At 40.2% G+C, this 144,179-nt stretch overlaps 2 protein-coding genes and 1 pseudogene across 3 annotated transcripts; 1 reads left to right on the forward strand and 2 right to left on the reverse strand.

Moving 5' to 3' along the window:
• Positions 1 to 36,465: 36,465 nt before the first annotated feature.
• LOC147622870 (uncharacterized) lies at positions 36,466 to 38,133 on the reverse strand. 2 transcript variants are annotated; one of them, XM_086822716.1, is made up of 4 exons: positions 37,941 to 38,133; positions 37,352 to 37,441; positions 37,090 to 37,246; positions 36,466 to 36,677 (listed from the first exon to the last, which is right to left on the reverse strand). In XM_086822716.1, exons 1-3 carry the CDS (start codon positions 38,038 to 38,040, stop codon positions 37,104 to 37,106), a joined length of 333 nt encoding a protein of 110 aa, XP_086678842.1. In that variant the 5' UTR covers positions 38,041 to 38,133; the 3' UTR covers positions 36,466 to 36,677; positions 37,090 to 37,103. The 2 variants fall into 2 exon arrangements, with proteins under 2 accessions (XP_086678842.1, XP_086678841.1); XM_086822715.1 differs by having other exon boundaries at positions 37,078 to 37,246.
• An 8,934-nt stretch (positions 38,134 to 47,067) lies between these two features.
• Positions 47,068 to 47,560, reverse strand: LOC147622871 (uncharacterized). Its single transcript, XM_086822630.1, has 2 exons — positions 47,330 to 47,560; positions 47,068 to 47,245 (listed from the first exon to the last, which is right to left on the reverse strand). Exons 1-2 carry the CDS (start codon positions 47,521 to 47,523, stop codon positions 47,068 to 47,070), a joined length of 372 nt encoding a protein of 123 aa, XP_086678756.1. The 5' UTR covers positions 47,524 to 47,560.
• Positions 47,561 to 71,283: 23,723 nt separating this feature from the next.
• LOC147622872 (uncharacterized) lies at positions 71,284 to 87,213 on the forward strand (annotated as a pseudogene).
• Positions 87,214 to 144,179: the final 56,966 nt, after the last annotated feature.

The raw sequence follows: 144,179 nt of genomic DNA on the forward strand, positions 1-144,179 counted from the left end.
TAGACCATGATCTTGGTGATGGTAGGACAATGTCACTTCCTATTCAATCTGGGTGGCCACCATATGCTCTTGACTTGGGGTGATACGCTTTATTCTTTTGATCCAAGTGGCACAAGACCAATGGCTATGATCACACGACTCCTCGATTTTACATTTGACCCTTAAGGACTTATTGTTAGCCTCATCATCGGCATTGCACTACATTTCTTTCCATTTGATCTAGGAGGGATCATATGCCCTTGATGTTGACATTGACATTCAATTTTAGATGTGATTTTTTATGCTTTTTTATATAGCATTCTATATGTGTCTTTTGTACACGACCACCCTTTGTTTTCGAGAACGAAATTATTATAGGAGGGGGTGGTTTGTAATGAAGCAAAAACTTTATAGATTAGGTCTAAGACCATGGTCATGGGCTCAAGTAAATAAGGGGCTCATGGGCCATCATTTGTATCCTTTATAACCTTTTATGACCATTATGATCTTTTGACACCATAGGCCTATGGAAGGTTTATTCCATCCTCTTGGTGTGAGGTTAAACCACTTGGGCATCATGGTTAGCAAGCTTTATTGAAAGCTTCCATGGTGATTTGTCCCATATCTCAGCTTAAGTCTCACTCGATTACAATCGAGTTATAGTTCCATTCTTTGGTTATCGTCCAAATATACAATTTGGCATATAAATGCAACTATCATCCCATTATTTCTCTACTCCCTCGGCTTACCTTGGATCACTCGTGCCCATGTAGTGCTTCCCCATTCTAGTCCCATGAAAATTGTTAGTTTTGTTTTCTACTTCCTCTCTTCCCGTTCTTGTTTCCCTACTTCCCATAACTATGGATGCAACACAATCAGAGGGAAATAGAGGTTAAGGAAAATAGCAAGGTCAATTAAATATAAATAAATAGTTAATGAAACAGATTTAACTTCGGCATAAATAAACATAAGATCACTGGTCGTGAAGGTGCATTGTGTTGCAACGGTTTAACTTGTTAAAATAGAGGTTGGATACACCACAAAGTTTCCTAAGTACATGGTCTTATAGACTTTTAGCCTTATCTCTTGACACTTAAAAAGTCTCACACTCAACAGAAACATGACAGATGGCTCAATTCTCTTAACATGGTAAGTGGGCATTCCCGTGCTAGACACTTATGAAATACGCAACAATGGCCTAGTTGGAGAAAAAGTGGTGTTCCTTGACACCCTTTTAGAGGCCATGACAATGTATTAGCAAGGGTAAATTCCATGTGGATTTGGGATCAAATTTTCATAGAAAGAACTTAATAAGGCGCTGAAATTGTTTTGGGAGAACACTCTAATTAAGTGGGTATATTCCCGGATAAGTATTTTAATTGAGTGGGTATTTTCCAAGATTGGACGTGGAGGTTGGTAATATACATACATGTCTCTAAGATTTTTTCATGTGGTGGCTTTTGGGGTGGAAATGCAATGCAAATTCTTTCTTTCTAATTTGGGATGGTGCATGGTTTTGCCCCGAGGTGGTTGTAAGAAAGTGGGTATGTCATCTGTCACCTTCACAGGCATAGTAAGAGGTCTGGCATGGTCTCGATTTTGTTATTTTTCATGTGGACGTTTTCCATGCGATGGCCATGGGAAGCTTCCAACTGATGCCATGGTGGTCGTCTAATTGGCCGGTGTATCACCTTCACACACACAGTATGACGTCCGGAATGGTTTTTGTTTGCTTTTTGCATGTGGACGCTTTCTATGTGATGGCTATGGGAAGCTTCTAGCCGATGCGACGATGGTGCCTTGTCTTGTATGTGGCCACTTTTCTAGGGATGGCCATCTGGTTCTGTATGAATCACCATGCTGTTCTTCTTTTGTATATAGCATGGTGATCACACCGCTTGCGATAGCTTTCTGTCTATTATTTCTTTTTTGGGTTCCTGCTCACTAGGATTATATATAAGGATATTGCAATTGTAATTCTTTGTGTGCTTGTAACGATGCCGCCCAAAAAGGTTTCCTCTTCCAGGATAGTCATGCTACCCAAAGGTCCCTCGTGCATCCACAATGTGCTTGCTGTCATCAAGAGGAAAGCGATATTCTTAGGTTTTCTTTTGCATGTTTTTAACGAGCATAGAAATATGTGTTAGATTGGTTGTCTGTGTTGAAGGTTTTCTGCATGACTAATTACATAGTCTTGTGTGTTAAACAAACATGGAACTCTGCCAAGGAAGCAATTACATTTTTTTTTTTTAGTCATGCTACCCAAAGGTCCCTCGTGCATCCATAATGTGCTTGCTGTCACTCAAGATAAAAGCGATATTCTTAGGTTTTTTCTTGCATGTTTTTAACGAGCATAGAAATATGTGTTGGATTGGTTGTCTGTGTTGAAGGTTTCCTGCATGACTAATTATATAGTCTTGTGTGTTAAACAAACATGGAACTCTGCCAACGAAGCAATTACATATTTTTTTTTAATCATAGGGCCTTCCGATAGTCCCAATACGAAAGTCAAGAAGGATGTATCGGGTCCTTCTATTAGCAACTACCCAAAATTCCACAGTGTAAAGAAAACCAAGCTTTTAGAAGCTTCTGTGATGGTGGGCATTAGAAATGGTGACAGGATGTATCGCACTGGGTCTTGAAGAGTTTGTTCATATGGAGTGTCTTAAAGGCATGTTCGCATTAGAGAAGAAGTGTCTTAAAGGCATGTTCGCATTAGAGAAGGGAGGAACACTAAACCACCTTTACTTCCAAATGGTGGTTTCTCTCATGGCACCCTCCCTTGATATGTATTGGCAAGTTCATAAAATGGTACATGCATTGGGAGTTTTTAAAACCTGAAGGAAGTTTGCTGATGTGGAGATGCTTGTGTCAATTCCACATGCAAATTCTTTACGAACTTGTAGTAAAAACTTGCTAGACCTAGAAAATATTTAACTTCATGCGCGTTTTTGAAAAGATGCAAGGGAGAAGAGAGTTTGAGCTCTTGCAAGCACACACACACTCAAAAAAACCCTAAAAGAGGACACACAAGGTGAGAGGCTCAAAATCTTCTTCTTCTTCACACAACACTCAACACACCATATACAAAGATAAGAGTACACACATATGAAAAAGTACTCAACCAAATACATACTAGGGTTCTCTATAGTAGTGTGAACCCAACTAAATGAGCTTGCGCTATAACTATGCCAGTCTCTAGAATGGCTGTCATCACAGAGCCTGTCATCTCACTGGCCGTATATCACCCATGATCTCACCAACCACACCAGTGGTGTAAGTGTGGGGCATATCCCCCAGGCAGGTCAACAGTGTCCACTGCCTCACTAGATGAGCTCACTATCTCAACACTCCCCCTCGAGCTCAACTCCATCTCATGTACACCAAGCAAAGCCCTCTGAATCTGTGGAGCTTCTCTGTACCCAATGCTCTGGTTAAGATGTCAGCGATGACCTGATCTTGTGTACTGACATAAACAAGGTCAATGTCTCTTGCCAAGACCTTCTCTCTGACAAAATGGTAGTGGACCTCTATATGCTTGGTGCGAGCATGAAAAACCGGGTTCCTGGCCAACTGTGGACCTCTATATGCTTGGTGCGAGCATGAGAAACCGGGTTCCTGGCCAACTATATATATTACCAATGTTGTCACAAAAAATGACAACTTGTCTATCCGCTGATAGACCCAAATCTGCAAGTAGCTTTCTCAACCAAGCTACCTCACATGCTGCCATAGCAGCACCTCTGTACTCGTCCTCTATACTCGATAGAGTAACCGTAGGTTGCTTCTTACTGCTCCAAGTCACAGCAGCACTCCCCAAAGAAAACATGAAGCCACTAGTAGATCTTCTATCTGAGATACTACCAGCCCAATCAACATCTATGTACCCATGTACACATATCTTTGTCCCAGTTTCATAAAATAGTCCATAATGCAAAGTAGACCTCACATACCTCAGTATGCATCTCAATGCATCCAGATGCGGCTTCCGAGGAACCTACATAAACTGACTCACCAACCCAACAGCATAGCTCAAATCTAGCCTGGTGATCGTCATGTAGATCAAGCTTCCTACTATGCGCCTATACATAGTAGGATCCTCCAAAATCTCTCCAAAATCTGCACTCAACTTACCATTCTGATCCAATGGCACTGAGATAGGCTTACAGCCTGTTATACCATACTTGGACAACATGTCCAAGCCATACTGTCTCTACAATAATCTAATACCATGTGGTGACCTAATCACCTCAATGCCCAAGAAATATCTAAGCTCCCCAAGATCCTTCATCTCAAACTTCTATCTAAACAGGATCTTTACATCAAAGATCTCTGCATCATGGTCCCTCGTAATGATCAGGTTATCTACATAGATGACAACAAGCACAACCCCTCTATCACTGTGTCTCACATACAGCGAGAAATCTACATTGGCTACATGAAAGCCAATAGTGACAAGATATTCAGAAATCTTGTCAGACCATGCTCTTGGTGGTTGTTTTAGGCCATACAAGGCTTTCTCAAACATACTCGGGGTGACTCACATCCTCATAACCAGGTGGCTGCAACATATACACCTCTTTCTGCAAATCCCCATGTAAGAATGCATTCTTTACATCCATCTAATCTAAGGACCATTGCTTTGATGCAGCCACTGCTATCACAACTCTCACTATTGCCATCTTGGCAACTGGGCTGAAAGTTTCCTCATAATCAATGCCATATGTCTGCGTATATCCTTTGGCTACCAATCTAGCCTTGTACCTGCTTATGCTTCCATCACTGTTATGTTTTACTTTGTACACCCACTTGCATCTAATGGCTTTCTTGCCTTCAAGCAATTGCACTAAATCCCAAGTCTCATTTCCATATAGTGCATCCATCTCCTCATCCATAGAGCTTTCTCCCAACACACATTTCCAATAGCCTCATCAATGCATGTGGGCTCTACAACCTGTACAACTTTTGCCATGTATGCGTAGTGATGTGCCACATAACTATCATAGGAGGTAAACCTCTGCACGGGATTCTTCACTCTCCCAGATCTTCGTAGCTTTGCATTCATGGCTTTCATAGCCTTCTTTACTTCAGGTCTTCTCATAGCTGGCATCCCAAGATCCTCATCAAGGCTCATCTCTAGACTCTCCATCAACATGAGAATGCCCTGCACAAATGTGAGACATACTAAGGGGCTCAACCACTTTCTCTTTGCCTTTATGTGATGTACTAATCACATTTGCAGGACTAGTATTATGACGCAGCCTGTGCCACTCCATGGTCTATCAACTGAACCACTAGATGAGGACTCTCCTGGTCCACTCAAAGACTATGATTGCTGACTTGTATTCTATGCAACCACATTTCCACTCACATCAACCCCAACAGCTTCTTTTTTAGCAGCATACTAGTTGATCATCTCATAAAAAACAACATCCTTGCTTACCCTCAACTCACGTGTAGCAGGGTTATAACACCTGTATCCCTTTTGCTCAAGGAAATATCCAATAAACACACATTTTTCAGCTTTTGGATCCAGGTTAGTTCTCAGCTCATCTGGCATACGTACATATGCGATGCATCCAAAGACTTTCAGATGAGACAAATCAGGTTTTCTGCCAGTAAACCCTCTTCTCTGGAGTTACATCATGTATGGCTGCAGTTGGAGTTCTGTTCATGATGTAAACTGCTATAGAAATAGCCTCAGTCCAATAGCTATGTGACATATTCTTCTCTCCCATCAATGTTTGCACAATCTCAGCAATGTGCTTGTTTTTTCGCTCACAACTCCATTTTGCTGCAGAGTGTATCTGCATGTAAACTGTCTTCGAATACCATTCTTCTTCAAAAATTCTGAGAACTCATTGGAGAAGTACTCTCCCCCTCCATCTGACCTTAGGCACTTTACATAATTCCCTATTTGCTTTTCAACCATAACTGTGAAATTCTGAAAATGAGTGAACCCCTCACCCTTCTCCTTCATGAAGTATACCCACACTTTCCTTGTGTGGTCACTCATCAATAAATGTCACATAATACATGCAACCTCCCATAGACATGGTCTTCGTAGGACCCCATACATCTGAATACACAACATCTAGTGCATTTTTGCTCACATTTCTGTCACGTGAAAATACATGCTTTGTTTACTTTCCAAATTGGCATGCTTCACATATTTTCTGTATACCTTCAACTTTAAACTTTGGCAGCCCTATCATAATTCCTTTAGTCTCTGCATAGACTTCATTCTCTGCACATTCACATGTCCAATTCTTTTATGCCAAATGTCTGTGTCTGCAATAATTCCTGAACCATTTACAAACATCGCAGCACTCACTTCAAGCATGTTTACATTCAATGTAAACATTCTACCCACTCTGTTGCCTTTTGTAACCAACCTGCACTTGTCTTTAAAGCCTTCAACATAACAACCATCAGGGTTAAACTAAACCTGCAAACCTTGCTCAATCATCTGGCCAACTGAAACCAGATTCTTTGTTATGTTCGGAACATGAAGTACATCTACAAGATACTTCACTTTGCCATTGCAGAGGAGTTCAAGGCATCTGGTTGAGCATGAATGCTTCAACCTTGGGGGGTTTGGCAAAAGATGATGGGAATTTTTTGGAGACCAAGGAAGATGCTCAGGGAATATGCTCACCCCAACCCCAGGAGGACAAATAAATGTTTGAATATGGTTAGGCACTTTAGAATATAGGTCTTTTGCATGAACATCTATGCATGTTGTAACTCAATGTAATAAACTGTTGCATGACAAATAGCTGATAGGATTAGGTGAGTAGGTAGGAGTATGCATGGATTTAGAGAGATCCACAAGTAGATAGGGTAGGAGAAGCAACGAGATGAGCAGGGAGATGAGGAGAGAGCTATTGGAGAGAGCTGGGTGTTGAAAGAAGAGAGCTTATGTGTTGTGGTTACGGCTTACTATGGGGCTGACCAATTGTCTGTGAAGAGGGCGACGGGGGTTCGTGTGAGGAGACTTGGGTTCTGTCTAGAGAGTAGGGGGTTGTAGTTGAGGGAGAGGGTTCTGTGTGGGAGAAAGTGTCCCAGAACCTCCCAATAGACACCATTGTTGGAACTTGGAAGAATTAAGGATTTCTCAAAACATTTCCTGGTTGTATTGGATTGTTGAAACTTGTAAGCGCCTCTTTGGAATTAATCATTTTGTTGGAGTTGAGAACATTTCTGGTTTCTTTGTGGTCGCTTATTTGAGAGCCTTCTTGCTCTGGTGGTTATTCTTTCCAATTGCTCTATTTCCTGATTTTATTTAGAGTCTATAGCACGTTGCACATTTATTTTAAAATCGCAGAAGGCGAAGTTATCTGTCTTAAAGGGTTCGGCCCTATTAGGGGTTTATCAATATTGTTTGGGGGAAGTCTAATCTTGTGAAGCTGTGGAGAAGAGATTGTCTAGGGTAAGTTCAATTTTATTAGTAGTCTATAGTCTGTGTCAGCAATGAATCAATCTTGATCAGCTGGGGACCAATATTGGTCAGATGAGTGTGAAGAATGGCTAAATTTGATATGTTTGGGCCTTGGAAAGTTGTTCAAGTTCTTGTGCTGACCATTGGGTGACTTTCAACTTTTTTATGTCAGTAAGTCAGATTAGCTTGGTGTGCTGATTGATGTTTTCAGTCAGCTCAGTGTCAACAAGTGTCCTTTGAAGGGAAAATTTGTTATATCTTTGTTTGGATAGAGTGTAGGGATGGTTTAGAAGAGTAGGCAGACATAACAGGTTTTGGTCACCTGTTAGCCGTGCTGACTCCGAATCATCATAATCAGTCTGAAGTGAGCAGTAGATCAGCTACTGTCAACAAGAAGGTTTAGAAGTGATATATATCTAGATGAATCCAGGAACATGCCCAAATTCACCTTTTGGGAACGTGCATGTTATATACTCATTGGTAGTCAACCCACAAGACTATATACCTATCAACTCCATTATGCATAGTATGGACTAGATACTATGACATCCCCACTAACATCATCAGCGCCCAATAGTGAGTGTAGAACTATGTATCAAGATATGCTCTCACACACGCGCAAACACACACACACACACACGCACGCACGCACACAAGATCATATATTCACACAAAGCCCTTCGTACTGAGTTTCTATCAAACCTCCAAAGATGCAAGGAAGACTCAACCATAATGAAGCCTAGCACTAAGGGAAGTAGCAAATAGAAAGAATTAGTGTACAGCAAATAACTAGTTGATAGGGAAAAAGTGATATATTCTTGATATTTGAAGAGCTTGTGTTAATTCCACTTTGGACTAACAAAGATACTCCTCCATTTGAGGACATTAATAAGTGTTATGTAAAGGTACTATAAAAGTTGCACATTATGAGATAATGGCCACCCAAGGCCTTAGTAAGTTCTGGGTGCCCAAGTGTGAATAAGGGCCAATTATATAGAAGGAAATTTCTCATAATGAAAAAACACAATCCCCCTTTGTGGTATGAGAGGTCTTGCTTTACCTTGTGAAGAGAGAGAGAGAGAGAGAGAGAGAGTGAGAGAGTGAGAGTGTGAGAGTGAGAGAGTGAGAGTGTAATCTAGTGCATGTTCCTCTTCTATGCATGTGTGTGGGAGAGTGAGGTAGATTGCCTTGCATTGTGGTGCAAGCGACTTCGTGTGGTGACAGCAAGGAGGTGGAGATTGGAGGAGTGAAGCAAGCTTGGGGAGCCTCAAGGGACGTGAGCTTGAAGCATTGGTAAGTACCCAACGATAGTTGTTGTCTATTCATTAGGAACTCAATGGAGTCTTCTTGGGCCCTTTTATTTGGCAGTTTAAGGGAGTCAAACCTTTTCTCTTAAGAAGAAACGTTTTCTAATTTGAAGCTTCAAAACGGCTACTTTATTCGAATTTGAATTTTGGGGGGAAAATGGAATTTAAAATCTAGCGGATAAAACCATATCATGCAACATATCTATGGAAAGCTCTTGATGCGTAGATCACGGATCTGTAATCTCCGCTCAAATCGGAGCTTGTATGTAGAAGTTATGGAGGTCCAAAAATTGTAAAATTGCCCCCTCCCCTTTTTGGGGGAAAAGGTGCACCCTTTGACCACTCTTACACCTCTCTTACAAACCATTGGTTTTTGCTTACATGGCGGGCTCCTATTTGTCAAAAAGTTAAACGTTTCCATAACCTCATGGCAAATTAAAGGGCCCAAAAAGACTCCATTGAGTTCCTAATGTATTTCTCCAGTTTGTGGATGTGTGGAGTTCCCTCTTGGGAGGTGTGGTATCCCATAACATTTTTGGAGCCACTTCTCTGCAAGATACCATTGTTTCTTCCATCCTCTTAGAGCTCCAGCTCCCATTATGCAAGATCCACTATTGTCTTTGTATTTTTGTTTCTCGCTGATTTCCCTCGGATCGAAATGGCAAAATAGCGGTCTGGGGTAACAAACCAGTCAAGAATAGCGGTCTGGGGTAAGAGACCAGTCAAGAATAGCGATCTGGGGTAACAGATCAGTCAAGAATAGCGGTCTGGGGTAACAGATCAGTCAAGAATAGCGGTCTGGGGTAACAGACCAGTCAAGAATTGCCATGGCATAACAGACCAGTCAAGAATAGCGGTCTGGGGTAACAAACCAGTCAAGAATAGTGGTCTGGGGTAACAGACCAATCAAGAATAGCGGTCTGGGGTAACAGACCAGTCAAGAATTGCCATGGGTGATGTGTAGTCACCCATGGCGTGTAGTCACCCGAGAGAGCTTCTGGATTTAAACACCAACTCCCGGGTGACGTGTAGTCACCTGGGAGAGCTTCTGGATTTAAACACCAATTCCAGAGTGGTCCTGGGGACACTCAAAACACTGCTCGGCTTTAGAACTTCACATATTCTCACTCTGCTCTCACTCCGCAATGTAACTCTCTCACTCTCTCTCATATGCACATCATGTAAAACATAGACACGATATTCCTATCCAACACATTGCAGAGAATACATATAGATAAAGTGAATGGAAACATTGCTCTTTGTTTAATGTGTTACTTCCATAACCAGTACAAGTTTACTATAGAGCAACTACTCGACACAAGATTATGATCTCCTAAGAACTATGACTATGTTAGGCTTCACATCACTGGTTGTCAACTACACTTTTCTCCCAAATATATATATATATATATTGAAAAGTTTTTTTTTATATCATTTTCAAACCAGTACTCATTGTTGGAGCAATTATGCATTTTGGAGCTGATTATGAGCTGATTAAACAGGCTGTATACAATGATTAGTGAAACAAAGGGTCATTAATTGGCTAATTACTCTCTCAACTTTTACAATTGGTCTAATTCCTTTTACATGGAGTTAGTAGACATCATTGCTAAGCTAATGAATGCCTAGTCTCTCAATTTGGACAAGAATTGAAGAAATTAGAGCACTTTTCCTACTAGTTTTTACTGGTTTTTCTCAAAACAGAGAAGGGGATTTGATATTTTTAGTATGTACGCACCTTGGTTGGTGTTAATATGCAACATTGAGCTTGTTTAGGTGTCAATGCAACTTATCCACACTTGATTGAACCACTACATTACAATTTGAAGCCTTGGAAAGCGCACCAAAATAGGGTACTTTGGACTATGTATGCCAGTTCAATTTGAATGCAGTCAGAGTGATTTTCTACATCAACAGTGAAGTTTGTTTAGTACTTTGGAGTATCTAGAACTCTTATTAGAGTGTGGTTGATCTGAGGAAGGCTCCTTTATAGAATTGGAAGTGTACGGAAGGTGCATTTGCATTGAACAAATATGTAAGACAACCCAGTACAAATTGTGGGTGAGAAGTTGGATAGAAAGAACTTCCAGGCATGGAAGTACAGGATTAAAAGATTTTTGTGAAAGGAAAAGGATTTTGGAACCTTGTTACAGGTGCAGAGCCAGAGCCTGAACTACCCTGACAACTTACACAACAACAAGTTGTAGCTCATAATAAGCAGTGGTCAGAGAGAGCATACAAAGTTTTGCATTACCTGTCTATATGTATCTCAGATGCTATACTCATACATATACATGATGCTGAGAATCCCAAGGATGCATGGGATACGTTGGTAAAGATGTTTGATACCAGATACTAGTGAAGCGGAAGGAAGGAGTATCAAATAGCTTTACCAACGTATAATGATGTGAAGCGGAAGGAAGGAGTATTCATGATTATTGTCTCAAAAATTGATACGTATAATTATTGTCTCAATTTTGACACAATAATGTGAAGTGGAAGGAAGGAGTATTCATGATTATGTACAAGAGATAAAGAAGTATGCAGATACATTGGCAATTAACAATGCTCCCATGCCTGATGATGATTTGGTAGACATTACCTTGCATGGTCTTGGCAAGGAGTAAAGTCTTTTGATACATCTATCTCTGTTCGGAGTACAGGTTTACCAGATTTTGATGAGTTAGTTTCACTCTTACTTGTTGAGGAAATCAAACTCAGTGACTCTTTTCATGATGCATCTACTAGCCATGATGATAATGGCAGGAATCAGGCATCATGAGGTCATGGTAATGGTCGTGGATGGCAGGATAGGTCACCACAATAGAATTTTCAGCCTTCATATGGTGCTAGAGGTGGTCGTGGATATACACCTCAGAGAGGCAGAGGTAAGAAGAGGACATTGGCAAGGCCAACAAGCATCTATGAAAAATGTGTAATGCCATTACTGTGGAAAGCTTGGTTATATGGCACATGATTGTTACCACAAACAAAATGATTTGAGAGGGAGTAGAGCACAACATGATGGAGATTATGCACAACATGGTGGAAACTATGCAAATGGTGAAAATTTTACATCAAGCAGTAATAATGGTAGCGCAAATCACTCGTTTGCCATGAAACATGTCGTGGGATCTATGATGACAAATGGTGACAGTGATGACACTTGGTATATGAACTCTGGAGCATCAAACCATATGACTTATCATGGCGAATGGTTTGAACATATGAAGCCAATGGATGTGAAAGGCTATGTGGAAATAGGTGATGATTCCCAACATGCTATCACTCATGTTGGAAGTGTACCATTGGTGATGCACAATGGTGAAACAAAGTCTATGGCAAATGTCTTGTATGTGCCTTCTATTACAAAAAGTTTGGCCTCAGTTGGTCAAATGGTTGAACAAGGTTTACAGGTTCATTTCAACGAGCATGGTTGCTTCGTTGAGGATTTCAAAAATGGATGTAGAGTCATTGCCAAAGGCAAGAAAGAAGGCAGGTTATTTAAGTTGGATGTTGGGATTCCTGAGTTGAAATCAGCCATGTTGTCTAAAAGCCAAAATGTGGTACAGGACATTGACATGTGGCATAAAAGGATTGGACATGTGAACATACAAAGGTTAAAGAACATGCAGGCAAGAGGCATTGTTAGTGGGCTACCTAGATTCAAGTATGATGGGAATATGCATGTGTGTGATGCTCGCCAGTTTGGAAAGCAAGCAAGGTTGCCATTTCCTAAAGAAGGCAACATGAGTAGCAGGCCACTTGAGATAGTTCATAGTGATGTATGGGATCCTGCACAAAACCCATCTATTAAAGGCAGCTTGTATTATGTGACATTCATTGATGATTTTAGTAGAATGACATGGATTTACTTTCTCTCAGAGAGAGAAAAGTGAACTGTTAGGAAAGTTTATGGACTTCAAAGTTTTTGCAGAGAAGCAATATGGCTCTTGGATAAAATGTTTAAGGATAGATGGAGGTGGTGAATACACCCCACATGCTTTTGAGAATTTCTTGAGAAAGCATGGGATAAGAAGGTAGCTAGCTTGCAGTTACACACCTCAGCAAAATGGTGTTGCTACTACTGAGAGGAAAAATAGAGTCATTTGTGATGTGGCTAGGACAATTCTCAATGAAAAGAGAATTCTAGACTATTATTGGGCAGAAGCATGTGCCACAGCGGTGTATGTACTTAATAAGACACCCACAGTAGCCATACATGGAAGTACACCACATATGCATCTTACAAGTTTTAGGCTAGACATTGGACACCTCAAAGTGTTTGGTAGCATAGCTTATGTGCATGTGCTAGATGAGAGAAGGAAGAAGTTGGATCCTAAGGCAGAAAAGTGCATTTTTGTTGGGTATGCACAGGATCGCAAGGCATATAAACGTTACAATCCACATACTAGGAAAGTGGTTATCTCACGAGATGTGGTGTTTGATGAATTTGCTAGTTGGTACAAGACAAAGGATGAGGGTGTCATTGATTCCGTTGATGCTGATGTGCATGTGAACTTGCCACAAGTAAGTTCTATTTCTATGTGTGGGCCAACAGAGTCTAAGAGTAGTACTATCAGAATGCTTGAGACATGAGAGTGTGAGCATTGGGAGTAGTGCTATGGATAAAGGAAAAAAGAAGGTTGAAGGAATTGGCATTACAGGTTATGAGTCGTCAAGTTCAAAAAGTTTGGATGAGGAACTTGGCATATCCATTTTACGCACACCACGTGCAAGGCAGGATAGATATGTGCCTCCACATGCTAGATTGACAGGTGTTCAGAGTGATCCGCATGCATTGCAGAGATCCCAAAGGGGCAGGTATCCAATTGGGCGAAAGCAAGGGATGGTGGTACAAAATTGGTTGTCCTTGACACCACCTAGGCTTGGTAGAACGAGAGTAAAGAAAAAGAGGGCAAAAAGGAAATAAAGGAGAAATATTAAGCTGTGAAAATTCCCTGAGGTGTTATACTTTAGTCTTTTTTTTGAAACGTCCCATAACAGATAGACGTGGGTGGAGACGTGGGTGCAGACGCAAGGAAGCAGATTTCTCTCTCTCCCTCTCTCTCTCTCTCAGACCTCCCCTCTCTGTCTCTCTCTCCCTCTCTCTCTCAGACCTCTCTCCTGCACATCCTCTATCCCCTGCGGAACACCATAGCCCTCTCTCTCTCTGTATAAACATGGCAGCTCAGGCCGCAACATATTTACAAAGACGATGCTGGAGGTTGAGTGTGATTCCTTCACTAACCTTGAGTCAGGGATACCTGCATTTACAGAGGATACTATCAATGAAACCCAAGCTGCTCACGAACCTGTCGGCAACCAAGAATTTCTCCGGGGCTATTGGGCGCAAAAGAAGCGTGAGCAACGATGCAAGGAGCGCAACCCTGCTAGGGAAGGTAGCCTTTCAAGAACCAGGTCAAGGAACAATATATGCAAAGCCATGGCTAGATGTTGGCATCGACAGACCCAAGGACTAACAACAGTAGAACAACAAGAAATTCTAGAGCAGCTCATGCATCATCAGCCATTTTCCAAGTTGAGGAGTTTGGATGTGCAATCGAGTCTTCTTTCCAACGTTCGCAACACATTGACTCAAATTAAAGTACCTCACTCTGCAAGTGAGCTGTTTGTAAAGAGAGCCTCTTTGATGATGATACTGAACAATGGTGATCAGAGAACAATGTCAGTGAACCAGTCCAAAATTGCTGCTGTCTTGGGTGTTCATCGACGGAATATAGCGGCAGCAAGCAGTCGACTGGAAACGAAAGATGAGAATGAAGTGTTGCCACTTAGTGCTTGTCACAGACAATTTCCTTTGTATACAAGTATCACAAGTGAAACTAGAGATTTGGTGACCGCTTTTTGGAAATCTGAGACGAGAGTTTCACCAAACAAAAAGGATATTTGTAAGCAGAGGATCGAGACAAAATGTGTCATCAAACATCCAATTCATCTTCTAGATGACTCTCAGGTAATATGTTTTTGCTACAATGCAATCCATGGTGGCCTTGATTTCTGTTTTGGAATAGTTCAAAATTTGTAGTCTTTGGGCAGCACTGAAAGCTTGGCTGTTCAGTACCAAACTGGTAGTTTCTTACCAGCAATCACTCTAGGCCATAAGTACCAATTTGGTACTGTAATCATTGTAGGTACCAATTTCCATATCCAAGTACTTACCATTGTTTGAATTCCTAGCTCCATAATAGTATCATTGTAGGTACCAATTCCACCTCCATAGGATTAAATTTGGCACGTCTCTGAATTTCGCATTGTACCCAACAGGATTCATGGTACAACTTTTGGTTGCAATGTCCAAGAGTAAGGAAGCACAGTCTCAATTTGGCACTTTTGAGAAGCACTCACACTTGGTAGTGTAATACCAAATTAGGTTTTGGAGACAGATTTGGTGCTTTCAATGTATCTTGCAAAGTACCAAATGGATGCATAGTACCAATTTTGGAGCGTTTTATATCCAGAAAAGTATCCAATTTTGTACTAAGCATAGTACCAATTGGATGCATAGTACCAATTTTGGAGCGTTTTATATCCAGAAAAGTATCCAATTTCATACTAAGCATCCAATTATGGTACTGTAAAGTATACAGAGAGAAATAGCCAATTTGATACTATGGATCAAGTTCGGTACTATGCAGGGTGCTTTAAATGTGCCTGGTTAGTACCTAAGGTGTTCCACAGCTCCAATTTGGTTTTTTTGGGCACCACTTACACTTGGTAGTATAATACCAAAATGGGTTTTGGAAACAGATTTGGTGCTTTTAGAGGATACTGAAAAGTACCAAACTAGATGCATAGTACCAATTATGGCGCTCTTTGTATCCAAAAAAGTATCCAATTTTGTACTAAGCTTCCAATTATGGTACTGTGAAGTATACAGAGAAATAGCCAATTTGGTACTATGGATCAATTTTGGTACTATGCAGGGTAAGTGTGCCTGCATAGTACCTAAGGGGTTCCACAAATCCAATTTGGTGTTTTTGGGCACCACTCACACTTGGTAGTATTATACCAAATTGTGTTTTGGAAACAGATTGGGTGCTTTTAGTGAATACAGAAAAGTACCAAACTGGATGCATAGTACCAATTTTAAAGCTTTTCTGTATCCAAAAAAGTACCCAATTTGCCACTATGGATCCATTTTGGTAATATGCAGTATGTAAAACAGTACCAAATTTGGTACTATGGTTCCAGCTTGGTACATAGAACCAAATTTGGTGCTTTTTTGTATTCACAAAAGCACCCAATTTGTTACTATGATCCAATTTGGTACCATGCTTAATGTAGAAAAGTATACTATGGTCCGCCTGGTAATAAATAGAGCCTAATATGGTGCTTTTCTGCATCAAATTTGGCACTATAGTCTGTTATCTGGCACTATAGTTCCAAATTTGGTACTTTAGAATGAGTTGGTGGTTTACAGTACCAAATTTTGTACTGTAAATAGCTTTGGTGCTTTACTCTTGTTTGATAGTATTCTGAGCTCTAACGTGGTTCATTTTTCGTTTAAAGGTGGAGCTCTACAAAAGATTCAAGAGCATGTATCCTGCGGTGAAGTTGTCACTTAGGTCCTTTGAGACACTCAAGCCTTTTTTTGTCCGAAGATTGAAAGAGCGCTATACTTGCTGCTGTATTTACCATATCCAGATGGTATACTTCAAGGATGCTTTCAATCAAATGCGCCAGAACAAGTTTGGGCATCACGGCAAAGAACATCCATGTACATGCTCCATTTGTGGTACACGTAGTGAGGCAGGCCAATGTTCTGCAAACCAGGCTGTTTTTCAACACATAAGTAACTTGCTGGATTTTATATTGTGCCCTCGCCCTAAGGAGGGTGAATATCATGCAAAGAGATGCTTGCTTGGAGAGTGCCCCAAATGCGGTGTACGAAAGTTGTCATTCTGCCCAGCCAAGATTGCAACAGATAGCAAGGAGCTGACTGTTAAGATATTCCAGGATGTGGGCACTGGACAGGTTAATGGTGATGGAAAAGAGAAGAAGCGAAAGGACTTGGTCGTGGAAAGGATGAAAAGTGCAACTTTCATTCATCTCTTTTCAGGTCATCTGAAAAGCTTCGTAAGCACAACTTTATGTTTAGGTGGCAGGCCCAACAATTCAAAGACTGTTTGCTTAAGTTTCCCAGAGATGTTGTGGTATCTATTGTTGATTTTGCAGAGAATTACAGCTTTAAAGTGCAAAATGAGATCCAGTCCATGCATTGGTGGTCAACACAGGTAACAATACTGGTACACATCTCTTATATCAGAAATTCAGTAGGAGCTATTGAGAAGACTGTGCATTTTTACATATCAGATGATAAGCTCCACGACACGCTCTTTGTTCAGCATTGTTTTATGCTGCATGACAACTGGATGAAACAGCAAGGACATTGTTTGCGTTATCATTGGGTATGGTCAGATGGTGCCGCTTCACAGTTCAAGGCACGAAGACCACACTATTTCGTAGCCAGGTATTATCAATTGACAGGATTGCTTATGATGCATAACTTCTTTGCTTCAGGGCATGGAAAAGGAGAGCATGATGGTGCAGGTGCTATTATCAAGAGAACCCTGACGCACGAAGAGCTAAAACCCGATGGCTGGCCCATGAAGTGTGCGGCTGATGTGGTCAATTTTTTGAACGCGAGGTTTCAACCGACAACGGAAGGTGGAAGTGCCAGCACAAGGAGGGTGTTCTGGTTGGTTTCACCGAATGATGTGCTGCGTTTTCCGTTGTGGGACTGTAAACCAATTGCAGGCTCTCGCTCATTCCATTGTGTTGATGGCTACTCAACGCACAATCCATGTGATGTGCGTTTTTGTACACTTTCATGCTTCTATGATCCATGTGTGAGTGGGCAGTGGAGGAGATGCAATAATAAACAGCACATTGAAGAATGGAAATATGTCTCCATCGAGCCATTGACAGAGTCAGTACAACCTACAAATAGTGATGAGGACGACGATGATGAGGAGAACTACAATGATTTGTTTTCCTCCCATGTGAGTGAGGATTTAGGGTTGCCTATGTATGAAGGAGACCCTGAGGTGTTGAGCCAATTATTGTCCATTGGGGATAACTTTGCAGTGAACGCAGCCGAGGAGAAGGAGGACTTCTACCTTCTTAAGTGCACAAAAACCGTTTATGTAGCACCAAGAGTACAGAAGGACCTTTGGCATAACAAGATCATAAGAGGTGGATTGCTAGTTGAGGGCTTGTACTATGCCCAGGTTGAGGGCAAAGTTGATATCTATACCCTATTAGATCAGACACCACCGGTGATGATCTACTCGCATCTTGTTAGAGCCATACGGTTCCCCATGGAGGCTATCCCTGGCCTCCATCACCACTTTAAACTATCCTCAGAGATATATGAAAATATCTACAACAGTATGCTATATGAAGACGGAAGTGACTAGGACGGGAGCCATACAGTGTTTACCCCAACTACAATTCTAACCAGTGGCAACAGTTGTAATTCTCTTGAATAGAATCTTGCTTGTGATCAGTACTGTCTAATTCTCTTGATTAGAATCTTACTTGTGATCAGTACTGTCTAATGCTATTGCTGTGTTATCAATTTGGTACTGTGCTTTATTGTTTTTAACTCTGCTGTGTTTTTGCAGTACCAAATTTTGCTACTGTTCCTTTTTGTTTTCACCAAGTAGTAACAGAAAAGTACAAAAGAAGTAGCCAAAAAAAGTACATGTACAAAAAGATAATTATCATTAAATGCCAAAGGCAATGTACAAGCATACAGAATCTTTTACACATCAGGGGGGTCAAAGCGGTACGAATACCCCTCCATAGATACAAAGTAGTTGACAACGAACGAGGAAATGTCATCCTCAACATCAAACAAGGGATTCCGGTGGCTGTAAGCAGTGGGGAACTTATCAGCTAGCTACCCCGGAGATCCACGGAAAAATGACATCCATAAGATACTTCGGCTTGTTGGGGTCATAATACTTAGGCTCATATGACCGGATGTAGCAGCACGAGTCGTAATCATTCTTCAAGGACTTGTATCTCGTGTCGTCCACAAGGAGGGTGTTTGTTTCATTGAATTGCGGATACTTGCGCCACATTGTTCTTAGGAGCTTCAGAAAAATAGGCTTATTATTACCGAACTCCTTCGCAAAAGGACTGGCACATCTCTGAGTTTGGTAGCCCACCTCTCACAATGAGACTGGTCAAAAATATCTGTAAACCAGGTAAACCAAGCAATTAGAATAGCAGCACAAATAAGAGTACCAAAGCTAACAAACAGTACATAACAGTGAAAAGGTGCCAAACTTGGTACAACACAGTACCAAAGTACCAAATAACCAAAGTACCAAACATTATAAAATTGTGTACACAAATGTTACCAAGCACAGAACCAAGTACCATAGTATCAAAGCACCAAACAGTACCACATTGTGTACAAAATAAAAAACACAATTTCAAACTACCATAGCATCAGAGTACCAAAGTACCAAAGATAACCAAAGAGTACCAAATTATGTACAAAACAGTGCCAAATTGTGTACACATGAACAAACATAGTCCAAAGCAGCATAGCACCAGAGTACCAAAGTTCCAAAAAGTACCAAATTGTGTTAGCAGTGCCAAAAGTACCAAACTACCAAATAGTACCAAATTGTGTACAGAACAGTAGCAAAGCTAGCCAAACAGTATCAAAATCAATAACACCAGTTGTGAAAGTTTAGGGATAAATACCTAAAAAGAGGCCTTTCATCTTCATGGGAAGCAAGCATTCATTATGGCCATCAGGTTCTTCCTTTGGCTACATGACCAGAGCATCACGTCGCATCGCTTCCTCAAGTTGATGATGAAGTCCTCCGCATCAGGTCTGACGACACAATATTTGTATTGAGACACTTGCACACCTCGGGGCCTAACTCCATCTGGGAACGGGAGCTGCCACAAATCCTTGGGTGCTTCAACATAATCCTTCAGTAGCACTCCATTGACATCCAAAACAACAAGGCGCCTATTGCTTGCCATTACATGTATCGGCATTGATGTATCCGGTGGTTGTTCATGTAGCCTCCCCTGTTGTAGTACCACTAAACTATATGAGTAGAAGAACACAGCCTTTTTGCAAAAGCAAAGTTAGACATTGGGCACCAATAAAAGGTTACAAAACAGTGATAGTAGGACATGACAGTTTACAAACACATTGACACCTTTCAAGAGTAGAGCGGCATGACACAAAACGCATCGACAAAAGCAAAATGGGCTGGTATTTCAAATTAGTCCAGAAGCAAGTACAAAATGCTGTAACATCAGCTAATTTTTGCAGCCTTGCGGCTTGAGACCACCACCAACGGGGCGTTTTCTACATTTCATAGCGAAGAGCTCGAAGAGGGTGGCTGAATCATTGCTATCACCTGTTTCTAAGGGCGTTGCATCAGGTGTCTCCTCCGTAGCTCTGTCCTTCCCCACACCTTTTGTATCCTCCGTGCCTTTAGGCAACTCTACACCTTCACCCTCCTCTGCACCTTTAACCTGCTCTGCACTTTCAGTAGCTTCCCCCGCCTCTTTGGCCTCCTTCGTGCTTTTAGCCTCCTCTACACCTTCAGCCCCCTCTGCACCTTTAGCCTCCTCAGCACTTTTAGTAGCTTCCCCCGCCGCTCTGGCCTCCTCATTGCTTTTAGCCTCCTCAGTGTCTTTGGGCTCCTCTGCACCTGCAGCCTCCTGTGCACTTTGAGTAGCTTCCGCTGCCCTATTTCCATTCTTCCTCCTCTTTCTACCTGCCTTGTCCTTTGCAGATGTTGATGCCGTAGCCAAAACCTCTGCCTCTAAGAGAACTTCAACTGTCACCTCCTCAACAGCCGTTGTTCTTCTCGCCTTGGTCAGTCTCTTGCTCAGCAACCTCCTCAATCAGATCACTTCCCCCCTGTTCTTTCTCCTCCGGTCCCTTTTCGTCTTTGTCTCTCTCCTACACTTCCGCTTTTAGTCGATCTTCCCCCATGCTTGAGTCTACAGCAGGCTCAGCCCCTTTCCCTTCCCTTGTGTTGGCATCAAGGTCTTGCAGTATTTTCTGCACTGACTTGTAAGGATCTTCTTTAAACATTTAAGTGGCATCTGACTTACTGTGACCAGGGAGATCCTTCCTATCCTTTGGGGTGGTGTCATGGGTGTCCGCACACCGAAAGATTCTCTACCTACATATGCACAAAGATGAAAGACAAGATTAGATCGTCAGTTCAAACAATATAAACATACAGTGTCCAACACAAACACCCCACTTACTCTTCAATAATGACCTCCCTGACACCCAAGCCTTTGCCTCCGAAGGGATTGCGGTGTTGCAACGTGCCTTCACGCACATATCTCTTGTTCTCAACACAGCTGCAAAACACAATGGATGGTACTGATGCCTGCAGGGAAGCATGAAGGTACCAACCACGTAAGAAGCCTCCAAAGCCTCCCCACAGGCAACACAAGTACCAAACACATGAATTGTGTTGGGGCAAGGTCCACAACATGAGGCCTTGGAGTCAATGTATATTTCATCCCCCTCTTCACATCAGCACACAACTTATGTACAAATTCTTGATGGTCTTGGGTCTCCAAGCATTCATTGTGGAGCTTCACATACTCCATCTGCAAAACAAACATACTCTATCTACTTATCCACCAAAACAAACAATTAGCAAGGAAGTACACAAGCAGTACAAAAACTGAACCAGAATAGGTACCAAAACAGGTAAATTGTACCATAACAGTTCTCAACAGCACTAAATGGGTACAATGAAGTTTCAACAACTCCCAAGCCAAACCCAAGCAGAATAAAAACAGTACTAAAAAGGGTCGGATTGTACCAAAATAGTTTTAAACAACACTAAATTGGTACATGAAGTACCAAAAACTACCAGAACAGTACTAAAAAAGGTTGGATTGTACCAAAATAGTTTTAAACAACACAAAATTGGTACATGAAGTACCAAAAACTACCAAAACAATACCAAAAATGTAGCAAAGCAGTACCAAAATAATATCAAATAGTAGCAGAATAGTACCAAATACTACTAAAATAGTACCAAATAGGTTACAGACAGTGCTAAAAAGGTAGCAAATCAGTACCAAAATAGAAGCAAACAGTAGCAAAATAGCACCAAATAGGAAACAAAACAGTACCAAAACAAAACCAAAAAGTAGCAAAATAGTACCAAAATAGGTAACAAAACAATACCAAGACAAACCAATGACAAACCAAAACAGTACCAAAAGGTTAACAAATCACTCTCAAAAAAGTACCAAAAGGTAACTAAACAGTACCAAAACATGTAAATTATGCCAAAACAGTTGTAAACAGCAATAATTTGGTACAATTAAGTACCAAAAACACACAAGACTCCCAAAAATACCCAAAAGACCCAAAAACTTGTCACAGTGAAATTCCAAACTAGTACCAAAATAGTGCAAAAAGTACCAAACGAATCAAAGAAAACGAAAAATACCAAAGATAATACCTAGATAGCACCCAAGACATATTTAGCACTACCATATAAGACCAAATAAAAGCTCAAATTCAGTCCCAAAACACTTCAAAAGTGTACCACATGAAGCAAAGAAGCACAAAAAGTACCAAAGTTAGTGCCAACATTGAACCCAAGATGTAACTGCAATACCTTAAAGACTCTAAAACTTGTAGCTAGAAAGTACCAAAGCAGTATCATAATAGGTCAGAAGAGTTTCAAATGAACAGCAAAGCACCAAAAGTACCAGTCACATGGGTGCAACCAATTATCCAAGACAACCAAAGGTGCCCTATTAGACTAAACTCAGTAACCTGAAAGTACCAAAACAGCACAAAAATAGTTCAATAGAGTACCAAATGAAATAAAGAAGCACCATTAAGTACCAAGAAAGGCAGCAGCACAACACCAAGTATTATAAAAAATACCAAAACAAGTAAAGAAAGTACCAAAACAGTTCAAGAAGTTCCAAAACCACAAAAAATGTCAGCAGATAAACCAATCAAGAAGTGAAACATGCCAAATTGCCAAACCATGTGCAAATTAAACACTATCAACAGTCAAACACAATGCAATAGGCCAGAAATACAATACCTCCTGCTGTTCAACCTCCGCTTGGAGCTTTTGGATATTTTCGAAAACCCCGTGTCGTCGCAACAAGCGCCGACTTGCTCCCAGCTCAGCCTCCACCTCTCTGATCTCTTCATCCGGAACAGGGATTTGTTGTTGAAGCTGAACAATGCGTGCTTCCAGGGTATCGATGTCTTCCATCAAACTCTTCGCCACGTCCTTTCTACCTTCATATACCAGTAGCTGGTCCTTGTTTGCTTGAATAGAGGCCTTCAGGCTTCTGAGGTTTGACCATCCTGGATGTGACACTAGGTCTGCCAGTCTTTGCAGCAATGCCTCTAAATCAGGTAGGTAGTCAGCAATTACCCCTCTGCAAGCATTATCTCGTTCTGTGCAGATATTACTACCACTTTGAGTCATCCGGGCCTTCTTATCTGAATGCAGGACACTGCCAGGAGAGGAAGCATTTTGCCTCCTCCATGCCTCAATTTTACGCTCAAGCCCGCCACTCCTAGATGATATCATCTGCAACACTCCTTCCCCAAATCGGGCCCATGCTACTTTATGCCCTGCTGGGTCTTTTTTCGCTGCATGGCATTTCTCAAAAGCGTAGCACGTAGCAAATTTGTTGGTCAATTCACCACATGAAGGGGGCCCCTGATAAACTTTGGAGAATAGAAGTCTGCAGTCTTCCACCAGTTGTGGCTGCAAATGGTTTAAATAGATCTTGCTGTTCTTTTGGTACTTGAACTTAAATACAGTTAACCATTGGTCGGGTGGCATGTCCTCATCAGTCAAGTCCTTGAAGAGTTTTCCCTCAAGACTGAGACCGTACTACATTGCACTTTTACACATCACCTTGATGTGACCCCTCATTAACCTCCCAACCCTCTCCTAGTAATCCTTGAATGAGGTCAGACCGTACCTCCTTACAAAATATACAGTTTTTGTTTGGTGCATTGGCATGGAATTGAACATGTGCACAAAAACATGTAAAGGACAAAACCAATTTAGCCCTACTGACCTAGATGCCTTTGAAAACTTGAGTGATGTCTTGATATCACTTACCATCTTAAACTTTAAGCATAAGATGGTCCAAGCATTAGGTTTGGGCCATTCGAGATTGTTAAGAGGAGGGTTGGGGATCTCTTCTAGCTTGCCAAATAAACCTGGTTTTTTACCTACAAAATATGAGTGAGAAAAGAAAAAGATATTATTCTGTAGTACAAGATCACTTGGGCTTTGAGATACAAACATTGCCTCTCCAATGGATGCATGCATAGCATAGAAAACTCCAGTGAGGCTTTGGAGTGGTTGTTCCTCAACATAATTAGAGGGGAAAATATCTGCAAAGAGACATAAGAAAATGGAGAATCATAAGAAAATTTGAAACAAAAAATCCAATATTAGCATGTTGTTAAAGCTGTGTTTATGTTACACTGACAATTTGAAGGAAACCTTGGTCGTTGGCCTTGAATGTACAGGTCTCCAAGGGTATACACATTTTGCACTATGGCAACCCAGTCCTTCCTTCTTAGTATGCTTGAAGCTTTGTAGCCGCCCCTTCCAATGATGTAGCATGTTCCCCATTTTTGACACACTCGATGTGGTCCCTTAGAGCTTGGCTGCATGTAGACCCAAGCCCCAACCCCTGAATCTTGTTGGAGCCCAAACTCCATTCTCATCTCTTGTGTTATGTAGCACAAGCTCTTCCACCTTCTCCCTAGGCCTTCTCACATTACAGGCCATGGTGGTAAAGTTTAGGGTTTTAAGTGCAGCAATGGAAAGCTTAAAAGAGGGTTAGAGATTGAGAATAGGCTTCCTAAACCTAGAGTAGACTAAAGAGGGATAGAGTTTTTGCAGCAATGGAGATGGAGGGAGCTTGAGAGAGAGAGAGAGAGAGAGAGGGAGATTGAGAAGGAGGGAGAGCTTGAGAGGGATGGAGTTTCTGTAGCAATGGAGAGAGAGAGAGGGAGATTGAGAAGGAGGGAGAGCTTGAGAGGGAGGGAGCTTGAGAGAGAGAGAGAGAGAGAGGGAGATTGAGAAGGAGGGAGAGCTTGAGAGGGATGGAGTTTCTGCAGCAATGGAGAGCTTAGAAAAGGAAGAAAGAGGGAGAGGGAGCTTGAGACTGAGGGAGCTTGACAAGGAGGGAGAGCTTGAGAGGTATGGAGTTTCTGCAGCAATGGAGAGCTTAGAAGAGGAAGAAAGAGGTTCAAAATGAGCTTTCCAAACCTAGATTATGTTGGGGGAAAGTTTGAGTGGGAAAACACACTTTTGGGAAAAAATTAAAATTTTTTAATTTTTAGGGTTTTTAATCTGCGCGATTCTAGGTGGGGGGACCTCTAAGTTTAGGCCCAAGAGGTAGGGGGATGAGTAGTAATTAGGCCCCATTAGCAAACCAAAGCCTAGGCCCCCTAGGGTCAAAGAAGTCAAAAATGTGCACCCAACCCTCTTCCTATTGGTCCATTCCTAATCAAAAGTTAATTCAAGAGGCCCTCTTTGGGTCCAAAAAATTCCTAAGGGCAACAACTGGCTCAAGCTAACTAACTACTCATTGTGGTCCTATATGATGAGGCATGTAGTGGTTGTGCTAAAGGCCTTTGGAATGTGGTCACAGTGGTAGTGAAACTTGTCGTGTTTTACAACTACCAGTGCAACCAGGTGCTGCAGGTACATCTGAAGTAGAATCTGATACAGATGTGGCTCCTCCACATGCACCACCAGTACCTCCCACTGCTGCTCAAATGAGATGGGATGTAAGAGATGCACAGGCACATGCATTGCTTGCACTTTATGTGAAACGAAACATTATTCATCATATTAGATCATGTAAGACTTTAAAACAAGCATGGGATGCACTTGCTGCATTATACCAGGTGCGCATTGAAGCAGGTGTTGCATATCTGCATAAACAGTTGGAGTCTGAGCACATTAATGAGGGAGACTCAATGGATAGCTTCTTGACCAAGATCAAATATTTTGAGGAGCAGCTTGCTAGTGTGAATGAGATATATCCTGATAGTACATTGGTGCCCACAATACTCAATGCATGTCGGATTCTTATCAGAGTTTTGCCTCTACACTTAGACTCATGATGAAGGGAAATCCAAATGACCTTACATTTAATGAGCTGATTCCAATACTCTTTGCAAAAAGAGTAGTCTAGGCAAAACAGATCTAATATGCGAGTTGGTGACCAAGCTTTTGTTGCCAATCAGAAAGGTAAAGGTAAAGCTTCTTTGCATGGTGGCTATAAGCCAAAATTAGAATCCTCATGTAAGGATGCAGAGAAAGAAGGTGATAAGCCTAAAAAGAAGGGTAAGTGTCACTATTGCAGGAAACCAGGGCACTACATACATGAGTGCAAGAAAAGGCTAGAGAAGGAGAAAAAGAAAGAATCGGGCATGGCTGTGGTGACTGATGCATCTGCACCAAGTGCAGAGAAGAAGGAATCTGCAAGTTTTGCTCAAGATGATTGGGCATGGATTGTACATTGCAGTTATGAAACTTCTGTTCATGATGTATGCTAATGTTAGTGGTAGAATCAGATGCTTGGTACTTTTACAGTGGTGCTAGTAAGCACATTACTTCACAAAAAGGTATGTTCTCATCTCTTGAATCTATCCCAAGTGCAGGAATCATCACATGTGCACATGGTTTCTCAGGCTTGATGGTGAAATTTGTGGATGATAGATGTACAGTTCAGGATAGAAATGACATTGCCTCATGTACCTTGTTTCATGGCCTATATAAGATGGATGTATTTGAGAAGTTACAGCATGATACTTGCTTAGTCTCTACGACTAGTGCTATGAGTGATGGCATGCACGATTTGGCCATCTGAATTATGGCAGTTTGTTACGCCTTCAAAGGCATGATATGGTGTCTGAGTTGCCAACTCTTGAGACCCCTACTAGACATGTATGTGAGGGGTGTATTCTTGGTAAAATGCATCGGGCATCATTTCCAAAGGATGGATTTGTGAGAGCTGTTAAGAAATTACAGCTTATACATAGTGACGTATGTGGTCTTATGAGGACACCATCTATTGGGGGATATCTCTACTTTGTCAATTTTATTGATGATTACTCCAGATATAGCTGAGTGTATCCATTAAAGTAGAAGTCAGAGGTTTTTATGTGCTTTAAGCACTTCACATCCATGGCTAAAAATGCATGTTAATGTAAAGTTGGCATCCTTCATTCAGATCGAGAGGGGGAGTATATTTCCAAGGAATTTCATGCGTATATGGCTGAAAAAGGCATAAGGCATCAATGTATAGTGCCACACACCTCAACAAAATGGTGTGGCTGAGAGGAAGAACAGGTCTCTCATGGAGACGACATGATGTATGGTGAAAGCCCAAGATTTAGCTCATGGTTTTTGGTTAGAGGCAACTATGTGCACAAACTATGTGTTGAACAAATGCCCTACCAAGGCCTTGCAGTCTAAAACTCCTTATGAAGCTTGGCATGGCAGAAAGCCTTCTATGGCTCATTTGCATGTTTTTGGTTGTCTTGCTTATGCTCTTGTTCCTGAGCAACAACATAGTAAGCTTGATGATAAGGCAGTTAATTCAAAGCGGATTTTAGTAAGTAGAGATATTTTTGTCGAAAACTCAATTCATCCCATGCTTTCATGCAAAAAATAGCAAAGTGTATGCTCAGAGGACATGTTTGACCCGCTCCTACCTTTGTTTAATGGAGGGAAGCCATATGTAGAGCAATTGAATGCTCAACCAAGTGCTGAAATTCAGCCTTTGCAGGTACAAAATCAGCCTACAAATCAGCCTTTTGATGAGGAAATTATTGAGGATGTAGTGGGTGAGGATAGAGCAGCCATAGAAGAATCTAGGCGTATGCCAAAATGGCTTATGCAGACATTGAGGGATAGCAAGTTGGTAGCTCCTTTACCTAGGAGAACTCGTGTAGGTTCTCATCATGCAGATTATTCTCATGTGGATCATGTTCTCATTTCTACTTTATGTAATGAGGAGGAACCTGTTTCCTTTGAGGAAGCACATGATGATGATCATTGGATGCATGCTATTCAGGATGAGTATAACTCTATATTCAAGAATGACACCTGGTATTTGATTGATCTACCTCATGGCAAGAAGGCCATTGGTACTAAGTGGGTTTACAAGTTAAAATGCAAAGCAGATGGTAGCATTGATCGCTCTACAAGGCCAGACTTGCTTGCAAAGGGGTATGCCTAGAAAAAGGGCATTGATTATGATGAGACCTTTGCACCCACATCTCGTATGACTACCATTAGGTGTCTCATTGCTTTGGCAGGACATCATGGGTGGAATGTACATCAGTTGGACATTAAGACTGCATTCTTAAATGGTGATTTACATGAGGAGGTGTATGTATTGCACCCTCCTGGTTTAGGGGGAAGAGTCTAAAGTATGTAGATTGAAAAAGGCTCTTTATGGCCTTAAGCAGGCTCCTAGAGTATGGTATGAGAAGATTCATGCATACTTGGTTGCAAATGATTTTTGCAACAGTCCAATAGAGAGTACTCTCTATGTGAAGAGGAGTAAGAACACATTTTTGGTCATCGTTCTCTATACGTTGATGACATGATGCTCATGGGACCCAATATAGATCCGATTTCAGCCTTTAAGGCTGCTTTGCAATCATTGTTTGGGATGTCAGATTTGGGACCCTTGCATTATTATTTAGGGATTCAGTTTATGCAGCGCAATGATGGCATTGTTATGCTGCAGTCTAAATATATACAGAAGCTATTGAAGAGGTTTAATCTTGAAGACTGTAAACCTGTGGCTACACCTATGGAGACAGGTACTCGACTTAGTCTTCAAGATGCAGAAGCTATTGAAGAGGTTTAATCTTGAAGACTGTAAACCTGTGGCTACACCTATGGAGACAGGTACTCAACTTAGTCTTCAAGATGCAGGAGACTCTTTTAATGCTAGTTTGTATCAAAAGGCTGTTGGATCCCTTCTTTATGTATGCAACACAAGGCCAGATATACAGTATGCAGTCTCACAGTTGAGCAGATTTATGCATAGCCCAGGTACGAAGCATTGACAGGCTGTCAAGCAAGTTTTTCGCTATTTACAAGGTACTCAATATTTTGGATTGTTTTATCCAAAGGGGGGTGAGTCACAACTGCATGCTTTTAGTGATTCATATTGGGATGGATGTTATGCCACTAGTGGGTTTTTCTTTCGCCTTGGCGATTCATGTATATCATGGCTCAGCAAGAAACAACCTCTACAGTGGCCACTTCTTCCAGCTGTGAAGCAGTACAGGGGCACTCGATAATTCATATTACTCTTGTAAAGGATTATTTTACATGTGTGATCGCTGCTTGTATATGAAAGGCGCGCCATGGGATACTAAGGTTACACTAGTGTAGGCAATCTTGGATGCACTAGGACCTCATTGGCTGGCCAAGTGTGAACACTATGAGCCAAGTATAAAGGTCAAATTGAAACTCTAAATCCTCATTCTTGTATGCACTCTTGTATGCTCTAAAGTGAAGATAGTGCTCTATTCTTCTCTAAAACCTTGCCTATCTCTAGCTAGGACAGTCTTGTTTTTGCACTAGTCTAGGCAGTCTTGGATGCACTAGGACCTCATTTTTAACATTGGCCGACCAAGTGTTGAACATTATGAGACAAGTAAAAAGGTCAAATTGTAACTCTAAATCCTCATTCTTGTATGATCTCAAGTGAATATAGTGATCTATTCTTCTCTCAAACCTTGTCTATCTCTCTAGCTAGAACAGTCTTGTTTCCACTAGTGTAGGCAATCTTGGATGAACTAGGACCTCATTTTTAACATTGGCTGGAAAAGTGTGAACACTAGGAGCCAAGTATAAAGGTCAAATTGTAACTCTAAATCCTCATTCTTGTATGCACTCTTATATGCTATCAAAATAAGATAGTGCTCTATTCTTCTCTCAAACCTTGCCTACATCTTGCCCAATGCTCTGTAATGCCAACTAGATGTACTTGCTCTCCGCTGGTGCCGATTTTACTGCACTCGCCTACCTCCATCCCTGCCCATGATGCCACAAGAGCAGCATTGTCTTCTCTTGCACACGCCTTCGTTTGGCTAAGAGCCAACTTTAGTTACCAACAAATAACTCGGGCCAACCTTAGTTAACTAAAGTTGGCTAAGAGCCAACTTTAGTTACCAACAAATAACGCGGGCCTCACCTCCTCTGCACAAAGCGTAATAAATCGTCTCCTTCCGCTCTTGCCTATGCTAGTTGGGCCCCAATGAATCACCTCCTTTTCTCCCCACCCAACCCACACAAACGTCTACTCCACACCAACTACACTCCCTTGCTTCCCTCCTGCCCATCGCATGATTCACCACCATCTCCACATGCGTTATGCCAACTCTGTTATGCAAAGCTATAACTTCTGCCACACTCACGACTACACTAGCTGCGCAAGGCTACAACTTCAGCCATACTCTCGACTACACCAGCTGTTGTTGCTGGTCCACATAAGCAAAAGGTTGGTAGCATTTAGTTTGGTGAAATTTCACCTAAGCGAGTTGGCAGCATTCAATTAGTGAAACTCCAATTTAAGTTTAGCAGCATTCAATTGGTGAAACTCCACATAAGCAAAAGGCTGGTAGCATTCAACTAGTGAAATTCCACAGAAAAGAAGGGTTTATGACAAATCCCTTCCTACCTCTTCACACCGGACACATGCAAACACGATGAAAAAATGCAAAACAGATTTGTTCGTTTGAGCCAACAAGAAGGTTTGGATATGAGCTGCACTCTATTGAACTAGCCAGGTGGACTTTTCCTATTTGGTGATATGGTTTATAGAATTTAATATATGCCTTGGCTTCCAGCCACACTGTGAGTTTCACGCCCAAAAGCCAGATCCTCTTTGAGATATGACCTCCGGATGGTGTTACTCCAGCCTTATACAATCCACTTGGAACCTGACTGCCCTGCCTATGTAACCTTGCACCGACCAACTAGGCCTCGCCTAGGTGATTGGGAATCCACGCCTCCATAAATTAAAAACTCTAGAGGGGTTCACTATATGTAAACCCTCTATATCACGTGCGTTCGAGGCCTATTTTAAAAACACCTTGTTTGTGAATTTTTCATGAATAAACCACACCCTTTTTCTATTCAATCTGTAAATACTCCCTTTAAATGGTACCCTTTTGTATGTAAAAAAATGTGTTAAAAAAGGATTTTTAAAAACCCTTCTGCTAAACCCAGCGGGAGCTAGAGGGTAGCTGACTGTTGTCCACTGAGTTCACACTACCAGAAATTTAAGTGATGGATTCCCTTCAATGGATGAAGAATAATTTGTTTTGTCTCAAGCATGTGTGTTAGGGAGGTAGTGGTATATGTGCAAGTAGAGCTGCCTTGCTCACACTACATGCTTATTTACTTAGATGGCATTGGCATTGGCATGCACATAGGTTATTTCAATATAACACATCCAGGGGTCAGGGTGTTAAGTGTGGTCAATGAGTACAACAAGATGCCCAAGAGTTGAACTCTTGCTGCAAGGCTTTATATATTATAGGTATTAGATAGGTAGCACTGCACCAATTGACATAGGTGTATAGCTTGATTGAGTCTAGGCTACCCGTACATTTATGCTCAAACAAGGCTTAGAGATACACATCTGACTGAAAGTGCTCACAGATATTTCAACTCCAATAGTTACCTCCAAAAACTAGAATAGGCCTAAAAATATTTGAGCTGAAAACAAGTAGGGGTTGAAAAATGATTATGACAAGTAATTCTGATTTTGTTAACACATTGCTATCAAGTAGTGTACAAAATATTGGTCTTGCACCAATTGAAATTGCATCTTTGTGTAATTCCTTCAACAAGTTGCAAGGTATGGGCCAACATAAAGAATCTGGCTATCCAAAGGCAAGTGTCGTGGCACAAGAATTGATGCCTAAGATATGCGCAACTATTATAGCCAGAGACGAGAAGCCTAGGCCCTAATGTTCATAAAAAAATAGCAAAATTAAGAGCTCAAAAAAAGGATTAAACAAACTTCACCACATTATCACACATTTTTAATAGAGCAATTCAAGCTCACCCTACCCACACTAACATGCTAATGAGTCCTTTTATAGGCTATATGACCACATGGGATTTTGGGATACTTAAAACACTTTATTAGCAATACAATATTGAGAGTTGTAATGCACCAATGTTCCTACATCTATTTGCATGATATTTTTCACGCAATCATGAGCACTACAAAGGGGGTAGAACACCTCCAAGAGGTCATAGAGTGCATTAATTCAATAGTGCAATATCAACAATAGCTCCAAGGGCACAATATACCTATAGGAGGCTCCCTCAATCAAGTAAACCTCAAGTAATGAATGATCGAGACTCTAGCGCTCCTTGTATTGCAAGCTCTCTATTGGACACAATCGCACCCACATCTACTAAAGGCATAGAGACTTTCATGCCATCTTGTTCAAACTCAAAATCTATGCAAAAAGAGCCTTCCCCAACTTGCAAACTCATTGGAGATTCCACAAAACGTTTAGACAAATGGATTGATAGAACCCTTAAAGGAGTAGAGTGGGAATACAATATCAAAACCAATATGCTATAATGGACCTACTCAACATGCAATCTCAATGGTCTTCTAAGCTATGGGAATGAGATTAAGGGAGTAGAGTGGAAAATGTTATAGAGTACAATCTTGAGTATTGTGGAACTATTCAAGATATTCTGGAGATTGGATTTAGAGAATTTAGTCTATTCATCTTTGATTTCAAATGGTTCAATAGAGGTGCTTAAGAAACCGTGAAGAAACATCTAAATGGGTTCTTTCAAATTGATTCCACCAAGTTTTCAAATGATGAGAAAGATACTTTCGTAATACCTCTCAACATTGTCAACATGTTAGTAACCCAACCAATCCTAAATTAAATCTTGGTGTAGTATAATAAAAGTGTAACCCCTTTGCTTTGTGATATTAGGTTGTGTTTCATGTCGATCGAATTGATCCAAAGTGGTGATATATTATACAAGTTTTCCCTCATTCAAAAAATATCTTTCAAGATGTCGAGGCCAAATCTGTGGATGAGGTGCAAGTACTACCTTAAATCGGCTCATTGGAAGAAGACGAAGAAGAAAATATTTTGGAGGGACCCAATCAAGAGCATGAGGAACATCAATCCGAAGAAGATAATGAGTCACCTATCAATCATGTTAATTCTTCATTAGATCATAATGGTGATATTGACATTGATATGGAACCCCTTCTTTTCATTGAGCTTCCATTAGATATAGACATTGATGAAGCAATACATATGGATTTATTACAAGATGGGATAGATTCATGATCTTGACATTGTTTTACTTCTCACAAGTTTTTAACTATCTTTTTTTTTTCTTAAAACATGGCTCTAAGGATTCTAATGGATATGTTTTTAAAACAATACATCATGTTCTGTGTGTATGTGACATGTATTTTTAAAATTCAGCATCCAACAACTCTCTATAATTTTGTGCAACAAAAATAGCAGCGTGATTTTGTTGCTATTTTTACTTTACAACAACGAAATTATAGTATAGCAACAAAATTTCACTGCTTGAGGCCCTGCCTACTAGCAGCGAAAGTTCACTACTATAAACGCTCTAGTAGCAAAAGCTCACTACTATAAACGCTCTAGTAGTGAAATTTCGCTACTAGAAGCACTGCTGATGAAGCAGCGAATGGAATCGTGACATCCTGACAAAATAAACATTGCTAGAAAATGTTGCTATGCCCCGGATTTGTTGTAGTGAGGGAGGGAAGGAGAGAGGAAGGGAGGGTGCAAAAGGGAGAAATAATGGGAGAGAGAAAAGGAGAGATGATGCATAGGTAGAGTGAGGGAGAGGGCAAGGAAAGAGAGAGGGAAGAGGGTAGGAAAAGGGGAGAGAGAGGGAGAAAGAAAGGACAAGGTTGCCCTACAATCAAGTAAACCTCAAGTAATGAATGATCCAGACTCTAGCTCTCCTTGTATTTTGCAAGCTCTCTATTGGACACAATAGCACCCACATCTACTAAAGGCATAGAGACTTTCATGCCATCTTGTTCAAACTCAAAATCTATGCAAAAAGAGCCTTCCCCAACTTGCAAACTCATTGGAGATTCCATAAAACGTTTAGACAAATGGATTGATAGAACCCTTAAGGGAGTAGAGTGGGAATACAACATCAAAACCAATATGCTAATGGACCTACTCAACATGCAATCTCAATGGTCTTCCAAGCTATGGGAATGAGATTAAGGGAGTAGAGTGGGAAATGTTATAGAGGACAATCTTGAGTATTGTGGAACTATTCAGGATATTCTTGAGATTGGATTTAGAGAATTTAGTCTATTCATCTTTGATTTCAAAAGGTGATATATAGAGGTGCTTAAGAAACCGTGAAGAAACATCCAAATGGGTTTTTTCAAATTGATTCCACCAAGTTTTCGAATGATGAGAAAGATACTTTCGTAATACCTCTCAACACTGTCAACATATTAGTAACCCAACCAATCCCAAATTAAATCTTGTTGTAGTATAATAAAAGTGTAACCCCTTTGCTTTATGATATTAGGTTGTGTTTCATGCCGATCGAATTGATCCAAAGTGGTGATATATTATACAAGTTTTCCCTCATTCAAAACATATCTTTCAAGATAAAGATGTCGAGGCCAAATCTGTGGATGAGGTGCAAGTACTACCTTAAATCGGCTCATTGGAAGAAGACGAAGAAGAAAACATTTTGGAGGAGCCCAATCAAGAGCATGAGGAACATCAATCCGAAGAAGATAATGAGTCACCTATCAATCATGATAATTCTTCATTGGATCATAATGGTGATATTGACATTGATATGGAACCCCTTCTTTTCATTGAGCTTCCATTAGATATAGACATTGATAAAGCAATACATATGGATTTATTACAAGATGGGATAGATTCATGATCTTGACAACTCATTCATATCATCCCTTTTAATTTGCTCATGGTTCAAATAGTTTTATTCAATATAATTTATCCAACCAATTCGAGAAATTCTAGCTACTTTCAAGCATGTGAAATCCATTTTACTATGACGGTTATATTAAAATACTCATCCATAGAATTAGTCTGACTCTAAACTACTTCGTCAAGATTGTTTCCTTCTCCTGGGAATGGTCCAAGTTGAGATCTATGGAGAGATTCCTTGACATCATTATCGAGGGTTTCTCTTGAGAGTAGAACATTCTAACTTTAAACAACCATGATTCATGGTTTCTCTCTGAAAGAAAAACTATTTTATGCGTCAAAATCTAGACTAACCATGTAGACATTCATAATCTTCTTTGTAACAAAGTTCTTAAAGACAAGAAAATACTATCATTTCTCAAATTATTACATCACTTAGGAATTTCAACTCCTTGATCCAAAAAGTTGGAAACGTTGATATTGATCTACTATTACAATTGTTTTTCGGGAGGAAGATATGGACGAAGATGGTTAAGTCTGGCTAGGTATTTGTATAAGTTATAGAGATTTTTTCCATGATTTCTTTACTCTTTAACAAAATCTAGATTCACCATGATCATGGTTAGACTCAAGTTTGAAGCATACTATGAAAGATAATCCATAGCAATTTCCATAATAAGCTTCTCATTATCTTCATCCCATTGGTGCCTCCACATAAATAGGTTCTAGCAGGGTTGACCAAAAAATACTCTCTATAATTAAGATAACAACTTTTGGCCATTAATCTATCACTTGCCATATGGTATGAATAACTTCTTGTTCTTGAGTAAAAGGTAGGTTTTGGTCCACTATGCAGTTTAGTTGCACATTACTAAGATAAAAGACCACTTACAACAACAAGCAAAAACCCTATTAGATAATTTGGGAAAAATCCCATTCCCATTTGAAAAATGGGAGCATGGTGAACTTGTCCAAACGTTTGTCGAAACCCCCTCATGTGACATATCATCGGAAAGATCTTGAAGAGTAGAATCTAAATCTATGATCTCCGACAAATTTGGAGTTAGTATGTTTTAGATATGTTCAAAACTATATAGAGTAATTGATTCCCAAAATGTGAGATTTTTTCCAAATTACCTAATATAGACTTAGCATGAAAAATAAAACAAAATTTATTTATTCTAATTTCTTATTTATTCACAACAGGTAGATCTGGCTACTATAGAAGCTCAAATTCTTACTTGAAGAGTCCCAAAATTTATTTATTCTAATTTCTTATTTCTTCACAACAGGTAGATCTGGCTACTATAGAAGCTCAAATTCTTACTTGAAGAGTCCCAAAATCTTGAATTCATCGGGCCTAGCTATTAGCTAGGCCATTTAAAAATAACTCTACTAAGATATTGTACGTTTCATTCATTTTTATTTATCTGCTCATACTCTTATAGTCCCAGTAAATATCATGCCCTAATATCTATATTCTGGCATGTGGCTTTGATAGGAGGTGTCCCCCTACCTATGTGTTCTATTAGGTAGCAAAATTAAACTTGAGGGTAGATTGAGTCACTTGAGGCCTCCCCACACTATCCTATTAAACAAATGGATATCCCAGTGGTTTGGCTCCCGAGGCTCAACTGGAGGCCTCCTCATACTCTTATCCTTCATGCACGAGTATGCGCATACACCGAGAGAGAGAGAATAATATTTATTGATTAGAAATGGAAGACAACATAACATCCCCATGGGCATAATAGATGTCTATTATGAGACCATTTCTCTTGGACACTAGTTCATGCATATTTTATTAATGGAAGCAATTGCTGCTTGGAAAGAAGATGTGGGTTGCATTCACATAAAGCATTATTCATATGCGATTATGGACTCCATCATCGACTTGCATGGCCTGCACATGTAAAGAACAAGAAGGAACATGTGATGAGGAGATGAATTGGCTACACACAAAGAAAAGTTAAGCCATCTCCAACTAACAACAGAAAAGAGGAGAGTGTATGGTGAGAAAAAAGAATCCAGAGGCAGTGTTCAGAGAAAACCCACAAACAAACTGCAAAATTTATGGTTTCACTTTTAAATAGTAAATAATCAATTTTCAAAGCCTTCAAATATATATACATTTTAGTTATAATCAGACCAGAAAATGAAAATTTTGAGAAAAAACTTGTAAGATTTGAATGTTTTTAGATTTGTTAACGAAATGTTTTCTGTGAACATTGTCAACAGGGCCTTTACACACTTTGAACCAAGTGAAATAATATATGTGGCTGGTAAGGCAAGAAAATTATTACTTTGCTTCGTACCGAGACAGTTGAGATTAGACTGCCGTGCAAACGAAGATGAAGAGAAATGGGTGCCCAAGGCAAGCTAATCCCTCGCAGCACATTGAATATGGCGCGTCCGGACTGCAAATTCCTCCTTCAACTTGGCAAGGGAATCGCTTCACCATCTCTATATTGCCTGCACCGCCCAAATTATCATTATAAGTAGATACCCAACTAATTAAGCCGCCAGCTACGATTCTAATTAATACGGGGACGGGGGCTAATTAAGCGCCTGGCGTACCAGCTATGCCATCACGGCCGGTTGATAGCTGATCAGCCACCTGTTGAGTAGGATGATATTGCTCGGATTCGCCGCGCACCTCGACTCCAGCTGGCCAACAAATTATGAGTGTGTGCACATATACTTTTTACAGCCTAATTTTAATTAAGAATTTGAGCACGTCTCTCGCTACTTTCTTGTCTCTCTAGTTCGACCGAATCTAGGTCTCTTCCTCGCAAACAGAAGTTTTTTTGGAACCACAGCCGTGTGGGGCTTAGCAAGCCATTGTTTAAACGTCCAAGCAGCTGTAGTCAGGATTTTGCAGCACACAGACACCTCTTTTCTGTAGAGATGCCAGAGAGACACTTCTCCTTTCTGTGAAGATCGACGTGCTTACACAGACCCGTATGAGAGAGAGAGAGAGAGAGACGGACATAGCCCCATGCGCACGCAGAGAGAGCATTATTATCAAAATACTGAGGGATTTCTCTTCTAGAGATTTCTGGATTTCAGAACATATAAAGGGATTGTTTTTTTTTCTTCGTTAATTACTATTAATTGAATAAATAACGACGAGTATATATTATGGACAAAGCTAGATAATACGTACGTAGGTCGCGGCCGGTTGATTCGGCCAACTGCGGGTAGAACTGTGTGGTGATCACCAGCCACACAGTTACCAGAAGAGCTTTACGTCCTCGTGCACCCATGTTCTTGTTCTTATGTGTGAGGGAGAGAGAGCTTAGAAAGACTCAGTGTGCGTGTGTGAGAGAGCGCGCTTAGAAAGACGCGAAAGAGAGAGAGATAGCTAAGACTCTTTATAGAAGGCCAAATGCAACATTCCGAGTCCCTACTCCCGAGGACTAAATCCTGATAAGTCACGTGGTGGCCCTGTGGGGGCAACGAGTACTTGTGCATTTGTGTGATAAAGACTATGAAGAGAAGCAAAAACAAAAGGAGGACAGTCGACACTTTTTAGACACATGTGAATTTGTGTGATAAAGAATATGAAGAGAAGCAAAAAACAAAAGAAGGACAGTCGCGACACATGTGACTTTGGTAGTGGCCTGGTGGGGCAAGCCCTTTTCTCGTGACTCGTGATGAGTACTTGTCCTTTTAAGACACATGTGAATTATCCTTACTCTAATGTGATTAGCCAGCCTTAGTCTCTTTCCAGTTATGCTTTCGTTCCTCAACAGCATCAGTAAATAGCGAAATTTCGTTACTACTTCATTGCTCACTTCATTGCTCAGTAGCAAAATTTTGCTGTCTGCTAGGCAGCTACCCCCCACAACAACAACATTTCGATGCTACAATGTAATTTCATTGTTTTGAGTAGTAAGCGTAGCAACGAAATTTCGCTGTTATATTGAGATTTAAATTTGGAGAGAGTTGTTGAAGATTAAAATAAGATTATACATGTGACATACATACAAAAAATGATGATAGTTTTTTTAAAAAATCCATCAGAAACCCTTAGCCATGTTTGATGAAAAAAATGAAGATAGTTGAAAACTTTTAAAGGGAAATAGTTTATCTAATTGATCAAAGCCACATGTTGAAAACTTTTAAAGGGAAATAGTTTATCTAATTGATCAAAGCCACATGTTTAATTTTTTCTTTAATAAACTAAATGCTCCTCAAGAATATCTTGAATAGATAGTTCCACAATACTCAAGATTTTTGTTTATGAAATTGGTATCATGTCTACTAGCTCAACTTTCTTCCTCAAAAGTTACTATCACACCATAATCAAATGTGTTTCTTTTAGAATCCACACGATCCATGCAAAATTGCCTTCCCTCTAACCATATTGCATTATGATAGTTTGTAGTAACATTAAACAACAGCATGATATTTAGTATAGTGCATTAAACAAGGTATATAACAATCGATGCATGAGACAGAGATGAAGAATATCCTTACTTGACGGTCACATCCTCATGCATACTCATGCTCTTCTCTTGTGATCATCTTTTCATTTTTTGATGCCATCAATATTGCCATAGAAGACATTCTATATTGATCACATTTGGTAGAGGTTCTAAGCCGTGTGGGAATGGTAAGCATCTATTTGCTCTTCTGAAAGCTCTTCTCTCATCCTTTCGTCTATTGATTGCATCCTTATATCTCCCAATCAACTTTTCCATGATGAGACTATTTAGAATGCATAATGCATCCACCTTTTAGCATAATGCTTCATCTAGTCTTCGTTGCCTCCATTTTCCTTGTGGCACATTAGTGATTAGTCGACCATTCTCCTCATTGCTCCACAATTATGGCATGGAAGGATATATGCGAGACATATGTTTTCAGATCCTTTAAGGTTTTCATGAAACAAAAATACATCAAACATGAACAACATCACAAAGTGCCACTTCATCAAGCGAATGTACCACTAGATGCAATTGGCTAGTGAGAATTAATCTATTAACGTTTTTCTCGTTCATACACACCACCTCAATAACATTGAGATAAACCATCTCAATGGATATGGAATCTATCTGTCTCAACACCTTTTGGGGAATTTTGTCTCCTTGTAAATCATCTCTATAGCGGCTCTCTCCACATTGTAGACATTGTGTTGCATCTTTATTAACCCCTCTAAATAGCATGCAATCATTGAGACATGTGTGTATTTTTGTATAATCCATACCTAGCATAGAGAGAGAAATTTATGAGACCCATCTCGTGAGTCCGAGAAAAGATTTTAAGGGGGGAAAATCTTCTTAAGAAGCCGATAACATAACATAAGAAATCATATGTTAAATATCTACAAGGAGAGTATATAAAGTAAACATTAGGACATATTTTGGGCCTTTTACTAATGAAAGTAATTAGCAATGGACCAATAGGAATAGAGGATTGTGCACATTTGGTCTCCTTTGAATATAGGGAGAGAGACCAGGCTATAGGGAGGGGGACTAGGCTTTCAGTACTAATAATTACACTTGTCCCTTTAAAAAAGTAGGGGGTTTAGGGTAGGTATGGTCCCACCATTTTTGTGGCTCAAAAAATCCTTATTATTTTGAAATTTTTGAGATCCCCCCAAAACTCACATTTTTCCCCAAAAACCCATCTCAAATTTCATTGTAATCAAAAATTTCATTTTCAGGTCCGCTTTCCCTCTTGAACGTCCAAATTAAATTCGTTCTCCCTTTCTCTTCCATCTCTATCTCATTTGCCCAACCCTAATGAAACCATCAAAGCCCAAAACCCTAAACTTTCTCCTCCATCTTAATCTCCCTCCCTTCTCGGAGCTCTATCTCTTTCATCTTCAAGGCTTCCGTAAAACCCTAGTCTACACATCTCTTTCCTTTTTACTCTAAACATAACCTTTCTACTCTAGCTTCCAAGAAGATATGGCCGCACCAAGAAGACCAAAAGACGAGATTGAGGAGATATTCTTGCACAACAAAAAGGACGATGATGGTGCTTGGGTGGGAGAGGCATTTCGTAAGAGCGCTTGGATTTATCTACAGCCTGCTACAATCGGGCCTCACCGAGTTCGACAGCGGTAAAATGTTCTGGAGTACCATTGGAAAGGTTGTTTACAAGGCTTCAAGAAGGCAAGCATTGAAAAAGTAGTGGCCATGGTACAACATGTTTACAGAGCACGAGATATCCATCTTCGCCCCAACAAGCTCGATTTCCATACAATTGTAAGTATCGCAGGTAGAATGGGACATGTGAGATTTTCTGACAGAGATGCACTACAAGAGCTTGAGGGCATACCGACGCTAAAATACCGACGCAAATGTCGAACGTCGGTATGCCCGTCGTAATGTTGGAGACAAGTCGGGCGGGGTATTTTCAAATTTTCGTTTACCCCGACGCGTATACCGATGCTTATTCCGAAGCATATACCGACGCATATTCCGAAGCATATACCGACGCACATTCCGTAGCATATACCGACGCTCGTAAGTTTTTTACAGCAGCCGAGAGCGTATTTTCTGCTTTTTTCGCAGGCACCGTTGCAGAGAAGGTCTCTTTCTCTCCCTCTCCTCTTTTTTCCTCTCTCCTCTTTTCTCCTTCTTTCTTCTTTTCTCCTCTTCTCCTTCTCCTAATATGTTCTTGCTTTTACTTTTTAATTTAAGAATTAGGACGTTTGGGGTTTTGTGTTTTTTTGGCTCTCTATGCATGTTGAGAGCTCTCTATGTATGCATAGATCTCCTAATGCATGCATAGGGTTTTGTATTAGTTCTTATTCTTGTGTTTAATTTACTAATTATTTTGTTTAATATTTTGTTTTGCAGCTCTTTCACCTCACCAATCTTTCACCAATCCTCTCCTTCAGCTTCGCAAAAAAGAGGTAGATCCTCTTTCGATTTTTCTTGTTTATGTTTTTTTCTATGTATTATTGCATCCCTGTTTTATGGTTTAGGGTTAGTTTAGGGTTCCTGTAAGCTTATAAATAGGATTAATTTAATATCTATGCATAAAACCTATCATAAGCTTGCAATCTCTATGCATAGCCTTCTTGCAAGCTTTATGCATAAGCTCTATTCATAGAGCTTGCGAGCTTGTGAAATCTCTATGCATAAGCTCTATGCATAGGCTTTGTCATAAGAGCTCAATGTGCAAGCTCTATTTACAGAATCTATGCATTTAGATTTTTGCATAAGGCCTTTATAAATAGCTATTTATGAATAGAGATAGCTTCTCTCTCCATCCTTGTTCAAATTCATCTTAATTTTATATGGAGAGAAGATAAGCTAATGTATAAGTTATTTTTAAAATCTCCCTCAACGGCTGGGGAAAAGAAGCCCGTTTGACGCTTTTTTAAATATTTTTAAAGTCTCCCTCAACGGCTGGGAAAAAGAAGCCCGTTTGACGCTTTAAATGTTATTTTTTAAAATCTCCCTCACGGCTGGGGAAAAGTAGCCCTGTTTTATGGTTTACATAGTGCTTTGTGTAATGCATAATGATTTGTGTTTAATGAGCTGCATATACATGTTATCCTGCTAGATGGAGCCTCTCAATCTTGAAGAGAGAATAGCGTGTCCATGCATGCGATGTAAGTACCAAATCTTTCGAAAACGAAGGATTTGCAACCAGCATGTTCATGACGTTGGCATATTTCCAATGGAGCGCTTGCAAAATTTACGGTTTCAATCGTACAACCAAGCAAGTGTGCAGCCGCATCTTGATAACATTGCGCCTGTGAATTCTCGTCCCCAACAAAGGATGAGGATATCGCAGGAGGGAGTGACAGATGGAGCTCAATTAACAGCACCCGAGGGAATGGAAGAAGGTCAGGAAATGGAAGAAGGTCCAATGGAAGAAATGTTGGATGCCTTCATCGAGCAACAAGAAGCTCTCTTCGAGGAGCATGAACATGAAGATCATCAACCACGACATTCTCAAAACAGTCAAATTATGAACCAGAGGAAGAGGCCATGCGTAAACTTGCACGCCTTCCATTATACAATGGTGCCAACATATCTGTATTGCGTGCATCTCTTACGATGCTAAATTTGCAGTCAATTTTTGGATGGTCTAATACAAGTGTCACTGAACTATTCAAGTAAGGATTTTTTTTGGAGATTACACCTACTGTTGAAATGATAAATTATCAACTTGTATTTGAGAAAATCTTAATAGTAACGATCAGATATTGCCATACTTGCAGGCTTTTGAAAGACCAGATATTGCCCCCTGGCAACGAGATGCCTCCATCTCGTGCAGATGTGAAGAAGTTATTGAAATCCATAGGCATGGATTACAATAATATTCATGCTTGTCGCAATGATTGTTGTCTCTTCCGCCATGAATATGAGCATTTGCAAGAATGTTCCCATTGTGGCTCTAACAGATATAGAGAAGATGTTCAGGGGGAAGCTGTCCCGGTAAAGGTTCTCAGGCACTTTCCAATCATCCCAAGAATAAAAAGCATGTTCAGGTGCAAATCTATAGCAAGATTGATGACATGGCATGCCACAACTCGATCCACAGATGAAGTGATGCGTGTGCCTGCTGACTCACCCGCATGGAGACACACACTACAAGACAATGCTGCCATACACGCGTTTCATACACGCGATAAATTACGAATGCGTGTATGGTCGCGCCTGTATTTGAATAGAATCGGGCGCGTGTATTTTGCATTTAAGTTCGCGTGTATGTTTGCATTAATCAACCCGTGTATAAACGCGTCTATATACACGCAGTAATACACGCACCTATACACGATAATATTCACGGGGTAATACTCGCTATTATACACGGATAAATACACGCTACTATACACGGATTAATACACGCATGGCAGAGAAAAACTGGAAAAAAACTGAATTCCTTTACAAAATTAAAAACTATTTTCCTTAAACCATCTCATAGTACATTACAGTATACATCATTACACAATCCCACTACATGCATTTACAACAATGAAATATATTCAAAAATAAATCATGCATATGAGATGATGGAAATGTCATCAATTTAGAACATACAGTGACGGATTGGTTAGGGTTCGATCTCATCTTCAATAAGATCCATCCTTGCCAAACGATCAACATCAATATCCATTTGATCAATTGGTAAGGCTACGATTAAATTTATTCCACTATCGATATTCTGTACTCCATTGATAATGGTATCGATGTCCTGATCATCCTCATCAACATCAACATCATCCTCAATGGTAGGGTCATTCTCATGATCATGAGAAATGGCATGCTCATCCTCATTATCATGATCATCTCTTATTTCTTGATCATCGATCACAACATCTTCAATGGCATGTTCGACATCATCTTCATTGCGGCTTGTTACATCCTCCATATGCTCCATATCAGTGAATGTATTTATTATACATCACTTTGGAACGTGGTGCAATAGGGATGACGTACCACCATTTGATGTCATGCACCATTGGTAGATAGATAACCTACTCAAATACACACAGTACAGTAATTAATTAGCATATCAAAAGTCAAGGGGTACGCGAGCTTCGATATATATGTACATGAAACACATTAGTAAAAAAATGCATACCTGCTCACATTGTTGTGGCAATACGAGCCTATCTTTCTTTGTTTGCCAGAACTTTGTAGAGTCAATAGTTACATATCCACTTGCATGGCGTTTTATCGCTGCATCAGGCCCTTTTTCCACCACGTTCATTTGCCATTTGACATCCAAAACATACACAAAGAAGCGACGAAAGTCAAGCCTAAATATGTCTTGGATTATGCCACAATAATCATCCATTTTTCCATTAGCTCCCTCAAAGCTACTAATGACACCGCAATCTTGTGTATTTCTCTTTTCATCAATTCTTTGTGTTCGAAAATGCTTGCCTTCACACCATATAGCATTGAACATAGTGCACTGGACCAAAATAGAAGCAATATTTGTGTAAGCAATGTGAATAAATATTAAAAGCAAATCAATTACAACTAATGCAAAACATTAGTTCTATGTACCTTTGACATGCATCCTCGTGCATACTCCCATTCTTCCGCCGTGATATGCAGCCCCTCGTCGCTCTCTGCTCTCTCCATTTCCTCATGCAACCAATCAACATGGATATCATTCGGAAGTGTTGCTAGATGCTTAGGGTACGCCTTCCGAGAGCCATGTTGCCTCCAAAAGAGAGCTCTTTCTGCTTGCCTGTTTGTCTTTGCATCCTCATATCTTGTAACCCATCTGCTCATCACATCACTATTAAGGATACAAGTGAAATTGAGATCATCAATCAATGTTCTGTCAATTACTTTACTCTGTCCTTTTCCTTGAGGCACAATAGAGGTCATCCTCAAGTCCTCTTCATTGCTCCATAGTCGTGGCAAAGAGCTGTCCACTTGACCAAGAAATTCTGAAATATATACAAGAGACTCTTGTATCAACCAACCCTCGGCCATGCTTCCTTCAGGCCTTGCACTTTGCCTCACAAAGTCTTTTAAGGTCTTCATGAAGCGCTCTAGGAAGAACATCCAGCGTGCATGCACAGTACCACATAAAGCAATTTCGTCCACTAAATGCACAATGAGATGTAGTTGACTTGTGAGAATGGTTCGCGGAAAAGTCTCCTCTACCAAACAAACCACCTCCACTGCCATAACACGCGCATCATCCAACGTGGCTGGATCAATTGCTTTGGAACTAACATATCTGAAAAATAAATAAATAGTACGTTATACCTCATGCACGTTCATTTTGCAAGGTATAATGAAGGGTGATCTGAGCATGGGTTTTACATACCTCACAAGATCGCCCATCTTATAAATACATTTTTTCAAACTCTTACTTGCACAATGGTCGATGCTAGTAGGTAGTATGAACTGTGCACATAAGAGCACATTTATGGTTTATGGCATTACAAAATTTAATTTCAACGTACGTACAAGACTTGAAAAACACTTACTTGAAGCATCTTGTGCCAATCGTGGGACTTCAACCCATATAGTTGCTCAACGCCTCTTTTCTTAGTGGTTGTAAAGGCTCCCTTCAATGATCTCATGCATCCAGTGGGAGTACGCAAAGTGGTGATGGCCTGCTTTACCTGCTTCTCCTCTTTCTTTGATATAATCCATGGTGCAGGCGGAAGACGAACGTGCCCACCCACCTCTCGTGTGGCCAAGCTTGACGCATACGTCCTGCGACCCGCAAGTCCTCGCGTACGCTAACATTGTCTCGTTTACCAATAATATGTTCCCAAATACCAGATCCCACATTCTTGAAGATGTGCATGGGATCAAGAAGATGGTTGATCTTAAGATGGGTCCAATATGGCAGCCGAAAAAAAATTGAGTACCTACACAAGGGATTGCTCTATGTGACCTTTAATCTAATTAGAGACTACACAAAACAAGATTGAAAAAACATCACTATACCTGTTCATGCCATCTGGAGGAAGAATAGTTGTAGACTCCCAAATACGCTTCCAATCTTTTGCACCAAGTGTTTGTGGGAGGAATGTTACTCTTACTAGCAACATATTTAGGATGATCTGAGGGGAGAAATCGATGATGATTATCGAATATAGTCTCACACAAACCGTCAGCATACTCATGTACTAACAAAGGACCACAAACAGGACATGCATGTTTACCCGATGTTTTCAAACCTGTTAAAATATAAATAAAAGTTAGAATAATGAAGTCAAACCGTCTAATTAATATATATAGCCAATAGTAATAGAGTAGGGAGGTAATTAGAATTCTTACCAGAACAATCGCTGTATCTTGGAAAGTCATGCATTGTCCACATCAACACTGCTTTTAAGTCGAAGTGTCGAGAGGAGGGAGGCCTACTAATGTCCACCACCGCAACACCTCTCCATAGTTCCTCCAACTCATCAATCAGTGGTTCAAGATAAACATCCATATGCTTCACTTTATGTTTTCCTAGAATTAGAAGGGATAACATAAGATGTCCCTTCTTGATCGCCATTGATGGTGAAAGGTTATAATTCACCAACACAACTGGCCACACGCTGTATGCGGTGCTTTTAAAACCAAATGGATTCACTCCATCCATACCCAGGCCAAGTCTCAAGTTTCTGGACTCTGTTTTAAAGCTGGGCCACTCATCTTCAATATGCTTCCAAGCAGGAGTGTGCGGGAATTCTCCACATGCCATCATCCGATCGATGTGAGGAATGCCATGACATGAGCTCTGCTATGGATTTGCACCTGAACATGTGTTTGATACGAGGAATTATAGGAAAGTGTCGCAAGAATTTACGAGGTACATCAAAACTCTTCATATCTGTTCTGTACCTTGCTTCACCCACAAGTGGGACAATGTAGAGCCTCCTTATGCGTCCCACGAAACAGAATGCAATCATTGATGCATGCATGTATTTTATCATAATCCAGTCCTCCAAGAGATGTCACATAGCGCCTCGCTATGTCTCTTGAGGTGGGAAGCCTATTTTCCTTTGGAAGCATATTTGATAATAGCCTGCATCCAATATCATCAATTATAATTAGTCTTAAATCCTAAACCTTAAACCACTAATTCAAATTTGTAAGTTAGAATGCTTACTTCAACAATGCGTCAAGACTTGCATTGCTCCATCCATAAACTGTTTGTATATTAAGTAGTTCAAGTGAAGCACGTAAAACTGAGAATGTGCACCCTTCAAACACCGGTGTCGATGAAGCCTTATAAAGATGCTCTTGTTCCATATCATCGTCGTCCATACCTTTGGGATCATCCTTAAAAAGATTCCGCACCATATCATCAAGCACCTCCTCTTCCACAACTTCGTGGGGTGCAGGGCTATTGTCATCCCTTTCCCACTCATCTCTGACAATAGATCCCGAAGCTCCAGCATCATCTCGTCGACGCTTTACGTGCTCTCGTCGCGCGTAGGGTACCATGTTAGGGTGTGGTACTGCATCCTGCTTCAATTAGAGCGAGTTTATATATTACAACTCTATTAATTTAATTTGGATACCATGACTCATTTGAATACCATCAATTTACATCTACTCACCTCTATACCTGTTTGATTCCATTCTCCATACATGGAGATGTGATTCATGGTAATTCGACGTGCTCGTACAATGCACCCTTGACATCGATTACACATACATTTGATCCGTTGTCCCAACCACACATCGCGATTACGATGACGCATTGTCTCATCTTCCCCAGAACTGCTTGAAGAGGTTGATGACATCCTGTGTAAAAATCAGAAAACACAAAATCACAATATGTTTTTAATGAAAGCATAAAAATCGCGTGTATTGACGCAGCTATTTCCTAGAAATAGCGTGTATTGACGCGGCTATTTCCTAGAAATAGCGTGTATTAACGTGGCTACTTCCTAAAAATCGCGTGTATTAACGCGGGTAAGTTCTGCAAAACGCGTGTATAAACGCAGCTAAAATATACACACGCGAAAATACACGCGTTTATACACGCGAATATAAACGTGACGGTATGTTTAAACTAAAAATAGCCCGCCTTCCCCAAAATATAGATTTTGAACTAAAAAATCGACTCTGCTTGCGTTTTCGCCTGTTTTCGCCTCTTCCAACAACAACGAGGGAGCAGAGAAAGGAGCACACACACGGGAGAAGGAGGGAGCAGAGAAGGAGCAGAGAGGACTCACTTTTTCAGAGGTGAGTCACTTTGTCCTGTGCCTTGTCTCTTTTGTCAGATTTCTTTATGCTATTTGCTCTTTGGGTTTGTCCTTTTGCTTCTGTGCACACGATTGGGTTACTGCATCCTGACAGGGGCTCCTTTTATAAGGACATTCTGTCTGTCTTTGTCGGGGGTCGGTCTTTTCGGAAAAAAAATTTTGCAGGTCGCGTGTAGGAACGCGTGTAAAAGCGCGTGTGTAACCTGTCTACAGAGTCTGTTCACGCGAATATACACGCGTTTTTTCACGGTTGTATACACAGATTTCTTAACGGGTGTATACACGTGTTTCTGGACGGGTCTATACACGCGTTTCTGCACGAGACTGCGGCGTTTTAGATTTCATGATTTGCAGGCAACACAACTGACTTGAATGATGATATTCGTGTGAGTCAAGAGACAGCCCATGATGTACATGAAGATGTTTGTTCAGGTTCTTTATGGATATTCCAGGTTCTTCATCCGATCCATTTGCGTACAGCAATTGGTTGATGGAGATGATGAATCATTTTGGGCGCCAACCTGGTCCGGTTGAGCTTACAGAGTATATGTATGCCCATCCCCCTCCTTCCCTGCCTGGTGTCTATACCCCTACCGCGAGTATCCAAGGCACTCCAGTGCCGTCTATTCCTCCGAGTCCGACGAGACGGCATGCAGCTTCTCCTCTTCCACGTCCACCGAGGAGACATACCTCGTCCCAGACACACTCACGTACACCCTCACAGCCACCATCACGTGCTCCCTCAGAGCCACCATCACGTCAGGGCTCACAGCCACCGTCACGTAGACAATCCCCCAGTCGTGACTCCACCCGCAGCAGTAGGAAGAGTGGGAGTAGTGGAGGATGCGGCGGGTGCTTTGGTGGGGGAGGTGGGGGAGGTAGTAGGGCACACAGTGAGAGAGGAGATAGAGAGAGAAGAGTTAGAGGAGACAGTTCGGAAGAGGAGGAGATGAGAGAGATAGAGAGAGTGGTCTGCTATGATGTGACGGATAGGGGCGGGATAGTGATGGATGCGAGGGGGAGGGAGGTAATGGAGTACATGCGTGGGGTAGTATCAAACTCATATAGAAATTGTTTTATTAAATTTAAAGATCAAAATAGCCGATTAGTTGGGGAGGTGATAGAGGCTGTACATAGTCGGTACCCCAATCCCCCACATGCTACATTCTCGGATGTATGGGGAAGGACGCGAATAAGGGAGATCTTAAGTAATAAAAGATCTCACCTTAAAAAACTCGCGTACGATGACCGGCTAAATGTAGCTGCGGGTGGCTATCCTGCCGAGAAACCTGCCACCCCACTGCACACAAACGCGAGTGGAAGGAGGCAAAGAAACGAGCAGAGGGTGGCGTGAAGAGCAGGCAGCATGTGGAGGCACGACGGATCCAGATGGAGACCATTGGATCTTCGCATTTCGGATCTGGCGGCGTCGAGTCATGGGAGGCAGAGTTCGTAAGTATCTTGCCACTTTATTTGATTGTTTACTTAATTCATTGATTCTATGATTGTTTTAATCTTACAAATTGTGTTGATTATGATACAGCGACGACGGGTTACGGGGAGGAAGCCCACAACCCACGATACTGCGTATGCTCGCCGGCATAGCAGACGTGACACGTGGGCCATCTTCAGAGCAGAGGGACGTATTACGGACGCGCAGTTTGAGATGGCCATGAGACCATACGGTCGACAGGTACTTGAAAATTCTAAACGAATGGTTTTGGTTTATTGAATTGCATATATATATACTTATATACTATATATTACTTGAACAGGCACAAGCTGCTGATGATCCACCGGCCGCCGCCGCTCTGCAGAGGGTGGACGTGAGCACTACTCCTCGGACATTCCGACCGATGTGAGCTCATCTGAGCATGGAGGGAGCACCGAGTCATCATCTGGGTCTGAGTAGTACTCAGACTTATAGTATCACATTCCATATTGAGGATGTGATTGTATATATTTTTTTGTAAACTCAAGCCATGGGCTACTTCGAGATATGGACTCCCTTGTATACATGTATGAAATTTTGATAGTAATATTGAATTGATTGATCGATAGTATTACATTCATGTATGTCTTGAATCGTGTATTGACAATGTATGCATTCATGTCGTTCTTGTCTTAATCTCCCTCGTGCATATGTTCTTCGTGGATGGTCTAATGGGATGGTCTAATGCACAAAAAAAAAAAACCAGAGAGTACTATTGGGTGCTGGAATGCTGGAACAGTATTCAGGCACCAAATAGCACTCTCTGGATTTTTTTTTTGCTCTCTGTTCGCGTGTATAAACGCGTCACAACTGCTAAAACTCGTGTGTATCTACGCGGATACCCTGGAAAATACGCGTGTATTAGTGCGTCAAAACTGGTACTTACGCGTGTATAAGCGCATCTAAAATAAAGAAACGCGTGTATAGACGCAGGTATAAACGCGTCTGAGACATTTGAACTGAATAGGACGCGGCTATAGACCCGTGTATAAGCGCGTCTAAATTAAAAAAAAGCGTGTATAGTCACATGTATCAACGCGTCTGTTAAAAAAAACACGGCTATACACCCGTGTATACGCGCGTCTGAGAGGTGCCATACACGCGCTTTTACACGCATGTCTCTGGCCGCGATGATACACGCGCTTTTACACGCATGTCTCTGGCCGCGATGATACACGCGCTGATACACGGGCCCGCTACTTTTTTTCACAAGTCATTTTTAGCGGCTAGGAGCGCGGGTATGAGCCCAATCCCTTGTAGTGACATTGAAGAGAAATGGCCGGCTTTTAAGGAAGAACCTCGAAACCTCCGTCTTGGCCTAGCAATGGATGGTGTAAACCCTTTTGGTTTAAGGAGCTCTTCATGGAGCACATGGCATGTTTGCCTTGTGAATTATAATCTTCCGCCATGGTTAGCAATAAAGATAGGTCATTTGTTGCTCTCATTAATAGTTCCAGGAAAGTACAAGGTGAAGAACATGGATGTATATTTGGCACCACTTATTGATGAGTTACGCACCTTGTGGAACGGAATTGAAGTGAAGGACATGTCAAAGCAGCAGAGTGGCCCAAGACTTACAACTGTGCAAGGTATTCTCATGTGGACAATGCATGATTGGCCTGGCTATGGAGAATGCTCAGGTTTGTCTATATCGGGTTACAATGCATGTCCTGTATGTGGTCCTCGACTTGATTCAAGATACTCAAAAGCATTACGAAAGAATGTCTACCAAGGACATGTTAGGTATCTTCCAAAAAATCATGAATTGCGGGATGGTAATCTAGGAAGACCTCCTCCAAGTGCATTGAAGACAAGCGATTGGAAGATCAAATGGGAGGAATGTGGCAACTTGGCATGTCCTGGGATGAAGAGGCTCTCTATCTTTCACCAACTCCCCTATTGGGGTGATCTCCTTATAAACCATTTGCTTGACCCGATGCACATTTTCAAGAATGTAGCTGACATTCTGTGGAAGACCATGACAGGAAAAAAGGAGACTAAAGGCCAAAGGGATGACTTGGAAGAGATTGGTTGCATGCAAGAGTTGTGGGCTCGCACTAGACCCAATGGAAAGGTGCTACTTTCAAGATCCCCATGGGTTTTTAGCAAGATGGAGGAACAAGTCAAGAGGACAATTTCAGAGTTTCGGACTCCTACAGGTTGTATGCATTGCTTGAAAAGTGCATTTGCAAAGGATGATGATCTTAGTGGCCTCAAGAGTCATGGTTGGCACAAGTTTCTACAATTTGTGCTACCCATAGCAATAAAAGATTGCCTCACTGAAGACATTAGAGCTACTATCTATAAGATTGGCACATTGGTGCGCTGGATTTCTTCAAAAGAGATAAAGAGAGACACTTTGGAGACAGCGCGTTTAAACTCCATAGAGGCAGTCTGCATGGTAGAGAAGTTTTTCCCTACAAGTTTATTAACAATCCAGATGCATCTGCTAGTTCATGTTGTAGATGAGGTTGCAGTTGCTGGAACAGTCCATTCAAGATGGATGTTCTTTTTGGAGAGGTTTATGAAGACATTAAAGGGATTTGTTTGCCAAATGGCTCGCCCAGAGGGTAGTATGTCAGAATGGTGGCTGATACAAGAGTCCCTTGTTTACATCACTGAATATTTAAGTTCCTCAGATCCAGAGATACCTCGACTATGGTCTCAAGAGTCTAACAGGCGAGTCATTGGTGAGGAACCTCAAGGCCAAGGCATTAAGAGAAAGATGGATAACAATTTGAGGGAAAAAATCAACAAATTTTGCATCTTGAACTCTCATGTAATGGAGAAGTGGATTGAGACATATGAAGCTCTCAAGCGACAGCGAGTACAAGATCATTTAAGTTTCAGAAGGAATCGCACTACAAGAAATCTCCCATATCCAGAAGGTATGCAAGCTCTTCCGGACTTTCCCACAGGTAGATGGCTAGAAGCTACAATTTTAGAAGCCAAACGTGCTGGTTTAACTATAATAGAGGAGGAGGAGGAGCTTACAAAAGGATGCGATTGGCATGTAAGTGTTTAAGTTCTACATGTCTCTCTTTTTTTTCTCTACATGTCTCAGTGTTTGATTCTCCATCAACAATCTTTTTGTGCTATTTGTAGTATCACAAATATGGGGCGTTTTGGTCACATGGACGTCATTTTCGAGTAGAACGAATAGACCAAAGAAGAGCAACCTTTGATTGTGGTGTCACAGCACAGTTTGTTTAAGAAAGTCGTGCAAGTGCAAGTGATGATAACACAATTACTGGAATGCTTGATTACTTTGGAACCGTTCAAGATATATTAAAGGTTGGCTTCAGAAGTTTTGAGTTGTTTATCTTTGATGTGAAGTGGTTCAAGATAATCATGAATGGGCCACATGCAACTGTACGTAGAGACTCGAGTGTTAAATCCTCCACTGAGACTTCCTCTACATGCAGTGCTATTGTGGATGCATCCCCATAGTACAAAATATCTAGAAGGTCACGTGGTTGTACCATTCGTATAGGAATAATGTCATATCCATCTGAGTCACAAGATTGAATTGGCTTAGGTAAAGCACATGTCGATAATGTTGCAAGGACGTGACTCCATTCTAGTGGATCAATTAAGTGCTCAGGGAAGGGTTGTGGAATGTATGCCTCATCTGATACACTTCGACTGATACACTTCGATTACCCTTATGTCTCTCAGTGTTGAAATCCCTACATGAGGCTCCACACATCCACAGATCTTCTCGCCCATCTGACAATGTAACTCTTGAGCCCTCAGATGAAGCAGAATCAAACTCATCTAATGGAGACCTTGTTACATCACGATATGAGTGATTCTTTAGGTTGACCCTTGTGATGACAGAATCATGCCGGAGGTACAAATAATTTTATCCCCAATCTTGAATCATTTGAAATTGTTGCATGAATGGTCTACCCAATATCACTTCGTAGTTTGGATGTTTTCCAAAATCCACTACTGCAAAGGTGTGCTCATATTCAATCCCACATGTGGTGAGCAATATGTTCTCAAGCAGCCCAAGGGGATGTTCTAAGCTTCCATCTGCTAGCTGTAAGCGCATTCTGGTACTCCTAATAGCTAGTTTGCCCCACTTTTTCCAAATGGACCTTGTCACAATGCCCACTCTTGCACCACTATCAAGTACTGTAGTTGAAGCTACTTTTCGCACTTCTAATGGGAGGGTAGCATTTCCCTGATCGTCCTCACAAAATTTTCCTACTTTGTTGATAGGAACTGGCATAACATGCTTTGTCTTAGGGTGTATAGTACAATGATGGTGACCCTTTTGTAGCAATACCTACTCTGACAAAAACATGTGGCAATATCATTCCACAACTCAGGTCGAAGCTTTATCAAATCAAGCAAAGGTAAGGTACAAGCCACTGGTGCTAACAAAATAGCTTGCACGACACCCATATCCATCTCCTTTGTCAACCTTCTATGCATGGAGGGTATCCTCAAGGTTTGAGAACAGTTCTCATATTCTCCCAAATATGATGGTAAGGTTTTCATTGTATGCTTACTTCTAGGAGAAACAATTGTTTGAACTTCCTCCTGGATGTTTTGGCTTCTAAAGTTGTTTTCTGTGCCCCTGGTAAAATCCACCTCAGAGAATGGAGGTGAAATAATAGAGGACATATTCTCATTAACTTTCTCATGAACTGCTGCCCACATCTCATTTGCCATGTCCTCGTTAGCATCAATAACTTCATCATTGCATGGGAAGGCAAGGCTAGGTGGTGGCAGAATACCTTCTTTCAATGGGGTGTCAATTGGTGCAGACCTCTCGCTATGAGCTTGTGAGATGAGCTCACTTTTCATTTCCCGACTTTATGACACTTCTGGTATGGTTTCTAATGTTGGCTTAAGAGAGGTTGGGCCCCGAGGGATAGGTGGAGATGGTCCCTCAAGTATTGATTGAGCTTCACTAATGAGTTGTTGATGTACAGCTAGATTGATCTTCTCCTCACAAGGGTTTGGGTATTCTTGAAGCTTCTTGGGTAGCTCAGATAAAGCTGCAATGCGACTTCTATGAGCATCAATGATGGCATCTAGAGTCTCGTTCACATTATCCACAAAAACAGAACCCCCAGAACTATCCTCGATCGTACTAGCCTCATCTTGTTTAGCACTAGGCCCAGGTTGAGATTGATGCTTTTCATGCACTTCTTGGGATGTAAACGCTTGATCCTTCATGTTTTGTTTAGAGACTTCTTGAGAACTAGTGGATGCACTCTTAGTTTGCTTGTTGCGGTTCTTTTTCCTCCTAGTGGTTCTTTTTCTATTGGAATGTAGGGTCTTGTCCACTAGATTTGCCTTTGCATCCCTAGTTCGAGGTGTCTCATCAGTCTGCATTTCGGCATTTCGTGTCTGTGATCTAGTCATGACTCTAAGTGGCACGACATCCTCATTCTCTGATGAAGGTGGCGATGGAACTGCCCCTACAAGGTTGAGTGAGACCTTTGGTTGAGAGGTGCCTTCCTCATGTGATTTCAGCAATCCTTTGGGAAGTGTTCTACACAACCCCCTAGACAATATCTTTCAATTGGTAAAAACTGTGGTACTGTTGTATTGGATCGAGCTGCTTGCCTTGAGCTATGTGGACAATCACGAGCCCAATGGGGTTCTTCGCACTCATAACAGGGGCCCATTAGTTTGGCTTCTACTTTCCTTTGCTGCCATTGACCTGAGGGGCCTGGAGTCCTAGGTTGGTAGCCGCCTAGCAACATCAAAGAATTTTGTTCCCCTGGCCAGTGCTTGGATATGCGGGACTTTCAAAGAGATTTTCCTTGGATGAATATGATGCATATTCCTCCTCCACATAGCCTAGGTTTACCAAGTCTCTACACATATTTGAATTGTCGTAGTCAACAACCCTCACAGGAACAGTCCCAGGAGCAAGAGGTTGAGCTCCAAGAACATGTCGTGCTTGCTCTTGTGCCATCGGTGGCTTATGTTCAAAATTAGTATACTGTTGATGCATTTGTGGAGTCACTCCACCCCTTTGCTGCTCACGCTCCTGTCTCATTCTTACAATGTGAGTACATTCCTGTGTGGTGTGGGTAAAGTTCCAAGCACAGGCCTGGCACCACTTCTTTGTGGGTTGGTTTGTGACTAGAGGAGAAAAGATATTACATTCTTCGGTTTTATGGTTACCGCCACATGCTCCACAAAGATGAGGACCTGTAGGTAGTACACTCCTCATTCGCTACTGCTGTTGTTGTGGCTGCATGGGTGGGCGATAGGTTTGTCCCAATCTCCTTAGTACTAGGTTAGCTATCTGGTTTGGATTTACTAGCGCACTAGACCCTGAACTTTAGTCATCACCCCATTGATCCCTAGGTTGCACCTCAGGGCCAGAACCATCTTGGAATTTGAAGTTATCTGCGAAATCCATAGCATCATGGCAACACTCATTGAAATTTGTATGCTTCTTTGCATAGAGATGTGTATGTAGTGTTGAATTTTTGAGTCCTTTTAAGAAGAGAGAAATTAATCGACTCTGGGTGGGCTTCTCATCTTCTGGGCAACGATTAATGTACTGCTTCATCCTATTTACACAATCTCTAACACTCTCAGTCTTGCCTTGCTTGAAAGAGTAGATGTTTGCTAGCGTGTCATGTTGAATCCCCATCAAGGAAAAAGCAGCAATGAATCTCTCTTCCAGAACTCGTAAAGAAGATTTGTTTGAAGCCTCTAGTGCCTGAAACCAAGCAAGGGCATTTCCCTCAAGAGTGAGCCCAAATCCTTCAATTTGCGTATGCTTGTCAGTCACTTGCTCAGCTCGAACTGCTTGCCTAAATGCTGCTACATGGTCATATGGATCTCCCGACCCTTCGTACTTCTTTACCAGTTTTTGAAGAGTTGATGGCCTTACTTGTCTTGAATACTCATCATAGGGCCTATGGCCTCTCACTCTCAGTGGGAATTGTTCCTCTCTTTGGTAAGATGGTCCACATGCATCCCAAATTGGTGTGGGTCCCCTATTACCTACCTCACCAACCCCCTCCAAAGATCTTGTTACCCGCATTTCAGGAGGTGCATTTATGGGAGGCCGAGTTGGCTCCCCTACCCTCCGATTGTCATAGTGAGAGAAACATTGTTGTGGTGTGATCTGTGGTCGCACTTTTGGTGTAGGATAATATCTTGGTGCTATAGTTGGGCTACTTGCAGTGGTCCACTTTGATGTTGAGGGTCCCTCTCTAATGAACTCTCGTAGGGGAGGAGCAGCAGTTTTTCCAAGAAAGGCTGTCTCTCCTGGTTTAGCTGTATTTGTTGAGAACACTTCCATGAATAATGGTTGTCCTTTCCACGTGAGCTCCCAAATCTCCTTCCAATCTAAGGTTCGGTATTCATTGGCCCATTTATCAACGATTCGGTTCTTGTATTCTGCAAGCTTCTCGACTACCACCACAAGTGCTAGAGGAAGATCTAGCTCTGGCAATCTAGTTGTGGCATAATATCCTTCTAAAGAGTCCTTATAGACCTCTTGAAGTGGGTCATCCTGTAAGACCTTTGTCACTGGAATTCGCCGTACAAACTCCCATTGGTTCTGAGCCCCCTGATCCATTTTGCTCTTGCCTTTCCTATCCCTTTCCAAATTTAGATCTACAAGAAGTAAATCATCTATGGATGGCTTTGAGGACTGGGCATTGGATGGTCCAAGCATGTCTGGCTCAATGAGCCAATCATCTCTAGACTCCCTTGCTCTGGAAAGCTTTGATAAGTCTAAGAACTCGCTTTTAGAGAGCTCCCCTACTTTGTCTACATTCTCTGGATGATAGGTGACTTCGTAGCAAACACCATCTCCACCCATGTACATGTTACCCTGGTCAGTCTGAGAAAAAGTCTGCGATCTTAACAAGATACCGTTGTTGTGGATCCCTAAAGATCTCAGCTCCTTGAGCATTCGTGTAGACATATTGAAGTCTCACATTGAGTGGTAACTCCATGGTGTTGGCTTCAAATAGATTAAAAGATCTTGTGGGTGTCCTATTTGGGGCTAAGGGATGACTATTTGACGGCCCTAGATTGTCCATGGACAATGAGCTAGTTGTTCTGGAAAGGGTATCAGATTGGGATTCGGAAAAGGTTTCAGCAATATCTGCCAAATTTTCTACCGATTGGGTCCCACTTTCCTGCGTAGGTACTCTAGAAGGTGCCCTAGGCCCTATGGCAGTGTCTATATGACTTCCCGACCGCAAGTGCATAAGGTCAAATTTTAAGGTTATATATATATATATATATATATATATATATATTTATGTATATATATATATATATTTAAACCCTACCTAACCACTAAATGCAACTATCATGAATATGTGTGTAACTATCTATTTTTTTAAAAAAATATTATTATTATTTTTTAAAAAAACTAATTACACAAAAATACTAACTATGCAAAAAATTACAAAAATTTAAAAAAAAGATGCAAAATATGCAGAAAATATGGACTCAAAATAAAACACATAATTTACAAAATTTTTCTTTTTCTTTTTCTTTTCTTTTCTTTTCTTTTCTTTTCTTCTCTTTTTTTTAATTTTTAATTTTATTTATTTTTATTTCTTACTAATTACACAAAAATACTAATTATGCACAAAGTTAAAAAAATTTAAAAAAATGCAAGTTACACTAATTATGCCAAAAATTTACAAAAATTTAAAAAAAAATTTGAAAAATATGCAAAGAATGTGGACTCCTAAAAAAAATGTGGACTCCTAAAATTACAGATTTTCTTTTTTTTTAATTATTTTTATTGTTTTATTGTTTTATTGTTTTTTTAATTTTATTTTTAAAAAAATACAAAAAACATGAAAATTAACAAAAAACTTAAAAAAAATACTAACCTTATCTTTCTGCCGGTGCGCCTTCTTTCTCGCCGCCACACGTTCTTCTGCACGTTTGCCTCCTTCACACCTCCACTCTGTTTTGCGGATGCCTTCAATGCTTCCTCTGCCGACCACTTCACCGTCTTCTTCTACAGCCAGTACCGCCTCTGCTGCAGCTGCCTTAGCTTCCTACGTTGGCCACTGCAGCGGCCTTCTTTTCCTCCTCGCTCTCTCTTATAGCCAACCGCCTTTGACTGCAGCAGCTGCTTCCTTGCCTTCTGGCGTCTTCGCCTTCTCTGCCGCCGCCAGTTGGCTCCTCCGCAATGACTCCTTCACCTCGCTTACAGCCAGCAGCCGCCTTGGCTTCTTTGCTGGCCAGCAGCCGCCGCCTTGGCTTCTTTCTTTGGCCACCTTCACCGCCTTCTCGCCTTCTTCCCGCTTACAGTCAGCCCAACAGCCGCCTTGCGCCACTGCCTGTGCTCTTTCCACGCGGCCGGCCACTACTGCTTCCACATCCTCCTTTTATATTTGGCGCCTCTCTCTACCGGCCTTCTTTTTCTCCTGCGGGCGCTGACTTTACCTCCTCGCAGCCAGTCTACCACAGCTTCGCAGTCGCTAGCTTATCCTTCGCCCGTGCCCAACTCTCTCCACGCGGCCAGTCTACCACAGCTTCAGCCGGCCTTTGTCACTCCTTTGCCGCCAGCACAGCAGCAGCTGAGGCTTGGCCTTCGCCTATGCCGGCTACTCTCCTTCACGCCTCCACTCTGCTGCACACCTTCACCTGACGCCTTCTTCAGATGCAGCCACTGTGTTAGCCTCCTTGCGGCGGCCACTCTACCACACAGGCAACTTTTCTTCACTAGCTAGCAGCCGCCTTCATCTTTATTTCGCCTCCTCACCTACTTCTACGGCGAGCTCACCATCGCCCTTCTCGCCCACCAACCGTCGCTTCCCTCTTGCTACAGCCAGCCGCCGCACCGTCCTTCACAGCTGTGCAGCCGGCTAATATAGCATTAAGCATACACTTAATGCATTGATGCATAATACGTAATGTGCATAAGCTGAAAGCATGAATGCATAATGTAATAAGGATAAAGCTTATGCAATAATGCATTAAGCATTAATCTATTGCATTATTACATAATGCATTAAGCTTAAGCCATAACGCATTAATACATTAAGCACAAGTTTAATGCATAATACATAATCTCACACATAATGCATTGAGCTTAATGTATTATGCAAATTCCGTTTCTATTCTATGAACAAAACATGAACACAACGATGGAAAGCATATACATGAATGATAAAACATTAGCGGGAGTAGATCTCAACCGCACAAGTAAGTACTAATCTATTTTTTTTCTCTTCTAATCACTAGCTCCGAGATTCCACACTCATGGTAACCTTAAACCTAAAAACAAAAAGAAATAGTGATAGTAATGCAAGCTTCTCAACCGGTTTTGAGTCTTCTCCCTAGCAGCAACAGCAGCGGCGACAATGGAGAGACGAAAAACTCTCATTTGTAGCAAGAGTAGCATGATCCACGTGTAGCTCGATCCAATGGGATTTGCATCCCTTTCGGAGCTAGGGATTCAACCCGTACCGGTGCACAAAAGCTTATCCACAAATGGAGAGAATGCTTATGGCTACCATCACATGACACTAGACTAAGCACACACACAAGCTCAACTTGCCCTCATTCCTACACACCCATTCATTCACAAATACAAGCAAGAGGAACACAATCACTATGCACACAAGCAAAGAGAAAGACCTCACTCCACTCCTATCTTCCTACAAGCATGCACACACTCAAGCATCAAGCTTCCATGAAAGCTTCAAATAAGCCCACATACATAAAAACGAAATACTAAAAGCATGCATAAGAGTAAAATGATTAGAGAAGAGGATGAGAAAGACTCATGACATTGCTATTGATTCAATGAAGAGATTTATCTCATACAAAGATGTAGATGGGGTGAGAGAAGAGTCTTCACCTCTATGGAGAAGAGGGAGAGTAGCTCTCTCAAAGGAGCTCTTGCATGAACTTAGCCCAAAGTGTACCTAAGCTCTCAAATGAGCCACTTTTTATACTAAAACTCCTAAAACTCCCACATGTGGGATTATTCTTAAGCCCACTCCCACACTCATCTACAACTTGGAACTCTTTACAAGAGCCCTAAATAAGAATGTCACTTGTTTTCCTGCTTGCATCTTTGTGTTGCATCCTTGCATTGATCACCACTCGTCACGCAACACTTTGTTAATCCAATTATAGGATTAACAAGAGCTACCACCATTATCTTACATCAAGGAGTCACGGTAGATACACCAAAGGGTCATACATTCAAGATATGAAGCAATAGTGTCCAAAGCTATAACTTGGACGAGAGCCCGTAATGGTGTGACGGAGTATTTATGGCGATTCCCGCTTCAAGAGCATGCGGAAGTTAGGATGAAGTCCTAAGTGATGTACTTCATGGATATATTATGAGAGTAGTCACTATAATAGCATTAGGCCTCTTATGAGCCTAAAGTGCCCGACCAGCCATAGTTTAAGTGAGTGTGAACACTTAAACTGTTTACTTGTAGTTAAGTTTTGTGCATCCTTTTAGTTTGTTGAGATTTGCATGATGAACTTTGTTAATCCAATTATAGGATTAACAAGAGCTACCACCATTATCTTACATCAAGGAGTCACGGTAGATACACCAAAGGGTCATACATTCAAGATATGAAGCAATAGTGTCCAAAGCTATAACTTGGACGAGAGCCCGTAATGGTGTGACGGAGTATTTATGGTGATTCCCGCTTCAAGAGCATGCGGTAGCAAGTTAGGATGAAGTCCTAAGTGATGTACTTCATGGATATATTATGAGAGTAGTCACTATAATAGCATTAGGCCTCTTATGAGCCTAAAGTGCCCGGTCGGCCATAGTTTAAGTGAGTGTGAACACTTAAACTATTTACTTGTAGTTAAGTTTTGTAGCAACTGTTGAGTTAAACTTGTTATGGAAATGAGAATTGTGGAATTATTTGATATTTTATGTGATATTTATGGTACGCTCATTTGCGACATGATCGTGACTGGCTACATGCAAGAGCGTGGAGCAGTGGTCACATCGTGTTGGGCGGATAAGCGAGATTTAATGTCTTGTTTTTTGGTGAGCACATCAGTGCACGGAGTAGCGTGGGTGGCGATGGATTTTGGCCGTTGCGCGGCCATTGTATTTTGATGTGCGACGATGGTCGCCCACCCATAATTTCATTTAATTAAATTGCTACAATTTTAATGTAAATAGACAAGCTTGGGAACCAAGTTACTTTTTGATATTAATGGCCCAAAGTGGAATGTATTAAGATATATTTGTGAGCACTTGCTTTTTACATAAATACATGCATGAGGAAGCATACTCACTCATGCAAGGGGGAGATTGAACCCACTCTTTTTGTCGTATATTTATCTCCTTCTTATTTATTTGCAAAGCTTAAAGCTATGGTTATGGAGGTTTATTAACACAGCTATCCCGAGTATGCCTCTTTTTGAATCTCGTCCACTCTGGGTTCTACCACATGGCTCCCAGAGGGCATAAATTTCAAATTCTATGCGACGTTTCCTATCTAAGGACGACTGGCCCGAATCTCAAAATCTCATCATACACATGTATATCAATCATTCATACACATGCATATCAATTATTCATTTCAAAACAAGCAATCATAAGTGATACTTATCATCTTACACTCATCTCTAGTCCATAATCTTTCAAGACAAGCATATTCAAATCAATCAAAATCAACTTCAAGTATAAAACAAACTTTTAAATCAAACAATCCTTAACTTCTCTTAGTCTTTAAAGTCACATGGGAATCTTTGTTCTAACCAGCAAGATCATCTCTAGTCACTAATAGCTAAGTGTTAACTATGCTTATGCGTTAGTCCATCCAGTCTACATCGATAAGATAGTCAATCTTGATAACAATTTCTAAGGCAAAGCCTAACAACTGGTCTCTTTAGGAGAGTAATATCTTCTAATCTATTTAGAATTAAAGAAAAGTCAAAACTACAAAGTTTTAGGACTTCTAATGTTGTATAAAACATATCTCGGTGATGTTTAGTTAAGAAACTCGCTTTAGCATATCTTCCATGGGCATTTGCTCCACGCTGTGTACATGTTTAGGAATTGGTGGTGGTATAAAAATAAGTTCTAAGTTCTTTTTGAGAACATTCAAAATGGCCAAAGTTGTGTTTTCGGCAAAAAATTGTCAAAAACAGCCAAGTGCCCCACGTTGCACTTGAATAACTCAAAAATAAAAGGGATTTGGCCTTCTATAGTCTCATACACTCTTGTAGAGTTTCTTGCCCTCTAAAACTTTTGTGTTTACCTCAACATTTCATTCATATCACATGGAAAGATAAACTCTTCGCAAAATAGCCCGTAATGAAGGTTATACCTAAAATTTAGTCATAAACTAGTCAAACATTCTATGTTTTAGTTCTTTAACTCCAAAAGTGTTTATTCTATGAGTCTTTAGACTAAAGCGATCATGTATAATTAATAACTTCAAGAATTACTCACCGTTAAGTGTGCCATAACTTGGCTCAGATTCTCTCATATACATGCTTATCGATTCTCTCATATACATGCTTATCGATTTATTTATTTAATCTTAAAAGAATTTAGAACAAAATAATAAAAGAGTATTTGTGTACTTCCCCGATATATTTGTTGATGTCTTAATTGATTTGGGAATTCATATCTACTCTCTAGAAGTTGTGGAAAAGCTATTTGTAGATTTGGAAGGCCTCTTAGATCTGGAATGCCTCTTAGATCTGCCAGTCAGGGCTGCAACTACAATAGGTATAACTTCAAGCCATAGTTATCAGAAACTAGTTGTGTGGGTACTTAAAATTACTAAAACGTGTGCACTCTACAACCCAACGTAGGTAGAATTACCAAAATCAGATGTATGTGAAAGTCGACTCCAAAAATAGGTCACGTTTTACTTTTTTTTATATCAAATTTAGATTTACACACTTAAAGCCTTCCTCTGAGTATACTAACTAATTGAAAACTCAATCTTCAATTTTCACTTAATTTTAACACTTGGAATTTTTACTTTACTGCTGAAAACCCGTCGGAATTCATTACTAAAATCTATAGCATCCAAAACTTAATATTATCTTTAATCATAACTTGGTTAATCTAGGAGGTATGTTACAGCTTTGATGGAGAGAGAGGTGAAAGGGCTTGGGTGATGTGCAACAATGGGAGAGGTAGGTAGAAAGGAATCAGATCGCGGAGGAGGCAATTTAGGCACAAGTATCAGCTTGCAGGTCGTTGCTTCAATAGTGAAATTTTGCTACAAATTTCCCCTCCTGAGCAACGATATTTCGCTGATCAAGGGCTAGATGTTGGTTCCAAAGTATGGTTGAGGAGAAAAAATATGTTACATGTGTGATCAATGTAAGGGCCACTATATATGACATCGTTGTATAACAATTAAGCATATCTGTACACATATGGGCTTCATGAGACATTGGCACGACCAAGTGCGGATGATGACATAGCGGAAAACCATAGAAGAGTGTTACATAATATGCCACACCATTCAATTACATTGGATAGATTGTGAAAGGTGAAAAGCATGCTTGAGAATCATTTTCTCCAACTAATGAATGAGGTGCCTCCACCATTGCCACATGAAGAGGAAGAGGATCTCATCATGGAAGACATGGTGAATGAATTCTTTGAACGGGAGGTCATAGATGATAGAGAGTAAGCTCCAATTTCATAAGAGGAGAAAACTTTGCATAGAGAGGTAGGCATCCCTTTGCATGAGGGATGCTCGTACTCTACATTGCGAGCAAACTTGGAGCTATTAAAGTTGCAAACAACTTACGCACGTAAGCACCCCTTTGCAAACTTGGAGTTATTAAACTTGCAAACAACTTATGGATGGATTGGTACAAGTGTCACAAGTCTTCTTAGGTAAGCTCCAATTAATAATTTCTCTTAAATAGAAAATGTCTCCATTAGGGTCATTTGAGCATAAAAAGGGCCCCGTAAGGATCCCTAATTTTAAAGAATTAAGACTAATTTTACTGAGACTTAAGGAGACAAACCTCATAATGACACCTACTTTTGGTCCTAAAAGTAGGGGATGTCTGTAGTTTTCCCTCTCTAGGATTTTCACTCTAGGATTCTCTTTCTAGCCACTAAAACTCTCAAAACATCATCAATCTTGTCCATATAAGGGCTCCTACAATTCAAAATAATTATCTCAAAATAACTTTCAATCACATTTAATGCACTTTCATTGCGTTTCTGAAGCTCCCTCTAAATTTCATATCAACAGTCATTAAAAGACAATCTTGTTTAATACACTTTCATTGTGTTTTTTAAGTTCCCACAAATTCTAAATCAAGTTATTAAAAGACAAGGAAAACTTACGTTTTTTTATTTAAAATTTTAATTTAAATTTAAATTTTTGGATAGGCTAGCAATTTAAAATTTATATTTTATAGCAAACCCACCTAAAAACCGTTTTCTTCATTGATTACTATCACATCTCCTCTCTATCTGACTCAACAACTAAAAGATTCTCTCTCTCTCTCTCTCTCTCTCTCTCTCTCTCTCTCTCTCTCTCTCTCTCTCTCTCTCTCTCTCTCAGTCTTTCCCTCCGAAGCCCTCCTCTCTTTGCAGTAGGTCTCCCTTTCAAGCTTCTCTTTGGAATCCAAGCTATCTACCATCTTCCATTGTGTCTACTATGGCACTCACAGAAATAACAAACACCTCAAATTCATCATGAGTGAGGAAGGTAGACTTGTATATTCGCATCTTGAATAAATCTGCACCTATCAGAACGTCTAAACGCACAGGAGAAGCAAGAAAGAAGACAGCAGGGTCATTGTAATGTGGATCTTTGGGTTGATGGGTATTTATATCCTAATGATCCTTCTTCAAATTTCTCTCCATCTTTCACAGGCCTATCCTCATTCATTCATTTTGTTTGGAGAGGGTGAGAATGGGCTCCTTGGATATTGCAAACGCTTAAGTATATGTGATGCATGGAAGGTTCAATTTCTAAACTCACAAATTCATAGCTTGCAAGTCACTTTGAGTAGTGTGCAACAAGCTCTCGAAATTACACAGAATAATATTTTACAGCTACAGAGAGGGCAAAGAGAAAGAGGACCACATCCTCAAGTTACAGCATACAATCTCACATATGAAGAGCACACCCATGGGAGCTAGAGAGCGAAAGAGGACAATGAACAACATTCAGGCACTTGCAATTGGTGGTGGTGCTCTCAAGTGAAGAATTCATGCAACAAGGTTTGTTTGATTTTTGGTTATAAGTTATTCTTATTAGAGTGTATCTATTGTTTGATTTTTTCATTAACTATTAATTCATTATATAATATTGCCGCTATAAGTAATCTTTGTTAGTTCATTACATGACCTTTCTTAAAGATACGTGTGGTGATAATGGTCCTCAAGATATTGGAGATATGTCACATATCTGCGTGAGAAAACATGACATACTTTCCATAGTTCGAGATCCACTCTACAAGAAGGTATGACAGATACTTATAAATGAGATAATGAAAGATATAACTAATATCTTAGGCATTGAGGAAGTTCAGAATGCATGCGATGAAGTGGGCATAAGTACAAAAGGATACCAGGCTCTCCATCAATTACTGCAAGATACACTTCGCAAACAAGGCATCACATGAAATATTTTTCCTGCCCCAAGAAGATTAAGATTAGCAAAGAGGACCTGCAACAATAAACATGTGCAACATAAGATTGGAGAGTACCATTGCGTCAATGATGTGCTGACTATTAGAGATTGGGGAAAAAAGCAAGGCAACAATGGTAATATTGTGGTTCCTTATTTTACGAGTTCAACAATATATTTGTTGACCTACGACGTCTTCTGAAAGTTATGATCTTATTCTATGGATTACCTAATAATTGTAAGTAACTTTAATCTCTTGCAAAGTAATTGAAAAAGTCTATGAAAAATCAAAGCTTAATTAATTTTGTTTGTCATGCAAGGTAACAAAGTTAGCTTTGTGTTGAAAATGGATGAGTGTCAGATTGTGAAATGAAAGAGGGTAGAGCGAATATCACACTCATGAGGCTATGGCATATGCAAAAAGTTCAGAGTTATCATCTTTTCTCAGTAAAGACACATTTGAGGGGAATACTGAGATCAATCAAACTTCTAATAGGGAGAGGATTTGCAAGCTAGACCTTCCCTCATATAGTGTCCAATCTGAGAAAGAGATATAGTGGCTTGGGACATTTAAAGTACCAAAAGAGACACATGAAGTTCTCTCTTGGATGTTTGATAGGATACCCTGGATTACCACTATCATCAAAGCACAGATTCAGAGAGAAAAACTTGAGGTAGAGGGCAAGGGCACTCATACAGTAGATTGGCATTTGGGGGGTGACCTGAAGACAATAAAGTGCTTGCTTGGGTGTCCAGACGGTGCCAACACCCCAAATCGTGGTGCATGAGAATAGTGAGGGAAAACAAAAAAAAGTCGGGAAAGAAGAGGATGCTTGAGAATCAAGATATTGGACGATGCTGGCAACTAGGTTGGAGGTGTCTTGTCTGCCAACATGCATGCTAGCTATGCCAAATAGGCATTTGAAAGACCCAGAATGGAATCCTATAATTCCATTTGAGAGACCCAGAATGGAATCCTATAATTCCATTTGAGAGACCCAGAATGGAATCCTATAATTCCATTTGACTTGAAGAATGTCCACTTCTGTACACTGCATTCATGCGTGTGTTTGACCGTTTGCTCAAATGTCACATAGATTATGCATTTACCATGCAAGGTAAAGAACGACAAGAAGAAGCTATTCATAAAGTAGAGAAACTACTCAACTCAATTGGGTGCCATGGTAGCAATGTGCAGATTATTGTTAACAAAAAGACCTCTGGCATGAATCATGAGGTTGCATAACAAGTGTCCATGAGTGGAAATAAAGAAAGATGTTTTTTGGAGAAGCCAGAAAATGCCAAGGACTCAACCAAGCCTTGGAACTTGTGGAAGGATTTATGCAAATGTACAATATTTGACCACACCAATTCAAGCCTTGTAATTCTATGTGAGAAGGTTTGGTCAGACTTCAATAAGATGGTGAAACTTTTAACCAAAAGCATGACAACCACAAAGGAGCAACAAAAATTTAAAGACGAGCTTTCTAATTTTACGAAGTCCATGGTTGATACATGGGGTGAAACCAACATTATGCACTACATGGTAAACACATTTTCTCCTTCCTACTGGATATTAAGAAAAGAGTATGAATAACTTCTGACTCTCTTAATTTTTTTATAGCACATTCTTTATGCTCATGGTGCATACTTCATGAATGAGTATGGTAATTCTCTGGACATCTGGAGCACACAAGGAATGGAGAAATCTCACTATCAAGCAAGAGGAGTAGATTTTAAAAACACTCGGCATGGAGGAGGAAAGACTTGTACAAATTACCTCAATGAGATGTTTAACTGGTTTTACAGATACACTTTTGGGCAAAAAATTATCCATGGAAAGGGCACGTATGAGTACTCTAGCAAGGGAAGCATGAAATAATACCAAACAGAGAAGATCACTAAAGTGGAAAGCTGGCACCACAGGACCAGCACATCATGTAGCATGGAGATCTTCATGAAGACGCATAGGAAGAATTTGGAAGTAGAAATAGCACTTTGAAATTGAAAGTATTTGGAATAAAGTTGTAAACGTTTTTGACTTAGGAAGTAAACATTTAGAAGAAAGTTGTAAAGCTTTTTGACTTGAAAATAAAAAATAATTGCACCATTCCATTATATTGAAGATTTACAGTGAAAATATTTACATGAAAAGAGCTAATTGCTCTTGAGTCTCTTCTCTTCTTGCTCCCCCTCTTGGGTAGGCATTTTCCCTCTATAATGCAAAACCTCTTACTACTATAGCCCTTGAGTGACTTTACAGCATCCACTCCTGCACCTAGGACATAACTTGAATAACATAGAAAATAACATGCTCGAGAAGGCCAAAAACTAGGGCCGTATCCAAAGATACGGATGGCAGCACACCTCTATAAGCATGACTTTATGTATATTATAAGGTATAAATGCATACCGTGTATACCTAGATATAGGGCTTTCAGTTAAAGGAGTGGAATCTCTGCATCCCTGGAGTACTTTGCTATGATATATAATAAATATATTTTTGTCGATAGAAGAGACATAGTGTGCAAGAGCGGCATCTTGTCCAACTCTTGCACAAGCAACACCACCTCGTCCAAGAAATCCATCGGCGTCATCAAGATCTATCTGCATTGACAAAGAGCTAGGAGGGAACAAACTAAAGTAAGAAATAATTCAAACAGACTGAAGCAATAAGAATGAAACCAGACAAACTAAAGAAATAATTAATTCAGGTAACAAAAGCAATAATTTACCTTCTGGTTCTCATCCTCCTCCAATTTCGCTGCCTACTTTCTATTAATTAGAAAGGATGGTAGCCCAAGCATGACAAAATTGGACGTCAATCGCTCCCCATGGACGAATGACGTTCATCAATGATGGTGGAGGCCTTAAACTCTGCCACATCAAAATTTGTGCTGAGAAGTTCCTCCTCCTTCTCGGACACAAGGTCCAAGACCTCTTCTTCTGCAGACTGAGCACTTGAAATAAAGGATTGTTTTGATTTATCAGTCCTTCTTTTAAGCTCCTCTTTTGTGTAATCCTCCTTATCAGCATGAAGAAAGAGATAGGCAACAAACCCAAAATGATATTCTAGCAACCTGCATTTCCTGCCATGCACTGGGCACATGTCAACACAAATCTTGATACGTTGATCATCTGAGTAAGTGTCGCACCTCTTCGACATGGTTGAATTCTGAGACGAGGTGACTGCTGTGAGGCTTGACATGTGGACATACATAATGGACCCATAAGAGACAGTCCCCCACCGACCAACCTACAATAGTCTTTCCACTCTCCCGGGATGTCCTTGCCATGTCGTTGTTGATAATCTCCTCTAGACCGAAAGGAACGTTGAACATAGGCTCTACATGGCAAAGGGATTTCTCCTGCGGCCCATCCCTCCTCAGTAGATCAAAGAGATGCTCTGTGGCGCTAGGCTCGTCCAATCCCCTCCAGCAATAAATCATCCACATTAATCATCTGCAGCATTGTATAAGTGAGAACCCTTAACCTCCATCGCTTCTCTGATCCGGGGAAGATGAGTAGTCGGAAGAAATGAACATGAATTGGAGCCTTTCTTAAGTAACTGGAGAAGCGACAACTGTTAGTACTAGTGTAGTGGGATAACTCCAGTAAATAATCCAAATGAATAATATGATATTCTACCACGTCCCCCATATTTTGCACCCTTCTCACCAAAAAGGCTCGAAACACCAGTTCCATTGATAATTCCATCGATTACCCATTAATCAAAAAATACGACTAGCTTACTCAGAAAGACATTGTAGTAATAATCGATTTAGTGACCAACCTTGAATGAAATGTCCGGGTAGAATCCGTTCACCATGCGATAAGGGGAAAGCAACGACGTCGGAATGCACCTATCGCACCGTGTATGGTATGGCCATGGAAAAAGTTGACTCGCACCGTGGTGGACGCACAATGGACAGTATGGAAAGCGATAAAATTTCAAGTGCAAAGAAAAGCAGAAAAAAACTTGCACCATCTTTATATAGGTCAAATAATAGGGCTGATGTCACATGATTGAGGATCAAATGCCGTGTGTGGAAGGGCTTATGTCATCATCGATTCATGAATTGCCACGTGTAGGGCTGACGCTGTCAACGTATGATTGCGTTTTGATCTATAAAAAGGAGGAATATTTTCTTTTCCACGATATTTTTCACGATTTTTTCCAATTTTTTTTCTCCACACTTTGCTCGTGCAGCTCGCTCAATCGATCCATCCCAGCCATTGTTTCAAGCGCTTGCAAGTTTTTCTCTCTCTTCCCCTTTTCTTTCTCTGATCTCATTCACAGTGCGATATGGCTATTCTTCATGTGAAATCGAATCGACATATCGCTTCGTGGATGGCTGGGGGAATTTTATTCATGAGAGATTTCGTTCATGGTGCGATATATCTATTCTCCATGTTTTTGAATTGAAATATCGCTCCGTGGTGGTCGGGTCTGAAAATTTTAATAAGTGCTTGTTTCATTCACCGTGCGATGTATTTATTCTCCATATTTTGGAATTGGAATATCGCTCCGTGGACGGGTTTGAAAAATTTATTTATACTTAAGTTCTTATTTCGTTCACCGTGAGATATACCTATTCTCCATATTTTTGAATTGGAATATCGCTCCGTGGACGGGTCTGAAAATTTTATTTAAATGTTCTTGTTTCATTCACCGTGCAAAAGAACGTTGGTCCAGATTTGGATTCCCCTTATCACGCGATGGATGGTGGTCATGTGACTTAGCTAATTACTCTGCCTTCTCTTTTCTAGTGCTATAATGGCATGCACAAAACAGACGATTAGGAGAGTTTCCGTGCCAGAGCCAGATCCAATGCCCGATCGAGTTCCACATATTCTAGAGAAAACAGACCGTCAGGACGTCTTAAGTGAACCTATGCTTCTTGATGTCAAACCCAGCACCAACAGGGACATTTCAAAGGCCAGGGTCACTTTGCAGAGGCAAAGAAAAATGTTTGCGGAGATAAGGAAGGTGCAGGCGGCTGTCAATCTCCTCATCCCCAAAGCTCCTTTCTGGAGGATTGTTAGATCCATAAGCGACAGAATAAAGTGGAAAGGTTACTCTAAATGGAAGAGTAGCACCGCCGCATGTCTTCAAGAGTCATGCAAGGACTTCCTTATAGACTTATTAAATGATAGTAACATTTGTGCTGCCCATGCCAGGAGGGTCACACTAATGGACAAGAACATGACATTAGTAAGCAGAGTTAGGTATAGGCATGATAAATTCATGCGACCTCTACCATTCAAGGATAGAAAGGTAGTAGAAATCCTCTCCATTCCCTCTGCTTTGAAGCGGAACAGGGCTTCTGAGACAAGGTGGTTATTGAAGAGGTGACAACAGCAGGTTACAAGGGCTTAATAGGCTTGTAAAAGGGGGCGGATCTGAAAGGAAAGGAGACATTAGAAGAGAATGTTAATAGGGATGATTTGGCAGAAAACCTTCTAAAGTTAGAGGGAGAGAATAACGACAGACTTAAGGCAATGCCTCGTCAGATTATATGCAATGTCTTGTACATCGCCGAGCAAGAGGATTACCTCCATATCGCTCCAACGGATGTTCATATGCTCATTGAAAAGAAAAGAGAGATCAATGATAGTATTGTGCTTACTTGTTTAAGGTGTGTACTCTTCGCCTTTGTTTTGAATGCTTTCTTATTTTGATTTCTTTTTCCCTTTCCTAATGTTTTTAATTCAATCTGCAGGGTACTGTTGAAAGAGCTTTTGCCAGACCAGGCAAAGCAAGTATATATTTGTGATCCTTTGGTATCAACTATCCTGATTGACCCGTCGAGGTCTGACGAGGACCTTGCTCCTTATTTCCAGGAAGTTAGTTCGGGTACCTGCTTTGTTGTGCTGCCATATATAGAGAAGTATGTATTTTCTTTGGATTTAAAGCTGTTGATAGAATTTAAGTTATTAGTTGCCTGTGTTAGGTTTCTTATATTTTTTGTTTACTTTCTCAATTTCAGAGGCACTGGTCTGCTTGTTTAATAAATGTGGTGAAATGTCGAACAATTTTTATGACTAGCCTTCTCTCGGAATGCATGGACAGTCTAAATTGTAAGTCATTATACTTTATATTGTTTCCTTCTTGCTTCCTTATTGTTGATTGTAAGCCATTCTTTATATCGTTGACTGTAGAACATGTAAGAAGGCGACTTCATTGATTGAAACTCTATGTCCTGAATTGAAAAAGGATATAGAGTGGAAATTTCTCAAACAACCCGTTCCGATGCAAAAGGATTCGCACTCTTGTTGGCTGGCATGTAGTCGCAAATTTCTGGAAGTTCCTCCTTTCCAAGTACACTAATTTTGACAACTATGTAAGTTTCTTATGTCATTTTAATATAATTTTTCTATGTTCATTTCATGAGAGATCCTGCATTATTCTAATTGACTTTTATGTTATTGCATAGTCTGTTCTCTCAGATGAGTTCTGGCTGTGGAGTGTGCGGGCAAAGGCAATAAACATTATCCTCAATAATGCAATTACGCCTAATGACCCTGACTCGCCACTTCCACTAGTTTTGCTAGCACTAGTGCATCAAAGAAGAGAAAAAAGATGCCGTTTCATTCCCCTATTAAGCATTTCAGCTTTAAACAAGGAGTCCCTGAGAAAGGGCAAGGCAAAGAGGAAGCTTCCATTTGCAGGAAAGAGCAAGGACAAGGCAGGCAAGGTGCCAACAAAGGAGAGAAAGGAGGAGGCCAAGGTTGAGTCAAAGGAGGAGGCCAAGGCTGAGTTAAAGGAGAAGGCCAAGGCTGAGGCTACAGAGCTCGAAACTGGCAATTTGTATGTCCAGAGACAACGTTGTAAAGATTTTGTATTTTTATTGAGCTCAGCTCATATTTGTATAAACATTCTATATTTTTATTGAGCCCTACTCATTATTGTATTTTGTGAGTATTATGCTTTGCCATAATAAAATAGATTGTTGAGAATTTTTATCCTCATAACTTATCTTTGGTTAAAACTGAATTTGAAAGACATTTGCTTCAAAACGTTTTATGAGTACTTTGTAGACACACGTCCATGTAGAAATTCTTCATCACATTAGTCATTGCTAAGATACAAAAGTTCAGTACAAGTCTTACAATAACTTCTACTGGGCCTAAGTCCATCGATTTAAGACCCTTCTAATTTTGCACGACAGATTTTTCTGCCATCTTCTTCTCTAGGTTGTTCATCTGAAGAATTCTTTGATGCACCTCTTTGGCTTCATCTATCACTTTGTCTACATCTTCAAGGTCTTTTTTGAAGCTTTCAGATATCTAGATAGGTTGGTCATCTGTATCCCCAATAGAGGAATATGAGTCATCATCACAAAGAAACAGCTAAAATAGCTGGCCTAGCAACCTTGCTAGGAACAGTCCTCTCATTAGAAGAATTTGCATCCGTGGGCGGCTTTTGTATAGAGCTTATAACTTGTAAGATATTATGTTCTCAATTCCCTTATGGACTGGTCTTTATATACTGTTTTGGATGGACTCCAAAACCATCGACATAAAAAAACCATGTGCTGTAAATCTATGTGCCACTAAACCATTTTGGAATAAGAGCCCTAGTACCTACACTGAGCTAACCATTATTGTGCACATACAAGACAGCTTTAGAGTAAATTTGTTGAGTTATAACTTTAAGATACCTACACTGAGCTAACCATTTTGGAATAGGAGCCCTAGTACCTACACTGAGCTAACCATTATTGTGCACATACAAGACAGCTTTAGAGTAAATTTGTTGAGTTATAACTTTAAGATAAAATCTAAATTCATAGTTGTTACAAGACAAAAAATCATTGCTCAGTATACTTTTTTGAGGGCAAGGACTTTACAAAATTAACATACTTGAGGTAACTTCAAAATTCACAAAATACAAAATCTCCATTAATTGAGAGCGATATACCGTCAACATCCCAATCGGGATCTACCAAGGTCTTTGGCTCTAGTCGTTTTCGAACTTCCTATTGTTCACCTTGAATTGTGCTTTGCTAATATCCTCACCTCCCACGATATTGAGGTGCTCTCTAATATTAGGAAGCTCCAATGTCTACTTGCACCTACAACTTTCACTACACCACTGGGCAACCGAACGCATATATCGAGAGGCAAAACAACTTGTTCATCTGCGTGCATTGGGACCCAACTATTCTTTTTCATCTACCGCTCATAATAGAAGCGTATGTGTAGTGTGGCACGAGCTTTGAGATACCAAAATGAGACACTAGATTCTACTATATTGCACTTGAATGTGTCATCCTTATGTATCCCTTCTACAGTCCTGCACTGGTCTCCAAGCAAGGCTACCACGTCATCACCTAATACCTTCTTGCACATAAACATGGTAGGTGCTTGTGAGAAACAAAATTGATTGAACATCTTGGCACAAAGATGTATTGGGCATACCCAACTAAGACTCACAGATCGAGAGGGCTTTGCAAACTTCAAAGACCCTTGTATATCACAAAGCATCTTTGATTTCATGACCATTATAGTCCAAGCATCTAGAAGTGGCCATTCTATAGAAGATAGGGGTGGAGATGTGATTATCTGTAGCTTACCAAACCAATCATCTTGCTTTGGCACCAAATAGGAGTGCCGGTAAAAGAAGACCTTTTCCTTAAGAAGTTCTGCACTTGTTTTACAAGAAAACATTGCCTGGCCAATGTCTACATGCAATGCTTGAAATGTTCCGGTACCAATGGTTGCTTCTCTACCATGTTTGAAGGAAAAATATCTGCAAATAAGAAATAAGTCGACTTAGATTGAAACATCTCTCTCAGAAAATCTCACATGCCCCATTCTACCTGCGATACTTACAATTGTATGGAAATCGAGCTTGTTGGGGCGAAGATGGATATCTCGTGCTCTGTAAACATGTTGTACCGTGGCCTTGTAAACAACCTTTCCAATGGTGCTCCAGTACATTTTACCGCTGTCAAACTCGGTGAGGCCCGATTGTAGCAGGCTGTAGATAAATCCATGCGCTCTTACGAAATGCCTCTCCCACCCAAGCGCCATCATCGTCCTTCTTGTTGTGCAAGGATATCTCCTCAATCTCGTCTTTTGGTCTTCTTGGTGCGGCCATATCTTCTTGGAAGCTAGAGTAGAAAGGTTATGTTTAGAGTAAAAAGGAAAGAGATGTGTAGACTAGGGTTTTACGGAAGCCTTGAAGAGATGAAAGAGATGGAGCTCCGAGAAGGGAGGGAGATTAAGATGGAGGAGAAAGTTTAGGGTTTTGGGCTTTGATGGTTTCATTAGGGTTGGGCAAATGAGATAGAGATGGAAGAGAAAGAGAGGAAGAGTTTAATTTGGACGTTCAAGAGGGAAAGCAGACTTGAAAATGAAATTTTTGATTACAATAAAATTTGAGATGGGTTTTTGGGGGAAAATGTGAGTTTTGGGGGGATCTCGAAAATTTCAAAATAAAGGGACAAGTGTAATTATTAGTACTGAAAGCCTAGTCCCCCTCCCTATAGCCTGGTCTCCCTCCCTATATTCAAAGGAGACCAAATGTGCACAATCCTCTATTCCTATTGGTCCATTGCTAATTACTTTCATTAGTAAAAGGCCCAAAATATGTCCTAATGCTTACTTTATATACTCTCCTTGTAGATATTTAACATATGATTTCTTATGTTATGTTATCGGCTTCTTAATAAGATTTCCTCCCCTGAAAATCTTTTCTCGGACTCACGAGATGGGTTTGAGATAAATTTCTCTCTCTATGCTAGGTATGGATTATACAAAAATACACACATGTCTCAATGATTGCATACTATTTAGAGGGATTAATAAAGATGCAACACAATGTCTACAATGTGGAGAGAGCCTCTATAGAGATGATTTGCAAGGAGGCGAAATTCCCCAAAAGGTGTTGAGACAGATAGATTCCATATCCATTGAGATGGTTTGTCTCAATGTTATTGAGGTAGTGTGTATGAACGAGAAAAACGTTAATAGATTAATTCTCACTAGCCAATTGCATCTAGTGGTACATTCGCTTGATGAAGTGGCACTTTGTGATGTTGTTCATGTTTGATGAAGTGGCACTTTGTGATGTTGTTCATGTTTGATGTATTTTTGTTTCATGAAAACCTTAAAGGATCTGAAAACATATGTCTCGCATATATCCTTCCATGCCATAATTGTGGAGAAACGAGGAGAATGGCCGACTAATCACTAATGTGCCACAAGGAAAATGGAGGCGATGAAGACTAGATGAAGCATTATGCTAAAAGGTGAATGCATTATGCATTCTAAATAGTCTCATCATGGAAAAGTTGATTGGGAGATATAAGGATGCAATCAATAGACGAAAGGATGAGAGAAGAGCTTTCAAAAGAGCAAATAGATGCTTACCATTCCCACACAGCTTAGAACCTCTACCAAATGTGATCAATATAGAATGGCTTCTATGGCAATATTGATGGCATCAAAAAATGAAAAGATGATCACAAGAGAAGAGCATGAGTATGCATGAGAATGCATGAGGATGTGACCCTGAAGTAAGGATATTCTTCATCTCTGTCTCATGCATCGATTGTTATATACCTTGTTTAATGCACTATACTAAAGAGCATGAGTATGCATGAGGATGTGACCCTGAAGTAAGGATATTCTTCATCTCTGTCTCATGCATCGATTGTTATATACCTTGTTTAATGCACTATACTAAATATCATGCTTTTGTTTAATGTTACTATAAACTATCATAATGCAATATGGTTAGAGGGAAGGCAATTTCCCATGGATCGTGTGGATTCTAAAAGAAACACATTTGATTATGGTGTGATAGTAACTTTTGAGGAAGAAAGTTGAGCTAGTAGACATGATACCAATTTCATAAACAAAAATCTTGAGTATTGTGGAACTATCTATTCAAGATATTCTTGAGGAGCATTTAGTTTATTAAAGAAAAAATTAAACATGTGGCTTTGATCAATTAGATAAACTATTTCCCTTCAAAAGTTTTCAACTATCTTTATTTTTTTTCATCAAACATGGCTTTAAGGGTTCTGATGGATTTTTTAAAAAAACTATCATCATTTTTTTGTATGTATGTCACATGTATAATCTTATTTTAATCTTCAACAACTCTCTGGAAATTTAAATCTCAATATAATAGCGAAATTTTGTTGCTACACTTACTACTAAAAACAATGAAATTACATTGTAGCATCGAAATGTCGTTGTTGTGGGGGGTAGCTACCTAGCAGACAGCAAAATTTTTCTACTAAGCAATGAAGTAGTAACGAAATTTCGCTATTTACTGATGCTATTGAGAAACGAAATATCGCTGCTGAGCAGCGATGACAGAATGCCCCGACATCTCAAAAGCCTAAACACTATTGGAATGCTGCTATGCCCACGATGTGTTGTAGTGAGTGGAAAGATTGATAGAATCAACATGAGGGTGGATAATCTTATGCTTGATTGGATGTCAAAGGATGATGTGAAAGGAGCCTAATTATCATTTTGTATATTGTTTATTGAAGGACCTGTGCAATTTAGAAAATCGGGTGATTCATTTGGTCAAGTGCAAGAATAAAGTAAACAAAAACAATTCTAAGGTTATAGGAACAACAGTCTCATGTGCTTGGTTAAAATCAATGAAAATGATGCTAGTGTTATGGGGAATCAACTAGAATGGTTAAGTGAGTATGGTTCTTTTCTTTTTTCAACAAATTGACTAGAACATTAAGTTAGTATGCTAATTTGTTCTTACCAAAGAACATTAACTAACATGTCACCTAGAAAGGAGGTGAAACATGAAGTATAAGTTGGACTGGTGGTTTAGCGAGGTTGTTTGAATAAGGCTTCATTTGCTCAAGTGTCTCTCCATGGGGTGCTCTCGTATCTTCTTAAACAAAGAACTTAGATAGTCCTCTTAGATTATGTATCAACTACAAAATTTTAAATGAAGTCATTGTGAAAATAGACATATCCTTTATCTACTTCTATCAATGACTTGGTTCTTTGACAAGCTACATGAAGTATCATTTTTCTCCAAGATTGATCTCATTCTCTCATCATCATGATGTCATTATGCTTCATCTAATGTGACTAGCTTTTAATGGAAAGAGGTTAAGGCTAATCACATTAGATTAAGCATAATAACAACATAATTGAGAGGTGGCAGATGAGAGTTTTACAAAATAGCTTAATAGAATGTTAATCACTTGATTAGCGAGAATTAATCTAACTCATAAGATTACTCCTAAGCTAATCCCTAAGCTGAAGCTATCCTAAACAAAGCTCTGACACCATGTTGCAAGTCATGGTGGATCACAAGTGAAGATGAGCTTCACGATTTAGACAAAATGAAAGCATAACTGGAAAAAGATTAAGGCTAATCACATTAGAGTAAGGATAATTCACATGTGTCTTAAAGGACAAGTACTCACGAGTCACGAGAAAACCCCACCAGCCACTACCAAAGTCACATGTGTCGCGACTGTCCTTCCGAGAAAACCCCACCAGGCCACTACCAAAGTCACATGTGTCGCGACTGTCCTTCTTTTGTTTTTGCTTCTCGAATTTCACATGCTTGAAAGTAGCTAGAATTTCTCGAATTGGTTGGATAAATTATATTGAATAAAACTATTTGAACCATGAGAAAATAAAACAGATGATATGAATGAGTTGTCAAGATCATGAATCTATCCCATCTTGTAATAAATCCATATGTATTGCTTTATCAATGTCTATATCTAATGGAAGCTCAATGAAAAGAAGGGGTTCCATATCAACGTCAATATCACCATTATGATCCAATGAAGAATTATAATGATTGATAGGTGACTCATTATCTTCTTCGGATTGATTTTCCTCATGCTCTTGATTGGGCTCCTCCAAAATGTTTTCTTCTTCGTCTTCTTCCAATGAGCCGATTTAAGGTAGTACTTGCACCTCATCCATAGATTTGGCCTCGACATCTTTATCTTGAAAGATATGTTTTGAATGAGGGAAAACTTGTATAATATATCACCACTTTGGATCAATTCGATCGGCATGAAACACAACCTAATATCATAAAGCAAAGGGGTTACACTTTTATTATACTATACCAAGATTTAATTTGGGATTGGTTGGGTTACTAATATGTTGACAGTGTTGGTATTACGAAAGTATCTTTCTCATCATTCGAAAACTTGGTGGAATCAATTTGAAAGAACCCATTTGGATGTTTCTTCACGGTTTCTTAAGCACCTCTATATATCACCTTTTGAAATCAAAGATGAATAGACTAAATTCTCTAAATCCAATCTCAAGAATATCCTGAATAGTTCCACAATACTCAAGATTGTCCTCTATAACATTTCCCACTCTACTCCCTTAATCTCATTCCCATAGCTTAGAAGACCATTGAGATTGCATGTTGAGTAGGTCCATTAGCATATTGGTTTTGATGTTGTATTCCCACTCTACTCCCTTAAGGGTTCTATCAATCCATTTGTCTAAAGGTTTTGTGGAATCTCCAATGAGTTTGCAAGTTGGGGAAGGCTCTTTTTGCATAGATTTTGAGTTTGAACAAGATGGCATGAAAGTCTCTATGCCTTTAGTAGATGTGGGTGCTATTGTGTCCAATAGAGAGCTTGCAATACAAGGAGAGCTAGAGTCTCGATCATTCATTACTTGAGGTTTACTTGATTGTAGGGAGCCTCCTATAGGTATATTGTGCCCTTGGAGCTATTGTTGATATTGCACTATTGAATTAATGCACTCTATGACCTCTTGGAGGTGTTCTACCCCCTTTGTAGTGCTCATGATTGCGTGCAAAATATCATGCAAATAGATGTAGGAACATTGGTGCATTACAAGTCTCAATATTGTATTGCCAATACTATCACGATCGAGGTACTCCGCCCAAGATGCATGGATGTCCCAATTTTAGAGAGAGTGAACGAAAGTGAGTACCCAACCACCCAAAATATCATGCAAATAGATGTAGGAACATTGGTGCATTACAAGTCTCAATATTGTATTGCTAATAAAGTGTTTTAAGTATCCCAAAATCCCATGTGGTCATATAGCGTATAAAAGGACTCATTAGCATGTTAGTGTGGGTAGGGTGAGCTTGAATTGCTCTAGGAAAAATGTGTGATATTGTGGTGAAGTTTGTTTAATCCTTTTTTTGAGCTCTTAATTTTGCTATTTTTTTATGAACATTAACCCTAGGCTTCTCGTCTCTGGCTATAATAGTTGCGCATATCTTAGGCATCAATTCTTGTGCCACCACGACACTTGCCTTTGGATAGTCAGATTCTTTATGTTGGCCCATACCTTGCGACTTGTTGAAGGAATTACACAAAGATGCAATTTCAATTGGCGCAAGACCAATATTTTGTACACTACTTGATAGCAATGTGTTAACAAAATCAGAATTACTTGTCATAATCATTTTTTAACCCCTACTTGTTGTCAGCTCAAATATTTTTAGGCCTATTCTAGTTTTTGGAGGTAACTATTGGAGTTGAAATATCTGTGAGCACTTTCAGTTAGATGTGTATCTCTAAGCCTTGTTTGAGCATAAATGTATGGGTAGCCTAGACTCAATCAAGCTATACACCTAGGTCAATTGGTGCAGTGCTACCTATACCTATAATATATAAAGCCTTGCAGCAAGCGTTCAGCTCTTAGGCATCTTGTTGTACTCATTGACCACACTTAACACCCTGACCCTTGGATGTGTTATATTGAAACAACCTATGTGCATGCCAATGCCAATGCCATCTAAGTACATAAGCATGTAATGTAAGCAAGGCAGCTCTACTTGCACATACATACCGCTACCTCCCTAACACACATGCTTGAGACAAAACAAATTATTATTCATCCATTGAAGGGAATCCATCACTTAAATTTCTGCTAGTGTGAACTCACTGGACAACAGCCAGCTACCCTCTAGCTCTCCCGCCAAGCCCATGGTGTGAACATCACCTTTGTCTTCTATCATCAAATCAAGGCTATGTGCGAAATAGCGAAGCTGCGCTCCCCCCCTCGCCGTCGCTGCCTGTGCCCTCCTACTCCTTTCCCCTTTGCCACCCTACTCACGCATTCACCCCCTCCCCTTTGCCGTATGTCTGCCCCCTGTCTTGCCCACCTACGCCCCCCTTCTCCCGCCTTCGTCCCCCCTCCTCCCTCTTGTGCTGTTGCGCCCCCCTTCTCTCCCCCTGCCCCCGCCTGCGCCCCCCCCTCCTCTTTTTTGACTGTGTGCCCTCCCTTTGTCCTGCCCGCAAGCCCCCCCTGCGAGAATGTGACTAATCACATCATCACCAAGATTTTGAGCAATAAGGCCCAATGCTTTGTTGTTTTGAAGTAGCTCAACCTCCCGAACTTGTTCATCCTCAATCAGGTGCCAAAGCCCCTAACGCATAAGCAAGTACATGGTCTTGCTTTGCCATTCATCACCATTAAATCTTGAGATGGCTTGTACATGCTTCATAAGAAGAGGGTTTTATCTTGAACCTTGATTTTAGTGCTCAGGCAGTGTCTATCCCTTTTACATGTGGGTAAGATGAACATTATGTGCTAAAATTAAACTAGATACAGTGAAAAAAATCACTTAAATTGAGCAATGCAAGTGGATGAGATGGATTGATTAAGTACTAATCACAATGATTAATAGAGCTAAAAATTGGAGGATAAAATTGACCAAACCAATGGTGTTTTTTATGGGGCTTTTTGCTTGGCCTTCTTGCCCTTGATGAGTACCTTTGGATGGGATCCACAATCAACTCAATTTAGAAACCAGCTCAAATCCACGTTTATGCACGACTGCTGCTGTCCACCAGTGGATGAAATGGACTCAAACTTGGTTTGTGGGTAGCATTGCTAACCCGCAAGTGGCTAAAAGGACTTTAGTTGATTGCATCACTCTCGGTGGAATAAGAGAACAGACCAGTTGTTGGTGCCACAGAGCAAAATACGCGACCTGGAGATGATTTTAGTTGAAATCACATGGTGGGATTAAGCGCCTTGATATGGGGAGTAAGTGGCTAAAAGATCTCAGAAAATGTTGAGAGTATGGAGATTGAGGCTTTGCAATCTCAGCCTCTTTCTTAGGTAGAAGATAAGGTTGGACTTAAGTGAGTGCAAATGGCTTATAGACTGAGATTAATGCAATGTGAGTTGGAAGAGATGAATGCTAAGGTATAGGGAGAAAGAACTTGGCTCTGATACCATGTTAAAACTTGTGAATCCAAGCTCCCATGGAGATGGTGATTCTACGAAAGACTATACCAATTAACATGTGATTAGTGCTAAGATAAGCTAGGGTGGGTGATACCTAAGAACAATCATGAATGAATGAACTAGAATAATTAAGTTTTAGACTCAAGCACAATTAGGTTACAAGAACAATCATGAATGAATGAACTAGAGTAATTAAGTTTTAGAATCAAGCACAATTAGGTTACAAGATTAAGAGGTGTACTCATAAAGAGGCTTGATTCCATTGAAAATGACCCCATTTATATGAGGGAGGAATAAAGCTTTGATAGCTCGTGTGGGATAACTTTGACTAGGTGACTTGGCACTTTAGCATCACTTCTTTCAACATACATATCCACAATGTATGTGGTGCTTAGCTTTCTAAGGTGTCTCCAAAATCACACAATATTTAAATTTTGTATGTGTATAATCCCTTTGTTATTAGGCTAAGCAAATGTCTACAACAATAATTGGTGCTTACATGTACATGTGTCTCATAAATCACACACATATTTTCATTTGGAGATATTTGTGAGGTTCAAAGGCCATGTCTTTCTTTGTAAAGTGTGGTTCTCATCCTAAAAGCTTAGGCTTATAAGTAGTCTATTTATTATGAATTTTATGAGTTTCAACTTTTCACACAATCGAAATAAGCTTCCTAGATTCTTGCATTAGATTCATGTGCTTTTAAAGGTGATAAAAGAGCGAGATTTGTGCAGGTCATTGTAAGGATTTAGATTTGCCAAAGTGGGGTTTGCATGAGCTTCTGGTTCGCATGTTAATCGCCAAGGTGTTGTTATTTAAGCAATGTTATTAAACAAGTAAGTGTGTAGGCTATACTCAGAACACTTACAGAGATGGCTTGTCTAGGCACTTGATCATGGACAAGATGTGCTATTTTCTAAAGCACGTGGCTAATTAATGAAGCTTTGAGGTATAAGTTTTTTCCTCATCAAAGTAATGTGCAATTTTGTACATTTTCCCTTTTAACATTATCTTTCACATCCTTTTCACACGATCAACAACCTTAATTCCTTAATGATTTTAGAACTACTTTCTCATATGTTTAGTCCACTTTGATTTATCCTAATTTCAATATAAGCTAGCCATTTTGGATTTCTAAGGATAATTTGGGACAAACTTTTCCCGCACATTGCCCCACGAAGGTTCACTTCAACCTTCCTTTGGCCTTGCTCAATGTAAACTTGGCAAAGAAGTTGAATAATAGGGGTGTGAGAAGACTGGCAGACTATTGGGATTGGGCCCCTGCAGGATGGAAGGAACTTGATCAAACAGCTGAGGAGTTTGGATTATTACATACCAGAGAGAAACTATTGGTCAGCCAGATACCGTGAGAAATTCAGAAGGTCGGGGTATCAACATCGTTTGATGACTCTTGTTGGGTTAAAGATTGGACGTGGTTTAATGGAGTTAAACTGAATAAGGGCTCAGCAAAAGTCCTGTACACATAGGTAAGGAAATTAGATATAAACATTGATTACTGCAACAAAGCCTGGAAGGAAAATTGGAAGGCTGGCACTTGGAGGAAGAGATGGAAGCTTATTTGGGAATCTAACCTACCTCTGAGGTTTTAGGTTTTCTTATGGAGAGTTTGCCTACTACTGGCCCTTCCAATTCGCGCCAAACTACTGCAAAGACTCTTTACCTTAGGATGCTGCCCAAGGTGTAGATCTGATATGGAGGATGGGAAACATATTTTCTGGGCTTGCCCTGCTATTAAAAGTTTTTGGTAGGCTGGGGAGATGGGTGGCTAGGTCATTGGGAATTCTGGGATTTTGGGGGGATTGGGGGTGTTGGGAAGGGGGGTTGAGGAAGAGGAAGCAGCTAATTGGTTATTAAACATCATTAGATATGTATGCGTGTGGGAAATATGGACTTCTAGGAACACTTTAGTATTTCAAAGAGGGTGGTAATCTAGTTTAGATGCTATTGAGATATTGCATGTGTGTAGATCTGTGTATTATGTTAACCAAATGAATGACATTAATATTCTTCAAGCCATTCAATCCATTCAGAATGGGATCATCAGATGTGCAGGGCTGATGATATTTGTGCATACTAGGCTCCCCTAACACTTGGATGATTATACAGGTGACTCCAGCAGATAATATGAAGATTAAACTTCCTAAATTTGGACCTAAAACCAAGAGATGGTACCTCAAGGAAAAGCATCCTATATACACTTTTGTGGCTTTTGTGGAGAACCCAATAGGGACTAGACCATTGGTACAAGCATGGACAGGTAAATATGTGTTAGAGAGACTTCCCCCCCCCCCCCCCCAACAAGGGATTCACTACTAACCTCATGAGATGATAGCTTCCATGCAACTTGGGTACGATTTATCGTGGAGCCAATCCTCATTTGTTTGGGAGGATGAAAGATAGGAGTTGCTATGCAAATTACTAAATTGCAACAAGTATGATATGGAGTGGGCCTTTATTCCCTCTTTTTGTGATGACATTAAAAAAACTCTTATATGCTGTAATTTCTGTCTTTTTGAAGTTATAAATATTCACACAAAAAGTAATCACAAAGGTTGCTTTTGCTTTTGACGCTTTTAGCGTGTTGGCTACCTCTGCGTTTTACTAGCAGAGTCAAAAAGCAAAATCAGAAGAAGAAATTCAGCAACATCGAGCAGCATTTGGTTCAACAGAAGAAATCAGAGAGCTTGCAGGTAGGAGAAGAAGAAGTTTATATGCCCTGGTTTCCACCATTGAGGGCGATGACGGTTGCTTCCATCTCCTCACCTCCTTCTTCGACGCAGGAGACCTGCTTGGCTAGCCTTGCTTGCACACTTGCCACCTGCCGCTCCCGTGCCATCATCCACAGGGGGGCGTGAAACCAGGAAACATCCTCTTGCATCGAGTGGAAGGCACCGATCATGAGGATGTATTTCTAGCAGACGTCGGCTTGGCTGCCACTATTGGCCCCGGAGAGATCCTTCATGATCGAATCGGAACCTCCCGCTACCAGGCTCCTGAGGTTATCTGGGGCAATTATGACCATCGCCCCCATGCTTGGAGTTTAGGCATCGTCCTTCACAGGCTTCTTACCTCTGCTTTGCCTTTTATTGATGGCCTCCCCTATGATGCCCCCGACTCTGCCATCCTATGCAACAAGTTCGAACTCGACACTTTTGGCCTCTCCCCTTCAGCACAAGACCTTCTCAGGGGCATCCTCTACAAAGACCTCAACTCCAGGCTTACCCTGGATGAGATTTTGTCTCATCCATGGCTTGTCCTCAGCACGGAGCCCATGATCGATGCCAACCTGAAGCATGGAGCTGTATCACAGTCGGTAACTGTTGATGAAGCACATGACAGGGCTCCCAAGATTACTGGAAAATGGCTGTGCGCAGGAGCAGGATATGCTACCAGCAACGTTGTGGTGACATGGCGCATGCCATCGCTCGTCTTCATGCCCTCAGTGTTGGGGCTCCTCTACCTTCTCAACCTGGATTACCAATACGGCCAGTTGTTGATGATGCAGATCATGGGGATGATGAGGATACCAAGATCTCGTCGAGAGTCCGCATCCCTATGGGGAGAAAATGCTACCGACAACATCCGGATGCCATCGCTCATCCTGCCCGAATTACTACAACTCCTGGTTTTGTGTGCTAGATCAGGGCTCCTGGCTTCTAGCATGGTATGCTGCTCCGTGAAGGCTCAAGATCCTTTTCAGAGGGCTTGCCTGTTGTGTAGCAACCCCTCCCCCCTTTGGGTGGGTCCCACATGGTCCGGCAAACTTTATTGGAAAGTGTACAGACAAGGTATGTGTAGCATTGCCAATGAGGTGATAGCTCAAGTGGTGAAGGTTTTTGCCTAGGACCAAGGGGCCCAGGGTTCAAAAACCCCATTGGTGCTTCCTCGGCGGCATCGCCTACGGGTGGATAACGAAGCACCTGGGGGTGGTGGAAAATCAGTAACTACGGGAGGATCTTGAGCCTAAGGCCAGTTCGAAAGGAAAAAAAAAAAGGGTATGTGTAGCATCACCTCAAAATAGAGGGAGAGGGCACTTCTACCTTGAATATGGCTGTGAGGCTGGTTGCGACGGCATCGATGTGCCAAACAGAACATAGTCCAGCCTTATGTTCTTGGCTTTTGCTGGAACATAGATGTGCTAGCCGGGATGATGAAACTTGATGTGGCGTGTCATGTGCCATGTATTCTATTGCCTGATGCCATGAACACGTGAACTCACAGTCATGGCATGCTCTTTAATTCTTAAGGAGACGTGTCCTGATTGCTGGTCATTGTATGTGATCTTGTTTCAGCTAACATCAAATCATCTAGAACTCTGATATCTGCTGCCTGCCTCACTAAGTTTAAAGAAGATGGGTAGCACTTGAATCAGCTCTGTGATGCAATTCAATACTTAAAGGACCGCGGTGTGAAATTATAAGGCATTCAGCTTGTTACATGCTTCCATTCACATTGAGATAATAGCATGCCTCTGAGCAAGACATTGAGAGAAAGACGCTTACCTTCTGAACAGTATGTGTACTGTTGTCCAATGTGTAGTTTCTTTACATATCCAGTGTAGAAAAAGAGACTTCAAAATTAAGGTCGTTTAAAAAAATTAAAAAAAAATCTTTTAAAGTGAGCAGGGGCTAGTCCTAGCACTTGAATGTGCTGCCTGCCTCATCATATTCAATGAAGAAGGCCAGCGCTTGAATCAGCTCTGTATTCTAATAAAAAGCTTGAAACACTACAGTCTGCAATTACAAGTGGTAGCATAATCTTCAAGGTTTTGAACTAGTGATCTTGGAGTAAATTTGATCTTGGCAGTGGCCCGTTGGGAATCCCTGGTAGATTTACATTTACGAATTATAAGGACATTCCGAACCTCAATCCACCGTAGCCATTACTGGAACTATGTGAATACAATCAAGCAAAGTTTCACACAAAGCGGACTTTTCAGCTTGAGGAACGCTAGTTTTGAATTGATGTTAATGTGCTAAATATGGGGCGGCTTTTGAGATGATAATTTTGATTTCAAATGTTCACGCACGTAATACCCTTAACACTATCTCACAAATCACAATCACATCATCAGACATGTTTATCATCATTTGTCTTGTTTTTGAGCCAGATGAGCTTTGCGGGGGGTCACCACCTTTGGCAAGTTTATCCACCTTTGGCCAAGTTTTCCTGGATGAACATGTCACAACGCCAGTCTCTGTTGTGTATATCCTGCGCAAACCTTTTGGGACAATGAACACGGGGCACTTTGTCTTGATTATTGTGAGGCCTCTTGCAACCAGCCAATATTGCTTGAGACCAATCTTCAAGGGTAAGAATGCAACCCCAAAGACAAGCTGATGTAGAGGATGTGGGGGGTGGGGGAGGTACTCTCCAAATGGACCTCATAGCTCAGAGTGATGGTTTGCAGATTTTGAGCAAGTTTTTGCCCCTTTGAAGGCGCTGCTGCCCTCCAGGCATGAGCTCCCACCCTCTTTCTGATTTGAGGGTTATGGGGTATTACCAATGGAATGTCATGGCCACATGAGCTCATGATCACCACCATTATGCTATCATGTGAATAGATGAGCCAGCACATAGCATTGGTAGCTGTTTTGTGGATAGCACTGTCATTGGATATATATATATCACAAATATTAAGATTCTTAAGCACTTACTTTGCCTCGTCAACAGCACGGCCTTTAGTATATATAACCATCAAAGCAATGCCAAGCCTAGCAGTATTGGTTTTCCTTTGTGTGGCAATCATAGCCTTTTCAACTCATTTACACGTTGAGTTTGGTGAAGTAGGCTGAAACATTCTGGATACAAGGTTTGATTTGCGAAAATGTAAGTCAGTGGTGTGGCAATATTTGGCTAACAATGGCAAGTGCAAAAAATGCTTCAAAACAAACACGAGGAATCCCAGCTATAACAATGTCACAATTTTTTGGAAGCACATGGTTTGTCCGACTTCATTTCACCATGAGCACTCGTAGACTGGGCTTTGGCTTTTTTTTGCAGGTGTAACCTGTGGTGTGTGCACTTTCTTTTCTTTCTTCTTACTTTTCTTATGCAGCAAGTGCTCTAACCGCGAATCGTCTCCCACTTTCTTGTTCAAATCAGCCTTGTCTTAACCTCCTCTGGCACTCCCACGCACTTTTGCAAATCGGGGTTTGGCCTGAGACGTGGATCCCACATCCTTGTTCAACTCACGCTTCTTTTGGCCTTTGACCATAAAGGATTTCTAATCATTCATGGCAGGTTTGGGTAGTGGAGCATCTCCCACCTTGTTCTGCTCCCCAATGGATCCACTCACAATAAAAGGGGACGTCACTTGCATGCATGAACCTCACAAAAATCCCCTATATATGATGCTCATAATATGATAACACCCCTATTAAGCTTATAAGGATACCTTTAAAAATGAATGTCACCCCCCCTTCCTTATATCTATGTTTTTTCTCTAGCATTTACACAATCTCTCTCCTTAGATTAAAGTATGTTACTTTGAACCTTATTGAGTGAACATAAGTACTTCATGCATGCTACTAAGAAATAGATGCTAAGTATTAGGAAATCATCACTGTAAATCACCCCCCTAAGGTCCCCTCCCCCTAACTTAAATTTAAGATTTAGTATTCACCTCTAAATACACGGCCTTACCCCTACCTTATAAAGCTTATGCCTCATTTCAAAAAACCCCCTCTTGTACAATCACGTGATATCATAAATTTTCTAAGAGTGAATCCCCTAGGTTCTGGTCACTCTTCTCTTGGCCACCTCCTGTAGTGTTATCCTCACCCTTTTGTTTTGTAAGAGCTTTGGGTAGTGAAGTGTCTCGGTGCTTGGTGGTGTAACATGAAGGTCTTTAGTCTCGATAGTGGTCCTCTCAAGCGGATCCTCATTATTTAAGGAGTCAATTTCCACATCATCCTTGATTAATTCTGGTAGGCTAGCTCTTAAAGCAAGGTGGGTGCCAGTTAGCACATAATTTATCTTAACCATAATGCTCAATAGCATAGCTAGATTAGGCAAAGTGCTAGCACATGTTAACATTAGGTAAAGTGGTACTTAGCACTTTCTACATGAGAAAGAAGACTTAAATATATGAGCTAGTGACCTTAGACAACGTTATCTAGCAACTACTGAGTTAAACTTGTTATGGAAATGAGAATTGTAGAATTATTTGATATTTTATGTGATATTTATGGTACGCTCATTTGCGACATGATCGTGACTGGCTACGTGCGAGAGCGTGGAGCAGTGGTCACATCGTGTTGGGCAGGTAAGCGAGATTTAATGTGTCTTGTTTTTTGGTGAGCACATCAGTGCACGGAGTAGCGTGGGTGCGATGGATTTTGGCCGTTGCGCGGCCATTGTATTTTGATGTGCGACGATGGTCGCCCACCCATAATTTCATTTAATTAAATTGCTACAATTTTTATGTAAATAGACAAGCTGGGAAACCAAGTTACTTTTTGATATTAATGGCCCAAAGTGGAATGTATTAAGATATATTTGTGAGCACTTGCTTTTTACATAAATACATGCATGAGGAAGCATACTCACTCATGCAAGGGGGGAGATTGAACCCACTCTTTTTGTCGTATATTTATCTCCTTCTTATTTATTTACAAAGCTTGAAGCTATGGTTATGGAGGTTTATTAACAGCAGCTATCCCGAGTATGCCTCTTTTTGAATCTCGTCCACTCTGGGGGTTCTACCACATGGCTCCCAGAGGGCATAAATTTCAAATTCTATGCGACGTTTCCTATCTAAGGACGACTGGCCCGAATCTCAAAATCTCATCATACACATGTATATCAATCATTCATACACATGCATATCAATTATTCATTTCAAAACAAAGCAATCATAAGTGATACTTATCATCTTACACTCATCTCTTGTCCATAATCTTTCAAGACAAGCATATTCAAATCAATCAAAATCAACTTCAAGTATAAAACAAACTTTTAAATCAAACAATCCTTAACTTCTCTTAGTCTTTTAAGTCACATGGGAATCTTTGTTCTAACCAGCAAGATCATCTCTAGTCACTAATAGCTAAGTCTTAACTATGCTTATGCATTAGTCCATCCAGTCTATATCGATAAGATAGTCAATCTTGATAACAATTTCTAAGGCAAAGGCTAACAACTGGTCTCTTTAGGAGAGTAATATCTTCTAATCTATTTAGAATTAAAGAAAAGTCAAAACTACAAAGTTTTAGGACTTCTAATGTTGTATAAAACATATCTCGGTGATGTTTAGTTAAGAAACCCACTTTAGCATATCTTCCATGGGCATTTGCTCCAAGCTGGGTACATGTTTAGGAATTGGTGGTGGTGGTATAAAAATGAGTTCTAAGGTCTTTTTGAGAACATTCAAAATGGTGGCCAAAGTTGCGTTTTCGGCATAAAATTGTCAAAAACAGCCAAGTGCCCCACGTTGCACTTGAATAACTCAAAAATAAAAGGGATTTGGCCTTCTATAGTCTCATACACTCTTGTAGAGTTTCTTGTCCTCTAGAACTTTTGTGTTTACCTCAACATTTCATTCATATCACATGGAAAGATAAACTCTTCGCAAAATAGCTCGTAATGAAGGTTATACCTAAAATTTAGTCATAAACTAGTCAAACATTCTATGTTTTAGTTCTTTAACTCCAAAAGTGTTTATTCTATGAGTCTTTAGACTAAAGCGATCATGTATAATTAATAAATTCAAGAATTACTCACCGTTAAGTGTGCCATAAATTGGCTCAGATTCTCTCATATACATGCTTATCGATTTATTTATTTAATCTTAAAAGAATTTAGAATAAAATAATAAAAGAGTATTTGTGTACTTCCCCGATATATTTGTTGATGTCTTAATTGATTTGGGAATTCATATCTACTCTCCACAAGTTGTGGAAAAGCTGTTTGTAGATTTGGCAAGCCTCTTAGATCTGCCAGTCAGGGCTACAACTACAATAGGTATAACTTCAAGCCACAGTTATCAGAAACTAGTTGCGTGGGTACTTAAAATTACTAAAACATGTGCACTCTACAACCCAACGTAGGTAGAATTACCAAAATCAGATGTATATGAAAGTCGACTCCAAAAATAGGTCACGTTTTACTTTTTTTTTTATATCAAATTTCGATTTACACACTTAAAGCCTTCCTTTGAGTATACTAACAAATTGAAAAATCAATCTTGAATTTTCACTTAATTTTAACACTTGGAATTTTTACTGTACTGCTGAAAACTTGCCGGAATTCATTACTAAAACCTGTCGCATCCAAAACTTAATATTATCTTTAATCATAACTTGGTTAATCTAGGAGGTATGTTACAGCTTTGATGGAGAGAGAGGTGAAAGGGCTTGGGTGATGTGCAACAATGGGAGAGGTAGGTAGAAAGGAATCGGATCGCGGAGGTGGCAATTTAGGCACAAGTATCAGCTTGCAGGTCGTTGCTTCAATAGTGAAATTTTGCTACAAATTTTCCCTCCTGAGCAACGATATTTCGCTGATCAAGGGCTAGATGTTGGTTCCAAAGTATGGTTGAGGAGAAAAAATATGTGACATGTGTGATCAATGTAAGGGCCACTATATATGACATCGTTGTATAACAATTAAGCATATCTGTACACATATGGGCTTCATGAGACATTGGCACGACCAAGTGCGGATGATGACATAGAGGAAAACCATAGAAGAGTGTTACATAATATGACACACCATTCAATTACATTGGATAGATTATGAAAGGTGGTAAGGTTTCATAGGAAAAGCATGCTTGAGAATCATTTTTTCCAACTAATGAATGAGGTGCCTCCACCATTGCCACATGAAGAGGAAGAGGATCTCATCATGGAAGACATGGTGAATGAATTCTTTGAACGGGAGGTCATGGATGATGGAGAGTAAGCTCCAATTTCATAAGAGGAGAAAACCTTGCATAGAGAGGTAGGCACCCCTTTGCATGAGGGATGCTCGTACTCTACATTGCGAGCAAACTTGGAGCTATTAAAGTTGCAAACAACTTACGCACGTAAGCATCCCTTTGCAAACTTGGAGTTATTAAACTTGCAAACAACTTATGGATGGATTGGTACAAGTGTCACAAGTCTTCTTAGGTAAGCTCCAATTAATAATTTCTCTTAAATAGAAAATGTCTCCACTCTTGTCATTTGAGCATAAAAAGGGCCCCGTAAGAATCCCTAATTTTAAAGAAGTAAGACTAATTTTACTGAGACTTAAGGAGACAAACCTCATAATGACGCCTACTTTTGGTCCTAAAAGTAGGGGATCTCTCTAGTTTTCCCTCTCTAGGATTTTCACTCTAGGATTCTCTTTCTAGCCACTAAAACTCTCGAAACATCATCAATCTCGTCCATATAAGGGCTCCAAAAATAATTTTTATTACAATTCAAAATAATTATCCCAAAATAACTTTCAATCACATTTAATGCACTTTCATTGCGTTTCTGAAGCTCCCTCTAAATTTCATATCAACAGTCATAAAAGACAATCTTGTTTAATACACTTTCATTGTTTTTTTTAAGTTCCCACAAATTCTAAATCAAGTCATTAAAAGACAAGGAAAACTTACGTTTTTTTATTTAAAATTTTAATTTAAATTTAAATTTTTGGATAGGCTAGCAATTTAAAATTTATATTTTATAGCAAACCCACCTAAAAGCCGTTTTCTTCATTGAGATTACTATCACATCTCCTCTCTATCTCTGACTCAACAACTAAAAGATTCTCTCTCTCTCTCTCTCTCTCTCTCTCTCTCTCTCTCTCTCTCAGTCTTTCCCTCTCTCTCTCTCTCTCTCTCTCTCTCTCTCTCTCTCTCTCTCTCTCTCTCTTTCTCTCTCTCAATCTTTCCCTCCCAAGCCCTCCTCTCTTTGCAGTAGGTCTCCCTTTCAAGCTTCTCTTTAGGATCCAAGCTATCTACCATCTTCCATTGTGTCTACTATGGCACTCACAGAAATAACAAACACCTCAAAAGTGAGGAAGGTAGACTTGTATATTCGCATCTTGAATAAATATGCACCTATCCGAAAAGAACGTCTAAACGCATAGGAGAAGCAAGAAAGAAGACAGCAGGGTCATTGTAATGTGGATCTTTGGGTTGATGGGTATTTATATCCTAATGATCCTTCTTCAAATTTCTCTCCATCTTTCACAAGCCTATCCTCATTCATTCATGAGAATGGGCTCCTTGGATATTGCAAACGCTTAAGTATATGTGATGCATGGAAGGTTCAATTTCTAAACTCACAAATTCATAGCTTGCAAGTCACTTTGAGTAGTGTGCAACAAGCTCTCGAAATTACACAGAATAATATTTTACAGCTACAGAGAGGGCAAAGAGAAAGAGGACCACATCCTCAAGTTACAGGATACAATCTCACATATGAAGAGCACACCCATGGGAGCTAGAGAGCAAAAGAGGACAATGAACAACATTCAGGCACTTGCAATTGGTGGTGGTGCTCTCAAGTGAAGAATTCATGCAGCAAGGTTTATTTGATTTTTGGTTATAAGTTATTCTTATTAGAGTGTATCTATTGTTTGATTTTTTTCATTATTTATTAATTCATTATATAATATTGCCGCTATAAGTAATCTTTGTTAGTTCATTACAGGACCTTTCTTAAAGATGCGTGTGGTGATAATGGTCCTCAAGATATTGGAGATATGTCACATATCTACATGAGAAAACATGACATTCTTTCCATAGTTCGAGATCCACTCTACAAGAAGGTACAACAGATACTTACAAATGAGATAATGAACGATATAAATAATATCTTAGGCATTGAGGAAGTTCAAAATGCATGCGATGAAGTGGGCATAAGTACAAAAGGATACCAGGCTGCAATTTTCCATCAATTACTACAAGATACACTTCGCAAACAAGGCATCACATGAAATATTTTTCCTGCCCCAAGAAGATTAAGATTAGCAAAGAGGACCTGCAAACAATAAACATGTGCAACATAAGATTGGAGAGTACCACTGCGTCAATGATGTGCTGACCATTAGAGATTGGGGAAAAAAGCAAGGCAACAATGGTAATATTGTGGTTCCTTATTTTACGAGTTCAACAATATATTTGTTGACCTACAACGTCTTCAGAAAGTTATGATCTTATTCTATGGATTACCTAATAATTGTAAGTAACTTTAATCTCTTGCAAAGTAATTGAAAAAGTCTATGAAAAATCAAAGCTTAATTAATTTTGTTTGTCATGTAAGGTAACAAAGTTAGCTTTGTGTTGAAAATGGATGAGTGTCAGATTGTGAAAGGAAAGAGGGTAGAGCGAATGAGTATCACACTCATGAGAATGAGGCTATGGCATATGCAAAAAGTTCAGAGTTATCATCTTTTCTCAGTAAAGACACATTTGAGGGGAATACTGAGATCAATCAAACTTCTGATAGGGAGAGGATTTGCATGCTAGACCTTCCCTCATATAGTGTCCAATATGAGAAAGAGATATGGTGGCTTGGGGCATTTAAAGTACCAAAAGAGACACATGAAGTTCTCTCTTGGATGTTTGATAGGATACCCTGGATTACCACTATCATCAAAGCACAGATTCAGAGAGGAAAACTTGAGGTAGAGGGCAAGGGCACTCATACAGTAGATTGGCATTTGGGGGGTGACCTGAAGACAATAAACTGCTTGCTTGGGTGTCCAGATGGTGCCAACACCCCAAATCCTTGTCCGTGGTACATGAGAATGGTGAGGGAAAATAAAAAAAAGTCAGGAAAGAAGAGGATGCTTGAGAGTCAAGATATTGAGCACGACCCCATGGACGATGCTGGCAAATAGGTTGGAGGTGTCTTGTCTACCAACATGCTAGCTATGCCAAATAGGCATTTGAGAGACCCAGAATGGAATCCTATGATTCCATTTGACCTGAAGAATGTCCGCTTCTGTACACTGCATGCATTCATGCGTGTGTTTGACCGTTTGCTCAAATGTCACATAGATTATGCATTTACCATGCAAGGTAAAGAACGACAAGAAGAAGCTATTCATAAAGTAGAGAAACTACTCAACTCAATTGGGTGCCATGGTGGCAATGTGCAGATTACTGTTAACAAAAAGACCTTTGGCATGAATCATGAGGTTGCATAACAAGTGTCCATGAGTGGAAATAAAGCAAGACGTTAATAAGACGGTGAAACTTTTAACCAAAAGCACGACAACCACAATGGAGCAACAAAAATTTAAAGACGAGCTTTCTAATTTTACGAAGTCCATGGTTGATACATGGGGTGAAACCAACATTACGCACTACATGGTAAATACATTTTCTCCTTCCTACTGGATATTAAGAAAAGAGTAAGAATAACTACTGACTCTCTTAATTTTTTTACAGCACATTCTTTATGCTCATGGTGCATACTTCATGAATGAGTATGGTTCTCTGGACATCTGGAGCACACAAGGAATGGAGAAATCTCACTATCAAGCAAGAGGAGTAGATTTTTAAAACACTCGGCATGGAGGAGGGAAGACTTGTACAAATTACCTCAATGAGATGTTTAACTGGTTTTACAGATACACTTTTGGGCAAAAAATTATCCATGGAAAGGGCACGTATGAGTACTCTAGCAAGGGCAGCACGAAATAATGCCAAACAGAGAAGATCACTAAAGTGGAAAGCTGGCACCACAGGACCAACACATCATGTAGCATGGAGATCTTCATGAAGACACATAGGAAGAATTTGGAAGTAGAAATAGCACTTTGAAATTGAAAGTATTTGGAATAAAGTTGTAAACATTTTTGACTTAGGAAGTAAACATTTAGAAGAAAGTTGTAAAGCTTTTTGACTTGAAAATAAAAATTAATTGCACCATTCCATTATATTGAAGATTTACAGTGAAAATATTTACACGAAAAGAGCTAATTGCTCTTGAGTCTCTTCTCTTCTTGCTCCCCCTCTTGGGTAGGCATTTTCCCTCTATAATGCAAACACCTCTTACTACTATAGCCCTTGAGTGACTTTACATCATCCACTCCTGCACCTAGGACATAACTTGAATAACATAGAAAATAACCTACTCGAGAAGGCCAAAAACTAGGGCCGTATCCAAAGATACGGATGGCAGCACACCTCTATAAGCATGACTTTATGTATATTATAAGGTATAAATGCATACCCTATATACCTAGATATAAGGCTTTCAGTGTAAGGAGTGGAATCTCTGCATCCCTGGAGTACTTTGCTATGATATATAATAAATATATTTTTGTCGATAGAAGAGACATAGTGTGTAGGAGCGGCATTTTGTCCAACTCTTGCACGAGCAGCACCACCTCGTCCAAGAAATCCATCAGCGTCGTCAAGATCTATCTACATTGACAAAGAGCTAGGAGGGAACAAACTAAAGTAAGAAATAATTCAAATAGACTGAAGCAATAAGAATTAAACCAGACAAACTAAAGAAATAATTAATTCAGGTAACAAAAGCAATAATTTACCTTCTGGTTCTCATCCTCCTCCAACTTCGCTGCATCCCAAAGGTTGATGGAGACCCTCTTCATTTTCTTGGTCAAGTTCGGGAACAGGTTCCTTTTACCAAACTCAGAAATGCCAATATCCTACTGAAGGGCTTGAAATTCTTCCTCTGAAGGAAGAGAAGCTTCATTCTCCTTGGCTTTTTAAAGCACAAGGACATTGCTTCTAGGGTCTCTAAGAAGTTTTCTATCACTTCTGTGTCCAATGCGAGAAATTCATCCTTATGCTCATTCTCTACATTGCGAACACCGGACGCAGCTTCATAACCGTCTGCTATTATAGCAAGACAGTAATCCTCCCTAAAATTGTAGAGTTTTTGAATGTAGGAGAGGAGGAGGTAATACTTTCATTAATTAGGAGGGATGGTAGCCCAAGCATGACAAAATTGACGTCAATCGCTCCCCATGGACGGATTGACGTTCCTTCATCAATGATGGTGGAGGCCTTAAACTCTGCCACATCAAAATTTGTGCTGAGAAGTTCCTCCTCCTTCTCGGACACAAGGTCCAGGACCTCTTCTTCTGCTCTGCAGACTGAGCACTTGAAATAAAGGACTGTTTTGATTTATCAGTCCTTCCTTTAAGCTCCTCTTTTGTGTAATCCTCCTTATCAGCATGAAGAAAGAGATAGGCAACAAACCCAAAATGATATTCTAGCAACCTGCATTTCCTGCCATGCATTGGGCACATGTCAACACAAATCTTGATACGTTGATCATCTGAGTAAGTGTCACACCTCTTCGACATGCTTGAATTCTAAGACGAGGTGACTGTGAGGCTTGACATGTGGACATACGTAATGGACCCATAAGAGGGTCCCCCCACCGAGACCAACCTGCAATAGTCTGTCCACTCTCCCTCTAGGGATGTCCTTGCCATGTCCTTGTTGATAATCTCCTCTAGACTGAAAGGAACGTTGAACATAGGCTCTACATGGCAAAGGGATTTCTCTTGCGGCCCATCCCTCCTCAGTAGATCAAAGAGATGCTCTGTGGCGCTAGGCTCATCGAATCTCTTCCAGCAATAAATCATCCACATTGATCATCTACAGCATTGTATAAGTGAGAACCCTTAACCTCCATCGCTTCTCTACTGATCCGGGGAAGATGAGGAGTAGTCGGAAGAAATGAACATGAATTGGAGCCTTTCTTAAGTAACTGGAGAAGCGACAACTGTTAGTAATAGTGTAGTGGGATAACTCCAGTAAATAATCCAAATGAATAATATGATATTCTACCACGTCCCCCATATTTTGCACCCTTCTCACCAAAAAGGCTCAAAACACCAGTTCCATTGATAATTCCATCGATTACCCATTAATCAAAAAATACGACTAGCTTACTCAGAAAGACATTGTAGTAATAATCAATTTAGTGACCAACCTTGAATGAAATGTTCGGGTAGAATCCGTTCACCATGCGATAAGGGGAAAGCAACGACGTCGGAATGCACCTATCGCACCGTGGATGGTATGGCCGTGGAAAAAGTTGACTCGCACCGTGGTGGACGCATAATGGACAGTCTGGAAAGCGAGAAAATTTCAAGTGCAAAGAAAAGCAAAAAAAAAACTTGCACCATCTTTATATAGGTCAAATAATAGGGCTGACGTCACATGATTGAGGATCAAATGCCATGTGTGGAAGGGCTTACCTCATCATCGATTCATGAATTGCCACGTGTAGGGCTGACGCTGTCAACGTATGATTGCGTTTTGCTCTATAAAAAGGAGAAATATTTTCTTTCCCATGATATTTTTCACGATTTTTTCCAATTGTGTTTCTCCACACTTTGCTCGTGCAGCTCACTCAATCGATCCATCCCAGCCATTGTTTCAAGCGCTTGCAAGTTTTTCTCTCTCTTCCCCTTTTCTTTCTCTGATTTCATTCTTCACGGTGCGATATGGCTATTCTTCATGTGAAATCGAATCGACATATCGCTTCGTGGACGACTGGGGAAATTTTATTCATGAGATATTTCGTTCATGGTGCGATATATCTATTCTCCATGTTTTCGAATTGAAATATCGCTCCGTGGGTGGTCGGGTCTGAAAATTTTAATAAGTGCTTGTTTCATTCACCGTGCGATGTATTTATTCTCCATATTTTGGAATTGGAATATCGCTCCGTGGACGGGTCTGAAAATTTTATTTATACTTAAGTTCTTATTTCGTTCACCGTGAGATATACCTATTCTCCATATTTTTGAATTGGAATATCGCTCCGTGGACGGGTCTGAAAATTTTATTTAAATGTTCTTGTTTCGTTCACCGTGCAGCAAAAGAACGTTGGTCTAGATTTGGATTCCCCTTATCGCGCGATGGATGGTGGTCGTGTGACTTAGCTAATTACTCTGCCTTCTCTTTTCTAGTGCTATAATGGCATGCACAAAACAGACCGTTAGGAGAGTTTGAGTGCCAGAGCCAGATCCAACGCCCAATCCAGTTCCACATATTCTAGAGAAAACAGACCGTCGGGACGTCTTAAGTGAACCTATGCTTCCTGATGTCAAACCCAGCACACCAGTAGGGACATTTCAAAGGCCAGGGTCACTTTGCAGAGGCAAAGAAAAATGATTGCAGAGATAAGGAAGGCGCAGGCGGCTGTCAATCTCCTCATCCCCAAAGCTCCCTTCTAGAGGATTGTTAGATCCATAAGCGACAGAATAAAGTTGAAAGGTTACTTTAAATGGTAGAGTAGTGCCGTCGCATGTCTTCAAGAGTCATGCAAGGACTTCCTTATAGACTTATTAAATGATAGTAACATTGCCACCAAGAGGGTCACACTAATGGACAAGGACATGACATTAGTAAGCAAAGTTAGGTATAGGCATGATAAATTCATGCGACCTATACCATTCAAGGATAGAAAGGTAGCAGAAATCCTCTCCATTCCCTCTGCTTTGAAGTGGAACAGGGCTTCTGAGACAAGGTGGTTATTCAAGAGGTGACAATAGCAGGTTACAAGGGCTTAATAGGCTTGTAAAAGGGGGTAGATCTAAAAGGAAAGGAGACATTAGAAGAGAATGTTAATAGGGATGATTTGGCAGAAAACCTTCTAAAGTTGGAGGGAGAGAATAACGACAGACTTAAGGCAATGCCTCATCAGATTATATGCAATGTCTTATACATCGCCGAGCAAGAGGATTACCTCCATATCGCTCCAACGGATGTTCATATGCTCATTGAAAAGAAAAGAGACATTAATGACAGTATTGTGCTTACTTGTTTAAGGTGTGTACTCTTCGCCTTTGTTTTGAATGCTTTCTTATTTTGATTTCTTTTTCCCTTTCCTAATGTTTTTAATTCAATCTGCTCTGCAGGGTACTGTTGAAAGAGCTTTTGCCAGACCAGGCAAAGCAAGTATATATTTGTGATCCTTTGGTATCAACTATCCTGATTGACCCGTCGAGGTCTGACGAGGACCTTGCTCCTTATTTCCAGGGAGTTAGTCCGGGTACCTGCTTTGTTGTGCTACCATATATAGAGAAGTATGTATTTTCTTTGGATTTAAAGCTGTTGATAGAATTTAAGTTATTAGTTGCCTGTGTTAGGTTTCTTATATTTTTTGTTTACTTTCTCAATTTCAGAGGGCACTGGTCTGCTTGTTTAATAAATGTGGTGAAATGCCGAACAATTTTTATGACTAGCCTTCTCTCGGAATGCACGGACAGTCTAAATTGTAAGTCATTATACTTTATATCGTTTCCTTCTTGCTTCCTAATTGTTGATTGTAAGTCATTCTTTATATCGTTGACTGTAGGACATGTAAGAAGGCAACTTCATTGATTGAAACTGTATGTCTTGAATTGAAAAAGGATATAGAGTGAAAATTTCTCAAACAACCCGTTCCTATGCAAAAGGATTCGCACTCTTGTTGGCTGGCATGTAGTCGCAAATTTCTGGAAGTTCCTCCTTTCCAAGTACACTAATTTTGACAACTATGTAAGTTTCTTGTGTCATTGTAATATAATTTCTCTATGTTCATTTCATGAGAGATCTCGCATTATTCTAATTGACTTTTATGTTGTTGCATAGTCTGTTCTCTCAGATGAGTTCTGGTTGTGGAGTGTGCGGGCAAAGGCAATAAACATTATCCTCAATAATGCAATTACGCCTAATGACCCTGACTCGCCACTTCCACTAGTTTTGCTGGCACTAGTGCATCAAAGAAGAGAAAAAAGATACCGTTTCATTCCCATATTAAGCATTTCAGCTTTAAACAAGGAGTCCCTGAGAAAGGGCAAGGCAAAGAGGAAGCTTCCATTTGCAGGCAAGAGCAAGGACAAGGCAGGCAAGGTGCCAACAAAGGAGACAAAGGAGGAGGCCAAGGTTGAGTCAAAGGAGGAGGCCAAGGCTGAGGCTACAGAGCTTGAAACCGGCAATTTGTATGTCCAGAGACAACGTTGTAAAGATTTTGTATTTTTATTGAGCTCAGCTCATATTTGTATAAACATTCTATATTTTTATTGAGCCCTACTCATTATTGTATTTTGTGAGTATTGTGCTTTGGCATAATAAAATAGATTGTTTAGAATTTTTATCCTCATAACTTATCTTTGGTTAAAACTGAATTTTAAAGACATTTGCTTCAAAATCATTTTATGAGTATTTTGTAGACACACGTCCATGTAGAAATTTTTCATCACATTAGTCATTGCTAAGATACAACAGTTTAGTACAAGTCTTACAATAACTTCTACTCGGCCTAAGTCCATCGATTTAAGACCCTTCTAATTTTGCACGACAGATTTTTCCGCCGTCTTCTTCTCTAGGTTGTTCATCTGAAGAATTCTTTGATGCACCTCTTTGGCTTCATCTATCACTTTGTCTACATCTTCAAGGTCTTTTTTGAAGCTTTCAAATATCTGGATAGGTTGGTCATCTGTATCCCCAATAGAGGAATATGAGTCATCATCACAAAGAAACAGCTAAAATAGCTGGCCTAGCAACCTTGCTAGGAACAGTCCCCATGTGATGCCATGTATACAAAAATGTTGGGTGATTAAAGGTGGTCGAAAGATTCTCTAGAAGATGCCTTTTTGTACTTTTCATTTCCAAAAAGTGGGGGGAAAGTTTTTAAAATTTCGGACATCCATAACTTCTACATATGAGCTCAAAATTTGTCGAAGATTAGAGATCCAGAATCTACTCGCTGAGCTCTTTCCATAGATATGTCACATGATATGGTTTTGCCCACTCAATTTCAAATTCAATTTTGGTAGGAAACTTTGAAATTCAAACTTCTAGCCATTTGAAGAATAAGAAGGTATCTAAAGTCAAAGAAACTTAACATTTTAATAAAAAGTCATTAAAATCATAATATGGCAGCTTAAAGGGCCCCTATAGACCTTAACCTTCCCCTAATGGCCATTCCTTTCATGCACAACCATTCCAAGAATAGACCATTATTCTCATGCACAAGGGCTATTCTATAATTCCCCAAGGCCATTCCAACATGACCTTTAGGCCATTTGAAGAATAAGAAGGTATCTAAAGTCAAAGAAACTTAACATTTTAATAAAAAGTCATTAAAATCATAATATGGTAGCTTAAAGGGCCCCTATAGACCTCAACCTTCCCCTAATGGCCATTCCTTTCATGCACAACCATTCCAAGAATAGACCATTATTCTCATGCACAAGGGCTATTCTATGATTCCCCAAGGCCATTCCAACATGACCTTTAGGGGCATTCTTCTAATGCACAAATAGGAATAGGAATGGCACTAAGGAGATTCTTGCATGCTCTAATGCAAGCCCATGTTGGAGTGACCTTGGGCATCTAAGAATGGCCCTAGGTTCTTTCTTCTCATGCACAAAAATTACAATGATAGTCCTAGGGCCATTCTTACATGCCCTAATGACCTCAAGGTCATGTTGAAATGACCGTGGCACATCTAATAATAGTCCTAGAGTCATTCTCACATGAACAAGAGGAGAAAGAATGGCCCTAGGCCATTCTTACTTCACTCCAAGGCCACGCTGGAGTTGTCACGGGGCATCAAAGAATGGTCCTTAACCATTCTTAGTTAGCCTCAAGGCCATGTTAGAGTGGCTTGGGGCATTCAAGAATGGCCTAGGGCCATTCTTTCCATGCACGACAATTACACGAAAAGAATGGGCCAAGGGAAAGGGCCATTCTTGAAAGCCCACGGCCATTCCGAAATGACCTTGAGGCCCAAGGGTCATGCAAGAATGGTCCTTACAACATGGCAAGAATGGTCCTACAACCATTCTTAAATGCCACACGGCCATTCTAAAATGACCTTGAGGCCTTGCGGTCATGCAAGAATGGTAGTTACACCTGTTGTGCATGAACAGAATGGCCCTAGGGCCATTCTTCCCATGACCATCCCAAAATGACCTTGAGGCCTTAGAGTCATGCAAGAATGTCCCTTGGGCCATTCTTCCACCTATTCTGCATGAAATGGTGGATATTTGAGGTGTTGGGGTCATGTAGGAATGGTCCTTACACCAGTTATGCATGAAAAGAATGGCCCTAGGGCCATTCTTGGATTCCCCATGGCCATCCCAAAACTGACCTTGAGGCCTTCGGGTCATGTAAGAATGGCCCTAGGGCCATTCTTCCTCATGTTGTGCATGAAAAAGAATGGCCCTATGGCCATTCTTGGATGCCCCCTCGCCATCCAAAAATGACCTTGAGGCCTTGGGGTCATGCAAGAACGGTCCTAGGGCCATTCTGCCATTTGTTGTGCGTGAAAATAATGGCCATTTGGCCATTCTTGGATGTCTCCATGGCCACTATTTCATTCTGTGTGATGCATTTCAAAGTAAAATAGTGGATATTTGAGGCCTTGGGGTCATGCAAGAATGACCCTTACACCTGTTATGTATGAAAATAATGGCCCTTACACATGTTGTGTATGAAAATAATGGCCCTTAGGCCATTCTTGGATGCCCCAATGGCCATTCCAAAATGCCCTTAAGGCCTTGGGGTCATGCAAGAATGGCCCTAGGGCCATTCTTCCACCTATTCTGGATGAAAAGAATGGCCCTACGGCCATTTTGGATGCCATCATGGCTATCTCGAAATGACCTTGGGGCCTTGGGGTCATGCAAGAATGGCCCTAGGGCCATTCTTCCACATGTTGTGCATGAAAATAATAGCCCTATGACCATTCTTGGATGCCCCATATCCATCCCAAAATGACCTTGAGGCCTTGAGGCCTTGGGTTCATGCAAGAATGGCCCTAGGGCCATTCTTCTACCTGTTTGTGCATGAAAAGAGGTAATCTTTGGATGCCCTATAGCCATTCTAAAATGACCTTGAGGTCTTTGGGGTCATGTAAGAATGGCCTTTGGGGTCATTCTTCCACCTGTTGTGCATGAAAAGAATGGCCCCAAGGCCATTCTTGGATGCCCCATGGCCATCCCAAAAATGACCTTGAGGCCTTGGGGTCATGCAAGAATGGTCCTAGGGTCATTCTTCCTCATGTTGTGCATGAAAACGAATGGCCCTAGGGCCATTCTTGGATGCACCCATGGCCCCTTGGGGTCATGCAAGAATGGCCCTTGGGGGCCATTCTTGGATGCCCCCATGGCAATTATTTCATGCACTATGATCCATTTCAAAGTAAAATGGAGGATATTTTAGGACTTGGAGTCATGTGAGAATGGTCCTTACACCTGTTTTGCATGAAAAGAATGGCCCTAGGGCCATTCTTGGATGCCCCATGGCCATCCCTCTTGAGACCTTGGGGTCATGCGCACGAATGGCCCCACGGCCATTCGTTCTCATGTTGTGCATGAAACCTTGAGGCCTTGGGGTTATGCAAGAATGACCCTAGGGCCATTCTTCCACCTGTTGAGCATGAAAATAATGGCCATTTGACCATTCTTGGATGTCTCCATGTGGCCACTATCTCATGCTCTAGGATGCATTTCAAAGTAAAACAATGGATATTTGAGTACTTGGGATCACGCAAGAATGGCCCTTACAACTGTTGTGCATGAAAAGAATAGCCCTTGGGCCATTCTTGGATGTCCCAATGGCCATTCCAAAATGACCTTGAGACCTTGAGGCCTTGGGGTCATGCAAGAATGGCCCTAGGGCCATTCTTCTGCCTGTGGATGAAAAGAATGGCCCTATATCCATCCAAAAATGACCATTCTCGGATGCCCCTATATCCATCCAAAAATGACCTTGAGGCCTTGGGGACATGCAAGAATGTCCCTAGGGTAATTCTTCCACCTGTTGTGCATGAAAAGAGGCCATCCTTGGATGCCCCATGGCAATTCTTCCACCTGTTGTGCATGAAAAGAGGCCATCCTTGGATGCCCCATGGCAAATCCAAAATGACCTTAAGACCTTGGGGTAATGCAAGAATGGCCTTTGGAGTCATTCTTCCACCTGTTGTGTATGAAAAGAATGGCCCCAGGGCCATTCTTGGAGTCTTTCTTCCACCTGTTGTGTATGAAAAGAATGGCCCCAGGGCCATTCTTGGATGTCCCATGGCCATCCCAAAAATGACCTTGAGGCCTTGGGGTCATGCAAGAATGGCCCTAGGTCCATTCTTTTTCGTGTTTTGCATGAATAGAATTGCCCTAGGACCATTCTTGGATGCACCCATGGCCCCTTGGTGTCATGCAAGAATGGCCCTTGGGCCATTCTTTGATGCCCCCATGGCCACTATTTCATGCATATTGGGATACATTTTAAAGTAAAATGGTGGTGGATAGTTTATGCCTTGGGGTCATGTAGGAATGGTCCTCACACCTGTTGTACATGAAATGGCCCTAGGGTCATTCTTGGATGTCCCATGGCCATCCAAAATGCCCTATGGTGGCCATCCCAAGAATGGCTGTGAGGCCTTGGGGTCATGTAAGAATGGCCCTAGGCCATTCTTCCACGTCTTGTGCATAAAAATAATGCATTTGGCCAGTCTTGGATGTATCCATGGCCACTATTTCATGCTCTCGGATACATTTCAAAGTAAAACAGTGGATATTTGAGGCCTTGGGGTCATGCGAGAATGGCCCTTACACCTGTTGTGCATGAAAAGAAAGGCCCTTGGGCCATTCTTGGGATGCCCAATAGCCATTCCAAAATGACCTTGATGCCTTAGGGTCATTCAAGAATGGCCCTATGGCCATTCTTCCACCTCTATTGTGATGATGTGAATGGCCCTATGGCCATTCTTTGGATGCCCCCATGGCCATCCCAAAATGACTTTGAGGCCTTGAGGTGTTGCAAGAATGGCCCTAGGACCATTCTTCCACATGGTGTGTATGAAACGAATTGCCCTATGGCCATTCTTGGATGCCCCTATATCCATCCCAAAACGACCTTGAGGCCTTAGGGTCATGCAAGCATGCGGCCCTAGGACCATTTTTCCACTTGTTGTGAGTCATTCTTCCACCTATTGTGCATGAAATGAATGGCTCTAAGGCCATTCTTAGATGCCCATGGCCATCCAAAAAATGACCTTGAGGCCTTGGGGTCATGGAAGAATGGCCCTAGGGCTATTCCTCATGTTGTGCACATGAAATAGAATGGCCCTAAGACCATTCTTGGATGCACCCATGGTCCCTTGGAGTCATGCAAGAATGGGCCTTAGGCCATGCTTGGCTGCCCCATGGCCACTATTTCATGCACTGTGATGCATTTTAAAGTAAAACAGTGGATGTATGAGACCTTGGGGTCATGTGTAGGAATGATCTTTACACCTGTCGTCGTCGTGCATGAAACGAATGGCCCTAGGGCCATTCTTGGATGTCCCATGGCCATCCCAAAAATGACCTTAAAGCCTTTGGGTCATGCAAGAATGGCCCCAGGGCCATTGTTTTTCATGTTGTGCATGGAAAAGAATGGCCCTAGGGCCATTCTTGCAATTATAGCCCTAGGACCATTCTTGGATGCACCCATGGCTCCTTCGGGTCATACCAAAATGGCCCTTGGGCCATTCTTGGATGCCTCCATGGCCACTATTTCATGCATTGTGATGCATTTTAAAGTAAAACGGTGGATATTTGAGGCCTTGGGTTCATGTAGGAATGCTCCTTACACCTATTTTGTATGAAAAGAATAGCCCTATAGCCATTCCTAGATGATCCATGGCCATCCTAAAATGACCTTGAGGCCTTGGGGTCATGCAAGAATGGCCCTTAGGATATTCTTCCACGTGCTGTGCATGACAAGAATGGCTCTAATAAGGCCATTTCTAGATGTCCCATGACCATTCCAAAATGACCTTGAGGCCTTTGGGTCATGGAATAATGGCCTTGCATGAAAAGAATGGCCCTATGGCCATTCTTGGATGCCCCCATATCCATCCCAAAATGACCTTGAGGCCTTGGGGACATGCAAGAATGGCCCTAGGGCCATTCTTCCACCTGTTGTGCATGAAAAGAGGCCATCCTTGGATGCCCCCCCACCATGGCAAATCCAAAATGACCTTATGGCCTTGGGGTCATGCAATAATGGCCTTTGGGGTCATTCTTCCACCTATTGTGCATGAAAAGAATGGCCCCAGGGCCATTCTTGAATGTCCCATGGCCATCCCTAAAGTGACCTTGAGGCCTTGGGGTCGTGCAAGCTTGGCCCTAGGGCCATTCTTCCTCGTGTTTTGCATGAATAGAATGGCCCTAGGACCATTCTTGGATGCACCCATGGCCCCTTGGCATCATGCAAGAATGGCCCTTGGGCCATTCTTTGATGCCCCCATTGCCACTATTTCATGCATATTGTGATGCATTTTAAAGTAAAATGGTGGATATTTTTTGCCTTGGGGTCATGTAGGAATGGTCCTCACACCTATTGTACATGAAAAAAATAGCCCTAGGGTCATTCTTGGCCATGGCCATCCAAAATGCCCTATGGCCATCCCAAGAATGGCTGTGAGGCCTTGGGGTCATGTAAGAATGGCCCTAGGGCCATTCTTCCACGTCTTGTGCATGAAAATAATGGCCATTTGGCCATTCTTGGATGTATCCATGGCCACTATTTCATGCTCTTGGATGCATTTCAAAGTAAAACAGTGGATATTTGAGGCCATGCAAGAATGGCCCTTACACCTGTTGTGCATGAAAAGAAAGGCCCTTGGGCCGTTCTTGGATGCCCCAATGGCCATTCCAAAATGACCTTGATGCCTCGGGTCATGCAAGAATGGCCCTATGGCCATTCTTCCACCTATTGTGGATGATGAGAATGGCCCTATGGCCATTCTTGGATGCCCCCATGGCCATCCCAAAATGACTTTGAGGCCTTGGGGTGTTGCAAGAATGGCCCTAGGACCATTCTTCCACATGGTGTGTATGAAACGAATTGCCCTATGGCCATTCTTGGATGCCCCTGTATCCATCCCAAAACGACCTTGAGGCCTTGGGGTCATGCAAGTATGTGGCCCTAGGGCCATTTTTCCACTTGTTGTGCATGAAAATAGGCCATCCTTGGATGCTCGATGGCCATTCCAAAATGACCTTGAGGCCTTGGGATCATGCAAGAATGGCCTTTGGAGTCATTCTTCCACCTATTGTGCATGAAATGAATGGCCCTAGGGCCATTCTGGGATGCCCATGGCCATCCCAGAAATGACCTTAAGGCCTTGGGATCATGGAAGAATGGCCCTAGGGCCATTATGCCTCATGTTGTACATGAAATAGAATGGCCCTAGGACCATTCTTGGATGCACCCATAGCCCCTTGGAGTCATGCAAGAATGGGCCTTAGGCCATGCTTGGATGCCCCCATGGCCACTATTTCATGCACTGTGATGCATTTTAAAGTAAAATAGTGATTATATGAGGCCTTGGGGTCATGAACGAATGGTCCTTACACTTATCGTGCATGAAACGAATGGCCCTAGGGGTATTCGTTTATATGAGGCCTTGGGGTCATGAACGAATGGTCCTTACACTTGTTGTGCATGAAACGAATGGCCCTAGGGGCATTCTTGGATGTCCCATGGCCATCCCAAAAATGTCCTTAAGGCCTTGGAGTCATAGAAGAATGACCCCAGGGCCATTTGTTGTCATGTTGTGCATGGAAAGGAATGGCCCTAGGACCATTCTTGGATGTATCCATGGCCCCTTGGGGTAATACCAAAATGGCCCTTGGGCCATTCTTGGATGCCTCCATGGCCACTATTTCATTCATTGTGATGCATTTTAAAGTAAAACGGTGGATATTTGAGGCCTTGGGGTCATGTAGGAATGTTCCTTACACCTGTTGTGCATGAAATGAATAGCCCTATAGCCATTCCTGTGGATAACCCATGGCCAACCCAAAATAAGCTTGAGGCCTTGGGGTCATGCAAGAATGGCCCTTAGGATATTCTTCCACGTGCTGTGCATGAGAAGAATAGCTCTAAGGCCATTCTTGGATGCCCCATGACCATTCCAAAATGACCTTGAGGCCTTTGGGTCATGGAATAATGGCCTTTGGGGTCATGCAAGAATGACATTTGGGGTCATTCTTCCACCTAATGTGCATGAATAGAATGGCCCTAGGGCCATTCTTGGATGCCCTATGGCCATCTCAAAAATGACCTTGAGGCCTTGGGGTCATGCAAGAATGGCCCTAGGGCCATTCTTCCTCATCTTGTGCATGAAAAACAATGGCCCTAGGATCATTCTTGGATGCATCCATGGGCCCTTGGAGTCATGCAACTTAACGGCTCTTGGGCCATTCTTGGATGCCCCCATGGTGACTATTTCATGCATTGTGATGCATTTTAAAGTAAAATGGTGGATGTATGAGGCCTTCGGGTCATGTAAGAAAGGTCCTTACACCTGTTGTGCATGAAAAGAATGGCCCTAGAGCCATTCTTGGATGCCCCATGGCCATCCCAAAAATGACCTTGAGGCCTCGGGGTCATGCACGAATGGCCCGAGGGCCATTCTTCCTCATGTTGTGCATGGAAAAGAATGGCCCTAGAACTATTCTTGGATGCACCCCTGGCCCCTTAGGGTCATATATTGGCCCTTGGGCTATTATTGGATGCCCCTATGGCCACTATTTCATGCACCTTGGGCCATTCTTTCACCTGTTGTGCATTAAAAAGAATGTTTCTTAGGCCATTCTTGGATGCCCCCATGGCAAAATGACCTTGAGGCCTTGGGGTCATGCAAGAATGGCCCTTGGGCCATTCTTCCACCTATTGTGTATGAAAAGAATGGCCGTAGGGCCATTCTTGGATGCCCCATGTCCATACCAAAATGACCTTGAGGCCTTGGCATCATGCAAGAATGGACCTAGGTCCATTCTTCTGTTGAGAAAACGTAGTGCTCATGCTAGATCAAGTGTGTGGAGGAGGGGACTCACAAAATACAAGAACATTATCTTGCTTATTAAGTTGTATATGAATACAACTAGGCCTTGCTCAATACAAAATGCCTCCTAGCTCCACCTTTAAATAGATGAGCTAGTGGACCTTAAGTCCCTTCACACTCACACCCTTCTCTTCCCCTTCTACATAACCTTAGTCTCTTAATACCCCCCCTCAATACCAACTATGAAGGAATGGAATAGGTGGTATTGGACATAGGATGCCTTTATAACATTAGGCGTACAAGGTTTGGAATATAGGTGTGATTACATTGAGATTTAAAACAATTTCTCAGCGGAGGTAGAGGATGATATACAAAGTTTGCCTCTGACTCTTTGTTAGGACATTTAGAAGTGATATGTCCCATTTGTTTACACTTGTTACATTTCATTTTGTTGGGATATTTGATCCAATAATTATTTGCCAGATGACCCACACCTTTTTGCAATGGGCACATCTTACTTTGACCACTTGATGTGACAAAGCTTGTTCGATAGTCGATGAAGTGGTTGTATTTGAAGATTCAGCTCCTCCCTTTGGCCTCTTTTCTTCATCAAGACAAGATTGAATGACTCTTTCGAGGGTGGGATTAGGTATGTTCTTTAGGGTGGTGACTAAGGTGGGGTACACCTTCTTGATTGCTTTTAGCAAAACAGCCACTGCATCATCTTCATCCATTCTCGCATTCACTGATGCAAGTTGAGACATAAGGCCCTTCAAGTGAGAAATGAAGGCTCCAATGTCATCTCCCTCTTTGAGTTCCAAGCTGAAAAATTCAATTTTAAGTGAGATCTTGGAATTCTTACCACGAGCTCCATAGAGCTTATCAAGCTCATCCCATTTCTCCTTTGCAGTCGGAAGCTGGTCCACATGGTGAATGAGAGCCACATCAAGATGAAGCATGATGATGGCTTGTGCCCTCTCATCGTCTTCAATATCTTTAGCCTTTGTTAGATCAATAACCTTAGTGCCGGAGATGAATGGCCAAAAGCCTTTGGACATCATCTTGTACTTGACAACTTGCCAAGTGTGGAAGCCCTCTCCCGAGAACTTCTTGATTTGAGTGTTGTCCTTTGACATTGGGTATTGAAGGAGGTTATTAAAGAGTAATGGGCTGATTTATGAAGAAGAAAAAATCAAAAAATTAATGATATTTAGGCTTAATTAGAAAGAGAAAGGCTTATGAGAGTGCAACGACCCTAATCAAGTCAAGAATGTTGCATAAATAGGAGATTAAAATAGTAATTTTTATGGTTTAGAACTTAGGATTTGTGCCAAATTACTAATTTTGATGGGGATTATCTTCATTAGTGTTAAAGAATACTTTGTTTGGTGATTAAGATCACCATTAGTGTTTAAAAAATACGATTAGTGCTTAAGAGCACATTTTAAGCATCTAATGATACTTGTATTGGTGATTAGATTCACCATTAGTGTTTAATAACACTCTTAGTATTTAAACACACTTTGAAATAACTCCCTTTTACTGGATTAGAAGCTTTATTAGTGTTAATCAACACTATTAGTGCTCATAAGCACACTTTGAAGAGATTTGAGAGCTTGAAGATGATGAGGAAGCTTGATGACATGATGAATGAGACTTATGAATGCCTCATGTGGTTGGCCACCGCTTCAAAGTCAAGAGAAGGATCAGCAACAAGCTCTCACACTATCACTTGGGTGATTAGAGCAAAGAGGGAAGGATTAGAGCAAGAAAAGGAAAAAATTTGAAGCTTTAATGGTGAGCTTCAAGAGCTTGAAGGAGAGCTCTCTGGTTTTTTTGCTGTAGCAACTACGTCACGCCATCATTCAAGCTGAGATTAAAGTCATAGATAGTGAAGCCTATGGGCTTCAAAAGCCCTGAACTCCCATAGCTTATGATGGCCTACAGGTAGCGAATAGCTATACGGCCAGCTGTGCTGCAGAGAAACTGTGCCAGCCTACACAGGCGGCAATGTCGCGATGGAGAATACCTAATCGAGCTGATGAACCGTACGACCACGTGCACCCAGTTGCCTTCTACACTTCTCGAGTTGAAAGCTCCTCAAGTTATGGCCTTTACAAGCTGCTAGAGCTCCTCCACCAGAGCAGGGGGTTGAGCTCCACACAAGAGAAGATAAGGAAAAATGAAGATTTTGACCTATTCTACACCACAAATGTGACCTACTCAACCAAAGCTCTAGATACCATGTTGAGAAAACGTTGTGCTCATGCTAGATCAAGTGTGTGGAGGAGAGGGACTCACAAAATACAAGAACAATATCTTGCTTATTAAGTTGTTTATGAATACAACTAGGCCTTGCTCAATACAAAATGCCTCCTAGCTCCACCTTTAAATAGATGAGCTAGTGGACCTTAATTCCCTTCACACACACCCTTCTCTTCCCCTTCTACATAACCTTAGTCTCTTAATATCTTCCACCTGTTGTGCATGAAAAGAATGGCCTATGGCCATTCTTGCATGACCCCAAGGCAAGTATAAAGGTCAAATTGTAACTCTAAATTCTCATTCTTCTCTATGCACTCTTGTATGCTCTAAAGTGAAGATAGTGCTCTATTCTTCTCTGAAACCTTGCCTATCTCTAGCTAGGACAGTCTTGTTTGCACTAGTCTAGGCAGTCTTGGATGCACTAGGACCTCATTTTTAACATTGGCCGACCAAGTGTTGAACATTATGAGACAAGTATAAAGGTCAAATTGTAACTCTAAATCCTCATTTTTAAATGATCTCAAGTGAATATAGTGCTCTATTCTTCTCTCAAACCTTGTCTATCTCTAGCTAGGACAGTCTTGTTTGCACTAGTGTAGGAAATCTTGGATGGACTAGGACCTCATTGTTAACATTGGCGGGCAAAGTGTGAACACTAGGAGCCAAGTATAAAGGTTAAATTGTAACTCTAAATCCTCATTCTTGTATGGACTCTCGTATGCTATCAAAATAAGATAGTGCTCTATTCTTCTCTCAAACCTTGCCTACATCTTGCCTTCAATGCTCTGTAACGCCAACTAGATGTACTTGCTCTCCGCTCGCCGATTACTACACTCGCCTACCTCCATCCCTACCATGATGCCACAAGAGCAGCATTGTCTTCTCTTGCGCACGCCTCCTTTCGCTGAGAGCCCAACTTTAGTTCCCAACAAATAACTCGGGCCCCGCCTCCTCTGCACAAAGCGCAATAAATCGTCTCCTTCCGCTCTTGCCTGTGCCAATTGGGCCCCAATGAATCACCTCCTTTTCTCCCCACCCAACCCATGCAAACGTCTACTCCACACAAACTGCACTCGCCTGCTTCCCTCGTGCCATCGCATGATCCACCACCATCTCCACGTGAGTTATGGTAGCTCTGTTATGCAAAGCTATAACTTCTGCCAAACTCTCGGCTACACTAGCTGCGCAAAGCTACAACTTGAGCCATACTCTCGGCTACGCCAGCTGTTGCTGGTCATAAGCAAAAGGTTGGTAGCATTCAGTTTGGTGAAATTCCACATAAGCAAGTTGGCAGCATTCAAATGGTGAAACTCCAAGCAAAAGGTTGGTAGCATTCAATTGGTGAAACTCCACATAAGCAAACGGTTGGTAGCATTCAACTAGTGAAATTCCACATAAGAGAAGGGTTTATGACAAATACCTTCCTACCTCTTCACACCGGACACATGCAAACACAATGAAAAAATGCAAAACAGATTTGTTCGTTTGAGCCAACAAGATGGTTTGGATATGAGCTGCACTCTATTGAACTAGCCAAGTGGACTTTTCCTATCTGATGATATGGTTTATAGATTTTAATATATGCCTTGGCTTCTAGCCAGTGTGAGTTTCACACTCGGAAGTTAGATATGACCTCTGGATGGTGTGACTCTAGCCTTATACAATCCTGACTGCCATGCCTACGTAACCTTGCACCAACCAACTAGGCCTTGCCTACCATTGCTCGCTAGGAGATTGGGAATCCACACCTCCGTAAATTGAAAACTCTAGGGGTTCACTATATATGTAAACCCTCTATATCACGTATGTTCAAGGCCTACTTTAAAAACCCCTTATCTGTGAATTTTTCATGAATAAATCACACCCTTTTTCTATTCAATCTATAAGTACCCGCCGCTTTAAATGGTACCCTTCTGTATGTAAGAACTGTGTTAAAAAAGGATTTTTAAAATCCTTTCTGCTGAACCCACGTGCTATGCTTACATATTTATGAGTGACCACCCCTAGATTGAAAACAAAGGTGATGCTCACACCATCGGCTGGAGGGTAGCTGGCTGCTGTCCAGTGAGTTCACACTACTAGAATTTAAGTGATGGATTTCCTTCAATGGATGAAGAATAATTTCTTTTGTTTCAAGCATGTGTGTTAGGGAGGTAGCGGTATGTATGTGCAAGTAGAGCTGCCTTGCTTACACTACATGCTTATTTACTTAGATGGCATTGGCATGCACGTAGGTTGTTTCAATATAACACATCCAGGGGTCAGGGTGAGGGTGGTCGATGAGTACAACAAGATGCAAGAGCTGAACGCTTGCTGCAAGGCTTTATATATTATAGGTAGCACTGCACCAATTGACATAGGTGTATAGCTTGATTGAGTCTAGGCTACCCATACATTTATGCTCAAACAAGGCTTAGAGATACACGTGACTTAAAGTGCGCACAAATATTTCAACTCCAATAGTTACCTCCAAAAACTAGAATAGGCCTAAAAATATTTGAGCTGACAACAAGTAGGGGTTGAAAAATGATTATGACAAGTAATTCTAGATTTGTTAACACATTGCTATCAAGTAGTGTACAAAATATTGGTCTTGCACCAATTGAAATTGCATCTTTGTGTAATTCCTTCAACAAGTCGCAAGGTATGGGCCAACATAAAGAATCTGGCTATCCAAAGGCAAGTGTCGTGGCACAAGAATCGATGCCTAAGATATGCGCAACTATTATAGCTAGAGACGAGAAGCCTAGGATTAATTCTCATAAAAATTAGCAAAAATTAAGAGCTCAAAAAAAGGATTCAACAAACTTCACCACATTATTACACATTTTGCTAGTATATATTATATACTATATCAGTGGTCGAACAAAAGTATTTCTAGAAAAAGTACATAACCCTTAATCTAAATTTTTAAAAATTATCACTTGAGAAAATTTTAAAAATAAAAAAGTATTACTACTATAACCCTTGAAGGTATTCATAACTTTAAGTCAAATTTCAAAAGGTAATTTTGAAAATTTAAAGTTGGGCTTACAATAAACCTCGATTTTTTTAACACTCTACTATATTATAGTATATATATAATATAGTATAGTATATACTATATATACTATATCACATATACTATACTATATATATATAAAGTATAGTATATATAAAAATTGTATATAATTCTTATTGTATATATACTATATATACTATATATTAAGTATATACTATATATACCATATTATATATACTATACTATATATATAAAAAGTATAGAATATATATGTAAAAAGTATAGTATACATATAAAGTAAAGTAAAGTATAGTATAGTATATATAAAAATTGTATATAATATGCATTGTATTAATAGTATATAATGTATAATATATAGTGTATTATAGTATATAATGTATATATACTATACATTATATATATAGTATATATATAAAGTATATATACTATACATTATAATGTATATATATAGTATATGTATATATACTATACAATATATTTATAGTGGTGCATTTGCCCTATCAAACTACTTATTTGCTGTACTAATTCTTTCTATTTGCTACTTCCCTTATTAGTGCTAGGCTTCATTATGGCTAAGTCTACCCTGCATCTCCGAAGGTTTGACACCACAGAAACTTAGTACGAAGGCCTTTGTGTGAATATATGCTCTCGTGTGTGTGTGTATGCGTGTGTGTGCGTGTGCATGTGTGTGTGTGTGTGGGGTGCATGTGTGCATGTGTGTGTGTGTGTGTGGAGTGTGTGTGTGAGAGCATATCTTGATATAGAGTTCTACACCCACTATTGGGCATTGATGATGTTAGTGGGGATGACGTAGTATCTAGTCTATACTATGCATAATGGCATCGATAGTTATATAGTCTTGTGGGCTGACTACCATGAGTATTTGGGCATGTTCCTAGATTCATCTATAATTCAGTCGTATTAGCGGAAACAGTGGCCTTAGTTTCCATGAAAGAATGGCCCTAGGGCCATTCTTGCACCGATTGTGCACAAATAGAATGGCCCTGGGACCATTCTTGCACCTGTTGTGCATGAAAAAGAATGGCCTTATGGCCATTCGTGTTTGCCCAAGAGCATGCAAGAAGGTTGGGTAGCACCAAGGCAATGCTAGAATGGCCCTAGGGCCATTGTTGCATGCACAACGCCTTCAAGATTGGCCCTATAGCCATTCTTGCACTTGTTGTACAAGAAAAGAATGGCCCTAGGGCCATTCTTGGATGCCCAAGAGAATGCAAGAAAGCTGGTTCCACTAAGGGAACGCTAGAATGGCCCCATATCCATTCTTGCATGTAGAAAAGCATCAAGAGTGGCCCTAGGGCCATTCTTGGATGCCTCATGGCCATTTCCAACGTGACCTATGTGCCTTGGGGTCATGCAAGAATGGCCCTAGGGACTTTCTTGGATGCCTCATGGCCATTTCCAACGTGACCTATGTGCCTTGGGGTCATGCAAGAATGGCCCTAGGGACTTTCTTTGATGCCCTTAGGCCAATCTTGCATGCTCTTTGAGGCCTTTAAGGTAAAATAGTGTTATCATTGATAGGTATGGATGCTTGACCTAGAGACAAGGTCTTTATGATGCTAGCAAGTGAATGTGTTGGAGTTGGTGGCACCCAACTTTCTTGCATGCTCTTCGGCATCCAAGAATGGCCCCATATCCATTCTTGAATGTAGAAGAATGGCCCTAGGACCATTCTGGGATGCCCCATGGCCATTTCCAACATGACCTATGTGGCTTGGAGTCATGCAAGAATGGGGACGTACATACCTTTCTAGCCATTCTAGCCCTTTCAAACATACCCTAGTATTATGAACAAAATTGAGTGTATTATTTTTTCATCCTTGGAGATTTACACGATCTACTCTTGATTCTATGATGTTATCATTGATAGGTATGGATGCTCGACCTGGAGATAAGATCTTTGTGATGCTAGAGCAAGTGAATGCGTTGGAGTTGGTTGCATCTCTAGAATAGAACCAGAGATGTTTTGCAGTGGCTCTAAGATCGGTCAAGGGAATGTGTCTGTGTTTGTAGAGAAATGTGTGAAGGATGTAGACCTTCCCCTTCCAACTATGGATGCAAGAGATCTAAGAGGTTCAGTTTGGACTTCCGTCCATTGGCCTAAAGTTATGTTAATGCCAATGGACTTCTGTCCATTGGCCTAAAGTTATGTTAATGCCTTTTAGAGATTCTCCAAATTTTGGAGAGCACATGGAAAATGCAAATGGACAAGCCAGTCCTATGGAACCTCCAATTGTGGATGCTATACCATTGACATCTTTAGAGCCTAACATCAGAACTTGAGAGTCTTGGAAGAGCAAAAATGTTATTTTCTCGGATGAGAGCAACACCCTGATGAAGTACAAGGGTTTGATACTATATGTGCTTCCATAAAACTGTGTCAACTTTCAACAACTTGGTGAGCATTGCATAGGTGTGGCTGTCTCAGCTCCCTTTCTCTCCCTAGGTTAAGAGATAAAGAGAAACACATCAAAGGTGAGATCATAATTCATGGAAGGAAAGATGAAAGGCTCAAGAGAAGCAAGAATTTCTACTAGTCTTGCAGCTCCAAACAAGAGGGCAATTCTTTGTTGGAAGAAAATCTTCCGACTCAGGATTATGTGAACGGAAACATACGGGGAATGTTGGGTAAGGTTCATCCATTCAAATTGGGCGATTTGGACGGAACATCTAAAAGAATATAGCAATCACTAACAAGAGGATAAGATACATGGGATTTGCTTTTTGATGAGAGATTAAGAGGAATTAATCATTATTAAGAAGAAATAATGGCCAAAAGTCTATAAAAATACAGATACACAGAGAATTACAATTTTAAATCCATATATACTATATAAAAGAGGATTACATAGGTATGTAGAGCTTGAAGAGAGCTTCGCGTCTATATAAAAACTTTCAAAAATGGGCAACCGAGCGGCGAAAAGTTATGAGCATTTTACTACAAGACTATAAAATTCGCCTAAAAGTTAGCAACTTTGGGAGAAATTCTGATCATCAATGAAGTAAAAGATTAAGAAATTAGTTATATGAGTGGAAAGAACATATAAAGAGCTTCCTAGCCATATGATCAATTTTAGAAACCAATACCCGAGTGATGAGTAATTACCGGTTGAAATTTGGGTATTAGACCACAAAAACTGCACTTCCCTCTCTTTGCATGAAACCTCAATTTTCACATAGCCTCTTGCCTTTCATCTCCTTCATGATTCAAGCTAGAGGGTAAGGGTTAACATTGCTCAATGGACCATCATAAAGATTTACCTATGGTCCCCAAAGTCTTTCCACATGCTCATTACCACTAAAACCATTGGTACCTCCAAAGGAGAGCGGCAATAAGGCAAGGGCTACCTTGAGAAGTCACAGGCCCACCAAGATAATAACTCCTTATCCCACTTATCATGAATCATCAAAGAGGTCCAAAATTAGGTTAAGAATGAGGAGCTAATGCTAAATGAGACATTCACATGTAAAGAGAGTGTTTGAATAAGGGTTTGAAGATAAGAGAATGGCAATACACAAAATGCTCAATTGAGGAGGTTTCATTCATTTCTTTGAATGGGAGAGGAGGGCTTGTTTTATAGGTGGAGAATCACCCTCTCTTCCATTGTTATAAATTACAACATAAAAAATCTTCAACCCTTCACAGTGACATAAGGGTAGATGTCACCATCAATTGTCCTCTTAGGCTAAGTCTTCTATTGATTATTAAATTGAAGACTTTTTGACTTTGAAAGTGTGATGAGATAATAGCCAAGTCTAAGTGGCATGTAGGTGGAGATCCCACTTACACATGGTGGAATTCTCCTCTTCCATGTAGGCATTCTAGAAGAATCTTTCCCAATACACACACTCCTGCACATGCCTTGCACACTCCCCAACTTGTAGCCCAATGGTGAATACTATATTAATAATACAATTAAAATCATGTGAGCATGAAGGCCCACTTTTATTTTCCACATCACTAGCCTATCTACTATACCAAAGTATTTATTAAGCATACTTGTGGCATTTACAATGGGTGCACCCTAAATCAAGTAAAACCATTATATTTGAATAGAATGCTGTTATCAGGGTAGCCGCCAAGCTGCTGCATCACCACGCTGTTATTCCATTTTGGTTGAACAATCTTCTTGGACAAGCTTCCACCTTATTACCATTGAGAAACCATAAAAATATGTACAAATTTGAAAATGAAAGATATCAATTTTTCATGTCATAATACCTCTCTTTAATTTATGATTTTCATAATTTGTGTGGAGTTTAATTTGATTGTGTGTCCTTCTTGGCGAATGGCATCCTCAAGTGATGAGGAGGGATTTGTGGTGGGTTCTTGATCGTGGTAAGAGGAGAAGATGGGATATATATGGGATCACTATATAACCATCAATAATACAAGCATGAATGGCCTACACAATGCATTGCCTCATGGACAACGTTGAAAACTTTGACTAGGTAAACATATTTCATTCACACCCTTTTCTTAGTGATGTATTGTATAACATAAATGTATGAAGTGATCTATTTTATGAAATAAATGTGATTTGGTGTGTATATAGGATAAGGATGAAGGGGACAAGAGGAGGAGGATAATGCATAATTCTTCAATGGCATCTGTTTGTCTCACCACATGAATGCATGGTAAAACAAGTGGCACACATGGACGAGGAGCATCCTACATTGACCATCATTGAGGACCCATATTATCCCTTGATTCATGAGGATAAAGAAGAAGATTTCATGCATGATATAGGCTGGACAACTTCTTTCAAAGGGAGGTTGAGGGGGCCCAAGAATTTGGCCCACGTAAAAAAGATGAGGATGTGTTGAGGCCCGAGGGAAGAGGAAACCACCCCATTGTATGATGGTTTCTCCTACTCAAAGCTTCAAGCCATGTTGGAGTTTCTCAACTTGCAAGTGAGGTATGTATGGAGTGATGTTAGTGTCAATAGCCTCCTCAATCTCCTCAAGACAACCACTTGCTCGAGACAAGAAGTGATGCTTGCAAGGTACTATCTAGGCTTGGTATGGATTACAAGAGGATTGATGCATGTTCAAATGATTGTATCTTATATAGAGGCATTTATGAGCACTCCACACAATGTTGTCAATGTGGAGAGCCATGGTATAGAAGTGACTTGAAAGGTGAGAAAGTGCCTCGTAAGGTGTTGAGGCACTTCCTATTAGTCCTAGAATCAAACAAATGTGTAGATGTTTATCCATAGTGGAGATGATGATATGGCATGGAAAAAATCTCTTAAGTGATGGCAAGATGAGGATCCTAATGGATTCACTCACATTACATGTAGAGGCAAAGTGGCCCGATTTCAAAGGTGAGCCTTGTCACTTATGTCTTGACTTAGCTATAGATGGTGTCAACCCATTTGGCATCAAATCCACATCTTATTCTGCATGGTCAATTGTTTAGGTTAACTACGATCTCCCCCCATGTTTATCAATCAAGAAGGAGTACACGTCTTGCTTTCTCTTCTAGTACCAAGAAAGCATAAGGTGAATAACATGGATGTGTACCTTGCACCACTCATAGATGAGATCTTGAGGATCTTTGGAGGGGGATTAAAATCTATGATGTGCTTCATAGATGAGATCTTGAGGATCTTTGGAGGGGGATTAAAATCTATGATGTGTCTCATCCTCTACACTAATGTGATACTATCTTGAAGGGTGTTTTAGTGTGGATAATGCATGACTTTCTCAGATAGTTTGATTGTTTAGGTACATTGTTATGTTTTTATTTTTACTTTAATATAACAAGATTTTTAAAGGGTAGCTACAAAAAACCATTCTATATTGTTTTTATATAGACCTCACTACTAGTGGGTACCATGCATGTCCAAATTATGGACCCTCACTTGTATCTGAGCGGCCATCAAGTATAAAGATGTTCTTATATGATAAGCATCATCACTTATTTCCCCCACTCATCCATGGCATATTTCATTTGATTTGGATCCACGTGTGATGAGAGCACAACAATGGTATGAGAATTAGAAGAGGCCACCACCCCAAGGGATGAGTTGTCAATCTTTTTTTGTCTACCATATCAGTGTGAGCTGAAAATAAACAATTCAGTAGAGATTCCATGCATATTTTTATGAATGTATCAAAAAACATTTGAACTTCTCAAATCTTGATATAGTATCAAAAAACATTTGGGATCATTTGAACTTCTCAAATCTTGATATAGTAAAAGGACCAGAGATGGCTTGAAGGTGATCAATCGCCTTCCACGTGTGCAAGGCCATATGAGGATGAGAGTAGCAAGATTGTCATTCCAAGTGCACCATGGAGACTCAAACATAAAGACAAGAGAAGGTGAAGAGTGTGATAACCTCTTTTTGCACACCCACATGGGAGTTATACATTTATGAAGAGTGTATTCACAAAGATAAAGAAGAAAGGGGTGGAGCAATTGTATGCCTTCAAGTCTCATGATTTGCATAAGATGATGCAAGTAAGTAATCTCACCTTTTCCTCATATACATATTTATATATCCATGCTCTCATATGTACATTCTCATCCTCTTATTACATGTATAGTTAGTCCTACCAATTTCTGTTGTTGGATGTGGTGACAAGAATTTTAGATTGGTTATCTGCAAGATGGGATAAGTTCTGAGGTATGAATTTACCTTTAAGTCATGTTATTTGCATGTATTTTGTTCTTATGTAACCGGCCCTCATATTGTTATATTTTATTCTTATTCTTATGTAAATGGCCCTCATATTGGTATATTTTGATGAATGTCTTGTGGTTGTATAGATTTATATCATTACAACTTATGCATACTGACTCATCATCTCAATGGAATAGATGTGGTATTCTTGACTGGAGAGAGCTTCCCTTGAACAATACTCACTTCACAATTGTATGTTGTGGTTCACTTGGTTGATGAAGTAGAACTTTGTGGTGTGGCTAATAGTAGATGGATGTTCTTCCTTAAAAAGTTTATGAAAACCTTAAAGAGGTTTATAAGACAAAAAACAAGGCCATAGGGAAGGATGTTCAGAGGAATGGTTAATGCAAGAGTCTCTTGTATATATCATGGGCCACCTTTCTCAAGTGGACCCTACCATGCCAAGATTGTGTACCAATGAAGAGGACGAGAGAATGATTTCTCATATCCCACAAGGAAAGGTAAAGCCTCAAAGGATGGATGAAGCATTGAGGAAAAAGATCAATACATTTTGCCTCCTCCATAGTGCCATTAGTGGATCCAAAGATACAAAGAGGCTAGAAAGAGGTGACAAGAGGAGAGGAAAGCTTTCAAGAGAGCAAACCAAAGGGTACCCTACTCCGATCACCTAAAGGCATTACCAAATGAAAAAATCAACCTTGAATGGCTACATGAGGAACTTGTATATGCTTCAAGAAATGGAGAAGAGGTGACAAAGGGTGAGTGGGGGAATTTATGAGGATGTAATTATTATCAAGTAAGTAAACTCATCCTTAGTAGACTTGAATATAATATTTGATGAAATTGTTATTTAGATTTGATATGCATATAATATTTATGTATATGTGGAAGCATTCTAATTTCAACTCATCATTTTGTTGTAAGTGTAAGTTATAGAATGCAATGTGGTCAAAGGGGAGACATTTTTGCAGTGAGCATGTGGATTTTAAAATAAACAGCTTTGATTGTGGTGTCATGAAAAACTTTAAACATAGTAGAGCAAGTACACATGACACAAATATCATACCCGACCAATTACATTATTGTGAATCCATTCAAGACATCGTAGAGGTCAGGTTTAGATATTTTACTATCTATATATTTGATGTTAAGTGGTTCAAAGTGATATGTAGTGGTGCTCATGCAACTGTGAAGAAGTATTCAAATGGTTTCTTTGCAATTTACTCCACAAAGCTTTGGAGAGATGAGAAAGATACTTTGTTCTCCCTCAACATTGTGAGTAATTATGTACCAATATTTAAATAAAGAAACTTACTCATGATATATTAAAATGGGCTACTTAATCATTCTTTTGTGATTTTGTAGGTTATTTTTCAACTCAATCATATTTATCCAAGATGGTGGTATGTGATTCAAAGCAGCCCATAATCCACCTGCAGATTTTAACATCATGAAAAAAAAGTGGATGACAATGTGGTGGACTATGAATATCATGAAAACCATGACAATATGGAGGATGTAGATCAAAAAAATAGAGAAAGTTGAAGATAAAGACAACGTGGAGGAAGGTGCACACATCAAAGAGAAAAAGATAGAATAGGGCTCGAAAATGGTGATGATGTAGATGTAGACCCTGAGATTGTTGATGGCTTAGATCTTTTTATTAATCTCTCACTTGAGCTAGACATTGATCATGACACTCAGGTAGATTTTCTACAAGATGGGATTAACAAAACATATTGGATACATTTTTCATCATTCAATAATTGTATTGGCCTCCTTATTTTTGGATTTTTCAAGCTATTTATATAGGATGAAGTTAGTTGTGTGCTTTGTGTGTGTTGGTTAGAGAGAGGGAGAGAGAGAGAAAGAGGTTGAAGAAGGAAGAGAATGTGTGTGCCAATCATAAAATTTTTATAATCTTGGGCATTTCTTGATGTACTGACCATGCATAGGCTATAAAAAATACAAAATGAAGGTCTGAACCCAAATCCTTGGTATCCAATTCTCTTACCAAACGCTTTTTTTTCTGGTATATCCAAGGTGGTTAGATGTGACCTACAAGAGATCCATCACTTCCCCTTAGTGCAACATGATACTTAAGGTGGTCAAGTGTGGTATTATAATATGTCATCACCCCCCTATGTACATAAGTTTCTACTCTTAGGTGGTCAGGTGTGATAAAAAACAAAAGAGTAGGTCTACTCATTTGATGACCTTTTACAAACATGGGCTAAGGTGGTGAGGCTTGTCGATGTAACTTTGGTTTTAAAAGAGATGCTCGTCATGGTTCTTCTCTTTGCTTAATGAAGACTCCACGTAGTTGGCTTCCTGGCTCTTTAGTCTCTACAATCCTCTTCTTTGTGCCCGAGTTTGTTGTAGTGTCCACATTTTGGCTTGTGTTTGAGTTTGTACTCACTTGTGAAGTGTCCTTTACTTCCGCAAATGGTAGCATTCTTTTGTTCCCTTGTTGGTATAGAGTGCTTGTTTGCTTGTGGTTTCTTGTGTTTCATTCTTTAGCCTCTTTTCTTCTTCAAGTAGGGATGAAATATAACCCTCAAATGTTGGTTCAAATAAATTCTTTAGAGTGTTTACTAGTGCACCATATTCCTCAGCTGTGCTTTTTAGAGTATGGCAAGTTCATCCTTATCACCTATCTTTGAATCGATGCCATCTAGCTAGATCATGATGTTTTTCATTTTGCTTTTGAATTGTGCTAGTGGCTCATGAAATTTCATCTCTAAGCCATAAATTTCTATTTTCAAATCGATTTCTTAATTCTTGGCCTTGGAACCAAATATTAAATTTAACTCATCCCATGCTTGTTTTGCCATGGTTTTCGAATCAATGTGATGCTTGTTCATCTTTTTCATTCCAATCCTTCATTGGATTAGAGGGTGCATTCTCCTTAATTAATTTTCATAGCTTCTTGTGTATGAGAAGATACTTCATTTGTGTTTCCCACATGTAAAACCCTTCCCCCCCCAGAGAGCTTCTCAACATTTATGGTAGTGCCTACTCTCGAGTGCCTTGGCTGATGATGCCATTGTAAAGGTCTTACCAGAGTTTGACTCTCTTGGGCAATGTCTAATTGCTCACAAATTGGTAATGCAGTGAACTTTTAAGTGTTAACACATGTAATGATATGATTTAAATACATTTGAGATCTACAAGTGCCAAATGCAATCCCCTCTTATGAGTTACAACATCAATTTCAGCTCAAAATAGTTAATTGACTACTAATTACCTAGATCAAGGCTGATTATTGGAGGATTCAATTTATCAATTTGAATAGATTTTTGATGGGGATCTTTGCATATCCCTTTTTCCCTTTAATTATAAGAAGTGGCATAAGCAAGATCTCTAGCTCAAAAGTACCCTAGAACCCCATATCTGCTCCAAAATCATCAACCGGTTTTTTTATTGAATATGGCTCAATTAGTGAGCCAAATAGCTCAATATTTAAATTGTGAGTACCTCAACCCATGCCTAATATTTCCCTAAGTGGACGTATGCCAATTGTGAGGCTACACGGGGAATATACCAAATGTTCAGTCACCTAAGAAACGATGATTTCTACCTGCAGTGCATGAATCTATCCAAGATGCTTCAGGAGGGAAGTTGCCTAGGGTTGTAAGATGTGGCCAAAATGTTTTACTCAATTGTGGAGAAAATGGGTAGAATGGAACCTTGCAATATTGGCCACAAAAGGGAAGAAGAGGATAAGATTAGGTTTAGTGACCCTAATGGTGTGATTAGTGCAAATAATGGTTCACGAGGGAAGTTGCCTAGGGTTGGCCAGATGTGGCCAAAATGTTTTACTCAATTGTGGAGAAAATGGGGGGAATGGAGCCTTGCAATATTGGCCACAAATGGGAAGAAGAGGATAAGATTAGGTTTAGTGACCCTAATGGTGTGATTAGTGCAAATAATGCTAGAGAAGTACTAATGAGAAGCTCAACGAGAAGGGGAAGGCTCTAATACTATGATGAAATTCATGATACCCTAATCAATGGATATGGAATCTAACCCTAATTACATTGATTAAGTTAATCTAGGAGGATGAAGCCTAAGTATAAACATAGTGAAATTCATGATACCCTAATCAATGGCTATAGAAGCTAAGCCTAATTACATTGATTTTATAAATCTATTCCTATGGAGGATAAAGCCTAATTACAAACATAATGATGAACTAATTGAACTAATCAATCTTGACTCAAGTTCAGGTAGGTTACAAGATGGAAACTTGTACTCATAGAAAGACTTGAGAGCAGTTTGTGTTCATTGCTTGAAAATGACCCCTTTTTTATGAGGGAGGTACACCTCTTACAAATGTGCTCATAGGAGAATGCCCAAGTGTGATGTGGTTGTATGCTCTTGATCCTGGTTCTCTACTCATGCCTTTCCCTTGTGCTTAATGGCACCACAAATCTCAACATTCCCTTGTAGGTGAATGTATATAGCCATGCCTACAATAGTGTGCATAATTAGAAGAAATTGAGATCTCTTCATGTGGATTGCATAGAAACATGCAACAAACATGCGAAAAAATTTATTATTTTTTAAGGCTTGTAGACTCATGCAAGAGAAATGTTAATAGCAACATTTACAAGCAAGCTTGTACATAAAACTTATGAACTCAAATTGAGAAAATGTCTCATGATCCGAAAGAGAAATGTTTCCATAAAGAGTCAATATAGGAAGACCTTGGCACACTAGATAGCTACATTGTAATTGCCATATAGTAGGCAAAGATCCCAAAAAGAAGCAATAATTATAGTGGTAGTCTAGTTAGTGGACTATGTACCTACGCTTGGTCGTGTTTGTCCTACTCATCCTCATCCTTAGGCCTATATGTTTGTCTTCATGTTCCTCATCATTAGGCCTATATCTTTGTCTTCATGCTCCTCATCATCCTTATCCTTCATAAAAGTTTACATATAGAACTATACATAAGTGAGTGAGCATGGAAATTTCATTAACATTTGCAAAAGTGTACAAAATTACACACTAGAGCTTTAACATAACATATTCCTTTGTTCACATAGCTGTTTGTAGCGTTGGTGAGTGTCACCAAAAGGAGCCTAGTTGATATTGGCATTGCAAAAAATTCTCCCATGTAAGCATGTTTGCAAATATTTTGCACTAATGGATCTCTATTCTTGTTAAAACCCCATGACCATTTGCTATATACAAGGAATACCACCAAATTAAGAGGAGTGTGGAGCTAGAAGCGGAGCTAGCTTTGTAGCTAAAATAGATCTTTATAAGAAGAAAGGGTTTTAGCCCTAAGGTGTTCCTAGTGCCTCTAAGACAAATTTAATGTTTGTGGAGCGTACTAGGAGAATTAAGCAAATTTCTAGAGGCATAGGCAAGAATAATGAAAATACCTCTAATGAGGTGAATTGTTGATTTATTGATAATGTTAATTAGACTAACTATAAGCAATCAAAAGGAAGCATGATATGTGATCCTAATTAATCCCTGATACCAATTGATAAATCTATGGTGGATCATAGCATACATCAAACTTCATATTTAGACAAGATAACATTAAGCAAAAGAGATGAGATTAAGTAACTATAAGCAATCAAAAGGAAGCATGATATGTGATCCTAATTAATCTATGATACCAATTGATAAATCTATGGTGGATCATAGCATACATCAAACTTCATATTTAGACAAGATAACATTAACCAAAAGACATGAGATTAAGTACCTTCTCTTATGTCTTCCACCCTTGACAAAGTGAATGAGGGCTTGTGCACATGTGAAGATCTCTAGCTACTTTTCTTGCTTTTTACTAGGGTATAATCATTATGATTAATCCACATAGTTATCTCAAAGATGCACCATTTATAGTTCACCTAAACCTCTCTCCCTCACTGAAGACCCTCTACATAAAGAGGTTATTTTCTAAACTTGGCATTAACCTTGTGTTGCATGCAACTACCTCAAAACCCTCTTTTATAGTTCACCTAAACATCTATTCCTCCCTGAAGACCCTCTACATAAAGAAGTTGATTTCTAAACTTGGCATCAACCTTGTGCTGCATGCCAACTACCTTAAAAACCTCTTTGTAATGATGTTGAAACCAAATTGCCTCAAAATCAACAAGAAATCTTGAAGCTTATTCCATCTAATGATTCACCATGTAATCACCCCACATTATGTCTTGTATATAGTTTGCAACATCTAGTGTTGATCTCATGCACTGCTAGAAGTTAGGGATCTTTTTCTCAACTTAAAGCTCATGTAAGATATAGGGACCCTTTTAAAATGCCTTGAAGTGGGAATTTAGAGGAGAAACAACTTTATGGGCATTGATGGAGTACCCAAGAGATTGCCTACTACCAAAGATTTCTATCAGCATCTCTTAACACTAGTTTGGTACCAAAACAGGACACTTGAGTGTCCTTTTTTGGGGGTTGCGAAAAAAAATCAAACTCCTAATGTAGGCTTTAAAAACCAAAATGCTTCATTGGGCATGTAGAACATAACCCTATGCTTATGTAAAAAATGCTAAACATATAAAATGCCTTTTTATTTGGAAGTACATAAGCAACAAAGTAGCATATGTCTTGAAAATGAACATTTTTCAGGATTTTTCAGGATTTTTCCAAATATGCAAGCATCATTCTCTCAAAAAAAAATCCAATGATATCAATAGCATTTTTCCCAAGATATTTTGATAGCATACATCAGTCCAAGGAGGTAGAAGTTCACCAAAAAAATCATTTTCCTTTCCTAGAATTTTTTCCAAAAAAGTTGTATAAAATCAGCAAAAGTAACGCGTATTATCAAAACTCAATCACGCCACTAAAAAAAATTGTAGCCCTATCAATGAGAATGTTGATTATTGGTTTTCATGCTTGAGATGAGATAAATAAACCATAATTTGATGTGTATGATACTAACTTAGCCTCCACTTAAGTAGGTTCTTATCGCCTAGTTCTAAAAAAATTGTAAAAAACAAAAATACAAAATTTGATCATCTTTTTTCAAAAACTAATCATAACTATGCTTGCACAAGTAGTCTACACCTATAGTTACAACAAATAATGCACTTACACAGCTTTCCCCTTTGATGAAAATCAAAATTAGGCTCATAATTAGACATTTTACATATTAAAAACAGGTTGCGTAAAAGGCCATGTATGAGAAGAGGCCCAAAAAGTGGCTCTAAAGTTTTGGAAAATTCAAAACAAAGTAGTATTTACCCTATATAACATGGGTGCACCTCAAGTTTTACATTATTAGCTTGCATATGGAAGGAGAAAAATTCATGCTCCACTTGTATAAAAAACATCATTTGAATATTAGCGAGTCAAAAATTTATCCAATAATTATCGTTTGATGATTCCAAGATTTAGTTTACATCATGGGCTTTCCATCAAGCCAAGTTTCATGATCAAACTATGTCCCTTCTAAAAGTTATGTACAAATTACTACTATTTTGAAAACAGCAAAAATCATGCGTTTTATCAACATGCGTCTAAGAAAATTAAAATATTGCCTTGTAAAAGCTAAGAAAAGTGCAATTTAAAAAATCTCAAATTTTTTTTGGGTCTTGAGGAACATCTGTGGACGTTAAGCATTTCAAAACTCTTAATAGATTGCCCACAAAAATTCAAGAAAAATGCTAACTTTCAGGACACTTTAGTGTCCTCAGGACACTTTAGTGTCTAATTACAGAACTAGTGTTAATGAGATTTAGATAAAAAATTTGAGGTTAGTATGTCCTGAATTTGAATAGTGCCTGCAAATAAGGATCTCTCTCAAAGAAATTGAAGATGGCAGTCGTTTTCTATATGAGGCTTAAAGAGAAAAGCATATAGTGAAATTTATTTACAACCTCTTTAACCCACTTCTTAAAGCAAGAGGCAAGGCAAGTGTAAGCTGCTTTGGACATGATTACATTGCTAATAGACATTAAAAGAGAAAAACAAAGTCTCTAACTTCTTCAAACTTGGTTGGAGAGCAAATAAAACGCAGTTTAAACAAAACAAGCTAAATCCAAGAGACACATAATTAATAAACCAAGACACAAAGCAAATCTTTATGCTCTACAATATGGCATGTGAGCTATATTTGGATACCCACACAAGGGAGAAGATAACAGTTTGTAGACTTGGGACACACAATTTAAAACCAATAACATCATTTTCATGGAGCTTCCAATCTAGCAAAAAACACATCTATAAGACCATTTTAGGCAATAACACATGGGGCCACAAATATAACATCTAACTAACCTAGGTCAGTTACGCTCATATAACCTCTTTGGCATGTAATCATACATCACATTTATCTCCATAGCTCATGCCTTTACTTCAGCATAGCAAGGTAGAATGTTGAAGAAATATTAATTGAAGAAAAAAATTAGAATCATAATTAAACTTCTTTTTAGGCTTTCACATTATAAAATACCATTGTGCATCAGACATTAAATAGTAGCCTAGATCTCTCTTTAGTTCACAGACTACTTTCACGAGCTATAGGTTAAAATACAAATAAATCTACAATAGCACTAGCCTCTATGTCATACTAAATAGTCCTTAAATATATACAAATAAATCTACAATAGCACTAGCCTCTATGTCATACTAAATAGTCCTTAAATATATACAAATAAATCTACAATAGCACTAGCCTCTATGTCATACTAAATAGTCCTTAAATAAAATGCATGTCCAAAGTCACATAAAGAAAGCAACTCATTGTGTGAGTCATTAGAATTTATTATAGGCTCTAATATAAACTTTGACCTAGTGGTATCAAGATCCTTCAAACTATTTTCACCCTCCTTCATGGCTATATGAAGTATTTCAAGGCTCCACCACATACTTGATGATACTTGCATCAATAAGCATGCTTTCCCATGACCATGCATTCTCCCATTATGGGTGCCAAACCCATCTCCACAACCAAGCCATTTGCAGCACAACATAAACCCAATATGCAAGCCATGTAGGAGGTACATCTCTCTAGTCCACCATGCATAAACCTTGTAGATCTAGGTCGCATTGTCTTCTTTCTCTTAGGCATATAGTGAGCCCAATAATTTATACATGTATTAGTATCGCGGGCAAGGGATGCGACTTTCAAGATTCCAATCTCTTGCCCTGTTTCAAGTTATAGCCTTAGAGCTAGATGGATTATTTGTTGAAATCCATCGGTACCTTCACTAATGCAACTAGATTAAGCTAATCACATGCTAATGATGAGTGATTACACTAAGCTAAGGTGGATGGTGTCTGATTACACCCATGATGATGTGTATATGCAATAGACTCAAATCAATTAGGTTCCAAGAGAGAGTAGCTTGGACTCATAAAGAGACTTAAGATGTGTGCAAGTGTTTGTACTTTTAATTACTTAGAGGTCGTCAATTGCGTGTTAACATATCTAACATCCCACTAGAGCGCTCTATCTCCGTGAGGATATCGGCAGGGTCAGTAAGGTACTGGTCAAAGTCGTGGTCTGCCAAGAGGTCATCGTCCACCTCGGCGACGTCAGTGTCCATATAATCTAGGTCGGCAGCCTCTACGGGCATGCCAAGGTCAAGGGCAGGGTCACGAGACGTGGAAGGTGCCTGCGGGTCACGAGACGTGCCCGGAGAGCGCCCCTCCGAATGAGAGATGGCCTGGCGTCTACGGCCCGCGTCTACGGCCAGCCGTCTACGGCCAGCGGCCAGCCAACTCGGTCGGGGTAAGGCCCGCGACCGAGGAGAGAAGTCCTGAAAAACCTACCGGCGGACTAGTGGGTGGGGACACACTGGGACAGGCAGACGTTTTTATTTACTTGCAATGTAACCATGCAATAAACTAGAAATACACAACCGAAACATCGGATTATCCCTTGCTGGGATTATCCCTCCCCAGCCGAACCGAGAGAGAGGATCCGTTTTACTTTACTTTCATTTTTAATAAATTAAAAATGAATAATTAAAATATATAAAAAAAGAAAAAAAATTCTTTTTCTTCTCCTCTGCCTGCTTCGCTGGTTGGCTGGCCGCCGCTTGGTTGGTTGGTGACCGTTGCCAGCTGTGCACTGGGCAGGCCCATATGTGATGGCGCATAAGGGCTAGCCGCTCGCCGCTGGCATGGCCGCCTGCCTGGCGCAAAGCTCATAGTGAACCAGGCCTCCAAAGCCTCACAAGGTGAATCAAGCAAACAACGATTCTTCATATCTGATGCTTTCAAGACCCTGCTCAACCTCTGCACAGCAGCCCCAAGCAGCAAGCAACGCCATCGCCATATCTTACACGAGGCAAGTTGGCTGCCTTCTCGATCTCGCCTTCAAAGCCATAGAAAACCTGCGCAGCTCGCCCTCCAGCATCGCCCCGCTGGGCTGGCCACGGCCGCCCGCTGGGCTGGCCGCCTGGGTTGATCCACACCTGGCCAGGCCTCAGCAGGGCCTTCAACTCCGCCAGCCTGCCATCCACCCACCCAGCAACACCAACGCCATCGCCGGCACATAATGCTACAGCCGGCGTTGCAGCCGTAGGTTGTGCGTCCTCCACACCAAACGAAAAAAAATGCTTCGAACACAAGCTTCGCCGTGGGCTTGGTCTTCACCCCCCACCCCCACACACATTAGAGACGGAGCTTCGCCCCTCACCAAACAAATTTTTTTTTTTTTGCACACAAGCTTCAACGCAGCAAAAAAAAACGAAAATTGCTTACCTCCAATTCGCTTACTGTGTGTGACGGGGAGAGAGAGAGAGAGAGAGAGAGAGAGAGAGAGAGAGTTCTTCCCTTCCAAATCTCTTGGCTACCTCCCTCCACACACTCCCTTGTGGAGACAAGGGTGAGAAAATGAATGGTTGAAAACCATCGAACGGTCCCCCGCCGTTCACGCAGCGCAGACTCTGACGATCCCATCGAACCATGCTCTGATACCAGTGTTAGATACTCGTAACGTTGCTACGGGCATTACCACAAGAGGGGACGGCCTCTGGCTCACCACCACCCAGCCATAGAGGAAGAATGAGGATTGCCCCTCATTCCCCAGGCTATATAGTGTGTGGCCTGTCGTCCACACTAGCCTGGCCGCCCATGACTCTGCATGGGCGTCCTCTCCCACTGAACCCCGCACATGGCCATCCAGTCTGCCGTCAGCGGTCACAGGCATTACAGCCTACGTGACAGTACATAATGCTAGAGAAGTACTAATGATGAGAAGCTCAACGAGAAGGGGAAGGCTCTGATACCGTGATGAAATTCATGATACCCTAATCAATGGATATGGAATCTAACCCTAATTACACTAATTAAGTTAATCTAGTCCTATGGAGGATGAAACCTAATTACAAACATAATGAAATTCATGATACCCTAATCAATTAATTGCATCGATTTTGTTAATCTATTCCTATGGAGGATGAAGCCTAATTACAAACATAATGATGAACTAATTAAACTAATCAAGATTGACTCAAGAGGTAGGTTACAAGATGGAAACTTGTACTCATAGAAAGACTTGAGAGAAATTTGTGTTCATTGCTTGAAAATGACCCCTTTTATATGAGGGAGGCTTGTAGACTCATGCAGGAGAAATGTTAATAGCATCATTTACAAGCAAGCTTATACATAAAAATTATGAACTCAAATTGAGAAAATGACTCATGATCTGAAAGAAAAATGTTTCCATAATAAAGAGTCAATATAGGTAGACCTTGGCACACTAGATAGCTACATTGTAATTGCCATACAGTACGCAAAGATCCGAAAAAGAAGCAATAATTATAGTGGTAGTCTAGTTAGTGGACTATGCACCTAAGCTTGGTCGTGTGTTCGTCCTACTCATCCTCATCCTTAGGCCTATATCTTTGTCTTTATGTTCCTCATCCTCAGGCCTATATCTTTGTCTTAATGCTCCTCATCATGCTTATCCTGCATAAAATTCAACACATACAACTATACATAAGTGAGTGAGCATGGAAATTTCATTAACATTTGCAAAAGTGTACAAAATTACACACTAGAGCTTTAACATAACTGGGGGGTTCACTATATGTAAATTCTCTATATCATGTGCATTCAAAGCCTAATTTGAAAACCCTTTATTTGTAAATTTTTCATGAATAAAACACACCCTTTTTCTATTCAATCTATAAATACCCCCTTTAAATGGTACCCTTCTGTATGTAAAAAATGTGTAAGAAAGGGATTTAAAAAACCCCTTCTGTTGAACCCACATGCTACACTTACATATTTATGAGTGACCCCCCTAAGTAACATAACATATTCCCTTGTTCACATAGTTGTTGTAGCGTTGGTGAGTGTCACCAAATGGAGCCTAGTTGATATTGCCATTGCAAAAAATTCTCCCATGTAAACATGTTGGCAATATTTTGCACTAATGGATCTCTATTCTTGCTGTTTTAAAACCCCATGACCATTTGCTATATACAAGGAATACCACCAAATTAAGAGGAGTGTGGAGCTAGTAGCTAGCTTGTAACTAAAATAGATCACTATAAGAAGAAAGGGTTTTAGCTTTAAGGTGTTCCTATTGCCTCTAAGACAAATTTAATGTTTGTGAAATGTTTGTGAAGCGTACTAGAAGATTTAAGCAAATTTTGAGAGGCTTAGGCAAGAATAATGAAAATAGCTCTAATGAGGTGAATTGTTTATTTATTGATAATGTTAATTATTAGAATAGCTATAAGTAATCAAAAGGAAGCATAATATGTGAGCCTAATTAAGCTCTGATACCAATTGACAAATCTTCAGTGGATCATAGCACACATCAAACTTCATAATATGTGAGCCTAATTAAGCTCTGATACCAATTCACAAATCTTCAGTGGATCATAGCACACATCAAACTTCATATTTAGACAAGATAACATTAAGCAAAAGACATGAAACTAAGTACCTTCTCTTGTGTCTTTCAACCCCCTTGACAAAGTGAATGAGGGCTTGTGCACATGTGAGAATATCTAGCTACTTTTCTTTCTTTTTCCTAGGCTAGAACATTATCATTAATCCACATAATTATCTCAAAGATGCACCATTTATAGTTCACCTAAACATCTCTCCCTCCCTGAAGACCCTCTACAAAAAGAAGTTATTTTCTAAACTTGGCATTAACCTTGTGCTGCATGCAACTACCTCAAAAACCTCTTTTATAGTTAACCTAAACATCTATCCCTCCTTGAAGACCCTTTACATAAAGAAGTTAATTTCTAAACTTGGCATCAACCTTGTGTTGCATGCCAACTGCCTCAAAAACCTCTTTGTAATGGTGTTGAAACCAAATTGCCTCAAAATCAACAAGCAAGCTTGTAGCTTATTGCATCTAGTGATTCACCATGTAAGCACTCCACGTTTATGTCTTGTACATAGTTTGCAACATCTCGTCGTGCACTCCTAGAATTTGGGAATATTTTGCTCAACTTAAAGCTCATGTAAGATATAGGGACCCTGGTGGGAGGGTATTAGCTTCTTCATAGAGGGTTTAATATCCTCCCCTCCTCTCACAATCTCCCATTCCCATATGCATTACCAATTCCATGTGTATCCCCATGAGCAACTCGTGGATTGTGCATTATATGGTGTTCTTTTCATGGCTTTGTGCAAAGGAGGGTAGGTTCTAAGCCTTTTCTTAATATAAATAGCTGCAAGGGGGCCATCGATCACTCTAGTACCTAATGAAGGACTTCTTATCTTCTTAACAAGGTTTTTCTTCTCATAATTTTCCTTCTCAAGTGCAACCTCATCAGCATACGCAAGATCCCCATGTGGACTCCCATTCCCATATGCACCCCCATGATCATATCAAACCACCTCCTTATTCAAAGAATCTCCCCCTTTTTCCCTTACATTTCTAGAACAACTCCTGCACTCCATCCATCACTATGGGATTGACGAAAACGGTATGGCCAACTTTGCATGGCAATGAACACCATACCATGTCCCTTGAGACAGAAGTGATGGAAGGGGTGCAAGGATCAATCCACAAAGGTAAGGGGAAAAGGGGGGAGATTTATTGAATGAGGATGGAGTCTGATATAATCATGGGGATGTGTATGGGAATGGAAGTGCACATGGGGGTCTTGAGTATCGTCATGAAAATTCTCTTGATGATGCTTCTAGAAGGAAAATGGGAAGAGGAAAATGAAGCTTAGAGGGCAAGAGGATGCCCTTCATCAGGGGCTAGCATCATTGATGGCCAGCTATCTGTGCTGAGAAAATGCTTAGCTTGAACCCCCTTGCACAAAACCACACAAAGAATAGCATACAACTCACTATCTCATGGGGATGCAAAAGTGATATATGGGAATGGGAGTGCATGAGAGAAGAGGAGGGTAAACCTTCTTAGGAGAAGCTAATATATCACACAAGGGACCATATATCTTACATGATCTTCAAGTTGAGCACAAAGATGGCAGATTCCTCCAAATGCATGAGATTAGCATTCCCTATTACTAGAATCTGCTAAAAAATATGTATGAGATGTAAATGTGAGGTGCTCACAATGTAATGAATCATTAGATGTTATAAGCTATCAACTTGCTCGATCTCAAGGCAATTTCGTTTAACTCCATTATGGAGAGGCTTTCAAGGATATTGACATGCAACACAAGTTTGAAAATTTATGCAAGAAGATGAACGACTTGAGTATGAGTTGTATGAATTCTTACATTGCAGTTTAAAAATTTACAAAGCTCTTCATAACGGCTTTGTTGATTATGACCCCACAATCCTCCCACGTATGGCTTTCTTCTTTATATTTAGAATCATCCACTGTTTTTTTTTGTATGATAACATTATTTTCAATTGAAACGTTGCTACTCTATGCTAATTTTATCTGGAATTTTTAATAGAATAGAAAATTATTTGTTAATACACATGATTGTAGCACAAGCTACAACAAAGTCAATAGAATGAACAAAACAATATAGGTGACATCCTATTTGAGCATTAACTATCCTATTGTAATATCCATTCATACCTCAAGAGTTGAAGAATGAATTTAGTGGCTAGTATATCATAGTGAGGCAGTCAATACACTGAGTGGGAAAACGCGAGGGAGCTTTAAAAAAACAAGCGAAGCATTGTCTAAATGCTAAAAAACCTACTCTTAGTCCCCTTTCTCCCTTCTAGTTTTGGATGCACAAAAGATGTCGTTGGCTTTAAACATGGATTTTTTTATAACAAGTAAATAAGGATTGATGTTCATATCTAGATGCAACTAAATAAATGTGTTTATAGGTCTTGGTGTCCTAAAAACTCTTTCTATCTAAGCATGCTCATGAAAACATTCACACTTGTGTATTTTTATGTGTGCATTTTCAAATGTTCTTATAAACATGTGTTTGTATGCATGTTTAGATGCTTGTTACGTATAATGTGCTTGCAAAAAAATGTATCTAGGTACATATGTGTGTGTATGTATGCATGTTTAGATGCTTGTTACGTATAATGTGCTTGAAAAAAAATGTATCTAGGTACATATGTATGCATGCATGTGTGTGTATGCATGCATGCATGTGTGTGTATGTATGCATGTGTTAATGTGTGTATTTATGTGTGTGTGTGTGTGTGTGTGTGTGTGTGTGTGTGTGTGTGTGTGTGTGTGTGTGTGTCTATGTACATATTTATGTATGTATCTCACTCTTTTAAAATGCCTTGAAGTGGGAATTTAGAGGAGAAACAACTTTATGAACGTTGATGGAGTACCCAAGAGATGGTCTACCAAAGATTTTATAAGCATCCCTTAATGAGATTGAGATGAAAAATTTGATGTTGGTATGCCCTAAATTTGAATGGTGCCTACAAATAATGATCTCTCTCAAAGAAATTGAAGATGGCAATCATCTTCTATATGAGGCTTAAAGAGAAAAGCATATAGTGAAATGTATTTTGCAACCTTTTCAACCCACCTCTTAAAGCAAGAGGCAAGGCGAGTGTAAGCTCCTTTGGACATGATTACATTGCTAATAGACATTAAAAGAGAAAAACAAAGTCTCTAACTTCTTCAAACTTGGTTGGAGAGAAAATAAACCCACCTCTTAAAGCAAGAGGCAAGGCGAGTGTAAGCTCCTTTGGACATGATTACATTGCTAATAGACATTAAAAGAGAAAAACAAAGTCTCTAACTTCTTCAAACTTGGTTGGAGAGAAAATAAACCCCAGTTTAAACAAAATAAGCTAAATCTAAGAGACACATAATTAAGAAACCAAGACACAAAGCAAGTCCTTATGCTCTATAATACGACATGTGAGCTATATTTGGATACCCACACAAGGGAGAACATAACAGTTTGTAGACTTGGGACACACAATTTAAAAAAAATAACCTCATTGTCATGGAGCTTCCAATCCAGTAGAAAACAAATCTATAAGACCATTTTAGGTAATACCAGATGGGGCCACCAATATAACATCTAACTAACCTAGGTTAATTATGCTCATATAACCACTTTGGCATGAAATCATACATCACATTTTTCTCCGTAGCTCCTGCCTTTACTTCAGCATAGCAAGGTAGAATGCTATAGAAATATCAATTGAAGAAAAAAATTAGAATCATAATTAACCTCTTTTTAGGCGTTCACATTATAAAATAGCATTGTGCATCGGACATTAAATAGTAGCTTAGATCTCTCTTTAGTTCACAGACTACTTTCATGAGCTATAGGTTAAAATATAAAAAAAAATATAACAGCACTATCCTCCATGCTTTATGGCACCACATTTCTCAATACCTCCCCTTAGTGCCATATCTCTAGGCTACTCAAGGTGGTCGGATGTGAGTTACAACAAACATCACCCCCGCTAGGTGCTGAATTGGCTACTTTCAGGTGGTCAGGTGGATACACACAATAAACAAGATGAAATGATAAGATAGGTGTCTACTCATATGGTGACCCCTCTTTTACAACATATGGCTAGGGTTTTAATGTTGTTTGCCTCTTTGCTCTTTATAAGAGTTGATCACTAGGAATCTCTTCATACTTAGTGGTCGAATTAGTCCCCATAAAGTTGCCTTCGCTTTTCTTCAACCTCCATTCTTCTTCTCTGTGCCCAAACTTGTTACAGTGATTTCACTTTGGCTGGTCTTTGAACTTGCATTCATTTTGAAAGTATCCTTTCCTGCCAAAATTGTGACATTTCACATTGCTTTTGTTGAACAATACATGCTCAACACTGTTGGGATTTCTTTCTTTTAATTCTCTCTCCTTCTCCAAGAGGAAGGAGACACATCCATCAAATGTTGGCTTTGGTAGATTCTTTAAGGTTGTGACAAGTGCATTATATTCCTTTGGCATGCTTTTCAAGATTATTGCAACTGCATCTTTATCTCCAATCTTAGCATCTGTGCTATCAATTGGTTTCATTTTACTGACAAACTGAGCCAAGGACTCATTAAAGTTCATTTGTAGACCATAGAATTCAATCTTTAAGTGAATTTTCAAGTTCTTTGCCTTAGCTCCAAACACGAGATTCAATGTATCCCATGCATCCTTTGTATGTTCCTTAGAGTCAATGTGATGAATAAGACTAGGGTCCAAGTGTAAACCAATAAGTGATAATGATTTATCATCTTTTTCAACCCACCCTTCACTTGCTTCTCCTATGGCACATTTCCACACCTGGGCTACATAGATGAAGTACCTTTTAATGCATAAGAAATTGTGGAAAATCATTCTTCCCCATTGAACTTCTCTACATGTGAATGTTTTCATAATAAGAAAATCTTACCACCAATGAGTTTATGATGCTTCAATTGGCAATGTTTTTTGTTGTACAGCTTGGAAAATGTGGGTGCTTTAAACAAGATGAAATGCAAGTATTGTGTGTGCTTCCAATTTTTAAATATTGCTTCTAGAGCTTCCTGAGGATAGCCCCAATGCAAAGTTAGTGCTTTTGATGTATAAACACACTAACTGTAACCTTAATTTCTCAATTATATCCCTAATCATACCCATTTATTGCTATTTTTTGTTAATTACATGATTAGCATCTAATATAGTGATTACCAAGCTGAAAACTTGGTGTCTTCAATTGAGCTAATTTAAGTGAAATTTGATGGGACTTTGTATAGCCTTATTTCTCTTAAGATAGTGATTAGTAGACTGAAAACTTGGAGTCTTCAATTGAGCTAATTGAAGTGGAATTCTATGGGGCTTTTTGTATATCCTTATTTCTCTTAATAAGGTGCAAGGGATAGAGCCCAAGAATTAGCTCAAAACATGCAAAAATTCCCCAAATCTAACAGAAGTTAGTCAACTAGTTTTTGGTTTGCTATGAGATTTGATATGTAGGATCCTCATACCAATGTTAACCATATCTAAGAGGCTTACCCTAATTGCGAGCATAGACGATGAACGATGCAGAAAGACAATCGAAACATTTTCACAAAATTTGGGCTGTTGGCAGTGAAATTGGTGAACTCCTTTGAGATAGAGTTTAGCAATAGTACAATCAAGAGGCCTCTAAAATGGCTTGGGCAATGGTGAAGAGAAACGGGAGAATGGAGAGCTTAAAGTTTAGCCACAAAGAGGGGAGAAGAGGATAAGAAAGGATTAGGACATAATTAGTAAAAATAAGGCTAAGGACCATTAATGATGTAATTAGTAAAAATAATCAAGATTAGGACCACTAGTGATGCAACTAGTGAAAATAATGCTAAAGGAAGTGCTAATAAGAAGCTCAAGGAGAAAGGGAAGGCTCTGATACCATGTTAAAATCCATGGTACCTTCACTAATGCAAGTGGATTAAGCTAGTCACATGCTAATGATGCTCGAGATTACACTAATCTAAGGTGGATGGTGTCTAATTACACCCTTGATTATGTGTATGTGCAATAGACTCAAATCAATTAGGTTCTAAGATAGATTAGCTTGGATTCATATTAGAGAGACTTGAGATGTGTGCAAGTGCTTGTACTTTGATTGCTTAGAAATGACCCCTTTTATATGGGTAGATTACATCTTTGCTTGTTCCATGCATGTAGGATAATCCAATTTGCCATATGGCTTCATGCTCACCTACTCACTCCCTACCTCTACATGTGCTCTATGGCACCACATTTTTCAACATTATGGCCCTAGAACAGCCAACTTAAACTTTCATAAAAAATTGAATATCAAATTTCAAATTTGGGATAGATTGAATGATTTTAATTTCAAAATTCCCTCTTTCATGTTTGGCTCTAGATCCATAGATGTGTTATGGTTATAGATCTTTTCTTGGGCCTAGAGCCTGTGATGGTTATATCCCTAGAGACATTCATGTAGATGGATCCTAGGCATGGCAGATTTGGGGCTTGAGACATGGCCTTAGAGTTAATCTCTAATACTAGAGGGAATATGTCCCTAGGGCCTCTATTTGGGTATATGAATCCAAGGCATGGCCTCATTGTAAGAATATGGCCCTAGATCTAGATGAGTCATGGCCTTGGAGCCATTTTTAGGCCTCATATAAGAATATGGCCCTAGATCTAGATGAGGCATGGCCTTGGAGCCATTCTTAGGCCTAGAGATATGGTCCTTGAGTAATGAATATTTATCTTAAGAGTATACCCTTAGAGCCTCTTTTTTGAAATAGAGTTATGTGGAGTAAGGCCCTAGAGCAATCATTAGGATATAGCGTGGCCCTTTATGAAGATTAGGACATAGAGATATGGCTTTAGAGCTATGGTCCTAGCATGCCAAACGAGATATAAGCCTTGAGTAATGGCCTAGATCTAAGTGTAATTTGGCTCTAAAGCCATTCTTGGGGTATATAGATCCTAAGGGATGGCTTTATTTAAAGATTTTTAGAGCCTTAAGACAAGGCCCTAGACTTATGGATTTAGGGCAGCTTAAGGGGACATGTCCCTAGGGCCTCTATTTTGACATATGATCCAAGATATGGCCTCCTTCAAGAATATCATCCTAGTCTCTAGAACCAAACGGGTTATGGCCTTAAAGCCATTCTTGGGGTATAAATCTAGAGAATATATTGCTCTAAAGCCATTATTGGGGTATAGCATGGTCCCAAATCCATCACTATATTTAAAAAGTTAACTACAAAGCCAAAATGTATATGGCCTTAGAGTTATGTCTCTTGAGCCAAAGGGGATATGTCCTTAGATCCATACATGGATCCAATGAGAGTCATGTCTCTATTTACAAGAAGTGGAGGGAATTTGACCCTAGATCTATTCCTAGGATCCAAGCATTGTAGGCATTATAGCCCTATCTCAAGATCTAGCCTTGGCGTTTTGACTCAAGGAGAAGTGGGGATACAGCCCTAGAGCCATTCTTAGGGTATATATACCCCTAGGAATGGCTCTACTTTGAAGATTTGAGCCTTGAGAAAAGGCCCAAATATGGGTCTTCAGAAAAGGCCCTAAATATATGACTTTAGGGCTAGAGGGGATGTATCCCTAGGGTCTCCATTTGGGTGTATGAATCCAAGGCATGATCTCATCTAAGGATATGGCCCTATATGGGTCATCATGACCTTGTAGCCATTCTTGGGCAAGAGATATGGCCCTTAAGTTGTGAATGTTGGGCTAGAGGGGATATGTCCCTAGAGCATGTTTTTTTAAAATAGAGCGAGATGGGATATGGTCGTAGAGCCATCCTTGGTGTAAAGCATGGCCCTTTTTGAAGGTTGAACCATATAAATATGGTCCTAGAGCTAAAAAAATCAATGAAAAACTCCTATATTTATGTACTTTGAAGGAAGAGCACGTCTTGATGGAAATTGTTTTGGGTGAATTTTTAACATTTTTTAGTGTTTTTAAGCATTTTCTATACATTTTATGATGAAAATGCCTAAAAATTGCTTTGAAAATGGCAAAGAATCTTGAAAAACATGCTGTTACTTTTGAAAGGATCAAGGATAATTATTTTGGTGATTTGTCATTTTCTACCTTTAAATACATAGCAAATGCCAAAAAAACATTTTTGAAACTCCTAGGTTTATTTACATTAAAGGAAATGCCTATTGGATATGCTCTTGCTTTTTGAGAAACTTTTTAGCATTTAAGAGTGTTTTTAAGTATTTTCTACGTAATTTATAGTGAAATATGTCCAAAACCTGCTTCAAAAATGCCAAAGAATCCCAAAGCAAAATCACCCTTCACCCCTCAGAAATAGCAATGTGTCAACATGCTCTTACATGTGAGTTCAAGATTCAAGAGATCAACATGTGCAAGTTCAATTTTAAGAGATGTTGAATGCACAAATGCTAAATAATGGGTTTCCATTACTTGAGTTTAGAGGTTTCATGTCAAATGAGGTGCACCTTTAATTGGATTACAGTGAGGATAGTATACAATGGTGGATCAAAAATTGTTATGGTCGGAAAGGAGAGATCTTGTGGGTTTCATGGGGAAATGAACATAGTTGAGCACACTAGAAAATGTACTAAGCCTACTTTTCAAGAGGAGCACAAGCTCTTGTGTCATCACAAATGGAGAAAAGCAACTATAGAAGACCATGATGAGAAAAAGTGCAAGGATAATAATGATGAGAAAAAGTGCAAGGATAATATAATGCAAATTAAGACACAAGAATATGTTATTAAGGGGGAATTGTAGATCTTGTAATTGTGGCTGGCATGGTGGGATGTTAGGGTTTCTCATTGGGGGAGTTAGTTCCTCTCTCAACATAATGATGTAGGCTTTGCGCCATCTATAAGTCAAAACACTCTAGTATGCAAGCTTCTCACAAACATATAAAATATCTCTCTCTTTATGAAGCTTCT

This window comes from Cibotium barometz, chromosome 28, assembly GCF_041138505.1.
Source record: "Cibotium barometz isolate CiBa-2024 chromosome 28, ASM4113850v1, whole genome shotgun sequence".
NCBI classification, from domain to species: domain Eukaryota; kingdom Viridiplantae; phylum Streptophyta; class Polypodiopsida; order Cyatheales; family Cibotiaceae; genus Cibotium; species Cibotium barometz.

Coding starts and splice junctions, on each gene's coding strand:
- LOC147622870 (XM_086822716.1), bottom strand. CDS start 38,040: ATGGGTGCACGAGGACGTAAAGCTCTTCTGGTAACTGTGTGGCTGGTG. Junction 37,442..37,940: donor ATCAACCGGCCGCGACCTAC/GTACGTATTATC, acceptor TTTGTTGGCCAG/CTGGAGTCGAGGTGCGCGGC. Junction 37,247..37,351: donor CGGCCGTGATGGCATAGCTG/GTACGCCAGGCG, acceptor TGGGCGGTGCAG/GCAATATAGAGATGGTGAAG.
- LOC147622871 (XM_086822630.1), bottom strand. CDS start 47,523: ATGGTGCGGAATCTTTTTAAGGATGATCCCAAAGGTATGGACGACGAT. Junction 47,246..47,329: donor AGTCTTGACGCATTGTTGAA/GTAAGCATTCTA, acceptor TATTGGATGCAG/GCTATTATCAAATATGCTTC.